Below are 131,885 nucleotides of genomic sequence, written 5' to 3'. Positions count from 1 at the left end.
AGCTGTCTAATAAGCTTTTCAAATAATTACAGTATGTGGACTTAAATTCAAAATGAGTTGATTTGAGGTGCGGTACAATAGCAGGCTCTTCCAGCCCAACAAACCCATTGCATCCATATGACCAATTAACCTCCTAACTCCTGATATGTCTTTAGAATGCAGAAGGAATCTGGAGCACCCGGAGGAAACCCATGCATTCATGGGAAGAATGTACAAACTCCTTATAGATAGCAACAGAATTGAACTTGGGTCACTGGCACGGTACTAGTGTTACTAACCAATGTGCTACCATGCTGCCCAAATATTTTATTCGAAATTCCTAATATCAAATACTTTTAGAAGAAATCATATTTATAGACAATAGACAATAGGTGCAGGAGTAGGCCATTTGGCCCTTTGAGCCAGCACCGCCATTCACTGTGATCATGGCTGGTCATCCACTATCAGTATCCAGTTCCTGCCTTATCCCCATAACCTTTTTAATCTGGATAATTCAGCTTTTAAATTGAAGAATCTTTTATGTTGCCTTTTCTTGCCCTTAACATTTACAAGAATGTCATGTTGGTTGGATATTTTAAGTTAGTTTTTAACATCAGATGAACTATGGAACCTCCAATGAGAGGAAAGATAATGAAAACTATTTCCTCATAGCAGAGGTGTCTAAATTCAGAGGGCAAGGACTTAGAGTAAGGGGTAAGAGGTTTAGGGTGATCTGTGGAAGAATGTTTCCACCCAGAAAGTGGTTGGAATCTGGAATTCAATATCTTAATGGGTTATGGAGGCAGAGACTCTCCCAACATTTAGAAAGTATCTGGACAAGAACCCAAAACACCAAGACCAGCCATGTGCTGGTGAATGGGATCAGTATAGGTAGGTACTTCTTGGTTGGCATGGAAACGGTGAGCCAAAGGGTCTGTTTCTGTGCTGTATGGCTCCATGATTCAAGTCCAACATGATTTGCGTTAAGACAGAGCAACTTCACTGGTACGTTCATATCTCTCAGCTTGTCTCCCTTCCAATCTCCAAAAAGAAAATGCACAAGATTAAAACATCCATGCCTTTCAAGTGGAGGAAGACTCCAGCTATTTCCTGTTTTTAAATTCCCAAATCAGTAGATAAGTTTTTGCTTCATGGATCTATCTACTATTACTGGGCTGATAGTACATTTATAATAACACAATAAAAGAGACCTGCTTGCACATCATTTCCTTCTCACAAAGTCTGGTCTGTATTCTGGCAACAACATCGACTAGCAAGCCAGCTCGGATGCTTTTTAAAATGCAGTGCAAGTACCACTTGGTGTATGGCTGCTCTGCTGTCACCAAGACAAAAAAAAACCTTTTCAAAGTTCAGCTGATTTAAAGCCAATCGTGGAAAAAGAATACAACAAAGCATTTGAAACTACTTCAAACAGTCAGGAACAGAAACTCCGAACCTTTCTACTCAGCCCTTCTGACCCTCGAAGGGCTTTCTTCTAGGACAACCCCTGGGAGCTAAGGTCATCAGAATGTGACCAAGGGCTGTTATGTGTGATCCACAGTTCCTGCTGCACATGGAACAGGTGGCAGGACAGACAGATCAATTGAGTATAAGTTTTTAAAAAATCAAATTGAGAAGGATATAGAACTACAGTTTAAAATTCTCTCTGGCACAAGCAAATCAGGAGGGAATTCTCACCTTAGCCAGGTATCGTGACAAAACCCACGACCATCTTCAATGTTTAAGATCTCCAAGACCTCTGACCAACCACAAAACTCAAGATCCCCTTACCTTTGCAGTTTGTCTGAACCAATGGTCTCTCACCTAATCTCTAAGTCTATTCCATCCACCTGATCCCCAGATTCACACTTCCTTAGTCAAAGCTCACACCACCCCCAACTCCAATTCTGCTTTAGAAACATAGAAACATAGAAAATAGGTGCAGGAGTAGGCCATTCGGCCCTTCGAGCCTGCACTGCCATTCAGTATGATCATGGCTGATCATCCAACTCAGAACCCTGCACCAGCCTTCCCTTCATACCCCTTGATCCCACAAGGGCCATATCTAACTCCCTCTTAAATATAGCCAATGAACTGGCCTCAACTGTTTCCTGTGGCAGAGAATTCCACAGATTCACCACTCTCTGTGTGAAGAAGTTTTTCCTCATCTCGGTCCTAAAAGGCTTCCCCTTTATCCTCAAACTGTGACCCCTCGTTCTGGACTTCCCCAACATCGGGAACAATCTTCCTGCATCTAGCCTGTCCAATCCCTTTAGGATTTTATACGTTTCAATCAGATCCCCCCTCAATCTTCTAAATTCCAATGAGTATAAGCCTAGTTCATCCAGTCTTTCATCATATGAAAGTCCTGCCATCCCAGGAATCAATCTGGTGAACCTTCTTTGTACTCCCTCTATGGCAAGGATGTCTTTCCTCAGATTAGAGGACCAAAACTGCACACAATACTCCAGGTGTGGTCTCACCAAGGCCTTGTACAACTGCAGTAGTACCTCCCTGCTCCTGTACTCGAATCCTCTCGCTATAAACGCCAGCATACCATTCGCCTTTTTCACCGCTTGCTGTACCTGCATGCCCACTTTCAATGACTGGTGTATAATGACACCCAGGTCTCGTTGCACCTCCCCTTTCTTGTAGCTTCTCCTTTCTCCTCTGCTGATCTTGGTCTAAATCTAACCTACTTCCTGCCTTTGGCTTTACAATGAATATACATTTCAATTTACACTTCAAGGGCCCAGCACATAGGCGTGGTGACAGGGAAAGCACACCAGCATCTTTACATTCTTATGAGACTAAGCAGGTTCGGCATGTTTGAACACTCAGCAAGCCTCTATAGATGTATTGTTGGACGTATCCTGACGTATCCTGACTGATTGCATCGTGGTCTGGAATGGCAATTCAAATGCACTGGAATATAAGAAGCTACAGAGGGTAGTGGGCTCTGCTCAGTACATCACTGGCACATCGCTACCCAGCACTGGTAGTACCTACATGAGGTGCTGCCTCAGGAAGGCAGAATCCATCATCAAAGATCCCCTCCATCCAGGTTGAGGCATCTTCTTGCAGCAATCAATGGGCAGGAGATACAGAAGCCTGGCATCCCACAACACCAGACTCAAGAACAGCAACTTCTCTACAACTATTCGGTTCTTGCTCCAACCTGCAAAATTCTATAAACAGTACCTCAATATAGTAATACTCTTAACATCTTCGCACTACAACGAACTTTGCAGTTTTGTCCTAAATGTGCTCTTTCTTGTAAAGATTGTACATAATTTATATTTAATTTATGTTTTTTTCTTGTGAATGTTGTATATCTGATGCAATGAGTCTGTGATGCTGCTGCGGGTGTTTCTCATTTCACCTGCGTACACGGAGTTTGGCATATGACAATAAACTCAACATTGTGCTTGTGACAGGACAATCTAAATGTAAATCTTTATCATCTTATATTTTCCCATCCTCTATGTGCCATATGGTCTTTATCTCAAAAACAGCTTAGACCCTAAGACCATAAAACATAGGAGCAGAATGAGGCCATTCAGCCCATCGAGTCTGCTCTGTCATTTTATCATGGTTGATCACAGATCCCAATCAACCCCATACACCTGCCCTCTCACCATATCCTTTGATGCCCCAACCAATCAGGAATCTATCAACTTCGGCTTTGAATATACCTACGGACTTGGCCTCCACCGCAGTCTGTGGCAGAGCATTCCACCACTTTTTGGCTAAAAAAATTCCTCCTTACTTCTGTTCTAAAAGGTCACTGCTCAATTTCGAGGCTGTGCCACCTAGTTCTGGATACTCTCCCCGAGGAACATCCACCCTATCTGGTCCTTTCAACATTCAGTAGATTTCAATGAAATCCTCGTGTATTCTTCTAATTTCCAGTGAGTACAGGCCCAAAGCTGCCAAGCACTCCTCATATGTTAACCCTTTCATTCATGGAGTCATCCTCATGATCCTCCTCTGGACTCTCTCCAATGCCAACACATCCTTTCTGAGATAAAGGGGCCAAAACTGTTGACAATACTCCAAATGCAGCCTGACCAGTATCTTATAAAGCCTCAGCATCCTCTCCTTGCTTTTATATTCTATTCCCCTTGAAATGAATGCCAACGTTGCATTTGCCTTCTTTACCACAGACTCAACCTGTAAATTAACCTTCTGGGAGTCTTACATGAGAACTCCTAAGTCCCTCTGCAACTCTGATGTTTGGACCTTCTCCCCATTTAGATAATAGTCCACACTACTGTTCTGTGTACCAAAATGCAATATCATACATTTCCCATCTGCCATTTTTCTGCCCATTCTTCAAATTTGTCTAAGTCCTGCTGCAAATGCATTCCTTCTGCAGCACTACCTACCCCTCCACCTATCTTTGTATCATCCACAAACTTTGCCATCAATTCCACCATGTAAATCACTGACAAACAGTGTGAAAAGTAACAGTCCCAATACTGACACCTGAGGAACACCATTAGTCACCGGCATCCAACCAGAATTCCCACTCACTGACTCCTGCCTCTCAGCAACGCCAGAATATTTCTTGTAACACCATAGCATTTTATCTTGTTAAGCAGCCTCATGTGAGTCATCTGATAATCTAAGTAAGTGACATCCACTGCCTCTCCTTTGTCCACCCTACTTATTACTTCCTGCAAGAAATCTAACAGATTTGTCAGTCAAGATTTCCCTTCACAGAAACCTTGCTGACTTTGACTTGTTTTAGCATTCGTCTCCAAGTACCCGAATAATGGACTTCAACACTTTCCCAACCGTTGAAGTTAGGCTAATTGGCCTATAATTTCCTTTCTTTTGTCTTCCTCCCTTCTTAAAGAGTGGAGTGACATTTACAATTTTCCAGTCCTCTGGGACCATGCCAGAATCAAGTGATCAAGAGATCATGACCAATGCATCTGTTATCTCTTCAGCAACTTCTCTCAGGACTCTAGGATGTAGTCCACCTGGTCCAAGTGACTAATCCACCTTTCAGTTTGCCCAGTATCTTTTCCACTGTAAAAGCAATGACACTTACTCCTGCTCTCTGACACTCACGGATCTCTGGCATACAGCTGGTGTATTCCACAGTGAAGAATGAAGCAAAGTTCACGTGCCATTTCTTTATCCCCATTACTACCTCACCAGCATCATTTTCCAGTGGTCCAATATTAACTCTAACTCCCTTTTACTCTTTATATAACTGAAATAACTTGTAGTATCCTACGTTATGTTATCTGTTAGTTTGCCCTCAGATTTCATCTTTTCCTATCTTATAGATTTATTAGTTGCCTTTTGTTGGATTTTAAAAATTTCCCAATCATCCAACTTCCCACTCACCATTGCTCCCTTATATGCCCTTTCCTTGACTTTTATGCAGTCCTTAACTTCCCTTGTCAGCCACAGTTGCCTACCCCTGCCATATGAGAACTTCTTCTGTGGAACATATCTATCCCGTACTGTGTGAAATATTCCCTGAAACTTCAGCCACCTCTGCTCTGCCGTCATCCCCATCAGTAACCCACTCCAATCCACCTGGGCAAGCTCCTCTCTCATCCCTCTGTAATTCCCTTTATTCCATTGTGATACTGATACATGTGACTTATGCTTCTCTCTCTCAAACTGCAGTATGAATTCAATCATTTGATCACTGTCTCCTAAGGGTTCCTTTACATTAAGCTCCCTAATAAGATCTGGGCTATTACACTACATCCAATCTAAGATAGCCTTTCCCCGAGTGGGCTCAAGCACAAGCTGCTTTAATAAGCCATCTAGTAGGCATTCAACAAATTCCTTCTCTTGCGATCCAACACCAACCTGATTTTCCCTGTGGCTTTGTGTCCTGAATAATGTAAAAGATAAAAGAAAAGAACTATAGAAATCAGTTAGTCCTGAAGAAGGGTCTCAGCCTGAAACGTCGACTGCACCTCTTCCTACAGATGCTGCTTGGCCTGCTGCGTTCACCAGCAACTTTGATGTGTGTTGTTTATAGAAATCAGTGTGTGTTTTCTGTGTTCTTCTCCATTCAGAGGGGTATGTGACAGGATCCTTATGGAGCTAACTCATTCCATTCTACCCTTGAAAGAAAGTTTTTCTCTCTATCTTTGTATCCCTCTTTGATGAGTCTTAAAATATTGTTGAAATGCTAACAACATTATAGAAATGTCAAGACCCAGCACAATCATTTATTATCCAAATATTCAAATTCTCATGTGGTGGATTGGTTCATTAGCAGCTATATTTCATTTGGAGCTTGAGGAGATTTGGTTTGTCACCTAAAACATTTGAAAACTTATACAGCTGTATCATGGAGAACATTCTGACAGGCTGCATCATTGTCTAGTATGGGGGAGGGGGCTACTGCACAGGATTGAAAGAAGCTACAGAAAGCTGTAAAATTAGTCAGCTGCTCCATTTTGGGTACTAGCCTCTGTAGTGTCCAAGGCACCTTCAAGGAGCTGTACTTCAGAAAGACAGTGTCCAGTATTAAAGACCCCCATCTGCCAGGATATGAACTCTTCTCATTGTTACTGTCAAGAAGGAGGTACAGAAGCCTGAAGGCACACACTCCACGATTCAGGAACAGCTTCTTCCCCTCAGTCATCTCATTCCTAAATTGACGTTGATCCCATGAACACTACCTCACTTTTTTAATATTATTTCTGTTTTTGCACTATTTTTAATTTGACTATTTCATATACATATATACTTACTGTAATTGATTTACTTATTTACTTTATTCTATATTATCATGTATTGGATGGTACTGCTTCCGCTAAGCCAACAAAGTTCACAACATATGCCGGTGGTATTAAACCTGATTCTGATTCTGGTGAGGGCTTATTGTGATCTGAGCTCTGTCAGATCACGGTTACCTTTATTGATGATTCCAGAATGGATAAACTATTCCGAAATAAAATGGAAAACATTTGCTCTCTTTTCCATTCAGTCTGAAAAACTGTGACAGTTGTAAATGGACAGGAGGTCTTTGATAACAGGAAAGATAAAGGTCGTGGAAGTTTGAATGAACAAAGCAAAGAATATGCAGCACGTGCATCAGCATCTGAAGAGTGATGGGACCAATAAATAGATTCTGTTGTTGGTCCTTGTTTATTTTTGGGAAAGATTGCTAAATTAAAAAATATTAAGCTTCCTTTTCCTCATTCAGATCCTGACAATCTTTTATACAATGTTTGTTCTTATTATTCATGACTCAAGATTGCTTATCGTCATTCTACAGTACATGAGTGAAAGGAGAACAAATCTGATGCAGCCTAAAAAGCACGATAAGCACGAAGAACATAATAATAAAAAGCACAACAAATATAAATGCAAAAGCAAACCTTTGAAACACAATGTACAAGTAACTGTTACATACATATACTGAATGTATGTACCTAAAGTGACGATAAGTGATGTGTGTGTGGCAATAGTCAGCGGTGGTGGGGGTTGGTAAATGGGTGGAGGTATTGATCAGCCCGGTAGCTTGGGGGAGGTTACTCAAAACATTAAAACATATTCCAAAGCACTTATTTTTATATTTTATGTGTGTGTTTCTCTTCCTTTGTTTCAAGCTGCTGGTACTGATAACATTGCCTATGCAGTCAGTGGGTTTTCCTTTGCAAACTTCCAAACAAATACTGATATTTTGCAGGGAAAGGTAGGCTTAATTAGATTGGACCAAAATGGTGCCCAAGTTCAGTAGAAATTTGACCTCTGACAGATTTGTACTTGAAACTTGTTTACATTTGTTCACAGCTTCTCCAAAACCCTCTCAGTGGCCACTTCATTAGGTACACCCGTACACCTGCTTGTTAATGCAAATACCTCATCAGCCAATCATTTGGCAGCAACTGAACAAATAAAAGCATACAAACAAGGTCAAGAGGTTCAGTTGTTATTCAGACCAAACATCAGAATGGGGAAGTAACGTGATCTAAGTGACTTTGACCATGGAATGATTGTTGGCACCAGATGGGGTGGTTTGACTATTTTAGAAACTGCTGATCACATGGGAGTTTCATACATTATAGTCTCTAGAGTTTATAGAAATGATGTGAACAACAAAAACATCCAGTGAGTGGCAGTTCTGTGGGATAAACTGCCTTTTCAATGACAGAGGTCAGAGGAGAATGGCCAGACTGGTTCAACATGACAGGAAGGTGTCAGTAACTCAATCAACTATGCACTGATATTGAATCTTGAAGTGGATGGGCTACAGCTGCAGAAGACCACAAAGTTCCAGCGGCAAACAAAACAAAGAAAACCACGAAGTACTTCATTAATAACACTTTATTAATAGTGATCACTGCTAACAATGAGAGGCGAGGCAAGATGAAGCAAACGGAGGTGGAAGCAAGGCAGAATCATGGCAAGCAAAGGTGGAGACAGATTTGAAGGAGAGTCAAGGCATCCCTGAGAGTGAGGAAAGACCCAATATTTGAGGGGGCCGAATTTGAAAGTTTGGTTATGCGGTGAATCGTGGCAGCGGGGTCCACACCCCATAGCAGTTCAAGAGCGAGAAATGACCCAAGGTTTGGATGATTTAAGCACCGGGCCAGATTGAAACGGTCAGCGTGCTGGGACCAGAGACGAGGGATGGGCCAGTCTCCATGACGTTTAATCAGTTCTGCGCTGAACTGGCCTGCTTGGGCTGCAGTGATACCTGGCTTTGTGTCTTTCTTAAAACTTCAGTTCTGAAATCTCTTTGCTTACTTTTATTGTTTGCACGATTTGTTTTTCTTTTCTCTGCACATTGGGTGTTTGATGGTCTTTTATAATGGGCTGTTTTGGGGTTTATTTACTTTAGTGGGTGCCTATGAGGAGACAAATCTTAAGGTTGTATAATGTATACATACTTCGAACATATACTCAGTGGCGACTTTATTAGGTACAGGAGGAACCCAGTAAAAAGGCCACCGAGTGTAAGTCCACAATAGTGCAATGTCCAGAATTCTCACTGGCCTGAGGAAGAACAGTTCACATTTACTCAAAGAACAACTAAGTTGAGTTTCCCATTCCCCCTGAAACTGTCAGTGGTTAGATGGCAATCATCATGTTTATTGAGAACCACTGTATGGAATTCAGGTTCATCCATGTGTCCGAAATGCCTTGCTCAGGGACATCATGAGACCATAAGACCATAAGACAAAGGAGCAGAAGTAGGCCATTCGGCCCATAGAGTCTGCTCCACCATTTTATCATGAGCTGATCCATTTTCTCCTATTTAGTCCCACTCCCCTGCCTTCTCACCATAACCTTTGATGCCCTGGCTACTCAGATACCTATCAATCTCTGCCTTAAATACACCCAATGACTTTGCCTCCACTGCTGCCTGTGGCAACAAATTCCATAGATTCACCATCCTCTGACTAAAAAAATTTCTTCGCATTTCTGTTCTGAAAGGGCGCCCTTCAATCCTTGAGTCATGCCCTCTCGTACTAGACTCCCCCATCATGGGAAACAACTTTGCCACATCCACTCTGTCCATGCCTTTTAACATTCGAAATGTTTCTATGAGGTCTCCCCTCATTCTTCTAAACTCCAAGGAATACAGACCAAGAGCGGACAAACGTTCCTCATATGTTAACCCTCTCATTCTGGGAATCATTCTAGTGAATCTTCTCTGTACCCTCTCCAACATCAGCACATCCTTTCTTAAATAAGGAGACCAAAACTGCCCACAGTACTCCAAGTGAGGTCTCACCAGCGCCTTATAGAGCCTCAACACCACATCCCTGCTCCTATACTCTATTCCTCTAGAAATGAATGCCAACATTGCATTCGCCTTCTTCACTACTGACTCAACCTGGAGGTTAACCTTAAGGGTATCCTGTACAAGGATTCCCAAGTCCCGTTGCATCTCAGAACTTTGAATTCTTTTCTCATTTAAATAATAGTCTGCCCGTTTATTTTTTCTGCCAAAGTGCATAACCATACACTTTCCAACATTGTACTTCATTTGCCACTTCTCTACCCATTCTTCCAATCTATCCAAGTCTCTTTGCAGATTCTCCGTTTCCTCAACGGTACTGGCCCCTCCACCTATCTTCGTATCATCAGCAAACTTAACCACAAAGCCATCTATTCCATAATCCAAATCGTTGATGTACAATGTAAAAAGAAGCGGCCCCAACACGGACCCCTGTGGAACACCACTGGTAACCGGCAGCCAACCAGAATAGGATCCCTTTATTCCCACTCTCTGTTTCCTGCCAAGCAGCCAACACTCTATCCACGTATGTAACTTTCCCGTAATTCCATGGGTTCTTATCTTGTTAAGTAGCCTCATGTGTGGCACCTTGTCAAAGGCCTTCTGAAAATCCAAATATACAACATCCACTACATCTCCCTTGTCTAGCCTACTGGTAATTTCCTCAAAAAATTGTAATAGGTTTGTCAGGCAGGATTTTCCTTTAAGGAATCCATGCTGAGTTCTGCCTATCTTGCCATATGCCTCCAGGTACTCTGTAACCTCATCTTTGACAATCGACTCCAACAACTTCCCAACCACCGATGTCAAGCTAACAGAGCTATAATTTACTTTTTGCTTCCTTGCCCCCTTCTTAAATAGCGGAGTGATATTTGCAATCTTCCAGTCTTCCGGAACCATACCAGAATCTATTGACTTTTGAAAGATCATCGCTAATGCCTCCGCAATCTCCACAGCTACTTCCTTCAGAACACGTGGGTGCATTCCATCTGGTCCAGGAGATTTATCGACCTTTAGCCTATTCAGCTTCCTGAGTACTTTCTCTTTCGTAATTGTGACTGCGCACACTTCTCTTCCCTGCCACCCTTGAGTGTCCGGTATACTGCTGATGTCTTCCTCAGTGAAGACTGATGCAAAATACTCGTACAGATCCTCTGCCATCTCCTTATCTCCCATTACAATTTCTCCAGCATAATTTTCTATCGGTCCTATATCTACCCTCATCTGTCTTTTACTCTTTATATACTTGAAAAAGCTTTTAGTATCCTCTTTGATATTATTTGCTAGCTTCCTTTCATAGTTAATGTTTTCTCTCTTAATGACCTTCTTGGTTTCCTCTTGTAAGGTTTTAAAAACTTCCCAATCCTCTGTCTTCCCACTAATTTTTGCTTCCTTGTATGCCCTCTCTTTTGCTTTAACTTTGGCTTTGACTTCTCTTGTCAACCATGGTTGCATCCTTTTTCCACTCGAAAATTTCTTCTTTTTTGGAATATACCTGTCTTGCACATTCCTCATTTCTCGCATAAACTCCAGCCACTGCTGCTCTGCTGCCTTTACTGCCAGTGTCCCTTTCCAGTCAACTTTGGCCAGTTCCTCTCTCATGCCACTGTAATTTCCTTTACTCCACTGAAATACCGACACATCAGATTTCAGCTTCTCTTTTTCTAATTTCACAGTGAACTCAATCATGTTATCATTACTGCCTCCTAAGGGTTCCTTCACCTCAATCTCTCTTATCACCTCTGGTTCATTACACAATACCCAATCCAGTACAGCCGATCCCCTAGTGGGCTCAACAACAAGCTGTTCTAAAAAGCCATCTCGCAGACATTCTACAAATTCTCTGTCTTGAGATCCAGTGCTGACCTGATTTTCCCAATCTACTCACATGTTAAAATCCCCCACAATTATCATAACACTGCCCTTCTGACAAGCCTTTTCTATTTCCAGTTATAATTTGTAGTCCACATCCATGCAGCTGTTTGGAGGCCTATAAATAACTGCCATCAGGGTCCTTTTACCCCTGCTATTCCTTAGCTCAACCCATAAAAATTCTGCACCTTCCGATCCTATATCACCTCTTTCTAATGATTTAATATCATTTCTTACCAATAAAGCCATGCCTCCCCCTCTGCCTACCTTCCTATCCTTCTGATACGCCGTGTATCCTTGGATGTTCAGCTCCCAGAGACATGCATCCTTTAGCCACATCTCAGTGATGGCCACAATATCATACCTGCCAATCTGTAGCTGTACAACAAGATCATCCACCTTATTCCTTATATTGCGTGCATTTAAGTACAACATCTTAAGACCAGTATTTGATACTTTTTGCTTTGATTTCACTGCAACTCTATTGCACTGCAACTCATCCCAATGGCTACAAATTTGCCCCATCACCTGCCTGTCTTTCCTGACATCTTTACTGCTCACTATCTTAGATTTATCTCTGTTTTCCCCTTCCTCCGCTCTATCATTCCGGTTCCCATCCCCCTGCCAAATTAGTTTAAACCCTCCCTAACAGCTCTATTAAACTTTCCCGCCAGGATATTGGTCCCCTTCGGGTTCAGGTGTAACCCGTCCTTTTTGAACAGGTCATACTTCCCCCAGAAGAGATCCCAACTATCCAAGGATCTGAAGCCCTGCCCCCTACACCAGTCTCTCAGCCACGCATTCATCTGCCTGATCCGACTATTCTTGCCCTCGCTAGCACGTGGCACAGGTAGCAATCCCGAGATTACTACCCTGGAGGTCCTGCTTCTCAGCTTCCTTCCTAACTCCTGGAAGTCTCTCTTCAGGACCTCCTCCTTTGTCCTATCTATGTCATTGGTACCAACATGTACCATCAAGGTCACTATCACTCTCAGTTTTCGAACATCAGGATTATTTCAGCCTCACTGTTGATCACTGGCACATCTCACAGACTGTTTCAGGGCTTAGGTCACTAGAGCACCGTACTCACGCAGAGAAACTCTGTCCACTTGGCCTCGAGAATCTCCATAGTTCTCTTGCAAAACGAATATATCGCTTGCATGTTTAATTCTTCACGGACTATAAAGAATCTTTGAATCCCTGTAGCCCCTCCTATTATCACAGCATCTAAATTTTAACCACCAACACTCCTTATTAATTAAAAGCATAATACTTATATCCCCTTAAGGGTTTGTTGCTGAGGATGCAGCTGCTTGGCTAAATGCTGGCAGCTGTAAGATCTTGCAAAGAATCAACAGACTTGTGTTACTGAGACACACCCAGTGCAGTGTAGCACTGGAATCCTGATATCACTGCACTGGAGACCTCAGAAATGAAGATCACAGGGCTTTTGGAGCTCCTAAAATGAGCATTAGTGTGAAACAGCATGAGCTGTTTCAAGCTGTAATGAAGTATACTCCTGGTAGGATAGTGCATAATTTATCTTGGCAGAAGTTGTGTTGGACATTACATTTTATATTTGTTTATGGCCCACCTTGCAATGACAGATCCTGTCTTTAAGGGCAATTACAGATTTCCAACAGGTTGCTTACTTGATGTCTATACATCACCAATTAACTGACAGAAGCAGGAAGAGGACAGTTGTGGACACTGCTCTCGGTCGGAGCCACTACCTGAGAACTCTGACATCTGGTCTTGTCTGCCTGGAGTTTACACACTCTCCTTATCACAAAATACTCTGCAGATGCTGGGGTCAAAGCAACGCTCACAACACGCTGGAGGAACTCAGCAGGTCGGGCAGCATCCGTGGAAAAGATCAGTTGACGTTTCGTGCCGGAACCCTTCGTCAGGACTGTAGGGGGAAGAGGCAGAGGCCCTATAATGAAGGTGGGGGGAGGGTGGGAAGGAGAAGGCTGGTAGGTTCCAGGGGAAAGATAAAGGGGTGGGGGAGGGGAAGCAGGGAGGTGATAGGCAGGAAAGGTGAAGAAGGAATCGGGGAAAACACAATGGGTCGTAGAAGGAGGCGGAACCATGAGGGAGGTGATAGGCAGCTGGGGGAGGGGGCAGAGTGAAATAGGGATAGGGGAAGGGAGGGGGAGGGAATTACCAGAAGTTGAAGAATTCTATGTTCATACCAAGGGGCTGGAGGCTACCCAGACGGTATATGAGATGTTGCTCCTCCAACTGAGTTTAGCCTCAGCATAGCAGTAGAGGAGGCCATGTATGGACATATCCGAATGGGAATGGGAAGCAGAGGTGAAGTGGGTGGCTACCGGGAGATCCTGTCTGTTGTGGCAGACGGAGCGGAGGTGCTCGACGAAGCGGTCCCCCAATCTGCGTCGGGTTTCACCGATGTAGAGGAGGCCGCACCAGGAGCACCGGATGCAATAGATGACCCCAACAGACTCACAAGTGAAGTGTTTCCTCACCTGGAAGGACTGTTTGGGGCCCTGAATGGTGGCAAGAGAGGAGGTGTAGGGACAGGTGTAGCACTTACACTTACAGGGATAAGCGCTGGGTGGGAGATCCGTGGGGAGGGACGTGTGGATCAGGGAGTCGCGGAGGGATTGATCCCTGTGGAAAGCGGAGAAGGGTGGAGAGGGAAAGATGTGCTTAGTGGTGGGGTCCTGTTGAAGGTGGCGGAAGTTACGGAGGATAATGTGCTGGATCCGGAGGCTGGTGGGATGGTAGGTGAAGACAAGGGGAACTCTAGCCCTGTTGTGGTGGTGGGAGGATGGGGTGAGGGCCGAAGTGCAGGAAATGGAGAAGATGCAGGTGAGGGCATCATTGATGACGGCATAAGGGAAACCACAATCCTTAAAGAAAGAGGACATTTGAGATGTCCTGGAACGGAAAGCCTCATCCTGGGAGCAGATGTGACGGAGACGGAGGAACTGGGAATAGGGAATGGCATTTTTGCATGTGGCGGGGTGGGAAGAGGTATAGTCGAGGTAGTTATGAGAGTCACTGGGCTTGTAGAAGATGTCAGTGTACAGTCTGAGGAAGGCATAGCTGGGGCCCATGCGAGTGCCCATAGCTACGACCTTGGTCCGAAGAAAGTGGGAAGAGCCAAAAGAGAAGATATTAAGTGTGAGTATCAGTTCCCCACCACCACTACCCTCTTCCTCTCATGGGCCCCAGCTATGCCTGCCTCTTCGTTGGTTATGTGGAACAGTCTGTGCTCCAAACCTATTCTGGTACTGCTCCCCAACTTTTCCTTTGCTACATTGATGACCACATTGGTGCTGCTTCCTGCACCCATGCTGAGCTCGTCAATTTCATCGACTTTACTTCAAACTTCCACCCAGCCCTCAAGTTCACTTGGTCTATCTCGGACACTTCTCTCCCCTTTCTCAATATCTCAGTCTCCATCTTCCAGTAATTCCCTTCCCCCATCCCTGTTTCACTGTGCTCCCTCCCCCAGCTGTCTATCACCTCCCTCGTGGTTCCACCTCCTTCAACTACCCATTGTGTTTTCCCCTATTCCTTTTTCATCTTTCCTGCCTATCCCCTCCCTGCCTCCCCTCCCCCACCCCCTTATCTTTCCCCTTACTGGTTTTTCACCTGGCACCTACCAGCCTTCTCCTTCCCACCCTCCCCCCACCTTCTTTATAGGCCTCTGCCCCTTCCCTCTTCAGTCCTGATGAAGAGTTCTGGCCCGAAACGTTGACTGATCTTTTCCACGGATGCTGCCTGACCTGCACACTTTCCTTATGACTGCTCCAGCTTCCTCCAGGCTTCATGCTGTAATAGAACTGTACAGCTTGGAAACAGGCCATTCAGCCCAACTTGTCTCTGCTAACCAGCATATTAATCCCATCCCCCAGTACTCGACCTTCCATGCCTTGGCGATTGAAGTGCTCATCCAGACTCTTATGTACTGTCAATGACCCAGTCTCAGACAGCGAATTCCAAGCACACCCCACTCTCTGGGTGAAGATAGTCTCCTCATATCCTCTCAAAATCTTTTTCCCTCTGCCTAAGTTTGTGCCCCAGTGTACTGCCTCTATCACCACCCCTGGCTGGTACACTCACCACTCTCCATGTAAAGAATTTACCTCTGACATCCCCCCGTACTCTCTTCCAATCATTTTGAAATTATGCCCCTGGTATTAGCCATTTCCACCCTGGAAAACGTCTCTGACTATCTGCTCAATCTATGTCTTTTGCAATCTTCCACACCTTTATAAAGTCAACAAAGGATTAACATGTCAATAACAGTGACATGATACCCAGAGGTTTAGAAAGTCACAATATAAATACCTCCAATAGATGTCAAGACTTATATCTTCCCTGACTTCATAGTTAAGAGATATCACTGCATATTTCAGTGGTCTGTGGAGCTACTGTGTTTGTGTTACACATTTCCTGCTTTCCAGCCCTGTATAATTCCCTAGCCTGAGACTGTGGGAACAGAGATTACTGCTAAATTGTGCTGGATCCAAGAGAGAAAGGCTTGATACTGGAAAGTCAGAGTCTTCATTAAAAATATAGTCATGTTGTAGGGGACAGAATAGTGAGGGCTAATAAGTAGTTAAATAGTGATGCGGATTGTGCTAATGTGGTAACAGGGAATCCAGACAGAAGTGGAGACATGGAATGCAGCAGCAAGGACATCTAAATTTCAGGAACTTCACTAATTATGTTATAGCATACACCCATTGTTGTAATAGAAAATAGGATTATTTTAGACCTGTGTATTCTGTAATCAGGATCTAGTCTGCTACTTAATTAAATCTTCCTGTCGCCACCATTATGTAGTTTAATGGCAAGTTCGTCAAATGAGAATGTAAAAGCTGTACTAAATTCATGCTCAGGTAGATCAGTTTTGTCTGGTTTCCTGGTGTGCACCAGCTTTTAATAAATTGCCCATTATTTGAACACCAACTGCATGTGATCTTTCAGTTTGCTCCCACTGGTTTTCTTCCAAGATACATTTTGTAATGGACAAAATGTTGCGTTAAAATACATTGTCAAGTAATTTTTCAATTTAAACGGAGAAGACAGGCTAGTGGATATCACCTTTAGTATGTAAATTTCCAGAGTATGTTTTACAGGGTGAAATTAACAAACACTTAGAAAGGCATGGGCTAATTGGGTGAATCAGCACAGAATTGTAAAGAGCAAATCAAGCTTGACTAATTTAATTGAACCTTTTGAGGAAATCAGAGAGTAGAGATAAAGGGAACGCCATGGAATGTGAAGTAATACATTCTAAGGAAAAAGGATAATGAAAGAGAGATCAAGGCGTGCAGATACATGCATCAGTCATGATGGGAGTACAATTAATAAGGAGCTTAATTAACTAAATTGGAACCTGTTAATTAAATAAAGCAAGAAATTGAAGTTGAACTTGCACAAGACATTCATTGCATCTTATCTAATGATTAAAGATGAGCTTTATTTGTCAAATGTGCATTGAAACATTGAAACATACAGTGAAAGGTGTAATTTGTGTCAACAACCAACACAGTCTGAGGATGTGCTGGAGGCAGCCCGAGCCCACATGTGTGGCCATGCTTCCAGCACCAACCCAGCATGGCCACAACTTTCTAACCCGAACATCTTCATCTTCGGAACGTGGGAGGAAACCAGAGTGCCTGGAGGAAATCCGCACAATCACAGGGAGAACAAAGAAGCACCTTAGAGGCAGCAGAGGGAATTGAATCACAATCAGTAATCACTGGCACTGTAATAGCTTTACACTAACTACTACACTACCGTGTCGCTCCTAGAGTACCACATCTTCTACTGCACGTTGCACTGGAAGAAAGTTAGAGCTGTAAATAGAATACAGTGGCAGTTTATCAGCGTATCCCAAAAATGAGAAATGCCATTGCAAAGAAAGCTGAAATGAAAGTGAGACAAAGATGAGTGAACAGTGATGATTTTGGGCAGTGATGGTGGTGCATACCTTTATTGTAGGGAGGGCAGCATTAGTAACAGGAATCATTTATAAAGACCAATCACATGAAGAGTATTTTAATGCAACTGTGCATCACCAGAAAATGATTTCTTTAGTATTGGACCTAACATCACAAATTCTAAATGTTACTAGCAGCCTAGTTTTCATTCAGACTGGTACCCATCAACATCAGTCCAATAATGATCATATTTATGACTGAAGTGAACTCTGACTGGGGTTTTTAAGAACTGGACATCCGAGTCTGTTTACTATCCCTTACCCGTACTGTACTGCTACTGATCTTACCAGGATTCCATCGTGAACTTCAAAATGATCACTTTTTTACAAGATGGAAGTATACAAGATACAAAGTGTGCTTGGTAGATTTGAATCATCGAATCGTACAATGCAGAAGTAGGTCCTTCCACTTGCCATGTTCATGCTGCCCCTGTTCCCCATCTGCACTAATCCCTCTTGCCCACTAGAGCTCCATATCTTGCTATGCCTTGCCTTGCATTGTCTAGCTTCTTCATGAAAAGACAAAACTTCTTCCTGAATTCTCTCGTTAAGTTATCTCCAAATTGCCATTAAGCTACCTGTACCTACGCTTACCCTGAACTGAGAAGCACCCAATGCTCAGTCTGGAGTGAGACTAATTGCTTTTTCATGTTACTGTCTATCAAGTATTTGCATATAAATTAAGAATATGTTCCAATCTCCCTCAATCCTCTGATTTAGAAAGAAAACCTTTTGTTTATACCCAGGCATTGATGGGTTATTCACAAGCATGCAGGAGCAAGAGCTTTACACCTGACATCTGCCATTTTGAATAATAAATACTAAATTGATAACAAATTTACTTTGACATTGTCTCCAAGATCATCTTGGTGTTCACTAATTTCACCTTACATATGTTACCAGATGTTAAAATTAATTTTAGATTATGAGGACACTCAGTCCTCGTTTATTGTCATTTAGAAATGCATGCATTAAAAAATGATACAATGTTCCTCCAGAATGATATCACAAGAAAACACAGGACAAACCAAGATTAAAACTGACAAAACCACATAGTTATAACATATAGGTACAACAGTGCAAAACAATACCATAATTTGATAAAGAGCAGACCATGGGCACTGTAAAAAAACAGTCTCAAAGACTCATCATCCCACGCAGGTGGCAGAAGGGAGGAACTCTCCCCACCATGAACCTCCTAGCGCTGTCAACTTGCCGATGCAGCACCATTGGAAGCACTCGACCGCAGCGGACTCTGAGTCCGTCCAAAAATTTTGAGCCTCCAACCAGCCCCTCTGACACAGCCTCTCCGAGCACCATCCTCTGCCGAGTGCTTCGACCCCGCCCCGGCTGCTAAGCAGCAAGCAAAGCCGAGGACTCGGGGCCTTCCCCTCTGGAGATTCTGGACCACACAGTAGCAGCAGCAGCAGCAAAGCAGGCATTTCGGAAGTTTCACCAGATGTTCCTCCGTGTTCTTACGTCCATCTCCATCAAATCAGGATTGTGCACGGCACCCTACTTGACAAATAACAGACAACACCACCGGAGTGGCCGCTGCGAGCTGTGTCACGCCGCCATCTTCCCATCAGAAATTTTTAAGACATTTGCAGGAAAATAAAGAATGCAATTTACAAAAAAGCTATACATAAAGAAAGACTGACAAAATAACCAATGTTCAAAAGAAGACAAACTATCCCAATAAAAAATATTAAAATAAACAATACAGAGAGGATGATTTGAAGAATCTTTGAACGTGGGTTTGTTGGTTGTGAAATCAGTTCAGAGTTGTGGTGAGTGAAGTTATCCACACTGGTTCAGGAGCCTAGTGGTTGTAGGGTAATAACTGTTCCTCAGCCTGGTACGTTGGAACCTAAGGCTCCTGTACCTCCTGCCTTAGGTAGTAGCGAGAAGACAGCATGGCCTGGTTAGTGGGGATCCTTAATGATGGATGCTGTTTCCTTGTGCTTTCACTCTATGTAAATATGCTCAGAGGTGGGGAGGGCTTTGCCTGTGATGTGCTGGATGTATCCAGCACTTTCTGTGGACTTTTATATTCCTGGCTCCGTCTTTGTCCTGAATCAGTCCCGTCCAAATAAATAGAAAATGACCAAAGTCATCGTTACTGTGGACTATTCCCAAGCCATCAAGCTACATTTCTGTCCCTGGCAATAGGCTGAGAACGAACTAGCCAGCTCAGAAGCTTGGTTTTATATTGAACACCCATGGTATCTGCCATCACATCCCCATCTCACTCAATGTCAACTAATCTGCTGCTGAAAGCACTGAGAGGTATCTTTTCATACATCCTGATCATACCGTTGAACACACTCCTTACCAAAATCCTTTAGAAACTTGTTATTTGCCAAATCTCTGTTGTGTATTTTACATCTGACACCATATCTCATGATACTGTGCATGCACACTTCCCTTGGGTGCTGGTTGTTTTACAATTCCCTCATGGTCTCTGGCTCAACTGAAGACCCAAAATCAAATGGATGATGCTGGGAATGCCTGGCATATCAGTCAGTAGCCACAGGGAGACTCAGTTATTTCAATTCTCCATCCCACTCCCACTCTGATCTATCTCTCTCTGACCTCCCGCCTGGTTCCAGTGAGGCCGACATGAGGCTGATAGGCAGCTCCTTGTCTTCCATCTGGATAAGTTGTCGCTTTGGGGCAATATTAAATTTATTAAAGAGTCATTAGGAGTCAAAGAGTCCTACATACTTCACAGGCACAGGTCATTCAGACCACCATGCCCATGCTAGCCATCAAGCACCAATCTCAACTTCCACATTATCATCAACTCCGCTTCCCCTCCCCTCTGTCATCCAATTCTATTCAAGGAACAATTTATCAGTGACCCATTCAGATTGTTTTTCTTTTCACTATGTGTTAGAAATGACCAGCATTATTGTGTTTTTCTCAGGTCTCTGAAGGGCTTCTAATCTTAGTGTCGGATTTAATACTGTGTTGTGATGTCATGAAACTGTCCACCATTTGGAGAGCAGACACACACAGAGTGAGCAGCCATGTTATGTCAACATGGCTAATTTAGCTTCTCGAGGTCATGATAAGGATGCAAACGGGCACAGATTAACAGAAGGCCAATAGCACAGGTGAACAAATATTTTGCTACAAAAGGAAAGCTTTTGGTAGGGCTGTGAAGAGATGCTCTGTTCTCTGAAGAGAATTCCAATACTTAGAGCAAAGATGTGGTCAGTCCAAAAGACCAAAGCAGGAAAAACAGGAAGGATGATCTTTGATGCTATAAATGTCATCCAGCTGATCAGGCAGGGCACTGAGAGAATATGATACAATCCTTACGTGCCACGATGGGATGTATGTCGACATGATCATTCATCATGTGGAAGGATCTAAAGCAACAGGGTAGTTGTAATGATCAGCTTTTAATTTCCCCGGTATTGACTGGGACTCCCTTAGTGCCAGAGGCTTAGATGGTTCAAAATTTGTTCGGTGCATTCAGGAGAGGCACTTGACAGAGTCTGCAGATAATCCAACCAGGCCAGGCAAAGGGCCATACTAGCCCTTGTGTTGGGAAATGAATCTGGCCAAATAACTGGACTTTCTGTGGGAGGGAATTTTGAAAATGGTAATCCTAACTCTGTAAGTTTTCAGATAGTTATGGATAAGGATAAGACTAGATCTTGGGGGATAGCGCATAATTGGATCATTACAACACAGATACAGGAACTGAGGAAAGTAGGTTGGCAGCGACTGTTATTGTCTGGCTTGTTGGATCCTAATTCTTTTATGATCCAAAGGTTCTTTGGAAATCAAGAATGAGGCATAGAACTTATTGGTTATGATTGTTTTAATAAGTGTTACAAGAATGGAAAATGAACAAGAAAGAGGAGCTGGGAGAATAAAGAAAAGACAAAGCAAAAAGCAGTTGTGCTCATCTCATACTCAGAATACCAGTAGGCAGCTGTTGATCTCAGGGGTTCATGGGGTCACACCTCTGGTGGACTGTGTCTTCTCCGGGCGCAAGCCTGGCAGGAAGATTTGAAGAACCGGCTGTTGCCCGTGCAGTGGGTTCCCCCTCTCCATGTCACTGATGTAGTCCAAGGGAAGAGCAAGTGACGATACAGCTTGGCACCAGGGTCGTCACAGATGTTGCCAGAGTGAAGTTGTAAACAACATCAAACTGCCTTAGGGACCCCAGCTCCAGATTTCTTCCTCGGGGTTTACTACCAAAGACTTTCCCATGGGTGGGTATGGCTGCAGGGCTGCGGAGGTTTAACATCAGAGTTTTCCTTTTCCTTCTCAAACTAGAGATATCAAAAGAATCCAGTGATAACAATTAACCTATAAAGTAGCCAGATTCAAGTGGCCTGACACCTGTTTTGAAAACTAAGTATTTAGAAAATACAGAAGCAACTGTACTATAATTGCTGGAAAATTCACTGAACAATTACATGTAACTAGTTGATTATATAAAAATAGAAGCAACACAGGAAAGTTAAACTACAAGAAATATAAAAAGAAAATAACAATTCTACTCCCCGATACAACAGGGAGAATATCTGGCATGTCGTAGTAATTTAAAGGCCAGTTGGTCAGAATTCAAAACCAAATGTTCCTGTGAGGAAGAAAAGTTAAGAAAGGCAAGGTTCATGAAACTTGGATGAAGCAAGATGTTGCAAATTTTGTCAAAAAGTAAATGGAAAAATATGTAAGCTGTAAGCAGCTGAAGTAGTAACAAAAGCCTTATGGAGGATAAAAGCAGGAGATAACAAAGAGGGAATCAGGAGGGCTAAAGGGGGCCATAAAATGTCCATGATGAGAAGGTTTAATGAGAATCCCCCAGGCATTTAATACATACATTTAAAAGAAGAGGATTGCTAGCAAGGAGGTAGAGCCACTCAAAGCCAAATGAGGAAATGCGTGAGGTACTAAAGAGAAATTTGCATTCATGTTCACCGAGGAGAAATACAGGGATGACAGCGAGATCAGGGGTATGCTGATACTCTAGGACATGATGATATCAAGGTGGAGGAGGACGCATTCTGTCTCTTGAAAATATTAAGGTGGATAAGCCCATAGGGCCTGATGGGGTCTATTCCAGATTACATAGAGGTGCAAGAGCGGAGATTGCTGCACCGTTGACAGAGATCTTTAAGTCCTCTTTAGCTTTGTGCAAGGTCCCTGAGAACTAGATAAAATTCCTAAGAAGGGCAGAGAAGGCAAACCAGGAAATTATAGGACTGTAAGCTTTATGTTGGTAGTAGGGAAATTATTGAAGAAGGTTCTTAGTGATAGGATCTACTTGCATTTGGAAAAGCATAAATGTATTAGGGATAGTCAGGAAGCCTTTGTGTGGGGAGGCCATGTTTTTGTCAGGGCACTGGAGCAGGGATCCATTCGCAGACCCAGTACTGTGCACACAGTGATGTTAATTGAGTTGCAAATCCCCAGGTGCAAACAAAGTCTGCGTCAGTGTTCCGGCAGAGATCAAAACATAAACAGACAGACAGACATGAATGCTGGAAAGGCTCAGGAAAATTCACTGGCACAATCTGACCACAAGCAGGTGAAATACCCTGAGCAATAAACAGAGAGGCAGATGATAGCTGGAGCACAATGAGACACGGGTGGCAGCAATACAAGTAATAATGAGAAGCAGATGAGAGACGGAGTACTCAGTAATACAGGGGCCGGAGTAGAGCAGGAGCAGGGACAGGAGCACATGGCAATACAAAACCACAAACTGACAGCTAGGGGGAAAATACACAAAACCACAGAGTTCAACTGGAGGTACTGACAGTTTTACAATCAAGTTATGTTCTTGAGGATGACAAAGACAGAGACAGTACGTCAGTGAGTGTTGTACACAAGGACTTTCGTATAGTTTTTGACAAGGTCAGATTAGTTTTAGAGGTGGCCTGGCAGCATAGCAGTTAGTGTTAAGCTATTACAGTGCCTGCATCCCGGGCTCAATTCTTACCACTGTTTATAAGGAGTTTGTCTGTTCTCTCTGTGATCATGTGTGTTTCATCCCACATTCCAAAGATGTATGGGTTAGTAGATTAATTGGTCACGTGGGTGTAATTAGACAGTGTGGATTCATTGGGCCAGATGGGCCTGTTGTCAAATGAATAAAAAGTCCCTCATTGTAAATTGATCCAGAAGATTAAGGCACAAACACTTGGTAGATTGGATTCCAAACTGGTTTGTCCATAATGGGGGGTGGGGGTGGGGAAGGGGTGTTACTTTCACTAGAGGTCTGTGATCAGTGGTGTTCCATGAGAATCAGTGATGGTAGCTCTATGCAGTTCTGGTTGCTGCATTACAGGAAGGATGTGGAGCCACTGGAGAGGGTGCAGAAGAGATTCACCATGATGTTGTGTGTATTAGAGACGATGATCTTTAAGGACAAACTTAGGGCATCAGTGGCTGAATGGAAACTTGATAGAAGTATGTAAAATTATGAGAGGGAGTTATAGACTGAGTAGGTAGTCAGAGACCTTTCCCTAGAGTGGAAATGTGGAATACAAGGGGCATGGCTTCAAGGTGAGACGGTTAAAGGTTAAAGGAGATTTACACGTGATGCATGCTGCTATGGGAAGTGCTGGAAGCAGATATATAGTAAAGTTTAAGAGGTGCATGAACAGGCAGGGATTGGATGGATATAAACTGCATGCAATCAAATGGGAGTAGTTAAAGTTGCATTGTTGTTGACGCAGGCACGGTGGTTGGAACGGGCAGGTCCTGTATTTTAGAACCAGGGCTCGCTGTACTTGTTTGTTCCTCAAGGGGTGATGAGTCTTTGGAACTTTAGTCCTCAACCAGCAGTGCAAGCAGTGGAATCAGAGTCAGGTTTATTACCGTGAAATTTAAAACGCAAACAACAGGAATTCTGCAGATGCTGGAAATTCAAGCAACACACATCAAAGTTGCTGGTGAACGCAGCAGGTCAGGCAGCATCTCTAGGAAGAGGTATCATCCATGATCCTCTCATATCCCCTTTGCCAATCACCTGTCCAGCTCTTGGCTCCATCCCTCCCCCTCCTGTCTTCTCCCATCATTTTGGATCTCCCCCTCCCCCTCCCACTTTCAAATCTCTTGCTAACTCTTCCTTCAGTTAGTCCTGACGAAGGGTCTCGGCCTGAAACGTTGACTGTACCTCTTCCTAGAGATGCTGCCTAGCCTGCTGCGTTCACCAGCAACTTTGATGTGTGTTACTGTGAAATTTGTTGGTTTGCGGCAGGACTGTACATAAACTATACTATAAATTATAACATTGCAATAAGATATATATACATATAAATATATCAGATAAATAGTGCAAAAATGCCAAGATAGTGTTCACGGGTTCATGGGCCGTTCATAAATCCGAGCGCGAAGGGGAAGACGCAGTACCTGAAACTTTTTGAGTGTGCATCTTCAGGCTTATGTACCTCCTCTCTGATGGTAGTAATAAGAAGAGTGCATGTCATAGATGGTAGAGGTAATATGTTGAACGTAGAGGCAGGTGGATATTTGATTCGCGTGGGTCGAGGTGGGGGTGGTGAAAGTTCACGTGGGTTGGACGAGTAGGCGGGATTGATATCAACAAAAGCGGAACAGGCTAGAAAGGTCCGAGGTGGTAATTCCGTGCTGAGTTTCACGCTGCAGCGCTGGCTGAAGTTGTCCTCCCCCCACACTTGCAGTGGATATTGAAACCTCTGGAGTTTTGCAGAATAACATCACTCTCCGTTTCTCGCGTAGTTAGACTTGGGGGCGGGTGGTGGGGGTGGGGGTTATTCTTTGACAGTTGTCTGGATCCTTTGTACATTCAGGTCGCCTTCACTGCAGGTGACCACGGCAACACAATGCAGCCGAGAGATAGACAAAGAAGGAATATGCCCGGCACTCTCAGCGTACGTTTCCTGTACGCTTCTGTACTCGTGGCTGAATCCAATCCGCTGGCCTTGGATTTCCTTCACTTCAATTGCTATTAGTCCGGAAGTTTAGATTCCTTTCCAGCTTCTGTTCTGGATCTCGTTCTCTGGAATAACGGACACTCCGCTTCCTTGTATTTTTCTCTGTCTCTCTCTTTCATAAATGCCGTTTGTAAGGGGAACTTCACGGACACTCTCGGACGGGTCGCAACTCCAAATTTTAATCACAGTTAGCCGCGGCCTCAGAGGAGGGAACAATTGATACTGTTCATCGCCGACGTGAGTTAATCCAGTGGGGTTAATCATCCCAAAGGACGTGTGCATTAGGCACACACAGGCATTTTAGTGACCCCCTCCCCTCTTTATCGCTAGTGCTGAAGACAGCGCACAGGGGTGACCTCGTCAAGTGTGGGGTTTTCATTGATGTATAGACAACAATTTCGAACTGTTTTATTGTCAAAGTAAAATTTATTCATATTACAAGATATTTACAAGAATGACCGGTGAAATGTCTTTTCATTCTTTATAGCCACAGTCAATGTTCTCTGTACTGTTCTAGCACAGTCCTACACATCAGTAGCGCTGCTGCCACTTGTGTGGCCCTCCGGGTGACACACTACTACAGTAATTCAGGCCCTCCGCACCCACACCCGACCCTCCCTCTCCAGTAGCAGGAGAACCTACACTGACACCAACAGTATTGAAATGGGTCGGATTTCTATTCTTAGTTAATACAGATCTCTTTGTCAGGAGAGAAATACGGGACTTCACAAACTCCTGCTGCCCACCTCTTTCAGTAAGGGCGAGTCAGAGAGATAAGTGCAGAAAGTCTGGGTTTGTTGTCTGTATTAAGAAGGGGTTGCTGCGACGGCTTTGTGGTGAAATATTACAGTAAATCGAGTGCACTCCTTGGAAGGGCACGAAGTGCCGCCGGATTCAATTCAGAATGAAAACAAAACAAAAGGAAGACATTCCCAGAGTTCTGGCGAAAACTTATCCCGCAGTTAGCACCAGTAAAATAGATTGGTTACTATCGCGCAAAAAAAAAGCTGGGAGAACTCAGTGAGTCGCGGCAGCATCTAAGACGGGAAATGTACGGTCGACGTTTGGGGTCAAGACCCTTCGTCTAGAACCACAGAGTTTGTGGATTGGCTTTGGAAACCTGCACTTGCAGTCCCCTTATCGCAATGTGGGAGCTTCCTGTGCCGACAGAGTAAAACATTATGGGAGGCTGTGAAAGGCTCTATTAAAATGCAAGCCTTTTCTGTCTGTCCCTGCGTCGACATTCTCCATATTTATTGTCCTTTAATTCGCCGCTATTCCGTGATTCTTTTTATCCTAAAATGTAACTATTTTCCGAGCACGCAAGCCCCGCCCCTGCCTGTGCATTTTGTTTACACCATCTTTCGGAACCTCGTCCTTCACTCGTCTCTATCGCTGATTCCCATTCGCAAGCATAAAAACATCTCAAAGGAAGACAAAACGCTGGGAGAGCGAGGTCCGAACGCAAAGCTTCCTCTCCTCTCCAAAACCCTTACAAACCAACCTGCAACCACCCGTCTCCGAACAACCCTTTGTACCTCCATTTGCGGCCGAATACACAGCTGCACACTCAATATCTAGGAGCATCTTATTCACCTTTGCTATCAGAATTCTGAATGGACAATGAACTCATATACACTACCTCACTTTTACTGGCTCGCTTTCTGCTTTACATCTTCAACTTATTTATTTATTATATCATGCGCCGCATTAGTTGACATCCTAGAATTGGAATATACGCGAGAAAATAGTTTTAACTTTTGTTTGTAACCGCACCTTTCAGTGAATTTATATTCCACTTAGATTAGGTATCCACCTTTTTTTTCCTTTTTAGAGTATATATAGCTTTTTTTTGCATTGCTCTGTACTGCTGCCTCAAAACAACAAATTTCACGACATATGCCGGTGCTATTAAACTTGATTGTGTAAGGATCTATGGGACTCCATTCCAGTATTGCGGCTCTGTCTAAATGTAATGATTCGCCCGGCGCTCTACCTCTCCTGCGGCTGACGGAAAGCTGGCGCCCGCTCTCCAGTCCCTCCACCCCCAACTTGTGACACATTAGATGGCACCCTGGAATTGGGCTATACACGAGAAAATAGCTGTTGCTTTTGTTCCAACTGCACCCTTCTATAGACTTGTAAACCAAAGCGACACATACAAAATGCTAGAGGAGCTCCGCAGCTCAGGCAGTCAGCCGGCTGCGTGTTAACTTCCGTAGATGTTGACTGACCTGCTGAGTTCCTTCAGCATTTGTGTGCGTTGCTTTGGATTTCCAGATTTTTTTTTTGTATTTATGATTTATATTCGCTAAATCACTTCATGAGCATTTAACTAGCTAGGTAATACTTTACGCCTCTTTTGAGTTATCAATGTGTAAATAAGTTAACAGCTCTTGCATGCTAAGTATATGTGTGCGACCCTGGGGTGGGAATATTCTGAACCCCTCTCTGCTTCCGTCGGAGCGGATAGAAGCCGATGCCTTGAGCCGCACCCCCGGCGGAGTCGGTGGTCACAGTGCAACCATCTATCACGAATTGCACACTCCCCTTCATCCAGGCTCTTTGATGTGAAGACCTAACACTCCCTTTCCCATTGGCTCTCGCTTGGATCGGTTGCGTGCAATCAGCTTCGGCCTTGGTTCGCTGCGATTGGACAGCCACTGGTTTTTATTGTCCGCTTGCCTGTCGCCTCCGTTTCTTAGTTTGAACCGAACTGGCTGAGAGCAGGACGCCATGCCCAACGTTAGCAAGCAGATCGCCGGAGCAGCCGAGCGGCATTCCTGCTGATCGTCCTCGCCCGCAATCGAAACCGAACTCGTGCGGGATGCCGTCGGCGGGTCTGGAGATCGTGGGGATGGGACTGTGTGTCCTGGGTTGGCTGGGTGTCATGCTGGCTTGCGGACTGCCCATGTGGAAAGTGTCGGCTTTTATCGAGAGTAACATCGTGGTGGCTCAGACGGTCTGGGAAGGTCTATGGATGAACTGCGTGGTTCAGAGCACCGGACAAATGCAGTGCAAAGTCTACAACTCCCTTCTTTCGCTGGGACAGGATCAACAGGCTGCCCGGGCGCTGACTGTCATCGCCTCCATCATGGGACTCATCGGGCTCCTCGTTACCATTCTGGGAGCTCAGTGCACCAACTGCACCGAGGGAGTGACTACCAAAGCCCGGATCGTCATCAGCGGAGGTGTCATCTTCATCCTGGCTGGTTTACTTGCCCTCATCCCCGTGTGCTGGATGGCGAACACCATCGTCCGCGACTTCTACGACCCCATCGTTCCCGTGTCCAAGAAGAGAGAGATGGGGGCGGCGCTGTACGTAGGCTGGTCGGCCAGCGCACTCCTCTTCATCGGGGGCTCCCTGCTGTGCTGTTCTTGCCCCCCGAAGCAAGACCAGTCTTCCTTCGCTGTCAAGTACACGGCCCCGAGGAGAGCTTCGGCCAACGGGGACTACGACAAGAGGAATTACGTGTGACCGGGTCTCCCTGGCATTCCAGGGAGACCAGAATCGGACACAGGGGAACGAGGAATCGTAGAACCTGACCTCCCGCCAGCTTTCTATTCTGCTTATTCAAAGCATTCCTATTTTTATTTAATGGAGTCATATTGTAATCGGAAACAGGAGTGCTTGTTGTGTGTCTAAAGCAGTTTGACAGCTTTGAGTTAACTGGTCGAGAACTGGAAGCGCGCACCGAGAGTGACTTCACAAGTGATTTTGAAGAAACTTTTGAACAATCATTCGGACATTGATCGAATGCATTTGCAGTGAACATTTTTGTGAGCGTAGAAGTCTTTGTGAAAGTGCGGGGAACTCTCCCCTCTCTCGGTCTCATGTCCAGGCTTTATCTGTAGTGGCTCTGCCAGGCATTGGTAGACGGTCAGTTTAGACTGAGCCTTGTAGAATTAATTAGAACATTTGTTTGATTAGAAAAGTTGGTGCGACATAACAATGCTTTTACTCTGCGTTACCAGTCAGAAGTAACCCAGCGCGTACTCACAGCTTTAGCCCAAATCTCTTTTCCGCTTCTTTCGTTAAGTATAGATTTTTGCAGAAATTAATGGCTCGTAACTATTTCTCCGGCTCTGCCTCATGTTCGTAGTTTAATGAGACTAAAGTTAGTGCGTTTGGTGCAGTGGGCTTTATGAATGAGATTTGGATCCCGGCAGAGAGTCACGATCTGCTTTGCTGTCACATTTGTTCGGTTAAAATTCTTTAAGGCGATTTGAGTCCGTGACAAATTGTCCCGTAGTTCGCCACACTGATTTGAGATTCAACTTCTCCAAAATAGGAGCTGGTCGCTTCGACCTGTTGCTTCTCTCACGTCGAACAAAAGGGCGGACTCCCTTTTCAGAGCGCTGTTTCCCTGCCTCCCATTCTGAATTTAAAAGTGGGCAACTCTTTAGAAATTTGGCGCTTTGAATGGGCAACTCTCTCCGGACATCTTAATGGCGGAAACTGATAACACAGGGAATGGAGCAGGGAGATTATTTCTTTGAGGCAATTACCAAAACAGTTTTAACGAAGGTAGTATTAATGCAGTTAACGTTGACGCGAGCCGTATTAATGCATTGGGTAGTAATGCGGGGGGTATTATTTGTAGGGTGCAGAGAGAATATTCAGAATACGCTGTTGCGTTTGGAGAATGGGGGAGAGTTATTGAAGCAGATGCAATGAAGGAAGGGACCGCAATTAAGGAAATCAAACGGACTGCTTCCCTTCCCACGGATGCTGCCTGACTTGCAGGGTTGTTGATCGTGTCTGGGTCATGAGGATTAGTGTGATGGGACAGAACTAGTAGTTAGATTAATTGGTAGTTAGATTAATAATCTAGGTAGAATTTTTTACATCGATTTGCCAAAGGCTTCAGACAGATCCAGAGTCTGGTTTAGATAACGCTGACCCTAGATATTGTTCTCTGTAGTGATGGCGAAATATCTGAATTGTTTCTGTGACTTGGTGGTGAGAACTCTCCCCCAACGAACCGTTCTCATGACTTGGCTCACCCTCCCCTCCCCACCCCACCCCCCAAGCATTTCGTCTTTTCTCTTTAGAATGTGATCGTAATAAATGCAAACTGTGGACAATCACGTGACTAACAGCGAGATTGCTAGTGAGAGGACGTCCTGTTGCCCTGGTTACTGGAGATGCTGCCGGTAGCCAGGAAACCAGCCATTCTTTGTTGGGCCCCATCCAGTCTGAGCCCTTCAGCGCTCAAAGCCTCGCGTCACATGTCCTAGTCGAGTGCACCCTCAGAAACACAGCCCCGCAGTGCACAAAGCCTTGGCAACGTGCAACCTCCTGCCTTGCTTTTCCAAGAGAAAGGGAAGCGATGTTGCAGACAGAAACAGTTCTAATTTATACTCGACACTGATAACTTGGGCAAAGTTACCAGGGAAATCAGATTAGGCACCCTAATTCAGTCAGGGTGGATAGTCGTAATGTTCAGTACATTTACCTCGGTTAGAAACACCCGCATCAGCAGCGTCAGCATGTGGTTTTCATATTTCACAAATTGTGTCAGTATTCCGCTCTAAAGTTCAGAACACCATGAAAACAGGAGCAGGAATAGACCCTTCGGCTCCTCGAGTCTACCCTGCCATTCAATATGAACATTGGTGACCTGCCCAGAACTGATCTCTTCCTCCGGGCCAGATCTCCAGCCATCAATTCCTGGTCTTGCAAACCCCTAGCACTTGACGGGAACACCATCCAACACAACAACATGGCACAGGATTAAATTAATCCATTAACTGCCCCCAACGGGGACCGCTAAATTACCCCCACGTTATGTTGTCGCTTTGTCTGCCCTTGACACAAGAACCAAAACTGCCAATTAAGGGATATTTGAGTATTAAGTAACACAAACGAGTTTAGACCCCAGAAGATCACCAGACTGGCCAGTTCCCTCCTACCTTGCGTAATGTATTGCCCAGTTCATTTAATTTACGGGGGGGGTGGGGTGCGGCAAGCATCCAACAAGAAATCCGCTCGCTATCCGCAAGAAAAACCTAGCAAAACTTTCGGAGATTATCCCGGGTGGTCAGATAATTCCGGACAGGAGCCTGGACTGGTTTTTCAGAACTTGACTGCCATTTTGAGTGCGAGTGTGATCTTCCCTTTAAAAGATGGAGCCGTTCCAGGATCCACGCACCAACACAAAGCTGTGTCTTTTTCCAAATGGGGAGACATAACAGTGAGCCTCCATGGGGCAAAACCTTCGATAAGAATTTGTGCTTCTGTGTTTTCTTAATGAGTATGGGAAACGGGCTATAAACACCCTTCCCTCCCCATCACCCCAACCAAAGAATGTCCTTTATTCAGGTCCTACAGATGTCGCTTTGAAGATAGGGTTCCAACACTGCACAGAACGGTGTGACTGTTTATGCATTTCATTACATGAAGTGCACGCGTGAAGCGCATCGCAGTATTTAACTAACCCCAATAATTAATAAGAAACCGGCTGTTTGTAGCGAATGGACAATAACCACGATGCTCTGCACTTCTGCTAATGTTAGTTGATTTTAAACATGTTCGATGTTTTCAATGCTATTGTATATCATCTGACATTATCTCTATTGAAGAAATATTTCTTAGCCTCCCCGGCTAATTTGTTGACCTCAACTAATCTAGCCATCACTTGTGGCCTTGGTTTAGAAATGGAACGATAAACTGAAGGGGTTGTTACATGTTTAACTTAGTTATGGCTCCGCCGACGGGACACTTGGTGAAGGGATTATGTGCTCTGTTAATTAATTTGTCCGACGCCAATAATTTCTGTTCATTAAGTGTTCAACTTGCAAATAACCTATGCACTTGGTATCTGTGGAGGATGGTAGATTTTCGCTCCCTGCACCACATAAAATGCCTTGTACACTAAATCCTGCGTTGTATTGTTTTTATCAGGTGGTGAAAACATTCAGACATCCATACACGAGATTTATGTTCCCGGTGAACTTTCTAAGGTATTTGGCTCGGAGACAGGGTAAATGCAGAATTAAGCGATATGTGAAAAGTTTGTAACGCAGTCCTGGCCAAATATTTTCACAGAACCCCAAGACACTACACAAGGCAGGGGTATGATCAGAGTGGCTCGTTGGTCTTCACGTGGTTCCTTCACATTTAAATTCCCATGCAAGCCAGACTCGACATTAGAGCGGAAGGCCAGTGTTTGGAGAAAGAAGCTAGTCTGAAAGCGCAAAGGCGAAGGGAGGGAGTTCGAGCAAAGGCTGGCTCACCAGCGTTGGGGGATGAGCAAGAGGTCAGAATCGGAGCAGATGTTTCAGGCGGCTGTAGGAATGAGAGAGAATGGGACAGGGATTTGTCAAAGGGATATGATCAATCCACATTCAGTCTACTTGTTTAGAGACAGTTGAAATGACGAGTCAATGGTGTTCAGTGTGATTAAACTTAAACGTCAGAAGCAGGCGCGTTAACCCAGGAATGTAGTTCATTTATATTCTGGAAATGCAAATACAGTTCTAGGAAGACACATGCACATGGTAAGAAGCTGAATTCTATTGTCAATACTGATTTCTTCACTAAAACTAATGAGAGAATAGACTTTGCATTACACATTCACAAACCACAAACTTCCTCAACCGCAACAACCCTGTAACCCGACATCTAACAATAAAGGTCTAGAAAAGCACCCCGGAAAACACGTTCGTCACAACCTTGTGGGTCGAAGGGCCTGTATTGTGCTGTAGGTTTTCATTGTTTCTAAAACAAGTTCAGTCTATTTGCAGGGAGCCACCTCACTGAAAAGGCAGACAAATGTATGAAATTTACAGCCGCTTCCGGTGGGCCGGTACAGCTTTTGCTTGCGGATTTTCTTTTGTTTTGGAGATCGAGACTTCAAACCCAATACCAACATTGTGGTCTGCATGGTATAAGTAATCTCTGGTTTCTTGTTACATCAGAGACGCCGGATCTAACTCAAGGCATTTTAGATATAGTACGAACACTGTCGCCATAAAAATTTCTCAGCCCATAGCAGCAACAGCGCCGATTTCAGTGTCCTCTCCCGCGCCGACAAAGCTCCAGTTACAGGATGAGCTGGGCAGACAAAGGCAGGAGCAGACAGCAGAAGGGATGACCATGAGGCAAAGAGGCAGAATTAGGCCAATCAACGTTCAAAGTCAATTTATTATCAAAGTACCTAAACTATATCTCACAGATTCGTTTTCTTGCGGGCATACACAGTAAATCCAATAAACACAATTGAACCCACGAAAGGCTGCACTCAACGGGATGGACAAATAACCAGTGTGCAAAAGAGAACAGACTGTGCAAATACAAAAAGAAAATTATATAATAATGCATTCACTAAAGAAAATAAGAACTGAAATGACAATTTTTAGAAAACACTATGCACATTCCAACGCACTTAGATTAATACTACCTGGGGCGGAAGCAAGAAGAGGAATAACAAACATAAACATTTACACAATTCAGATAAAACTTATAACGATAGATTTTCATCAACGAAAACAGGATTCAGCTCTCCATGCGAGCCTGTGCAATTCTGATAAGGGATGCACACCGCTAAACTTAAATGAAAGCACAACCCCAAAATAATGAAGCCATTATCACTATTAAAAAAAGTTAACCAATGGAAGAGCACGACCTTCCATGGAAAACGTCCCCTCGATTTCAGCAGACTAGATGTTGACGAGGAAGCGTCGAACGCTTGGCTCAGAGTTGGAGACCTCTTACGAGAAACAGAAGGGTTCCTTGTGAAAATACAGGACCAGTTGGTCAACACACAAAAAAAGATCAAAATACATAATAAAAAACCAAAAAATTCTAGACGATAAATGCAGAAAATGCCAAGAGAAACCAGAAACAATCCAGCATATTATAGGAGTCTGCAGTAGTTTTAATTCTGACTGAGGGGTAATAAATGTTCCTGAGCCTGGTGGTGATTTGCAGATGTGCTCAATGGTGGGGAGGGTTTTACCCGTGATGGACTGGGCCAAATCCATTAATTTTTGTACAATCTTCCATTCAAAGACATTAGTGTTTCCATTCGAGGCTGTGGTGTAACCAGTCAATATACTCTCCACCACACATCTATAGATTTTTGTTAAAGTTTTGGATGTCACACCAAATCTTTGCAAACTTCAATGGAGGTAGAGGTGCAGCTGTGCTTTCTTTATAATGGTACTTATGTACTGGGCCCAGGACAGATTCTCTGAAATGATAGCACTGAGGAATCTAGAGTTGCTGACCCTCTCCTCCTCTCATCTGATCCTGCTCAATCTACCCAGCAAGTCAGCTCTGGCATTCCATCTGGCCGATCCGTTATTCCTCTCAGCCTCATTCTCCAGCCTTCTCCCCATAAACTTTGACATCCTTACCCATCAAGAGACCATCAACCTCCACTGATGAGTGCAATCGCAGACAACTTGTTAACAGAGAGCAAGTACTACCAGTCCTTGGTAGTGATCAGGCTCGCCATTCTGGACAAGATTTAATATGAGGAAGAATGACTTAAACAAGACCTGAGGGCATTTTTTCTCCTCGTGGAGGGTGATGCGTATATGCTATGATTGTCACTGGTAGAGAGGTAACACTGTACCTGCTGTTTAACTCTGATTAGCTCTGCCATGGACAGTCCTCAGACTGGCTATGACAGGAGGAAGTTTGGGCATTGGAGCTAGCTAGCCCATCCCATAAAACATTGAGCTGTAAAAATGCCAGCAGAGGCTCCAAAGACCTCATCCATGGGAGAGGTAGGATCTTCAAAATTAGGCTCCACCTGGGGACAAATTGAAAGACTAGTCCAGGACAGAGGACTCCAGTGAGCTGCTGTCAGTGACCTTTGCCCCACTTGGGTAATTGGCTTAAGGAGAAGATTAACTAATTCTATGTAGCTGTCAGCTCAGCAACTCAGCACTGAGCAGCTACACTACCAACCCAGCTCCATGGAATTGTGCAACACCTTTCTTCCTTGTATCTCTGTGATTTCATAGCACCTCATGGCTTTTCAGTTCATTTTTAGTATATCAGTCTCTGGTTTCAAATCGATTTAAATCACTTATAATATTTACACCATTTGATCATTCTTCCACATATACCTTCAATTAATTACAAGAATCATGAATTTGTGCATTACTCAATTTTGGGTAGAAAATGCTGGGAACACCCAACAGTTCAGGCAACATCTTTTGGAAGAGAAACAATTGCTGTCTCAAGTAGAAGACCCTTGGAGGGAACACTTTTAATCCATTTATTAAATGGGATCAGATAAGGAACATAGAAACATAGAAATCTACAGCACAATACAGGCCCTTCATCCCACAATGTTGTACTGATCATGTAAACTACTCTAGAAACTGCCTAGAATTTCCCTACTGCATAGCCCTCTATTTTTTTCTACACTCCATGTACCTATCTAAGAGTCTCTTAAAAGACCCTATTGTACTCGCCTCTACCACCATCACTGGCAGTGCATTCCACGCACCAACTACTCTCTGTGAAAAACTTACCCCTGACATCCCCCTTGAACCTACTTCCAAGCACCTTAAAATTATGCCCCCTCATGTTAGCCACTTCAGCCCTGGGAAAAAGCTTCTGGCTATCCACACGATCAATGCCTCTCATCACCTTATACACCTCTATCAGGTCACCTGTCATCCTCTTTCGTTCCAAGAAGAAAGGAGAAAGGGCCAGGTTCATTCAACCTAGGAACATACAGTTCTTAATATTTGTCCCTGCTAAGACCATATTTGAAGGTATATGGATGCTTCTCTCCTCTGACACATCCTCTACCAGTCTGGATACCTTGTGTTATCACTCTGTTCTTACTAAATTTTCTCATTAAAAGAACCAACCCCACCCTTCCCCACCACCTCATTATTTATTTTCAAAGCTTATCTACAGTACTGATCATGCATCATGATACTGCTTGCAGCCCAATTAAAATTGTCTCAACAGAGCAGCTCTCTCTTTACTATGAAAAAGAGACAATACTGAATGCACTCAGCTGGTCAGGCAACATCTGTGGAAAGCATTTAAGCTCCTTGTTGAAGTTCCTTCAATAGTACCCTTCAACCTTTCTGTTTTCATATTAGATTTCTAAAGGTCTAAAACCTGGGATAGAAGGACTACTGACATAAATTTACATCCTAATTTCCAACAGCTGGGAAGAGGATAGCTTTACAGAGGTGGTGGGGATGGGATCTTGGGGAGGCTATAATGATGTCCATCTTCAAGCAGGCAAGTCTAATTAAGAGGGTCACCATGCTTTCTGTCACAGGCGAAGGTGACAGCAAGGTTCTGCTCAACTACATACTTGAGTCGACACAGCAAGAAAGTCAAGACCCATAATACCTCAATTTCCATGATGAAGGAGCCTGATCCATATTGGTATCATGGATGCTTGGGATCGCTTTGTATTCTTCCCCCACTAAAAATGTCTTCTGAATGCAGAGTACTCCTCAATGTCAGCAACACATTGTTTCATGTGCATTAATAAATGTCCTTCAATAATAGGATTTTTAAACTTCTCAAATTGTCCAAGAAAATGAGTCACTGCTTCTCACTTTTAAACAAACCACTTTCCATAGCTCTTCCCTCAATAGCATCTCTCAACCCCTTTGTTCTTCCAGTCTAAGAGTTTGAAAGATTCTCCTGCAGCTGATTCTTTCATTATTTCTCAATGACACACCACTAATACATAGAACATAGAATATAGAATATTACAGCACAGTACAGGCCCTTTGGCCCACAATGTTGTGCCGACCCTCAAACCCTGCCTCCCATATAAGCCCCCACCTTAGAATCCTCCATATACCTGTCTAGTAGTCTCTTAAACTTCACTAGTGTATTTGCCTCCACCACTGACTCAGGCAGTGCATTCCATGCACCAACCACTCTCTGAGTAAAAAACCTTCCTCTAATATCCCCCTTGAACTTCCCACCCCTTACCTTAAAGCCATGTCCTCTTGTATTGAGCAGTGGTGCCCTGGGGAAGAGGCGCTGGCTATCCACTCTATCTATTCCTCTTATTATCTTGTACACCTCTATCATGTCTCCTCTCATCCTCCTTCTCTCTAAAGAGTAAAGCCCTAGCCCTAGCTCCCTTAATCTCTGATCATAATGCATACTCTCTAAACCAGGCAGCATCCTGGTAAATCTCCTCTGTACCCTTTCCAATGCTTCCACATCCTTCCTATAGTGAGATGACCAGAACTGGACACAATACTCCAAGTGTGGCCTAACCAGAGTTTTATAGAACTGCATCATTACATCCTGACTCTTAAACTCTATCCCTCGACTTATGAAAGCTAACACCCCATAAGCTTTCTTAACTACCCTATCCACCTGTGAGGCAACTTTCAGGGATCTGTGGACATGTACCCGAGATCCCTCTGCTCCTCCACACTACCAAGTATCCTGCCATTTACTTTGTACTCTGCCTTGGAGTTTGTCCTTCCAAAGTGTATCACCTCACACTTCTCCGGGTTGAACTCCATCTGACACTTCTCAGCCCACTTCTGCATCCTATCAATGTCTCTCTGCAATCTTTGACAATCCTCTACACTATCTACAACACCACCAACCTTTGTGTCGTCTGCAAACTTGCCACCCACCCTTCTACCCCCACATCCAGGTCATTAATAAAAATCACAAAAAGTAGAGGTCCCAGAACAGATCCTTGTGGGACACCACTAGTCACAATCCTCCAATCTGAATGTACTCCCTCCACCACCACCCTCTGCCTTCTGCAGGCAAGCAACTCTGAATCCACCTGGCCAAACTTCCCTGGATCCCATGCCTTCTGACTTTCTGAATAAGCCTACCGTGTGGAACTTTGTCAAATGCCTTACTAAAATCCATATAGGTCACATCCACTGCACTACCCTCATCTATATGTTTGGTCACCTCCTTAAAGAACTCTATCAGACTTGTTAGACATGATCTGCCCTTCACAAAGCCATGCTGACTGTCCCTGATCAGACCATGATTCTTTAAATGCCTATAGATCCTATATTTAAGAATCCTTTCCAACAGCTTTCCCACCACAGACGTAAGGTTCACTGGTCTATAATTACCCGAACTATCCTTACTACGTTCTTCGAGCAAGGGAACAACATTTGCCTCCCTCCAATCCTCCAGTACCATTCCCATGGACAACGAGGACATAAAGCTCCTAGCCAGGGGCTCAGCAATCTCTTCCCTCGCCTCGTGGAGCAGCCTGGGAAATATTCCGTCAGGCCCTGGGAACTTATCTGTCCTAATGTATTTTAACAACTTCAACACCTCCTCTCCCCTAATATCAACATGCTCCAGAACATCAACCTCACTCATATTGTCCTCACCATCATCAAGTTCCCTCTCATTGGTGAATACTGAAGAGAAGTATTCATTGAGGACCTCGCTGACTTCCACAGCCTCCAGGCACATCTTCCCACCTTTATCTCTAATGGGTCCTACCTTCACTCCTGTCATCCTTTTGATCTTCACATAATTGAAGAATGCCTTGGGGTTTTCATTTACCCTACTCGCCAAGGCCTTCTCATGCCCCCTTCTTGCTCTTCTCAGCCCCTTTTTAAGCTCCTTTCTTGCTTCCCTATATTCCTCAGTAGACCCAGCTGATCCTTGCTTCCTAAACCTCATGTATGCTGCCTTCTTCCACCTGACTAGATTTTCCACCTCACTTGTCACCCATGGTTCCTTCACCCTACCATTCTTTATCTTCCTCACCATGACAAATTTATCCCTTACATCCCGCAAGAGATCTCTAAACATCGACCACATGTCCATAGTATATTTCCCTGCAAAAACATCATCCCAATTCACACCCGCAAGTTCTAGCCTTATAGCCTCATAATTTGCCTTTTCCCAATTAAAAATTTTCCTGTCCTCTTTGATTCTATCCTTTTCCATGATAATTATAAAGGCCAGGGAGCGGTGGTCACTGTCCCCCAGATGCTCACCCACTGAGAGATCTGTGACCTGACCCAGTTCATTACCTAGTACTAGATCTAGTATGGCATTCCCCCTGGTCGGCCTGTCCACATACTGTGACAGGAATCCATCCTGGACACACTTAACAAACTCTGCCCCATCTAAACCCTTGGATCTAATCAGGTGCCAATCAATATTAGGGAAGTTAAAATCACCCATGATAACAACCCTGTTATTTTTGCACCTTTCCAAAATCTGCCTCCCAATCTGCTCCTCTGTATCTCTGCTGCTACCAGGGGGCCTATAGAATACCCCCAGTAGAGTAACTGCTCCCTTCCTGTTCCTGACTTCCACCCATATTGACTCAAAAGAGGATCCTGCTACATTACCCACCCTTTCTGTAGCTGTAATAGTATCCCTGACCAGTAATGCCACCCCTCTTCCCCTTTTTCCACCCTCTCTATCCCTTTTAAAGCACTGAAATCCAGGAATATTGAGAATCCATTCCTACACTGGTGCCAGCCAAGTCTCTGTAATGGTCACTACATCATAATTCCATGTATGTATCCAAGCTCTCAGTTCATCACCTTTGTTCCTGATGCTTCTTGCATTGAGGTACACACATTTCAGCCCTTCTACCTTACTGTCTTTACACCGTTTATTCTGCTTCTCTTTCCTCAAAGCCTCTCTGTATGTTAGATCTGGCTTTACTCCATGCACTTCTTTCACTGCTCTATCGCTCTGGGTTCCATCCCCCTCGCAAATTAGTTTAAACCCTCCCGAACCATGCTAGCAAACCTACCTGCAAGGATATTGCTCCCCCTCAAGTTCAGATGCAACCCATCCAATCTGTACAGGTTCCACCTTCCCCAGAAGAGATCCCAATGATCTAAAAATCTAAAACCCTGCTCCCTGCACCAACTCCTCAGCCACACATTCAACTGCCATCTCCTCCAATTCTGACCATCTCTGTCATGTAGCACTGGCAGCAATCCTGAGAACACCACCCTTGAGGTCCTGTTCTTCAGCCTTCTGCCTAGTTCCTGAAACTCACACTTCAGGACCTCATCCCTCTTCCTGCCTATGTCATTGGTCCCAACATGTATCACGACTTCTGGTTGCTTTCCCTCTCGTACCAGGATGTCCTGGCATCTGTGTTAAAGGAACTCAGCTTTGACTATTAGAAATCTAAATTTTTTCTAACAAGTTTATTGGTGTTAATGAATTGCATCTAGGTCATTTGTGTTATTCATTGCTGCCTTTCCAAGGCTTTCCCTAATCCTTTTGGATCATAAGATAGATACCAACTCGCCTTGTACCATCAAAACACCAATCTTCTCCTCATATAATTGTTTATGAGAACACTCTGTCCTCTTTTATTGTCATTTAGAAATGCATACATGCATTAAGAAATAATACAATGTTTCTCCAGAGTGATATCTATCCACAGTAAAACAGGACAAACCAAAGACTAACACTGACAGAACCACATAATTATAACATATAGTTACAGCAGTGCAAAGCAATACCATAATTTGATGAAGAGCAGACCATGGGCACAGTAAAAAAAAGACTCAGAGCTCCGAGTCGATCGACTCCCGAGTTCCTGATAGCAGATGGCAAAAAGGAGAAACTCCCTGCCGAAAGCCTCCGGGCACCATCAACTTGCTGATGCCTTGGAAGCAGCCAACCACAGCCAACATTGAGTCTGTCCATCCGAAAACTTCAAGCCTCCGACCAACCCCTCCGATACAGCCTCCCGAGCACCATCCTCTGCTGAGCACCTTGGACCTCACCGTGGCTGCTGAAACAAGCAAAGCCGAGGATTTGGGGCCTTCTGCTCCGGAGATTCCAGTTACCACACAGTAGCAGCGGCAGCGAAGCGGGCAGTTCAGATGTTACACATTATATCAGTTTCACAAGCCTCAGTGGATCATTGCAGTAACATGTTGTTAATATTGATCCTTGAAAATACTATTAGTCTTAAATTAGTTCAGGTCATAAATACATTTTGTCTGTTTAACTTTGCTGGAGACTTTGTTTTTTTATTTCCAAATGGTCCCAATTACAGAGATCAGTGTTGATGGTGTTTCAGAATGCATCCATGAGGTATATTACCTTTCTTCGTCTTTTTATGACAAAGTTTTTCATTTGTGTTTGACAGCATCTCACCTCAATGTATGTCATAATTTCTGACAGAAAGAAAAGATTTCCACAGAAGCTTGCAACCAATTTTGGTAGTATCTTCCCAACCAGACAACATCCTATGAAGCAACTTGGTCTGGAATATGATGAATAATCCTGATCTAGTAGTGGCCAAACAATTATCTTGACATCAAGTCCATGTTGTGACATTTGATAGCTGATAATATCAGATAAAATGTTAACATCTTTAGTAACACAAACTGACTTGACTCCAATCTGCATTGAGGTTGGGTCTATAGCAGATTCATTAGTTAGAATTGTGGTTTCATGCCACTGTGCAGAAATATTATGGAATATAGAAAATTATTAAGGGAGGTAAGATTTGAGAGTGGTTTCCAATGGTCCCTCTAGGCTGGTGGAGTCAAAGACTTTCATGAGTCCAGGAAAAGTCTGTGAGAAGTTGGTGTTGTGTTTGTGCTCAAGTTATCCCGTAATGAAAATCATGTCCTTCATGCATCTTAAATACATAATCCACATTGATTCAGGGAGGAGATCTTCAGCCACTGGGAGGAGATGTAACAAAATGCCTAACTGTTAAACCAATCTATGTGATGTGGAGGAATCACCACACAGGGTGTTCTTCACTCTCACAATGGGAACAATTAACGTGTAACTCCCTTTGCTAGCACTGTCTATTTTAATTTGCCAGATAGAAGACCAATTTTGTTTTACTTCTACAGAATCAATGAGAACATGATGTGGAAAATGGGACATTTACAATTAGACCTTAAAGATAACAGTTCTTTAGTAACAGAGAAATTAAGCTTGTGGAAGTCAAGAGTGGGACATTAACGACGTTTCATGGCTGGATTATCTGTACTACCATGAAGGGTGTACAGATTTTAGGATATATATAAAATACAAGAATGCTAATTTTTGTTAGTGTAGGCAGGTCACTAGGTGAAGAACACGGTCATAAAAGGAACAAACAGGACATTCTTAACTTTGACTCCTGCATAAGTCGCACTGGGTAATAAAATAGATTGTTCCGCTTTGTTAGTTACTGCTTAGCTACTTGTTTGCGTACCGCTATATTTGCTTTTCTTCCCAAAATAAACACTTACATTAACCAACTGGTGACAACTCGAAAGCTTCAGATTAGTGAGAGTGGTCCCAGGGATGGGAGGGTTGCCCTGGCGAAGGTTGGTGAAGGAAGGAGTGGCTGCAGAAAGAGGGTTGAGCCCGGGAGAAAGATGGGGGTGGGGGAGGGAATTAGGCGGCTGGTGGTGGTGGTGCTAGTGGGGATTCTGCTCTCTTTGGTTAGGTCCAGATTTGTTGCGACATAAACCTGCAATTTCTGAAAGCTGTTCAGCCTTCAATTAAAGAACCCTTCATTTCAAACAAAGGGGACAGAAACGCCATGACAACAGTAGATACTTTTCCGGTTGCTCGGATACCGAGCGCTCGTTATTTTTCCCCATAAAAGATTCCCCTAGTTGCCGCTGGTAACGGAAAAACCGTTTCTACAGTTGGGAGTAGGGTCTAAGTCAGCGACCAATTCGTGAACTTTTTAATTTTATTTTTGAATTAGGAAAGATTAAGAGGGAAGTAAATCGCAAAGTCAATTAAAGCGATGAGGTGTGCCAGTAACAGCTCACAGCGCTGTGGCTTTGTGGAGGCCCAGTGAAAGGTTTAAAGTGGCTTCATTAGAACAAAGGGAACTTGGTTTGTCTGAGACGATTATTTAAAAGAAGAACGGGATGGGGAAGATGCACGCACACAGGAGGGGAATGGGGGGTGGAAAGGGAAAAAACAAAAAGAAGTGAAAGGCATCAAGAAAGTATTGAAGGCAAAGAGTCAACAATGACACGCACCCACACAAAAAGAGCAAAAAAACTAGCGCTTATCCCTTGTTTTGTTCTCACACGGCTTTCGCGTTAACGCATGGTCTTTAGCTCACTCCGGCCAAACAAAGCCTTCGAAGTTTCCGAGTATTTTCCTGTTGTTTGCGAATGATAAATAGGCGTTTTTCATATGAGTGATGGAGTGGAGACTTTCATGTAAAGGGAATGGGGAATACGAGGATTGTGACAAGTAAAGGTAGAGGGTACCCGTCGAAATCTCAACTAGGAACACAAAACGGGTGAAAAGTCAGTTTCGTGTTTTGCTGGGAGTGATTTGTGGATATAGCCACGAATGAATACTTCGTTCATTCTTTCCAAATCACACGGTTAGCACAGAGTACCTACAGTCCGGACTAGAAATGGGAGATGATATATAACAACAAAATTTTTTTTTAAAACTTCGTGGGTGAAGCCAGGGACTTCTTCCAGCATTTTGTGTGCGTTACTAATATTTTTTACTTAGTGAGTTTTATGTATATCTGACACTCGAAGGCACCTGACTTCTAAACAAGTTGGGGTAAAGGTCCAAGAGAACAGCGACGGGCGGGTATTAATCGACCACATTCCACTGGCGATCACATCTTTGTCCCGTTGTGTGTTCTTGGGTCCAGGACAAAAGCCTGTCGCCCCGGGTGATCGCACGCCGCCTGAGAGTCGAAGTACGGAGCGTTGCGGTGTGACTGGTCCTGAATTACTGTGTACTCATCCATCCCCTGTAAAGAGTTTGCACGTCCTCTCCGTGGAACATCTGTTCCCCCCCCCCTCCCGCGTGACCCCCAAGCCCAAAGGACATAGAACATAGAATAGTACAGCACAGTACAGGCCCTTCGGCCCACAATGTTGTACCGACCCTCCAACCCTGCCTCCCATATAAGCCCCACCTTAAATTCCTCCCTATACCTGTCTAGTAGTCTCTTAAACTTCACTAGTGTATCTGCCTCCACCACTGACTCAGGCAGTGCATTCCACGCACCAACCACTCTCTGAATAAAAACCCTTCCTCTAATATCCCCCTTGAACTTCCCACCCAAGTAGGTACAATTACCCGTGAACGGGTGGTTGCTGGGCAATGCGCCTCGAAGGGCCTTCCATGTCGTATCTCTAAATAAATTAGCGCTGTGAGATCACACCCACCCCCAGCGCACTCATATTACCTATCCCAACAAACTACTGCAACACACATCAAAGTTGCTGGTGAATGCAGCAGGCCAGGCAGCATCTCTAGGAAGAGGTACAGTCGACGTTTCGGGCCGAGACCCTTCGTCACCAGCAACTTTGATGTGTGTTGCTTGAATTTCCAGCATCTGCAGAATTCCTCGTGTTTACACCAACAAACTACTAAAGCATAGGAGACTGACAGTATTATTGGGGACGTCCCCTTCTCGGCTGCGAAATGAAGATGCTGAGCTCAAACCGACTTGCGGTGCCCGCAGAGCAAGGCAGTAATTCATGTGCCCATACAAATTTTTTATTATGAAGCAACCCGTGAAGAGGGTTAAGCAGCGGTAGCAGTTACTCTGGCGCCAATGACTGACCTTTGCAGACATTTCATTAAAAGTGAATGATTTTTGGAAGGGAATTAATTAAACCGGGCCAGGTGTTTGTGGGAGGAGGCAATGAGCTGAAATTGGCTCTGCCTTTCTCACAAAAGGGTTAAATTTGTGACAGCGCCATGCAAGATCTCATATTAATTATACCCCAGAGAGCTAAAACGAAGAGCTAATATCTACTCGACGTAGAGGTAATATCTTTAAAAAATACATGCTTATTTTTAAAAATACGTATTTCTATAACCTAATCATGGAATAATTTACAATGATCAGGTAAGTTAATTGGTCTTTGTAAATTATCCAGCGATTAGGTTAGGGTTAAAACGGGGCTGCCGGAGGTTGCTGGGCGGTGCGCCTCAAAGGCTGATTTTACGCTGTATCTTTAAAATGCAAATAAAATTAAAAAGGTAAAAACAAATGTAACAGAGGAAGTACACTGGTGAAGAGTCTTAGCGCTGTTTATTCCTCTTGCTAGACACTACCTGATCAGCTGAGTTTCTCCAGTATTTTGCGTGTGTTCTGCTTAAGCCCGTCACCTCTATATAGAACGCCAAAGGCAGCTCGGAAGACTCCTCTGTCCTGGGCCGGTGTTTCAAATCCAGCTGTGGCCCATCTCTCCAGACCAGGATTCCCAACCTGGCGTCCACGGACCCCTTGGTTAACGGTAGGGGTCCACAGCATTAAAATACAGGTGGAAAACCCTGATCTAGGCGAAAATCCGTCCTCTCGCATTCATTGGAACTTCTCTTGGTGTTTCTGTAGCATTGGGTTTGTATGGCTCCTCACCCAACCCGCCTCCTTTCATAGCCGGGCTTGGAGCCGTCCACGGTGGAGGTGTGTGTGTCTGTGTCGATCCGAAGAAAACATCGGTGGTGGTAGAGGCAGATACATTATGAATATTTAAGAAGGATGATAGAAAATGGAAGGCTATGGAGGAGAGAAGGATTAGATGGCCCGCCCGATGGTCCCCGTTCTATGATATAGATTCTCTATAGCAAGATCGGAACATGGACCTAGATACAAAATGAATCACTGAAGTAGCGATAGAGGAGTCTAGTATAGAATGAAATAATCAAAAGGACCACACGGTATTAAGGGAGAAAGGTACAAGTTGTAGACCTTCCACCATTTTACAAATGCTAGGGCCCTTAAATATTCACCACCATTCAATAAGATTACAGTCAATCAGTGCCAATTTCCCTCCCATTACCCTCAATTCCAAAATCTTACAGAGGAGAAAGTTCTCTCTCACCAACAAGGAACTTCAGATAGACTGTAAGAAAAAAAAATCACACAACCAAAGTGCTTGATATTAAAAGCATGTAGTTTGGTATCTGGGTACCAAAATAAAGTAAATTCCATGTCAACACACAAAGTTGCTGGTGAACGCAGCAGGCCAGGCAGCATCTCTAGGAAGAGGTGCAGTCCATGTTTCAGGCCGAGACCCTTCGTCAGGAGAAATTCCATGTCATGTACTTTACAGCCTTTTTCCATATGAAGAAGCCTTTAGGACCCAGCAAAAACCTTTTTGATGGAAGCAATCATTTTCAGTCAGGATTACTTCAATCCTCCCCTGCTGTGTTTAATTCCAGCCTACTGTCAAATTGATTTGATTCCTTTCTTTTCTGCTGACTTACTTCAAATATTTTAATAAACTGGGGGGAATTCCAAGAATTCAGAGAGTTGAAGTTAAAGCTTAACAGGGGACTGAGTTATAGACAGAAAGTAAAGATTATTTGTGAAGGAAACAAGCCAGAGGCACAAAGAAATTCCCTTGCACAACCTACAGCTACACAACTTCACTATAACGTACCAGAAGATGAACTTATTCTCTTGACAACTCGCTTATTTTTAACTTGCATAACATTCATGGCATTACTTCCCAGGTAATGTGCTTTTCAAGTATTTACTCTCAGACCTGCACTAAAACTGGAACTTGCGCCTGCATTTTGGTTAAAAACAGCATGTTTTCTAAGTTACCAACTGTTAAGAACCAGAAACCATATACATCAGGGTGCTTAAAGTTTTTGATTATTAATTCCGCCCCCCATACCCCATTTCTGACAAGTGCAGTTTCTCTGGAATGCTCTGAAGAATTCTCTCTTCATGTGTGAGCTTAGAATAGCAGTGCACAGTCAATTTGAACATTCAACCAAGCTTGACTGCATCTTCAGTAAGATTCACTTGTGTCCTCGCTGGCAGGGATCACTTGGCATTACTGGCACTTAGGCAGATTTTTGGCTGTTTTTCCAATCTACAGAGATGACAATGTGATATCTGCAAAGTTCCCTTCACTCTCAGCATAAAGCAGGATTCAAACGAGAGGTTTGCATGCATAGGATTCAGCAGATCTGAGTGACAGGAACTGGTCCTCTGTCTTTGGGCCACATACTAGTAGTGCTCTCAGCAAAATGGATCAGAAATATCTGCAAATTAAATTATTCTTGAGATCTGTGGACTACCACAAAAAACTTAAAATGCAGTACAATTGTTTGAGGCTCATACTTCATGAAACATTGAAGGTAACAAATGATTAAATCAGATGCAGTGCAATTATATAAAGTCTATTGTAGTCAGCACTGGTTTCAGACGTAGAGCAGCTTTAATGTATAATGGTCGCCAAGCATTTCATGGAGCAAAGGAAAACATCTCGGAAAACTAATGCAAGGGTGGGCAAAGAAATGGATTTTGAGGAACCAAGCTTCAAAAGAATAAATAACAGCAGGAGTTTTGACAAAGATTCTCTAACCTGAAACATCAGCTTCCTCTTTCCACAGGGTCTGTCTGTCCAAAATGCCCAGAATTTTTGGTTTCAGCAAAGTTCAAAGAACATATAGTGTCTATATGATCAAAGTACATATAGTGTCTATAAAAAGTATTCACTCCCCTTGGAAGTTTTCATGTTTTATTGTTTTACAACATTGAATAACAGTGGATTTAATATGTTTTTTTTGACACTGGTCAACAGGAAAAAGACTTTAGTGTCAAAGTGAAAAAAAAGTTAAAAGGAGATCTGTTTTTGGAGACCGGTGTGCGGTCAAGGTGCCTCAATTGTAGTAAAAATACATCCATACCTGGAAGGTCCAACTGCTGGTGAGTCAGTATCCTGGCAAAAACTAGACCATGAAGACAAAAGAACACTCCAAGCAACTCTGCAAAAAGGTTATTGAAAAGCACAAGTCAAGAGATGGATACAAGAAAATTTCCAAGACACTGACTTAACTGTACTCCAAGGGATAGTCAACCATCAAGAAATGGAAAGAATATGGCACAGCTGTAAATCTGACTAGAGCAGGTTGTTCTCAAAAACTGAGACACGATGCAAGAAGGAGACTCCTGAGGGAGGCCACCAAGACACCTATGACAGCTCTGGAATAGTTACTGAGATGGGAGAGACTGTGTGTACAACAACTGTTGCCTGGGTGCTTCACCAGTCACAGCTTTATGGGAGAGAGGCAAAGAGAAAGCCACTGTTGAAAACTCACATGAAATCTCAGCTAGAGTTTGCCAGAAGGCATGTGGGAGACTCTGAAGTCAGCAGGAAGGTTTATGGTCTGATGAAACCAAAATTGTGCCTTTTGGCCATCAGACTAAATGCTATGTTTGGCATAAGCCAAACACCGCACATAATCAAAAACACACCATCCCTACTGTGAAGTATTGTGGCGGCTGTATCATGCTGTGGGGATGCTTCACTGCAGCAAGCCCTGGAAGGCTTGTGAAGGTAGACAGTGAAATGAATGCAGCAAAATACAGGGATATCCTGGAGGAAAGCCTGATGCAATCTGCAAGAGAATTGTGCCTTGTTTTCCAGCAAGACAATGACCCCAAGCATAAAGCAAAGCTACACAGGAATGGCTTAAAAACAACAAAGTTAATGTCCTGGAGTGGCCAAGTCAGAGTCCGGACCTCAATCCAATTGAGAATTTGTGGCAGGACTTGAAGAGCACCATTCACTAATGATCCCCACGCAATCTGACAGAGCTTGAGCAGTTTTGCAAAGAAGAATGGGAAAAATTGCAGTGTCCAGATGTGCAAAGCTGATAGAGACCTATCCACACAGACTCAAGGCTGTAATTGCTGCCAAAGGTGCATCTACTAAATACTGACTTGAAGGGGGTGAATACTAGTGCAATCAATTATTTTGTGCTTTATATTTATAATTAATTTAGAACACTTTGTGGAGATTTGTTTTCACTTTGACATGAAAGTGTCTTTTTCCGTTGATCAGTGTCAAAAAAGCCAAATTAAATCCACTGTGATTAAACATTGTAAAACAATAAAACCTGAAAACTTCCGGGGGGGGGGGGGTGAATACTTTCTATAGGCACTGTATGTCAGCATATACAACACTGAGACTCATGTTTTTGCAGGCATTCAGCACAAGTACAAGCAACACAATAGAATCAGCAAAAGTCTGCACTCAACAGAACACACAACCAATGGACAAAAAACAAATTATGCAAAAGAACCCCCAAATAAATAAGCAGTAAATATCGACATCATGAGCTGAAGAGTACTTGAAAGTGAATCCACAGGTTGTGGGAATAGCTCATTGATGGGATGAGTGAAGTTATCCACCCTAGTTCAGGAGCCTGATGGTTGTGGAGTAGTAGCTGTCCCTGAACCTGGCAGCGTCAATTCTGAGGCTCCCCTACATCCATCATGATGGCAGCAGTGAGAAGAGAGCATGGACTGGATGGTTGGAGTCCTTAATGAAGTATGCTGCTTACCTGTGAGAGCACTCCATGTGGATAGGCTCAATCATAGGGAGGGCTTTAACCCTGATGGACTGGGCTGTATGCTGTGTAGGATTTTCCATTCAGGGCCGTTGATACTCTCAGAGCAGGCTGTGAGTTAACCAGTCAATATTTTCTCCACAGTGTTGGCGTGTGGCCAAGTGGTTAAGGCGTTCTCCTAGTGAGCTGAAGGTCGCTAGTTTGAGCCTTGGCTGAGGCAGCGTGTTGTGTCCTTGAGCAAGGCACTTAACCACACATTGTTCTGTGACAACACCGGTGCTAAGGTGTATAGGTCCTAATGCCCTTTCCCTGGACAACATCGGTGGTGTGGAGAGGGGAGACTTGCGGCATGGGCAACTGCTGGTCTTCCATACAACCTTGCCCAGGCCTGCAGGGCTGAAGCGAGTTGATCAGCACACGTCTTTAGTACTCGCCCAGGTACCTGGTCTGGGCCAGGTGCTCTCCGTAGGTCCACCCTCCTGAAGGATGCTCTCACATTGGACTCGGAGACTGAAATCACAGGGTCATTGGGGGTTGTGGGAGTTCATGAAGTTGCCTCCATGTTTTGATGGTCAAAGCCAGTATAAAAAGCATTGAGCTCATGTGGGAGCCAAACTTTTTTTTATAGCCATGTCACTTGGTTTCACTTTGTGGGAGGAGATAGGGATTTGTTATTCTGATTGTCCTCTCAGCCCTTCTTTTCTGCCCATCAGTTCCCTCTGGTTCCCCACATACTTCCCTTTCTTCCACGGTCCACTGTCCTCTCCTATTAGATTCCTTCTTCTTCAGCCCTTTAATTCTACCATGGTCCACTCGCCCCTTAAACCCCTACCCCCAATCAGGACTGGAAATTAAAAAAAAACAGCGGGTGTGTGCATACGCGCGTACACACCAGTCACAGTGGGCAAAATGAGCTGAATTAAGACCAGGAGTAGTCCAAGACGGATATCAGGCCTATCTATCTTAACAGTGGAGAAGCAGGAGGATTAAGTCACATAAAAGGTTGGGAATAGTTTCAAGGCAGGTGCAATGCATAGGAAGGTTAAGCTATAGATGAGAATCAGGGATTTCAAAGAATGCATGGGAAATTCATGTGGAGTCATTAAGATACACCATGAAAACAGGCCCTCCAGCCCACTGTCAATGGTGGCCAGCAGACAAACATTTCTACACTAATCCTAATACAGTTCATCTGTTCTCCTTCCCTCCCTAGATTCTACCATTCACCAATACATTAGGAGCAATCTGCAGTATCCATTCAACCCACCAATCTACATGTCTTGCTGACATGGGGAGGAAACCCATGCAATCTCATGGAGAATATGCAGACTTCCACACACAAGCACCAGATGTCTGGATCGAACCCAGGATGCTGCAGCTGGGAGGCAGTAGTTGAGGATGGTCGGGAAAGGACATGGGTGGCTTAGTTTTGCTGCTTTGAAATTTGTTCTACTTGCTGAAATAAATCATCTATGATGCTATCTATTAACTTTCTTTATGTACACTTACTTGGGACAAGCACTTGATCCAGGAACTGGCTGTGCAAGATTCCTCTGTTTCTTTTGGGCCTGCAGGTTGACAGAGGCTGTGCATGAGCCACCAAAATGCTATTCAAACATCTTTTCTCAACATTCTTTGAACACTGAACGTGAACTGCAAAGCATAGAATTGCATTAGCTCACCCAAATGCCGGATATCAGGAAACAGCTGCATAACCTGATGTTGCTTGAAGTTATTAAATATCCTCCCATTGCTTTGAAGTTCTTAAGAAAATGTTGGCAAATGCAAATTGCACCATATATCAAGGATGGCTGCTTCCCTCCTGACTTAATAGGCGAATTGGATGGCTTGAGGGAGGTGGGGACACAGTTTGCTATTTAAGACTTAAAATCTGGGGATAGGGAAAAATGCAGGAATAAACCAGCAACAAATCTCAAATATACAGCATTCATATTTTCATTCATTATTTTCAAGAACGGCACAATTTGGACAAGTGTACAAGATGCTCATGTGGACCAGTGACCATCTCATCTACTGCTGCTCAGCAGAGTGCGATGTTGGTATTGATGATGAAGGACAGCAGAATTAAAGTGTGGGGTAAATGGGATGAAAAACAAAGATGTTACTGACACAATTTCACCAAGTCTTTTCAGAGAATGTCTGAACAAGTCAGCAAATATCATCATTTTAATTTAGATGTTATGTATAGAGACAAAGTAAATACACAGTACAACAAATGGAAAATACCAGGTTTGGGTAAATAAGGTTGACAAATACAGTATAAATAAAACTTTTTAAAAAGCCTCCAAATGTATTGAAACCCAAGGACCTGGCCTTATAACAATCTTCAATAAAAGTTAAATCAAAAAATTTTGGGAATTTACATTCTTTAGTTATTCATTTCTTCTTTTATTACCTTCTCATTCTTAAAGTCCATCTGGGATAGTTAATTACACACGAATCACTTATGACAGTGAACTAGATGGAGAACTGCAGGACAAAAAGGTTAAATGAGCGCAGAAACACAGATGTTTTAAGGCAATTAGCAATGACTTGTAACAGTGATATTTTACTTAATCCTAATGATATCAGTACTAAATTATTGTATACTCTTGATTTTATAATGGTTTATCATATTGCAGTCAACTAAACCATCAGCTGTTAACCCAAGACAAGTTGTATGGACTGAGATCCCAAAACCTCTGCCTTGTGCATACTCAGCTTTGTTAGTCTTCCAAATGATTGGGGAAATGACTTCCAATTAATGACTCAAAATACTTGTGTCTGTTTCAATCTCGACTATAAAACAAGAGCCAAATTCTCCGCATCACATTACTTATAAACAAATAAAACACGTTTTATGGAAAGATGCTGGTTCTAAAGTAGGTTAACCTTAAGGAGCTGACAGTGATTAAAATACCCTTCTTTAGCTCAAATATTAAATCAGGTTCATAGACATGCCTGATACAGAAGCCATTTATTGGATTTCAGTGACCAACATAACCATCCATGGGAATCTTCACATACACTAAAGTCAATCAAAGTAGATGCAGAAGCAAAAACATTTCAAAAAAATTAACTCCAAGTTTCATGGGAACATGCAATACCTCACTTTCAGCATTTGCCCCATTCTACCCACGTCAGATGATTGAAATAGCTACTCAAATACTCCCTGTACCAGTCTAAATATTTTACTTTTTAAGCTGGAGATCCAATTCTCTTTTTAAAGTTCCTGGATAACAAAGAGCCATTCCTCACCTCCAACAGCGCAGTTGTTCAATCTGTCCTCTGGTGATTACTGTAATGTTCACCCCCCCCCCCCCCATTTTAAATACTGTTAGATTTATTTTCTTTGTGCTTTTCATCTTGGATTAGATCTTAGGAAGAGAGCTGGGAGAAAGGAAAACAAATGCTGATTTCACAAAATATATTTTTAGAACCAGCCTTCGCCTTTCACTCAATAGATATTACTGTAATTATTTCTGGCATACTTCAAAGGAAGTGGGAGCTTAGAGGACCATTCTATTATTAAGCCAAGTCAAGGCACTGAGGAGAGCTTTATGTAAAGAACTTGTTAAGCAATTCTAGTTTCTGGATGCATTCACCTCACTGCATCCTCAGTACCTCATCAGAAAATTTTGAGTGTGGTATTCAACTTAAAAAAAAAACTACTGTGAGGAAGTTCCTTCTTGATAGGAAGCTAGTGGTCCAAAGCAGTCATCAGTTTCTCACTGATAATTTTTGGTAGCAAGTTGTAGAAAAGCAGAATTTAGTGCCTGCGAAAATAAAAAGCAAAATAATTTCATTGGCTAAGTGCATAACCTTTGTTTAAAAAGAGCACCAGAAAGATGTGAAAGATGTGAAAAAATACAGAAGACAGAAAGCTGAGTCCTGGGAGTTTCTGCTTCTGTACTTGGCAAGCAGCGATTTCTTACACACTCACTAGAAACACGGACACAAAGTCTGGGCAGAAGAATCAAGAGGTGCTCAGCCAATGCAAGTGCCAGTTCTTTCTCAAATAAAAGCCCTTCTGTTAAAAAGACTTCAGATTTGCCCAACGGGTCGTATGGACAGCAACAGGTGCAGAGGAACCAAATATAGTTGAAGATGCCCGTTCTACAGTGCCTCCTATCGTGGGAAGAATTTGGGTTTTTTTTGCTGTCATAGGAACAGGAGTAGGCCTTTCAAGCAGTAATGAAATCTGTTTCAAAATTCTTGTTGCATTCACTACTGCTGATGCAAGAGGAATTACAGCTTTGTTCTGACTCTTTAAACCAGAAGTTTTGTGAGCTTTTATCACACGGTCACAAGGTCACATTAGTGTATTCTTGGAACCATGGTGAAAAATAATCATCAGTTAAACTGGTGGGACGGAACAGAAAAGGGAAGATGATAGATCAGCATGTATATATGAAACTACAAGATGTTCTCAACTCCCACATTTGTTGGTGAATTGTTTTAATCTAATGCTAGTTTTGCCAATTAGGGAAAAAACAACAGGGGAAAAATGCGTCGCAGTCTCAATTGCAGCCAAAACAGAGAATTCTTCATGCACATCTGCAATATCACTGTGCAAATTATACCTAAAAATAATAAGGAAAAAACTACAGGACAAAGTTGTAAAACAATTCAAATACATAAAATTGGTACTGATTTAATTTTAAAATTTACAAAAGTAAAATCTGGAAAACAGCACACCGACAATATTACACAATTTACAATGTATAGTACAGTACAGTAAAACAACACCAGGAAAGTCAGACAATTTCTATTCTTTTCATATCACAAGACTAAATACAAGAGAATCTCCAATCCTTGGAGTCCAAAAAAAATCACCAGGCATGATCCTAAGGGACAAGAAACAGGAAATATCAGTTGAACCTCACCAGGTATAGAAAATCAAAGTACATTCAAGTCTATGATATCTAGCCAAGCATCAAGAAAAAGAATGTTACAAGGCTGAAATAAACACTGAGCCTCAAGATAAATCATCTCAGTATTAATTCTTTCTTTAAAATAAACTACTTCTGAGCAACAGAAAGTAAAATTTGTCCTTGACAATATTTTGAACAACATCTTTGTTGTTCAATCAAAATGCAGCAATTGAAATAGATTCAAGAAAATAACCATGGATAATTGTGCAGATGGTAGTAGGATAAACAGCACAATAAAGCCAAGTGACAAGAAATGTGTACTTGTAAAAACTTTATTTTTTTACATATCAACACCCTAGGCAGATTACAATAAAGCTTTTCTAAATACAAAGTCTTGTTACACCAGAAACTTCAAGCACTCCAATAAAGTTACACTCACCTTTATGACAGCAGAGAGATAAGCGCATCTAGAAATTTGCTGCGATCCTCCGTTTTCAGTTCTATTACTGTAAGAAAGGACTACAGATTAGTGGGAAAGAACAGACAAAACAAGAAAATAGAAGCAATTGTCACCAGGCCTCCATCCAATGCTGGTATCAGCCCAAGCTACCTTCACGCTACATTGACAGTACTAGCATTTCATTGGGCAGGTCTGACCAGTACCAACTGATAGAAAGCCCTACACACAAAAGTAATTCAAACTGTCTGGGATGGAACATAGTGTGTGTGAATGTTTGAAAAAAAAAAACTAGTTTTAATGTTGAGTGTATACAAAGGATTTTCTCACATACCAAAACTGCATAATTTTTGCTGCAATATATTGAACAAATTGTAGAGTCAGGAAACAGGTCTTCCATCCATCTCATTCATGTGCACCATGATACCCACTAGGATAATGCAATTCACAAAGGTTTGCCCTGTATTCCTTTAAACCTATTTACATACTTATCTGAATGCCTTTTCAATGCTGTTATTGTACCCATCTCAACCACTTTCTCTGCTAGCTCATTTCATACCAGAACCACTCTGGGAGAAACAATGTGTATTCATTCTATCGCTACCCCTCATTCTTTTGTAAGCCTTTATGGTCACCCCTCAATCCCCTATATGGCAAAGAGTAAAGTCCAAGCTGCACGACCTCTCCCTACAACTCAGGTCCTTGAGTCCTGGAAGCATTTGTAACTTTATTTCTGCACTCTAGCCAGTCTAGTGACACTTTTCCTATAATGGTCCCACCAATATCTTGTACAACTGCAACATAACGTCTCCACTCCTAAATTCAGTGCCCTGATAAGTGAAAAAGGCATTTGCCAGGGTGCCAAATGCCTTCTTCACATGAGCTGTGGAACAGATTTCACACTTGAAAACTGCGCTGCCCATTACTTCAAATATACTGCATCAGACTTCATGTTTTTTTTGACCCTGTAATACGAGAATGAATTCCATATTTAACAAACAGAGTTTGCTAAAACCAAATCTTGCCCTTCTAAAATGTCATTGGCATTGTTTTCTCTTGTTAGCGCACAAGTGCCATTTTGTAATATTCAAGTACAGAATGATTTCCCACTACTCTATTAAAAGGAAGTCTTAAAACAATTCTGTTTGAAGTGAGGCACAAAATCTTTGACACATATTCCCCAAACACTTGAAAAAGGGATACTCCCTGCTATCAATTACAAATATGCAAGGGAATGAAGAAAGATACTTCCTAAAACTGCCAAAGTAACTGATAACATTATAAGGAAATTTGATTGCTTGGTGGCACAGTGAAGTATACTCACTGGAGCTGTCAAAATGATCATGCAGAGTCCTTGAGTTGGTACTTTCAGCTGCCTTTTCAAATGCTTTGCCAAAGAAACTGGAAAAGAGTGTGACAATTCTTTATTTTAATCTCCAACCATTTTACTCTCTGCTTCAGAATCCAAAGCATTGCACTAGTTTAGAGTTGTTACAATTGACAAATAGAAACTTGACAAACAAGGTTACACAGTAGTTGCATCTTTAATCCTCTTTAAATTTGTTTTGTTGTGCAAATCCTTTGCTGCTCAGGGTGAACGTTGTTGTAACTGAATACTTTTTACTTTTTCCATTCATCAACATTCAGTACTCAAAAAAAGTCAAATACCGTGATTAAATGCCACAAAGCTCATTCAACAATGCCCCAATCTTAAGACTGCAAACCCAAATTGCACCAGAGATCACAGGCTCAGGAATTGATCGTGTAATGCTTTCCTGTATTGTGGGCCCCAATGTGGGTGTAATTTTTTTTTAAAATCACAAATTGCAGTTACATTATATCATGGTATAAAGGACTTGCAAAACAAATCACACACGCTTGAATTATACAGGGTATGCAATGGTATGTCAGTCTTTCTAAAGCTCCTTGCTACCCACTTACTTCCCTCCCATTCGGCACTGGTTCACATTTATGCATCTAACACATTATCATCGAACATAACAGCACTGTGCAGTCCCTTCAGTCCACAATGTTATGCTGACATTTTAACCTACTCCAAGATTAATCTAAACCTTCCTCCAACATAGACCTCCAATTTTCTATCATCCGTGTGCCAAGAGAAACTAAGAGTTTCTTAAATGTTTAATGTATCTATCTGCCTTTAACACCATCCCGGCAGGGTGCTTTATACACTCACCACTGGGTTACAGCAAAAAAAAAACCCTACCTCTGACATCTCCCCTACACCTTAAAATTAATGACCATATTTATTAGCCACTTCCACTCTGGGAAAGTCTCTGGCTACTTACTCAATCTATGCCTCTTATCACCTTATACAGTTCTATCAAATCACCTTTCATCCTCTTTCACTCCCGAGAAGCCCGAGCTCATTCAACCTATCCTCACAAGATATTCTCACCAATCCAGGCAGCATCCTGGTGAATCCCCCCTGCACCCTCTCTAAACCTTTCACATCTTTCCCATAAATAGGTGACAGAACTGAACACAATGTTGCAAGTATTGTCCAACCAGGGTTTTATGGAGTTCCAACATTACCTTGTGGCTCTGAACTCAGACTCTTGACTAATGAGGACTAACTCACCAAACGCCTTCTTTACAACCCTATCTACTTCTGCAGCAACTTTAAAGGATCTATGGAACATGAACCCCCAAGATCTCTCCACATTGCTAAGAATCCTGTCATTAACATTGCATTTTACCTTCAAATTTGGCCTTCCACAGTGAATCACTTCATTTTTCCACTTTGAGCTCTAATGGCACTTCTCAGCCCAGCTCTGTATCGTATCAAGTCCAGTGACTTACAATAGCCTCCGACCCTATCCGCTGACCTTCAAGTCATTTGCAAAATTACTCAGTCTTCCACTTCCTAATGCAGGTCATTTATAAAAATCAGAGCAGGGGTCCCAAAACAGATCCCTGCAAAAAAAAAACTATCCCAGATTACTTCTTCAAATGCTTGTAAATCCTGTCTCTAAGAATCGTCCCCAATACTTTGACCACCACTGAAGTAATATTCACCGGGCTATAATTTCTCAGGTGTTGGCGCATGGCCAAGTGGTTAAGGCGTTCGTCTAGTGATCTGAAGGTCGCTAGTTTGAACCTTGGCTGAGGCAGTGCATTGTGTCCTTGAGCAAGGCACTTAGCCACACATTGCTCTGCGACAACACTGGTGCCAAGCTGTATGGGTCCTAATGCCCTTCCTTTGGACAATATTGGTAGCGTGGAGAGGGGAGACTTGAAGCATGGGCAGCTGCCGGTCTTCCATACAACCTCACCCAGGCCTGCGCCCTGGAAACCGTCCAAGGCGCAAATCCATGGTCTCATGAGACCAACAGATGTCTATACAAATAATTTCTCAGGATTTTTTCCTTTCTTGAACAAAGGAAAAACATTTATCATCCTCCAATCATCTGGTACTACTCCTGTGACCAGTGGGGACGTAAAGATCATTGCCAAAGGCATCTCTCACTTCCTAAAGTAACCTGGGGTATATCTCATCCAGCCCCATGGACTTATCTATCCTAATGTTTTTCAGAAGTTCCATCACATCCTCTTCTAAACATTGACATTTTCTGGCATATCAGCCTGTTTTACACTGTCCTCACAAATGTCAAGGTCTTTCTCACTAGTGAACACTGAAGCAAAGGATCTCCTCTACCTCCTCCAACCCCAGGAATATTTCCTCTTCTTTTTCTGAAGAGTCCTACCCTGAGTCTAGTCACCTCCTGATCTTCACATGCATGCAGAATGCCTTGATCCTACTCATCAAGATCTTCTCATGCCCCCTTCTAGCACACCCAAATCCATTCGTAAGCTACTTCCTGGCTACCTTGTAATTCTCTATGTGATCCTTGATTCCTAAACCTTAAGAAACCTTATTTCTTCCTCTCGATGTTCCACATCTCTTGTCAACGATGGCTCCCTCACTCTATCACCCTTTCCCTGTCTCAATGGGACAAACCCATGCAGAGCCCCATGCAAGTGCTCCCTATACAACCTCCACATTTCTGTTGTGCATTTCCAATATACACCCTCAAATTCCTGCCTATTACCATCATAATGTTCCCAATGTTGGGGAAGTCCAGAACGAGGGGTCACAGTTTAAGGATAAAGAGGAAGCCTTTTAGGACCTAGATGAGGAAAAACTTCTTCACACAGAGAGTGGTGAATCTGTGGAATTCTCTGTCACAGGAAACAGTTGAGGCCAGTTCATTGGCTATATTTAAGAGGGAGTTAGATATGGCCGTTGTGGCTAAAGGGATGAGGGGGTATGGAGGGAAGGCTGGTGCAGGGTTCTGAGTTGGATGATCAGCCATGATCATACTGAATGGCAGTGCAGGCTCAAAGGGCCGAATGGCCTACTCCTGCACCTACTTTCTATGTTTCTATATTCCTCTCCCCCAGTTACATACAAACGTTTGTACTTTCCCATACTGTCTGCTCCCATCCCTCTCCGAGGCTATGGTAAAGGTCAGGGGAGTTTAGGTAACATTCTCTAAAAAGCTCACCCACACAGATATCTGACACCTAACCCGGCCCATTGCTTTGCACTAAATCCAGTATGGCCACTCCTCTAGTCAGCCTATCTACACAATGTGTTAGGAATCCTTCCTGAACACACCTAACAAATTCTGCTCCCTATAAACCTTTTGCACTAAGGAGGTGCCAACCGATGTTAGGAAGTCACCCTGGACACCATGAAAACAACCGATTAGTAATGCAACTCCTCCAACTCTTTTACCCCTCTCCCTCCCCCTTTTCAAACATCTAAACCCCAGACCATATTATGGAAAAATAAATGAAAATTAAACCTGCAGACCTAGCTTAAAAAACCTTCAGTGAGAATTAAAATAGAGCTTGTTGTACTTCATTGGCAAGAACTTCGGCAATGCCAGGGATGCTGAGCTGAACATCAATTTCTTGAATTTCCGGTAATTGCCCCGGCATTCACCACACCCTTTCCCCTCTCACCTCATTGCCTTACCTGCCCATCATCTCCCTCTGGTGCTTCTCCCCCTTCCCTTTCTTCCATGGTCTTCTACTCTCCACCAGATTCCCTCTTCTTCAGCCCTTTACCTCTTTCACCTATCAGCTTCCCATCTCTTTCCCCCCTCTCCCAGTTTCACCTCGTACTTCTTCCCACAAATTCTTACTCTAACTTCTCATCTTTTTTCCCTAGTCCTGATGAAAGGAGTTGGCCGTAACTTCGACTGTTCACTATTTTCCATAGATGCTGCCTGGCCTGCTGAGTTTCTCCAGCACTTCTGTGCGTGCTGCTTGGATTTCCAGCATCTGCAGATTTTCTTGTCTTTGCTGAGTTTTACATTTGAGGTGAAGGATGTTGTAATTTTTAAAGAACTTTGCTGGTTTAATACTTGCCCCATTGATCGCATAGCATGGAAGGCAGACTTTGACAAAGTCAAGACGGAAAAGCCAAAATCCAAATACATACATCTCCATATACTACCTTGAGATTAATTTTCATCAAAGGTTGAAGTACATTTATGTATACGATATACAACCTTGAGATTCATCTTATAGGCAGCCACAAAACAAAGAAACTCAATAGAACCTATTAAAAAAAAATCTTCAGACACCCAATGTGCAGAGAATGAGTGGAGATTTGATTGCAGTACACAAAATTGTGAGGGTTAATGGAAGCAGGCTTTTTGCACTAAGGTTGGATGCTCTCACATCAGCCTCAGAGACTGAAATCACGGGGTCATTGGGCTGTGGGAGTTCTTGAAGGCTCCTCCATGTTTTGACGGTCGAAGCACACAGAAGCGCTGCTGTCACCCACGTTGCTTGGTTTCACTCTTAAGTAGTAATCCTAGTCAAGCCCTGCCAAAGCTGTCAGCATCCTTCTGCAATTCAAGTTTAGTATAGAATTGCCACTTTGCCCATGAGACGGCTTTCTGGGGATCATACCTGGATTTCTTGCACCTTACTTGGTCACAAGATCCGAAAGCCACTGACTTGGCCCTCAGCAAATTGTGGATCTCATGGTTCATCCAGGGCTTCTAGGTGGGAAAGACCAAATGATTTATGTGGGGACACACTTGTCCATGACTGTAGTCTGTGACAACTATGGCATATTCATTCAGATTCTCTGATGAGTTTTGAACATGGCCTAGCCCACTGACTCGAAGCCATCCCATAGCTGCCCTTCTGCCTCCTGTGACAACCTCTTTGTTGTCCTTTTTGCTGGAGCCATGCCTGTGTGCAGGTAGGAGAACAGCCAAGTGATCAGATTTCCCAAAATGTCAGTAGGAAATGGAACAGTAGGTATTCATTATCATAATATAGCAGTGGCCTAGTGTGTTGAAACCCCTAGTGTGGCAGGTTATATGCTGATGGTAATAGGGCAGAGATTTCTTCAAACAAGCTTGGTTGAAGTCCCTGACTATGATTTGAAATGCGTCAGGTTGGGCAGTTTCTTGTTTATTGATAGCAGCATTCAATATCTCGAGTGCCTGATTACCTTTGGCTTTTGGTGTAAACTGCGGTCAAGATCATGGAGGAGAACTCTCTTGGCAAGTAGACATTCGGCACTGACTCGTTAGACGTTCCAGGTCAGGGTAACAAGAGTACAACAAAAAAAGGCAAACATTCGAGCACCACAGAGTTTATCATGAAATACAGACACCACCCCACCCCCCCAACATTTTGCCTTCTCCACATCAGCAGTTTGGTCCATCCTGTATACCAAGAAACCTTCGGGTCTTAGCGATGCATCCAGCATAAACTGAGTGAGTCATGTCTCTGTGAAACACAGAATGCAGCAATACCTCATTTCCCTGCAAAACTGCAATCCAACCCTGAGTTCCTCAATTTTGTTCTCTGGTGACTGTTTATTTGCTAACAAAATGATGGGGAGAGGGGTTCTCATTCCTCTGTGAGTCAGCCTGATTTGAAGTTTACCCCTCCTCCCTCTCTTCCAGCCATGGCAATGTACCTTCATCACCTGCTTAAAACTGCCATACCTGTATGCTTGACTGTAGAACGCCGGGGCCCAAGCACTGAACCTCAAGTTACAACCTGAGAATGAGCACCTTATTCCCACTCAAAACAACCTCGGCAAGTTAACCTAGCAGCCTACACAACTTTAGGATATGTAAGGAAACTGGAGTACCTGCAAGAAAACCCCATGTGCTCTTACAGTTAGTCAATTCTAGCAAATGCAAAGGACAAATCCTGATAAATATCAAGACAGAGAAAATGATTTTGTTTCCTGCTTTAACATGTTCAAAATTGAATGTATGAAAATCTTATATGCACCCTATATGTTAGACAGGAAGTCAGCAAATACAGTACAGCAAGGAATTACTCTTACTTGGCAAGTGTGATTTAATACATGCACTAATCACTGCTATATTAGTTGGGGGGGGGGAAGGGGAGACATTATCTTTCTTCTTTCAAGAAATCATAAAATGGAGCATGGTTACATACTTCTTTTTGTCTGAGCTTTCTGTTTCTGGTGGGATTCCGGTCACTATCACAGTTCCCTTCTCTGGATCCATTGGTGCTGCCATGACCAGTGGAAGCACCTTGCACCGTTTGCTCCTGGTCTAAAAGATGGAATAGATACACATTTAAGGTGGAAAGCACATCTCTCACTAAATATTCTATCCTGATACTGTACCCAACCTACATACCGAGTTCAAGTAACGTCTGGCGAATCTTTTATCAGACATTTTTATTTTGCATAATCTCTGAATCATTAATTAAATAAGGTGTAAGATTTTTGTCAAATTATTTTTAATGTGACATGGTTGAATGGGTTTGATTTTAAAGCATGTCTCAGTATTCTTTAAATACGTCATAAAATTGTAGAGACATGAAAGTTTAAACTTTGCAAAGCAGACTTAAAGGGCCTATGTTTTATGGTCTTGCTCATCTTGGATGAGTTAGCTGACCAAAGCTTGGTGTTGTAATAACTAAAATTTCTTGTGCCAACAATTTCTTCACACCTACACACTTCTAAGCCCGAGCCAATTAGCCGTAGAGTACAGCACAGTGACCCAATGCTAAGTGCTTTTTCTAGGGTAAATGAATTTAAGATAAATGGGACAACAAAAGAAAAAGTGGGGAAAGAAGAAAAAAGGGATCCAACGGCAAAGCAATTTCAAAATCAATTTTATGAAAATCAGAAATAGTGTACATGTTGGAAATCTGAAATGAAAACAAACGAAAAGCTAAACATCAAGGAGTTGAGGCAGCATCTGTGGAATGATAAACATCTGACATATGACACACTTGGTTAATTTTATGGTACAAACGAAATTGAGCTGCATCCCTACATACTTGCAGACAAATAAAACTTTGAAATACATTTGTTCCACAGATATTTAAGGAGTGTATTAATATACATCTCAAGAGAACTATCAACACAGGTAATACTCTGAATAAATGTGCCCAGATCTGTGTACCAGATATGGTATCCTAATAGTCATTAGATGACGTAAGAATCGAAACACTCAATGTTGCACGCCATAATTAAATCCAGCCCAAACCAACCACATAATTTTAAGTATGCTTTTCTCAACAGCATTAAGAATCATCAGCTCCAAATGACATTCCTCTCCCAACCTAATGGGCAAAAGGATCAATTAATTCAATCATGGCTGATTTATTTTCCCCCATATCCCCATTCTTTTGCCTTCTCCCTGTAATCTTTGATACCCTTACTAATCAAGAACCTATCAACCTCCATTTAAAATACACTGAATGACTTAGCCTCCCAAAGCCATCTGTAGCAATGAATTCCAGATTCACCCACTCTCTAGTTAAAGGAATTCTTCCTCATCTGTTCTAAAGTGACATCCTTTTATTCTGAGGCTGTGCTCTCTGGCCCTAGACTCACCCTGATGGAAACATTCTTTCCACATCCATTCTCCCTAGAGTTTTCAAAGTTCAGTAGGTTTCAATGAAATCACAGTTATTCATCTAAATTCCAGAGATTATAGTCCCAGAGGCATCGACATTATATGTTAACCCTTTCATTCCCAGCAGACTTGTAAACCTCTTAGTGACCCTATCCTGCCTATTATTTTCTCAAAGAATTGCAACAGATTTGTCAGGCAATACTTACCCTTAAGAAAACCATGCTGACATTGAACTTTGAGAAACATGATAAGCCAAAGTAAAATTTATTATCAGAGTACATACATGTCACCATATACATCCCTGAGATTCTTTTTCTGTGGGCGCACTTAATAAATCTATAAAACATTAACTGTAAACAGGATCAATGGACAACAAACCGTGCAAATATAAACAAATAGCAAGAAATAGGAGAGTATGAAATAACAAAATAAAGAGTCCTTGAAGTGAGAGACCATCAGTTGAGTGAACACCAGAAGTAGTTATCCCCCTTTGTTCAAGAGCCTGATGGTTGAGGGATGGTAACTGTTCTTGAACCTGATGGTGTGAGTCCTGAGGCACTTGTAACTTCTACCTAATGGCAGCAGCAAGAAAAGAGCATGGTCTGGGTGGTGAGGATCTTTAACGATGGATGCTGCTTTTCTATGGCAATGTTTCATGTAGATGTGCTCAATGGTTGGGAGTACTGGGCAGAATCCACTACCCTTTGTAGGACTATCCACTCTAAGGCATTGGGATCCCCATCCTAAGTCAGCAACTGACACCACACCTCTGTAGAAGTTTGCCAAGTATCCTGAAACCTCATCTTTAATAATGGACTCTAACATCCTCCCAACCACTGACGTCAGGCTAAATGGGCCATAACTTGCTCTTTGTTTGCCTCCCTCCCTTCTTGAAGAGTGGAGTAGCATTTGTAATATTCCAGTCCTCCAGCACTGTTCCAGACATATTCATCTTGAAGCATCGTTACTAATGCCTCTAATCTCTTTCGCTACCTCTTTCCACCTAGTCCGGGTTTAACTGATCTAGCTTCATATCTTTCAGCTTCCCAAGCACCTTCTCCTTCATAATATCGACTTCATTCTCTTCTGCCTCCTGACACTCTCGATTTCTGGCACGCTCCTAGTGTCTTTCACGGTGCAGACCAACACGAAATACCTTTCCAGCGCATCCATTTATTTTTTCCCCTATTATTAGCTCCTCAGCGTCATTTCCAGCAGTCCCATGTCCACTCTTGCCTCTATTTCACTCTTCATACATGTTAAAAGTGCTTTTGGTATTATATTTGATATATTGGCTGGCTTACCTTCATATTTCATCTTTTCTCTCCTCACTGTTTTTTGTAAGTTGCCTTCCATTGGTTTTTAAAAAGCTTCCCACTAATTTTTGATATACTAAATGTCCTCTCTTTTGCTTTTATTTATCTTTGATTTCCTTTGTTAGCCATGGTTGCCTCACTTCATTTCAGAATGCTTCTTTGGGATGAACTGATCATGCATCTTCTGAGTTACTTCCAAAACCTCTCGACATTGCTCTATTGCTAACCCACTAGTGTCTCCTTCCAACGAATTTTGACCAGCTCCTCTCTCATGCCTCTGAAATCCCCTTTACTCTACTGTAATATGGACACATCCGATTTTAGCTTCTCCCTCTCAAACTGCAGGGTGAATTCTATCACATCATGATCACTTCCTTCCAAGGGTTTATTTACCTTAAGCTCCCTGATCAAATCTAGTTCATTACTCAATCCCATCTTTTCCCATGTGGACCCGAACACAAGCTGCTATAACTCTCTTGGGATCCAATTTTATTTTCGCAAACTACCTGCATATTGAAATCCCCAATGACCACCATAACTTTGCTCTTTTTACATGCCTTTTCTATCTCCTGTTGTAATTTGTACCCCACTTTTAGATTACTGTTCAGAGGCCTGTATATAACTTCCATTAGGGTCTTCTGACCCTTCCAGTTTCTTCACTCTATCCACAAGGAGTCTACATTTCTGATCCTATCTCACTTCTTTCTAGGGAGTCCATTTCATTCTTTAACCCAAGTCCCCCCACCCACTCTGCCCACCTGTCTGTCCTTTTGACACAAAGTGTATCCTTGGATGTTAAGCTCCCAGCTGGGATTTCTAATGACTGCGATGCCCACAATGTGCTTATTTCTAACAACATTACAAGATCATCTACCTTATTTTGTATACCCCATTTATTAAAATACAACACCTTCTGGCCTGTATTCACCACCCTTCTTTTCAATTATGTCTCCATGTTGTCTGAAGTTAAAATCATATGCTTTTCTAAACTTATGGCCTTGATCTATATTTTGGAGACTTCAAGTAAACAATTTTGTATTCTCCTTCCCTTTTACTTTATCCATACTTTACCAAGCTGCTGAACTCACTCCTCTACTATATAGCAGGCCAGGCAGCATCTCTAGGAAGAGGTACAGTCCACGTTTCAGGCCGAGACCCTTCATCAGGACTAACTGAAAGAAGAGCTAGTAAGAGATTTGAAAGTGGGAGGGGGAGGGGGAGATCCGAAATGGCCCTAGAAATAGCCTCAGACCCTAGACTTCTGCACTGGTCCACTCACACAATGCCCAATCATAAATGGCCTCTGGGATGCTGGCCTCTGCTTCTTCTCAGCAAAATCTCAGTTTCCATTCGAACCCTGTCCCACCCCAACGATGCAGCTCCCACAATATTGACCTGTCCTGTTTGGGGGGGGTCTTGGCCCGAAATGTCGACTGTTCACTCTTTTCCATAGATGCTGTCTGACCTGCTGAGTTCCTCCACCGTTCTGTGTGTTTCCACAGTTTGGGAATGCATTGTTGAAATATACACTCAGGTAAATAAGTTGGATTAAAGCAACAATTGCAAATAAGACTAAATTAATTCAGAGAAACAGCATGCTAGTTTATACATGTGACACCAAGTGAACACTCACAACCCATTAAAGTGATCCAGTGACCTTGGAAGCATACATACCGAGCGTACAAAACACTTGAGCAGATATTTGCACAAAAGTTTCATACAAATTGGTTTTGAATAGATCTTCACATCTGGGGTCCCCTAGAGACAAATTTATAGAAACAAATTACTCAAAAGAGCCACACAAGTAGAATACTTAATATTAGTATTAACCAAGGAGAAGGACATGAAGGATGGGGAGATCAGTGCTGAGTGTATTGATTTACAGAAGACAGAGGTAGTGGTCAAAGGGACTTATTCTAGCTGGAGGTCTGCAATTAATGGTGCTCTGCAGGAATATGTACTGGGACCTCTGCTGTTTGTCATGTATATAAATGACTTGGATGTAACCGTAGATGGGTGGTTTAGTATGTTTGTAGATGGTACAAAAATTAGTGGTGCTGTGGATAATGTAGATGACTGGCAAAGAATACAGCAGGATGTAGATCAGTTGCAGATATGGACAGATGGAGTTTAATCTGGCCAAATGTGAAGTGTTGCACCTTGGTAGGTCAAATGTAAAGAGAAAATATAGCATTAAGGCCAAGATCCTCAGTGTTGATGAGCGGATGGATCTTGGGGTCCAAGTTCATAGCTCCCTGAAAGTGGTTACACAGGTCAATATGGCATGCTTGCTTTTATCAGTAGAGGCACTGAGTTCAAAAGTAAGGAAATCTTGGTGTTGCATTATAAAACTCTAATTAGACTGCATCTAGAGTAATGCATACAGTTGTGGTTGCCCCATGATAGGGAGGATGTCGAGGCTTTGGGGAGCGTGTGGAAGTGATTTATAAGGTTGCTTCCTGGATCAGACAGCATGTGCTATAGATTAGATTAGATTCAACTTTATTGTCATTGTGCCAAGTACAGATACAAAGCCAATGAAATACAGTTAGCATCTGACCAGAAATGCAAAGAACAGTGTTATTTACAAAATAACTGTGAATAAAAAATGCTACAACACACAAATATAGAGGTACTGAGACAGTACAATATGGGTGCAAAACTGCTTAACGCTGTGATGTGAGGTTCAGCAGGGTCACAGCATTGGGGAAGAAGCTCTTCCTGAGCCTGCTGGTGTGGGAGCAGGGGCTCCTGTAGCGCCTACCAGATGGGAGGAGAGTAAAAAGTCCATGGTTAGGGTGAGATGCATCCTTGATAATAGCTGGAGGTTGGACAAATTTGGGTTGTTCTAACGGGTGTGGCAGAGGCTGAAGTGCCTGTTCCTGTGCTGTACAGTTCTATGTTCTAAGTACTGGATTACATATAGTATATTGCACAAACCAACACCTAGGTTATCATTGCTGGACACAGCTGGAATTTAAAACAAGCAGCAAACTTTAGGAGGTTAGTTCCTGAAGAATCAGAATGAGGAACACTTTAAAAAAGCTCATTTGGTATTCCATTAGTTAAGTGCTTTTAATTTCTCCTGTTGTGCTTGCATTTTATCTTTACTAGAGCAGATGAGTTTGCATTGAGGAGGCTGATAACTATTTTATGACTTGCACTTTTAACTTAAACAGATACTAAAGAAAGTTGCAACAGATGCAAGGCTGAGTTATACCTATATCTAGTTGTGCTTTTAAATGCAGACTTGGTCTATCCATTTACATACGAGACCAGTTGGATAATGTGCCACATTATACTGAAGACCAAAAAAAAATGCAGATGCTGGAAATCCAAAACAGTTCAAAAGTCAAGAGATTATATGGCAACTTTATGAAACTCTGGTTAGGCCACTTCTGGAGTATTGCATATAGTTCTGGTTGCCCCACTACAGGAAGGATGTTGAGGCTTTGGAAAGGTGCAGAAGAGGCTTACCAGGGTGCTACCTGGTTTAGAGGGCACGTGCAGTCAGGAGAGGCTGGATAAACCTGGGTTGTTTTCTTCTGAGCAGCTGAGGTTGAGGGGAGACCTGACAGAGGTTTAGAAGATTATGAGAGGCATAGATAGAGTAGACCAGAAGTTTTTTTTCCCCTCCAAAAGGTAGAAATGCCCAATTCCAGAGGGCATGCATTGAAGGCGAGAGGGGGCAGCTTCAAAGGGGATGCAAGGGGTAATTTATTTACTCACACAGTGGTGGATGCCTGGATTGCTCTGCCCGGTGTGGTGGTAGAGCCAAATAGATTAGAGGCCTTGAAGATATGTTTAGATTGGATCATGAATGTGAGGAAAATTGAGGGAAAAGGACATTGTGTAAATCGGAGGGATTAGTGTTTTGGAGTTTATTTACTTTTTAGCTAGTTTGGCACAACATTGTGGGCTGTACCGAAAATGCAAGTAGTACTTAGGCCAGGGTGCACCTACAAGAAAAAAAGTCAAAGTGGCAGGGTGCAGATCCTTTGTCAGAACTGTGAAGTAGACAAAAGAACTCGTAAAGCTACAAAGGTGGGGGATGGAAGCAAAATTTTCTCTGATAGGAAAAAAAAGCAGGCTGACATTGGGGAGAAGCTGTAAACAAGATTATCTGGACAGCGAGTGTATGGGAGCATCTGGAGGACCAGAACATAAATGCCATTGTAAAATGCAGAGCAGGAAGACAAGCCCAGCATACCAGGCTGGCATATCTTCTACTCCTAAAAAAGGAAAAAAAAACAAGCAAATTGAGGAAATACTACAGATGGACAATTGATACAGAGCAAGAAATCAAGTTACCTGAAGTTGTAAAATTCAATATTGAGCCCAGAATGCTGCAATTAGCCCAGAGGGAAATGAGGAGCAAGTCCTCAGGTTTATGTTGGGCCTCACTGTTACAGTACAGGCTTGGAGTGATAGAGGGGGGTGGGAGTGCAATGAGGGATTAAAGTGGCAGGGTACTGGGAGCCTGGGTACTAGATTGAACACAGATGTTCTGCAAAGTGATCGGGCAACCTGCACTTGGATTCTCCTGTGCAGGGGAGACCATATTGCAAGTACACTAGATAGGAAGTACATGCGAAGTTGCTTTGCCTGAACTGACTGCTTACCCTGGATGCTACCTGTAATATTAGTGCAGTGACTTTACCCCACTCTCTCCCTTTTTACTCGAGTGTGGAGGATTTGTTCTCTCACTCTGCATCTCACAACCCCCACGTTCTTTCATCTACGTTCTCTCCCATCCATTCACTGACCAACTATCTTGTTTACAGCTGTTCACTGTTTTACCCTGTCGGAATTATCCATTCCCCCTCCCTCAACCTCTCCCCCCCATCCTTACAGTACCAACAACCTAAACCATTGACTCTATTTTGTGCCTGACCAATGAAGCCTGACATACTCAGCAACTGCACCATTTTATTTTTACTGCATTACAGGATGAAAACTGCTCTGGAATGGTTTTGTTCGAGATGGGATAGGTCCCTGGTACTGTAGCTGGGGTTACGTCAGGACCACAGCATTTGTTTTGTTCTCTGCATTCAGTTACACATCATAAACTGGCAGATGCACAAATCGGATACTGAGATTGCTAGGAGATGGTACAACTGAATAATCAGCACTGTCAGCTGAAGGCAATTTGCAATACTTCATTTGGGTCTTTTGTGTTCGTGTATTGGACGACTCAATCATCGAGGATGTGGACTTTGATTCTTCACTTACATTAATATGCATTAACAATAATTCACTTTGAATTCATTCACCCTCCCCAGTTTTATTCTTATTTGCAGGTGGATCCTCACCTCTTGCAAATAACAATACAGAAAGGGTCCATGTGAGATGATAAGACTGGTACAAATGCAGCTCGCAACTGTTTGATGAATAGCTTGGAGCTGCTGCTTGGCCAATTCCAGACCTCGATGTAGCTTATCCAGATTACTTCTGCAGAGAGGCAGAGAGAACACAATCGGCAAAGGAAGAGAGACCGCAGAACCATCAGCTTCATTACGAACATATATGCACATATTTTATTCTGTTAACAAGAACCGCAACCCCCCCACCCCACCCCGTGCTGAAGGTAGTTTGGTGATAGTTCAGATCCTGAACTTAATCCAATTATTAATTTAATTTCAAGCACACAACATTACCCCGCTGATCATGTCTGTTAAGGACATTGCATCAGCTTTTAGGGAGAACAGGTATATGGACAGCACCTAGTGGATAAAATATGGCACTACAAGACAAAAAGTGAACTCTCTGCTACATTTTCCGCTTTACTGGAGATGTTGAGCCAAACAACATCATTAACATCCATTAAAGAAATGGGGCACGACTGCCCACGTGAAAAGGATTCAAGGGGAGCACTTGTGTTGCAGTTAGTACAGTGCTTTATAGTGCCAGCACTTGGGGTTCAATTCCCACTGGTGTCTGTAAGGAGTACACACATTCTCCCCACGCATGATCATGCGGGTTTACTCTGGATGCTCCGGTTTCCTCCCACATTCCAAAGACTTGTGGATTAGTAAGCCGTGGGCAAGCTATGTTGATGCCTGAAGCATGGCCACATTTGCGGGCTGCCCCCAGCACACCCTTGGACTGTGGTGACACAGACAATGTGTTTCACTATATGTGACAAATAAAGCTAACCTTTAAGTGGTCCTGGATAACAAGAGCTGACATAACTAATGTATTAAATTTCAATCTCAACAAACGGGTTCGTCGTAAAAATTGTGGAAACAATACTTCTGCCGCTTGAGCAAAGCATTATTCATTGCTTACTGGCATGAATATGCAACACCTGAACAGCTCCCAGAGAATTTTAGTGAGCAAGGTCAAAGGGAAGGAGTGGTGACTGCTTGATGGACTGGGCTGTCAACTGTCTACTTTTAATACATTCAGCTCTTCCAAAAAATTAGAAATCAATGTACAACAGGAAGTACAGTTCTCTCACTAGTGGGCTTAAAGTACTTAAAATACTTTTTCAATTCACAAGTATATCAGATTTCTGCCTATTCTAAGATAATTCAAACGAGAGGAAAAAATACAAATAAACGTACATTTGAAATAAACAATTTGAATGTGCAGACCAGGAATAAAACAGACTGGGAGAAGAATACAGACTAATATAACCTACTTCACAGCAATAATCGGAACACAATGGAAAACATGGTAGGCATTCTTACTGACATATGATCTTTATCAACTGACTACCCCAATGTTAAGTTGGTACAGGAACACAACAATCTACTTTGTATGTTGCTAACAACCAGTGATATTAAATGGAAGGCCAGTAGAGAAGGTTTATGTATTTTTACATTGTTTCAAAATTTTTTTAGATAAACCACCCTATAGCAAACTAAAAACCAACAGTACAGTTTAGATCCCTGAAGCAGTGGTTTAAAGCAAGCCATACCTGGAAAGACTGTCCAAAGCTTCAATAAAATTCTTGTTCCCATCATCTATCTCAATGTTCTCAAGCAGAGAGGTTGCTGAATAAACAACGTCACTGGCGAGAAACTTGTTTTTAAATCCAAAGTGCACACTGAAGGTCTGTACTCGAATATCCTTCATCCTGAAAATCAACAGAATAAATCTTAGAGCAGCAATTACCAACTGCAGAAATCAAATTAACTGCTACCAGACTAAACACTACAACTAAAAAGGTGTTGTATTCTCACTTTGCTAACAGTTATTTAATGCTCCCTGTTGAAGTCAATGTTGGAAGGGTGGATACATGGCAGAGAGGCACAGAGATAAATGAAAATTTAAAAAGGGAAATTAGCAGAATTGATTGTTGGGGGAAGGAAATCAGTCTACAGGTTTTCGTAGAAGTGAGGCATCAGTTATATGAGGAAAGAATCAACAGTATTATCAGTTTTTAATCCAGCATTATGTTTTCTATAATTGCAGTCACTTTAATCTTGTGATGAAATACAGATATACAATCCATCGTAAAATAATTTGCATCTATGGAATTATAATTCATTACGACATTTTGTTATCCTTTGATTATTCTTTTTGACAATAATACTAAATACAAGTCAATTTGCATGCCCCAATATCTGTCACAGTAAACAAATTGAGTTATAAAGCACAGAAACAAGACCTGCAGCTCATCATGTCTGCGCCAACATTTACACTTGTCCCACTTTAATTTTTTATCTTTATACCACTCTCCCAGTTGTTTCCCCTATTCTACCATACACATACGCAAGAGAGAATTTACACAGGGTGATTAACTTACTGACCTGTACGTCTTTGGGATGTGAACGAACCTGGAGCACCCAGAAACCCATCACAAAGAAAACATGCAACACCTGGGGTCTATGGCACTGAGGCAGTGGCTCTCCTAACTACATAATCTCTTGTCTTTCCAGAGGTGATTTAAGGAGAAATGTTGGGCAAAATGCCAAAAGTTTTGCTCCCCCCCCCACCTAAAATTTGCCACAGAATTTAAAAAACATACACATGCTATCCAAGCAGATCTCTAATTTAACATTTCATTAAGGGCAGGATGTAAAACTCACCCTTAGTAACGTGGTCATCAGTTTAGACCATTTGCTCAAGTCATTCAGTGAAGAATTTTTTTTTTTTTTTTTTAAATATAAAAGTAGAGCCAAGTACTATCAATTAATCTAAAATCACATCCTTCAGTTCTCACTGGAGGCCAGCAAAGCAAAGTACCAACGAGCCCGATAAAATTGACGTAAATGGATGGGGGGGGGGGGGGGGTGGAAAACGAACGAAAAAATTCAGAAAACTCCTTAGTGCCCTGAGTAATACTAGCCAAAGGAAAGGTCGTAGCGAATTTTTGCACCAAGACTGCATATGGTATCTTCAGCTGCCTTGTCAATGACCTTCCTCATGCTGCCCACTGAGCAACGTTCAAGTCCATTCGTAACTCCAAAAACGAAGTAGCACACACATATGTGTACAAGACCATTCAGGTATATTGAACTTGCATCAGAAGCACCAAGTGATAATAAATAACCTAACACCTACCCTTATTACTAGATGCTATTACCATCTTCCCAGGATGGTGAGAGTAAAGGGACAGCACAAATTTCAATTGAAACTCAACCAGACCAGTATAATAAATAGTATGGCAAGTGAAGAAGCAACTCCTCCTGCCTCCTCAATCTTTATTCCATCTACAAGACATTGAGAGTATTCATCTTTCTCTCAACTAACATTTGCCTGGTATAATGCAACCACAAGAATCTCCTTTCAGGACAAAGTAGTCCTCTTAACCATACTCCAACAAAATCTTAAACTTGCTCTATCCTGCATACCGTGGTTGCAACAAACAGGACTGTAGAGTCATACTAAGGTTACTTCAACAGTAGCTTCAAAACAAAAATCACCAAGGAGAATAATGGCAGCAGACAAACAGGAAAGCCACTGCCTGCCCGTTCCTCTCCAACATCCTGGGCTTGGAAAATTATTGAAAGATACTACCTGTATTGTACAATCCAACAAATTTGACAATAAGACCAAACAAGAGCCATGAATAAGTGGGTCAATAACCATCAGCTGGAACTATGATGGACTTCTGCTTCTGATCATGTATGTAGTTCAGTGATACTTCACAAATCCCTCTTCCTCATCAATGTTGTCACTACAACTTGCAACTCTACGTGTTCCCATCTCATTCTGAATGTGATTCCAATGTTCTTTGAAGGATTTGCCCTCTCATACACATGCAACAATTTCCACACACTATTTAGTCAAATTTGAGTTACTGTAGCTTCTGTATAACTGCAATTTTGAGATTTTGTTTCTCACCCAAACTTATTAGCAGACTCCTCAATCATTTCTCGTAAATTATCCTTCAGTGCGATGTCCATCGAGTTAAACTTCTGTCTAACCTGGTTCAGTGGGAGTCTGCAATGTAAGTAGAAAAACAGAGAGTTAGATTTTACAGAATAATCCAACATCATTGGGGCACAAGATTCAAAGGTTACCCATTGTTTACTCCTATACAGTAACATCAACTATGCAGTACTTGATTCATACAAACTAGGCTTTCCATCACTCAGATTAGCAGAGGGGTAATAGAAGCCGGATGCCTGATTGCAACCTTGGTATTGCAAGTTAAAAAACAAAGTGCTAGAAATACTCTGCAGTTCAGGCAGAATCTGCAAAGATGGTGAAATGGAATTACCACATCAATGATCCTTCAAACAGAATCATAATGCCAGTGACAGAGAAAAGGTGATGTCCTAATGTTGAACTCAAATAGGATGCAACTCAAGAGGATTTAAAACCATATTACAAATAAAGCTGGCTAATCTAGGGAGGTGGAAGGGGGAGAACAAAGTGGAATTCTCAAAAGATCAACAAGACAAAGCATTGTGAAAACTAATACAATCCAGAAAGCCTTTACCTTCTTAGGAATGAAAAAATCATAAGTATCAAAGAGAAATGTACTCAAAATTAAAATAATTTAAAAAACTATCCTGGACATATTTTATTACAACTTGCAAGGTAGGATATCTCTCAGCTAAATACACATCTGTGCCCAAGTACAGGCAGTTCCCAGATTACCGAAGGTGTTCATAAACTCAATTTTTTAAAAAAGGCAGAAGCATCCAGTTATTATATTATTGCAAAAAATCCAATTTCCACAAGTCAGGTCCTCTGTAACCCAGGGAGCTCCACAGAGCAAAAATTAGATCATCCAGTGTCTGATTGCTTGGAAATTATGTCAGTTCAGCACATTTCTCATTCTTTGTTCAGTGTGCGAGCCAGGGGTTGAGTACGAAGGGATGTATGGTCACATCCAGAACATTGAAGGTCAGGAACATGGTGAGTCTGCAGATGGAATTAGGGTCCAGGGTCATTGTATTGTTGCCCTTAATAGGTTCACTGCCATGTAATGCAAGAAAAAAAAGAAACTGGGATGTTTGTGGATTATCAAGAATGACACCAGCAGATTTCTGAATTATCAGAGTTTTATTGTAGTTTGAACTTAGGCAGTAGCTCATTTAAAAATGATGCTTTGTATTACAAGGTGGGAAATGAAAGAGTTCACATACCCCATTTCTGCTAGGAATTCCTGAAGTCTCTTCAAACCCTGTATGGACCACAGCTTGAGATTGGCATAGGTGTAGCTAGAGTTACACATGCTCTCGTACAATGACCAGTGGTGGTACAGAGCAAGGCGTAGACTAAACAAGGCTTGTGGTTAAAGAAACAAAAAGCATTCATAATTACAAAAAGAAAACACGTAATGCAATAAAACCTTAACTCATTCTAACTTTTAGTTAATTTTAACATGACTGGTAACAGCTAAGAAGCTATATGAAAAAAAATCTCTTCCATATCAGTGAATAGTGATAATAATAATGAAGTAGCTACTGTTTCTGGGCTTTTGCTGTAGTGTATATTCTGTAGCAACTCCTGGATCAGCGAAAGGTAACCTACAAGTTGGCCCCTCCTAATCAAGGAAACTTCCCAAATTTCTATGTCAATACAGAGTCCAATCTGCACAGTGATAATAATGTTTCTTACTTAAATATGAGGAAATCTGCAGATGCTGGAAATTCAAGCAACACACACAAAAAATGCTGGTGAACGCAGCAGGCCAGGCAGCATCTATAGAAGCACAGTTGACGTTTTTGGGTTGAGACCCTTCATCAGGACTAACTGAAAGTTAGCTCTATCCCTCCCCTCCCACTTTCAAATCTTACTATCTCTTCTTTCAGTTAGTCTCGATGAAGGGTCTTGGCCCGAAACGTCGACTGTACCTCTTCCTATAGATGCTGCCTGGCCTGCTGCGTTCACCAGCATTTCTTGTGTTTGTTGCTGCAATGTTTCTTACTACTTGCTTTTTTTAAAAAAAGCCAATTTTGCAGCCATGAATTGAGATTTCCACTAGGCCAGAACTGCTGAGTCATTACGTGCAATATCATTTATTTTTTCCCCAAATACACTGAACATGAATTGATTCCAGATATGAAAATCCAACTTTGGTTATGCAGAGCAGAAGTAAGTTTGCTTTACTTGTACTCTCTGATTAAAGGATACTCAAAGTCAAAAGAAATTCTCATGCAATCAATAGAGAGAGTGTTCTCCTCATCTTCATTACGATGGTTGTGCCTTGAGACATGACGCTGCACAATGCCAACATCTGTCACATACTTCATGCTGCAGAACAAATCACAATTCTAATTAAGTATCATCCTGTGATCACCAAGAACTGTGAACAGACCACACGACACTGGAGCAGAATAAGGCCATTCAGCCTTTAATCCACTTCACTATTCGACTAAGGTTGATATATTATTCCTCTCTAGTCCATTTTCCTGTCTTCTCTCCTTAACACTCTTACTAACCTAGAACCTATAAACTTCTGCTCTAAATACACCCAATGATTTGGCCTCCACAACTGTTTGTGGCAATAAATTACACGGATTTACCACCCTCAAGCTAAAGAAGTTCCTCCTCATTTCTATTCTAAAAGGTCATCCTTCCATTGAGGCTGTGCCTTTGTCTTTCCTACCATTGGAAAGATCTGTCAACATCAACTTTATCTAGGCCTTCCAATATTTGACAGGTCTCAATGAGATCCCCCTCATTTTTCTGAACTCCAGCAAGTGCAGACCCAGAGCCATCAAACGAATTTTGAAAGAAACAAATTTCAGTGAAGGAGTGAGCAAGAAGCCTTAATCAAAAAAAAAAAATGTGGAATTCTTAAAATCTTTTAAAGCTGGACAGAACTAGTGATTAGGGAGTGATGAATTAACAGAGGATTTGAATGGTTGGAGTAGGAATATTAACCTCCTCTATAGGTCAAATTATGATGGTACTGTCTATGGTGCCAGTCTGCCTGCATTCCTCAGACCAAGGTGCAGAGGGACAATGGAGCTGATATGTGTACCCATCAGTCAGGTCAAGGAGCAGCAATGTGTGTGGTGAAACTGCTGGTTGCTGACTGCTGAGTTCTCATTCTGAATTGGCCCAATATCACTGACAGGAGAGAAGTTGATGGCAGAGCTCTTGAAGTTTTTTTTGGGGGTAAATGTAAACTGGTTTTGATATTCCTAGAAATGCCTACAGTATTTAAAATGAAGGATAAATCATTGAGGCTCTTGGCGAAGTTAATTGTTCTTTAAATTTGCCCTTTAGGAAACCATGGTGACTTTGGCCTATTTTAACATGTACCCTGAAAACACATCCTTAACAATAGACTCCAACATCTTCCCAAGCACTGTGGTCAGACTAACTGGCTATAATTACCTTTCTTCTGCCTCTCTCCTTTCCAGAAGAGTGGAGTGACATTTGTAATTTTTCAGTCCTCTGGAGCCATGCCAGAATCAATTGATTCTTGGAAGATCATTACTAATGCCCCCACAAACTCTTCAACCACCTCCTTCAGATCCGAGGTGAGGAACATCAGGTCCAGGTGACTCATCTACCTTCAGATCTACCTCCCTAGTAATGGCAATTTCACTCACATCTGCCTCCTGACATTCTCGAACTTCTGGCATACTGCTAGTGTCTTCCACAGTGAAGACTGATGGAAAATACTTATTCAATTTGTCTATTTCTTTGCCCCATTACAACCTCTCCAGCATCATTTTCCAGCGGTCTGATATCTACTCTCACCTCTCTTAAACTTGGCGTATCTGAAGAAACTTTTGGTATCCTCTTTAATATTATTGATCAGCTTACCTTCATATTCCATCTTTTCCTTCTTCGTGACTTTTTTTTTTAAAGTTGCCTTCTGTTGTTGTTTTTTTTTTTAAAAAAACCTCCCAAGACCAGACTAATTTTATTTTCCTTCTCAACCCCATCCTCCTGCATTCTCCCCATAACCTTTGATACTTAATAATCAAGAATCTATCTACCTCCACTTTAACTATACCCAATGTCTTAGCTTCCACAGCTGTCTGTGACAATGAATTCCAACACAAAATCCTCTGGCTAAAGAAATTCCTCATGCTAGTGCATGATACCTTGCATCTAACTAACAACATGCTTCGTCTGGGAGTCCTTCCCGTTAACACTGGACAGTAAAACTGCATTGGTGTTTTGGAACACTTACTGTGTGATTTTGTCATGAACCCATTGGTCAGTCAAACCAACAATAGCCCACCTGGAAAGGAGATAGGCAAAACATTACTGCAAGTAGTAAAATACTGTAAGTCGCAAAGACTGTAACAATGTATGATCAAGCAAACATGCATTAATGACAGAATTTTCTACACTGATGAAGGGATTGCTTACCACAGCATGTCATTTGAGTCCTTTGACATGATCCAGGCCAGTTCAAATATTACCATGGCAGACTGCAGGTAAATAACAGGATTATTAATTGATCAGCTCTGGTCATTTATATTAATCAAGGACCTCCGCCACTGTTCAGTATTTTAAACTTCTTCCAAATAAACCCTTGAGATGCTTTTCAATCAAATCTCATGTTATCAGTTTCCAGCTGTCCTTGGAATTTATAAACTCATTGGTCTGCAATTTGTAGTTGTGTTAACAATGCGAGTCAGATTTGTTGACATTATTGTGTAAAATTGATAGCAACACGTGCAGTTAAATGGAGAAACACAAGTCACTAATACCCTAATCCTGCACAGGATGTACTGGCAGTCTTCATACAGGCCAACAGGAATGTGACACAAACTTCAAAACATCTTTACAATTTAATTATACCATCTTTGCTGCTAAATAAAAGGTCAACATTTTCAGTTAAGGAGCTGACAGTATGGTTAGATATATTGCTCTGGAGCATGTGAGACCAAGCCCACTGAAAGATACCAGCAGCTGTGGTGGTGGCGGGACACGAGGGCTGAACTTGCTGCAGTCCAGAGGTGAGATCCCAAATGCCCTGCCCAAAGTGCAAATCTGCTTTAACACAACAGACCTGGGAGCAGATCTGGTCTTCGGATCTCTATTTATTTATTTATTTATTTTAAATATAAAATGTCTTCAACATTCAGAGATATTTAAAGACCATTAACATAGAAATATTGAGAAAAATACTTCCTGTGGATGCTCATTATGATTGATAATCTTATAGCTGCTTGACCAATCAAACTCAAAACACTACAACTATATACATATAAATATAAAACAGGCAGCAGGCCCCAATGCTATTATAACAAGTGGCAATCTTGAATTTATTCAGCAACTGGTACCTGAAGCATCACAAATTAACTGAAGAATTTTATGAATGTAGAGCAAGATTAAGATTTAAAATAAGATTCTTTGTCACATGAACATCGAAACATTCAGTAAAATATGCTATTTTAGCGACAACATCCAACACAGTCAGGTATGCTGGGAGCGTCCCACAAGTTTTGCCATGTTCATAGCATGCCCATAGCTTACTGACCCTAATCCATATGCCTTCTTAGAAAATGTCGGAGGAAAGCAGAGCACTCGGCAGAAACCTGCCTGATTTCCTTGCAGACTGTGGCAAGAAATGAATGCTGATCTTCTGATTGCTGATGTAAGGCATTACATTAACAGGTATCCCACATACTGCCCCAATATGCATTAGTAAAAATTACGTCAACATACCGCCATAAATTGGTATTGAGAGCAGTGTTTAATTTATAAATAGATCATTGGCATATTTTTGTATTCAAATGAACAGAGACAAGACCTTGGTTTAACATCTCTTTCAAAAGTTGCTACTATCAACAATCAAGCAGGTTCTGGAACATGAGCCTGGCTGAATATTTATACTGCTGTGTAAACTCAGTATGTGGTTGCAAGCCTTATTCCAGAATCAGAGTTCTTACTTCAGGGCAACATTCTCGCAATATGCAGGACAGCCATATTGTCAGAGCTATCATGTTTCAGATAAGACAATAAAGTCGTGTCAAAAGAATAGGAAGTTTCCGGTGCTCTGATGGTCAGCCACAATCCAACTGTGCTTTGTGACCTTGCTGTGTGCAGAATTGTCCATCACTTTTGTAACAATGACTGCACTTCAGAGGCTATTTACTGACTTCGAAAGCAGTTAAGGGTGATACAAGAATACAAAAGCTCTGTACTAAATTGTCAATTCTGATGCCAGACTTGGAATACTAACTGATACTGTAAAACATTGGTGCAGGTAAATGAGGCTGAATATTCCGGGTCCACTACATTGACAAGGGAAGAAAAAGTATAGTGAAAAAATGGTTTAATTAGTTTGTTTCAGAGAATTAGAAATGTATACCTCAGTGAAAAGAGATTCCAAAAAAATGAGAAAAGCTAGAGGCAAACAATCCATTTGAGTGTGCTGGACTGGAAGGATATAGCATTACGCTTGAAGGAAATGTTTCCTGTCTGTCACGGACTGGAATCTAAGATTGCAGGAAATCATGACCATACACAAACTTGATTCAGGGAAACTTTCCATACAACCTTTTAAGAATTCATTAAAAGGATCACATTTACTTGAAGGCAAAGATTACAAGTGAATAAGCTGTGCTCATTAGCTCAGTGTTTTTTTTTTGCTGATTTTCAAAATTAATTTGCATGCCATCAGGCTCCAACAGTGCACTGGGTACTGAAAACCTGTATGGATCAACTGGCAGGAGTGTTTCAAGGACATCTTCAACCTCTCACTTCCCCTCTCTTCAGATTACTGAATGGCCCACAAACGCTGTCCTTACTCGTTTTTACTGCACTATTTTGTAATTTACAATAATTTTATTTCTTTGTATTCTACTTCTGCTGCAAAACAACACATTGCAGTTCCAAAACAGCTCTTTATCTCCCACAAAATACAATGAAGTAGCTCAATTAATGTTTTTTCTCCAGATACTTTGAGTAGATGTTGAGAATTTTGTAGCCGTGAAGAGCAAGGGCAAGGATGGTTAGCCATGGGCAAGGATGGTTAGCCATGCCCGTCAAGCATTTGATAATGATCACCACTCCAGAAACAGTCAGGCTGTAAAAAATTTACTTTCTCATTTATGGCCTGTGCTGTAGGTCAACAAAAGGATAAGGAACAATTTATTCCTGTGTTTGGTTATCAGACTGTGTCACGCTAAGAATCCTCGCAGTGACTAAACACATTGTGACTAGAACAGAGAAATGAAAGGAAAATGGATACAAAAACAAATGTAAATATGCTTGTCCTGCTACCTTTGGCATTCTCAAAGCATAACAACTTAAAGTTTGTAGAACAGGTCAAGAATTCAAAGATGTCAGTCAGAGGATGAAGGATTAATGCATCATGCTTTGCTTAGACCACATACAGTACTTTCGCAAAGCATTTTTGAAAGAAGAGAGATGAACTTTCCAACAACCACAAAAATCCTTTGAATGGATCTGCCCACTTATCTGAGCAAAGTATTTTTATGAATCATCCCGAATATATCATCTTCAAGTGGAAATGGCTGGATTATGACACACATGTCATCATTCTCTCCAGGAAAGACAGCTCCTGCTTCAAAGAATATACATGAGTAGATGTTCAGCCTCAGAGCTGTATGCCTCACAAAGTCCAAGTAGCACGGGGTGGACTGCACATTCTTCTGCTCACACTGAAGGGCAGAAGGAAAATTCAGTTCCTCTAAGCAAGCAAGATTGTTGCTAAAATCCTGATAATACAGAATAGAACTTTGCCATAATCCATTGAAAAGTGAAAGATTTTTCATAAAAGAGCAAAAATGCAGCACGTTTCCATATATTTAAAAAGTTATTTCGAGGACCTACACATTGCTAGCAAGCAAAAATTTATGACTAGCATACAAAAATATCTTGGTGTTGTAAGGGAAGAAATTGCAGAATTTAAATATACTAAAAGAGGCATTTCCACACGCTGAATAGTACAAATGAACAGAGTTTGATATACTAACTGGAGCCGTCTGCTGTTTACAATAGCTTAGGTATAGTAGAACTCATATTGAGGTGCTTTGATGAAAACTGAAATCAAAAGGAGAGGTATTTAAAAGGAAAGCGGAGATAAAAATTTAAAATGAGGTTCCAAGTAGACACAATGAAGAGGAGCATTAGCATTAGCATTCTACTGTCAAGGATAGTCAACATGGCTTTGTGAAGGGAAGGTTGTGCCTCACAAGCCTAATTAAGTTTTTTTGAAGAGGTAACAAAAGAAATTAGAAACATAGAAAATGGGTGCAGGAGTAGGCCATTCAGCCCTTCAAGCCTGCACCGCCATTCAGTACGATCATGGCTGATCATCCAACTCAGAACCCGGTACCTGCCTTCTCTCCATACCCCCCGATCCCTTTAGCCACAAGGGCCATATCTAACTCCCTCTTAAATATAGCCAATGAACTGGCCTCAACTGTTTCCTGTGGCAGAGAATTCCACAGATTCACCATTCTCTGTGTGAAAAAGTTTTTCCTAATCTCGGTCCTAAAAGGCTTCCCCTTTATCCTCAAACTGCGACCCCTCGTTCTGGACTTCCCCAACATCGGGAACAATTTTCCTACATCTAGCCTGTCCAATCCCTTTAGAATTTTATACATTTCAATAAGATCCCCCCTCAATCTTCTAAATTCCAGTGAGTATAAGCCTAGTCGATCCAGTTTTTCATCATATGAACGTCCTGCCATCCCAGGAATCAATCTGGTGAAGGTTCTTTGTACTCCCTCTATGGCAAGAATGCCTTTCCTCAGATTAGGGGACCAAAACTGCACACAATACTCCAGGTGTGGTCTCACCAATGCCTTGTAGTACCTCCCTGCTCCTGTACTCGAATCCTCTTGCTATGAATGCCAGCATACCATTTGCCTTTTTCACCGCCTGCTGTTCCTGCATGCCCACTTTCAATGACTGGTGTACAATGACACCCAGGTCTCCTTGCACATCCCCTTTTCCTAATCGGCCACCAGTCAGATAATAATGTTTTCCTGTTCTTGCCACCAAAGTAGATAACCTCACATTTATCCACATTAAATTGCATCTGCCATGAATTTGCCCACTTACCTAACCTATCCAAGTCACCCTGCATCCTCTTAGCATCCTTCTCATAGCTAACACTGCCGCCCAGCTTCGTGTCATCCGCAAACTTGGAGATGCTGCATTTAACTCCCTCGTCTAAGTCATTAATATATATTGTAAACAACTGGTGTCCCAGCACTGAGCCTTGTGGTTCCCCACTAGTCACTGCCTGCCATTCTGAGAAGTTCCCATTTATTCTCACTCTTTGCTTCCTGTCTGCTAACCAATTCTCTATCCACATCAATACATAAAACATAGAACACAGTACAGGCCCTTTGGCCCACAATGTTGTGCCGACCCTCAAACCCTGCCTCCCATATAAGCCCCCACCTTAGATTCCTCCATATACCTGTCTAATAGTCTCTTAAACTTCACTAGTGTATCTGCCTCCACCACTGACTCAGGCAGTGCATTCCACACACCAACCACTCTCTGAGTAAAAAAACCTTCCTCTAATATCCCCCTTGAACTTCCCACCCCTTACCTTAAAGCCATGTCTTCTTGTATTGAGCAGTGGTGTCCTGGGGAAGAGGCGCTGGCTATCCACTCTATCTATTCCTCTTATTATCTTGTACACCTCTATCATGTCTCCTCTCATCCTCCTTCTCTCCAAAGAGTAAAGCCCTAGCTCCCTTAATCTGTGATCATAATGCATACTTTCTAAACCAGGCAGCATCCTGGTAAATCTCCTCTGTACCCTTTCCAATGCTTCCACATCCTTCCTATAGGGAGGTGACCAGAACTGGGCACAATACTCCAAGTGTGGCCTAACCAGAGTTTTATAGAGCTGCATCATTACATCGCGACTCAAACTCTGTCCCTCGACTTATGAAAGCTAACACCCCATAAGCTTTTTTAACTACCCTATCCACCTGTGAGGCAACTTTCAGGGATCTGTGGACCTGTACCCCGAGATCCCTCTGCTCCTCCACACTACCAAGTATCCTGCCATTTACTATGTACTCTACCTTGGAGTTTGTCCTTCCAAAGTGTACCATACCCCCAATAGTGTGTGCTTTAAGTTTGCACACTAATCTCCTGTGTGGGACCTTGTCAAAAGCCTTTTGAAAATCCAAATATACCACATCCACTGGTTCTCCCCTATCCACTCTACTAGTTACATCCTGAAAAAATTTCATTGATGAGGGTAGGGTGGTAGATGTGGGCTACATGGATTTTAACAAGGCCTTTGACAAGGTCCTCCATGAGGGACTCATTCAGAAAGTCATGAGATCAGCAGAACCTTAGCTGTTTGGATAAAAAAAATTGGATTAAAGGAAGAAAACAGAGGGCAGTAGTGGAAGGAAAGTATTCTGCCTGGAGGTCGGTGACTAGTGGAGTGCCACAAGGATCTGTCCTGAGACCCCTGCTCTCTGTGATTTTTATAAATGACCTGGATGAAGAGGCAGAAGGATGGGTGAGTAAGCTTGCAGACGACATGAAGATTGGAGGAGTTGTGGATGGAGCTGTAGGTTGTTGAAGGTTACAGGAGGATATAGACAGGATGCTGAGTTGGGCAGAAAAGTGGAAGATGGAGTTCAATCTGGATAAGTGTGAGGTGATGCATTTTGGAAGGACAAACCAGAAGGCTCAGTACAGGGTTAATGGTCGGTTACTTAAGAGTGTGGATGAACAGAGGGACTATGGGGTTCAAATCCATACATCCCCCAAGATCGCTGCACAGGTTGATAGGATAGTTAAGGCAGCCTAGGGATGCAAGGCTTCATTAATAGGGGGATTGAGTTCAAGAGTAGAGAGGTCATGTTGCAACTCCACAAATCTCTGGTGAGACCACACTTAGAGTATTGTGTTCAGTTCTGGTCACCTCATTATAGGAAGGATGTGGAAGCTATGGAGAGGGTGCAGAGGAGATATACCAAGATGTTGCCTGGATTGGAAAACAAGTCTTATGAGGCAAGGTTAGCAGAGCTGGGACTTTTCTCTTTGGAGCGTAGAAGGATGACAGGGGACTTGATAGAGGTCTACAAGATTATGAGAGGCATAGATAGGGTGGATAGCCAGTACCTGTTTCCCAGGGCACGAATAGCAAACACCAGAGGGCATATGTACAAAGTTAAGGACGGGAAGTTTAGGGGAGACATCAGGGGTAAGTTGTTGGGTTTTTTTTTTTAAATAAACACACACACAGTTGTGGGTGCCTGGAATGACTTGCTGGTGGTGGAGGCTAGAACATTAGGGGTATTTAAGAGCCTCTTAGTCGGGCACATAGATGAAAGAAAAATAGAGGGTTACGGGGTAGTGTGGGTTTAGTAAGATTTTAAGGAATATATGGGTCGGCACAACATTGAGGGCCGAAGGGCCTGTACTGTGCTGTAGTACTCTAGTGTCAAGTGTCCTGACAGAAGATATGGAATGCATTCATTACACATTCCACCACAATGTCCAAAAGGAATAAGGGTATTTGGCAGTGGATATGAACTTGACAATGATCAGAAATGAAAGTTGAAGGACTAATCTCTGTAGAATGAGGGGACACAGGCAATGAGTTCTCAGAAGATTATGAAATCTTCATTCACTTAATCTCATGATTATAATGTGTACAAAATCTTGGCATGAATACATTCATAAGTTTGTTTTCCCCCCTCTTCTTTTAAAAAGGGAAAGTAGTGTGATGCAAGTAGTTTGATTAGATTAACTGTCAGTATATCTGTTACTGCAAGACTGGTGGAATTACACCGCGTGGATGTTTTAATGACTGCCACAGGAAAGTTTCAAGTTTCAACATGCCACATTGTGGGCCTGCAGTCATTTACAAGCCAGATTAGGCAAGTACAGTACATATTCATGACAGTTGAAGTGGCATCACAATGAGATTTGACCCACATAACCAAATTGTCAATGTACCCCATCCCCGTGTGAAAGATTCCTTTCTCTGGAAATAAATGTTCACTATCAAAACCAGACAGAAATCTCACAGAACTGGCTACTTTGGGAGTTACTATATCTCTGAATAAATAAAATTGACAAAGTGAAGAATAGGCCTTCTGTGCCACACCAGCAGCAATCCCCAATTTAACCCTAATCTGTTCTGGACACAACGACATCAGACCCAGGCAATGAACAAACGATGATGAGGAAGCAGTGTGCATGTGGCAAAATCTGCAAGAACGATCGCGGCTTGAAGATCCACCAAGCGAGGATGAAGTGTTTAGCGGGAGCAGGAGCAGCACAACGCGCAGGTGTCCAACCTGGTGAGACGAAGGAGGGGCCAGGCCCGGAGTCACCCCATACTGCCAAGTGTTGCAAACTAATCCCTCTAACATGAAGTCTAACAGGAGGCGGATCAAATGGCCTGCAGCTAACATGACTTCACTGTGGAAGCAGTTTGATGAAGATGTTAACCAAATTCTGGAGGCAACGGCAAAGGGAAGGGTCGATAGGAAGCTGCAAGCCATGACAACAATTATTGTCAGTATCGCAGCTGAACGATTCAGAGAAGAGGAGAAGGAAGGCTCCAAAGAATCAATTTGGTATCAATTCCAAAGAAGAAGCATACAAATTAGCCAGAAAAAGCGGCTCACCTGAGGACTGGGAGAAATTCAGAGTTCAGCAGAGGAGGGCAAAGGGCTTAATTAGGAAGGGGAAAAAAGATTATGAGAGAAAACTGGCAGAGAACATAAAAACTGACTGTAAGAGCTTTTATAGATATGTGAAAAGAAAAAGATTGGTTAAGACAAATGTAGGTCCTCTACAGACAGAAACAGGTGAATTGATTATGGGGAGCAAGGACATGGCAGACCAATTGAATAATTACTTTGGTTCTGTCTTCACTAAGGAGGACATAAATAATCTTCCAGAAATAGTAGGGGACAGAGGGTCCAGTGAGATGGAGGAACTGAGGGAAATACATGTTAGTAGAGAAGTGGTGTTAGGTAAATTGAAGGGATTAAGGGCAGATAAATCCCCAGGGCCAGATGGTCTGCATTCCAGAGTGCTTAAGGAAGTAGCCCAAGAAATAGTGGATGCATTAGTGATAATTTTTCAAATCTCTTTAGATTCTGGACTAGTTCCTGAGGATTGGAGGGTGGCTAATGTAACCCCACTTTTTAAAAAAGGAGGGAGAGAGAAACCAGGGAATTATAGACCGGTTAGCCTAACATCAGTGGTGAGGAAACTGCTAGAGTCAGTTATCAAAGATGTGATAACAGCACATTTGGAAAGCGGTGAAATCTCGGACAAAGTCAGCATGGATTTGTGAAAGGGAAATCATGTCTGATGAAACTCATAGAATTTTTTTGAGGATGTAACTAGTAGAGTGGATAGGGGAGAACCAGTGGATGTGGTATATTTGGATTTTCAAAAGGCTTTTGACAAGGTCCCACACAGGAGATTGGTGTGCAAACTTAAAGCACACAGTATTGATGTGGATAGAGAATTGGTTGGCAGACAGGAAGCAAAGAGTGGGAATAAACGGGACCTTTTCAGAATGGCAGACAGTGACTAGTGGGGTACCGCAAGGCTCAGTGCTGGGATCCCAGTTGTTTACAATATATATTAATGACTTGGATGAGGGAATTAAATGCAGCATCTCTAAGTTTGCGGATGACACGAAGCTGGGCGGCAGTGTTAGCTGTGAGGAGGATGCTAAGAGGATGCAGGGTGACTTGTATAGGTTAGGTGAGTGGGCAAATTCATGGCAGGTGCAATTTAATGTGGATAAATGTGAAGTTATCCACTTTGGTGGCAAAAACAGGAAAACAGATTATTATCTGAATGGTGGCCAATTAGGAAAAGGGGAGGTGCAATGAGACCTGGGTGTCATTATACACCAGTCATTGAAAGTGGGCATGCAGGTACAGCAGGCGGTGAAAAAGGCGAATGGTATGCTGGCATTTATAACAAGAGGATTGGAGTACGGGAGCAGGGAGGTACTACTGCAGTTGTACAAGGCCTTGGTGAGACCACACCTGGACTATTGTGTGCAGTTTTGGTCCTCTAATCTGAGGAAAGACATCCTTGCCATAGAGGGAGTACAAAGAAGGTTCACCAGATTGATTCCTGGGATGGCAGGACTTTCATATGATGAAAGACTGGATGAACTAGGCTTATACTCGTTGGAATTTAGAAGATTGAGGGGGGATCTGATTGAAATGTATAAAATCCTAAAGGGATTGGACAGGCTAGATGCAGGAAGATTGTTCCCGATGTTGGGGGAGTCCAGAACAAGGGGTCACAGTTTGAGGATAAAGGGGAAGCCTTTTAGGACCGAGATTAGGAAGAACTTCTTCACACAGAGAGTGGTGAATCTGTGGAATTCTCTGCCACAGGAAACAGTTGAGGCCAGTTCATTGGCTATATTTAAGAGGGAGTTAGATATGGCCCTTGTGGCTAAAGGGATCAGGGGGTATGGAGGAAAGGCTGGTGCAGGGTTCTGAGTTGGATGATCAGCCATGATCGTACTGAATGGCGGTGCAGGCTTGAAGGGCTGAATGGCCTACTCCTGCACCTATTTTCTATATTTCGATGTTTCTAAAACATCTTACTTGAAGAACCAAAGAGCATTGAGGATCCACAACATCAGGCAGGAGATGAAAGCGCTGAAGTCCCAATACAAGGAAGCAGGAAAAGAGGAGCGCATTGGCTTGGCCCAGCTGAAGTGCATACTACGAAAGAAGATCAGGGTCCTCTGCCGGGCAGAGTGGCATCAGAGGCGGCATCATGAAAGGGCCCGAAAACGTGCTGCCTTTATCGCCAACCCCTTCAAGTTCACCAAGGAGTTGCTGGGGGAGAAGTGCAGTGGGAAACTGGCCTGTTCGCAGGAAGACAGACCAACATCTGAAGAAGATATGTAATGATCCTGAAAGAGAGCAGGAGTTGGGGGAGTGCGACATCCTAATAGATCCACCTGAACCGGATGTGCAGTTCGACATGTCAGAGCTGCAACTAAAGGAAGTCAGAGAGGTCGTCCGCAAAGCAAGGGCAAGCTCCACTCCACGACCAAGCAACACCTCGTACAAAGTGTACAAGAACTGCCCCAAACTCCTGCTGTGTCTGTGGAAGATCCTGAGAATCTTCTGGAGAAGGGAGAAGGTCCCAGAACAGTGGAGAGAGGCTGAAGGGGTGTGGATCCCGAAGGAGGAAAATGCCACCCAGATAGATCAGTTTCGCATCATCTCCCTGCTGTGCGTCGAGGCGAAGATCTTCTTCAGTGCAGTTTCTAACCGGTTGTGCACCTACCTAGCAAAGAACACCTATATTGATACATCAGTCCAGAAGGGTGGCATTTCAGGGATGCCGGGCTGTCTGGAGCACATCGGTGTGGTGATACAGCTCATCAGGGAGGCCAGAGAGAACAAGGGCAACCTGTCAGTGTTGTGGCTCGACCTGGCAAATGCATATGGCTCCATTCCGCACAAGCTGGTGCAGCTCACACTGTCCAAATATCACGTCCCCAGCAGAATCAGAGACCTTATCGCTGATTATTACAGCAGCTTCAGGATGAGGGTCTCTTCAGGAGCAATTACATTAACCTGGCACAAGGTGGAGATCGGCATCATCACAGGGTGCACTCTCTCAGTGACACTGTTCTCCCTAGCCATGAACATGCTCACTAAGTCTGCTGAACCAGAGTGCAGAGGGCCCAGAATGAATTCCACTCAATAGCAACCACCTATCAGGGCATTCATGGACGACCTCACAGTCACCACAGAATCAGTCCCAAGCTGCTGGTGGATTCTGCAGGGGCTCGAAAAGCTGGTAGAGTGGTCCCGGATGCGTTTCAAACCTGCCAAATCAAGATCGATGGTGCTGAGGAAAGGGAAGGTGGAGAACAAGTTCCGGTTCAGCACCGCAGGCACAGCCATCCCAACCATCACAGAAAAGCCAGTCAAGAGCTTAGGCAAAGTTTTTGACAGCTCTTTAAGGGACACAACATCCATTCAGGCAATCTGAACCAAGTTGGATGGCTGGCAGAAATCTGTGGACAAGTCTGGCCTACCTGGGAAGTTTAAAGCCTGGGTGTATCAGCATGGCATTCTTCCCAGAATCCTGTGGCCCCTCCTCGTCTAAGCAGTTCCGATCTCAACAGTCAAAACCTTGGAGAGGAGGGTTAGCAACCACCTCAGGAGATGGCTGGGGCTGCCAAAGAGCCTGAGCAGCATCGCACTCTATGGACACCACAACAAACTGCAACTGCCCTTCAAATCCTTGGAGGAAGAATTCAAGGTAACAAGAGACAGAGAAGTGCTACAGTATAGGGACTCAAGTGACCCGAAGGTGGCTGGAGCAGGGATCCAAGTAAGTACTGGCAGGAAGTGGAGGGCAGGGGAAGCTGTTCAGGAAGCAGAGGCAAGGCTGTGTCACTGGAGGCAGGTGGGAGTGGCTACACGAGGCCGAGCAGGGCTAGGATCCTTTCCAACTCCCCAAATGGACAACAGAGGGAAGGAAAGGGGTCGTCTCGTTCAGGAGGAGGTGAGAGCAGTAGTAGAGGAGACGAGAGCTTGCAAGGCAGTGGGGATGAAGCAACAGGGAGCTTGGACAAGGTGGGAGAATGCGGTTGAGAGGAAAGTGACCTGGGCTGATCTTTGGAAAGTCGAACCACACCGCATCCAATATCTCATCCAGGCAGTGTACGATGTGCTTCCAAGCCCATCAAACCTGCACACATGGGGCAAGGCAGAGTCATCTGCGTGCCCACTGTGCTCCAAGCGAGGAACCCTGGAGCACATCCTCAGCGGCTGTGCAAGGGCACTTGGTGAGGGACGATACAGGTGGAGGCATGATCAGGTCCTGAAGACCATCGCTGAAGCCGTCAGCGCAGGAGTTGAGTGGGAGAAGCAGTCCCGACCCTCCAAGCAGACCATTGCCTTTGTCAGAGCTGGGGAGCAGCCAATACCTGCCAAAAGAACATCTGCGTGCATTCTGACCTCTGCCAGGGACTGGCAGCTGTTGGTGGACCTCGAACAGCTGAAGTTCCCCAACCATATCGCAGCCACCACCCTGCGACCAGACATTGTTCTAGTGTCTGAGTCTACTAAGCAAATGGTGCTGCTGGAGCTGACAGTCCCATGGGAAGATAGCTTGGAAGAGGCCTTTGAAAGGAAGCTCTCCAAGTACTCAGGACTGGTCAGCAACTGTCAGCAGGCTGGATGGAGAGCGAGGTGTCTCCCAGTGGGGATTGGATGTAGGGGATTCGTAGCCCGTTCTTTAGTTAGAGTCGTCAGCATTTTGGGCATCGAGGGAGAGAGGAACAGGAGAGCCATCCGCAGTACCACCGATGCGGCAGAGAGGGCCTCAAGATGGCTGTGGCTCAAAAGAGGGGAGCCATGGCGTCAAAAGTAGCTAGCCATCTGGACACAAGCTGGGGTCTGATCAGCCCCGGCTGGGTCACCTGGAGGAGGTTGTATGATGTTGAAAGACCCAAAACACCTGATGATTCCAGGAACATCACTGAAGATGTGTCCAGAAGCATCAGTAGATGTATGTACACAGCACAAGACAATTTACAATGATCACTTAACCTACTAACCGGTATATCTTTGGACTGTGGGAGGAAACCGTAGCACCCGGAGGAAGCTCACGCATTCCACGGGGAGGAAGTACAAACTCCTTACAGGGGATGTCAGAATTGAACTCTGAACCCTGAATCCCCAAGCTATAATTGTGTTAACCACTATGCTACCATGGTGCCCCATATATCGTCTACTTTGGCTTCTAGGAAGGGGATTTCATCAAACCCATTATCCCACTCTTTCCCCATAGCACAGTATGTTAGTCTATCAAGTGCATATCCAATTCCCTTCTGAGGTCATTGATCGATGCTGTTTGCATTACCCTTAGGAGGCACATAATAACCTGGAATGACATTGAATGGCATAAATTTTCATCAAACTTAAGTTTTTTAAAAAAATATAGTTAAACAGCATCTTTACATTCACATAATGATTTTTAATACGTACTGAAGTCCCATGGTATTCATATTGTTCATATTCAAATAAGATCTCTCGCCTGTAAAAGAACAGATGGATTGTCAGTGTTCTGATTCATGACTTGGAGATATACCATTAAGTCTGTCAACTTAAGGTTGGGAACTGCTGTGCTACAATCTCACAATCATTTCATACAGAAAAGAATGTTCAAAAATATAATAAATAAATATTGCGCAGCAAAATTAATTTGTAAATTTCTTTAGAGATTCAGCATAGAACAGGCCTTTCGTTGCACACCAACCAGCATCCCATCTATTTGACCCTTGCACAATCACAGGGCAATTTACAATGAGCAATTAACCCACTACCTGTACATCTTTGGAATGTGAGAGGAAACCAGAGCATCCGGAGTAAGCCCACGTGGTCATCTTTTGGACAATTTCCTCTCTTGCCCTAATAAAACTTTACTTCCCATTTAGTTTGTAAAGTACATGTAATGTCTGAAGGTAGGTGTTCACTCATGTCTATAAACATGATCTCTTCCAATATCCAGAAGTCTGAGGTCTCTAGGTTTGCTTCCTGTAACAAGCTTGGTTTGCTAGCTTTTTCTTCCATTCTTAGCAAGCACCTGCAGGTTCACACCCTTTGCTGCTGCATTGACCCCTGTGAACTTCTGACCACAATTACTCTATTACCAAGACTGTCCACTTCCATCTGCATAACACTCATCCCAACCAACTCAGTTGCTGAAATCGTTATTCACGCTTTTACTACATCTAAACCAATGCTCTAAGATCAGCTTTTGGTTTCCTTCCACAATTCAGTTGCCTTACCTTTTAATTATTCCAAGTCTCACTTACCCTTCACACCCTAGCTCACTGAACTCAGTCAAGTAATAGTCACATTAAAATCTTTATGCAAATCCCCACACAGTCTGCTCCATTCCTGCACCAAAAATCTTCTCATCCAGAAAGCCACTTAGATGTCTGTGATCCTCCAGTGCATAGTTTCTCCTTAAGACGCCACTTACAAACTTTCTCTTCAACTAAACATTAGATTAGCTAAATTATGTAAAGTTGAAAATTTGTAGATCTTTTAGGAGTATATTGGAATTGCCAATCTATCTTTAGCAAAGGCATGGATGAGGATTTCAGCAGTAGTTGATGAGAACTCAGGTCATTTAAGGTGAAGTGGGCGATGGACAGATGGACAGACAGACAGACACTGCCCTGTTAAGTAGTTTGGGACATTTTACATTGAAGATACTATCATAAACACCTGCTGTGTTACTAAGGTAAGGAGTAACTTTGTTGAATAGATGTTGAGGGAATTGCTGTAAAGTAAAATTACAATCCTGGAAAAAAAAAATGGAGATTTTCTTATTAAAAACGTGTACAATCCACAAAAAGGTAGAGAACCTGAAATAATCGAATGAGAAGAAAATATTTCATAAAGTGCTGTTAGAGAGAAATTTATGGGTACTCTCTGCTCATTGATATGTAAAAGATTGCTTCTCTGTGCAGCAGCAAGCAACTAGCACACATCAGCATGAAAATGAGTCAAATATAAAAATGAAGGGTAAAAGACAAAAGGACGCACTGTTACTCTAGTTAAGAGTACACAATGAAAGGTACATAGGATATAGAATAGTACACACATTACAGGCCCTTCGGCCCACAATGTTGTGCTGACCCTTAAGCACTGCCTCCCATATAACACCCCGCCAAACTTAAATTCCTCCATATACCTGTCTAGTAGTCTCTTAAATTTCACTAGTGTATCTGCCTCCACCACTAACTCAGGCTGTACATTCCATGCACCAACCACTCTCTGAGTAAAAACCTTCCTCTAATATCCCCTTTGAACTTCCCACCCCTTGCCCTAAAGCCATGTCCTCTTGTATTCAGCAGTGGTGTCCTGGGGAAGAGGCGCTGGCTATCCACTCTATCTATTCCTCTTATTATCTTGTACACCTCTATCATGTCTCCTCTCATCCTCCTTCTCTCCAAAGAGTAAAGCCCTAGCTCCCTTAATCTCTGATCATAAGGTATATGCTCTAAACCAGGCTGCATCCTGGTAAATCTCCTCTGTACCCTTTCCAATGCTTCCATATCCTTCCTATACTGAGGCGACCAGAACTGGACACAGTACTCTAAGTGTGGCCTAACCAGAGTTTCATAGAGCTGCATCATTACATCGCGACTCTTAAACTCGATCCTTCGACTTATGAAAGCTAACACCCCATAAGCTTTCTTAACTACCCTATCTACCTGTGAGGCAACTTTGAGGGATCTGTGGACATGTACCCCCAGATCCCTCTGCTCCTCCACACTACCAAGTATCCTGCCATTTACTTTGTACTCTGCCTTGGAGTTTGTCCTTCCAATGTGCACTACCTCACACTTCTCCGGGTTGAACTCCATCTGCCACTTCTCAGCCCACTTCTGCATCCTATCAATGTCTCTCTGCAATCTTCAACAATCCTCTACACTATCTACAACACCACCAACCTTTGTGTCGTCTGCAAACTTGTCAACCCACCCTTCTACCCCACATCCAAGTCATTAATAAAAATCATGAAAAGTAGGGGTCCCAGAACCGATCCTTGTGGGACATCACTTGTCAAAACCATCCAATTCGAATGTACTCCCTCCACCACAACCCTCTGTTTTCTGCAGGCAAGCCAATTCTGTATCCACCTGGCCAAACTTCCCTGGAGCCCATACCTTCTGACTTTCTGAATAAGTCTACCGTGTGGAACCTTGTCAAATGCCTGACCAAAATCCATGCAGATCACATCCACTGCACTACCCTCATCTATATGCCTGGTCACCTCCTCAAAGAGGCTGCTTGTCAGGCTTATGAGACATGATCTGCATTTCACAAAGCCATGCTGACTGTCCCTGATCAGACCATGATTCTCTAAATGCCCATAGATCCTAACTCTGAGAATCTTTTCCAACAGCTTTCCCACCACAGATGTAAGGCTCACTGGTCTATAATTACCCGGACTATCTCTACTACCTTTTTTGAACAAGGGGACATCATTCACCTCCCTCCAGTCCTCTCGTACCATTCCCATGGACAACAAGGACGTAAAGATCCTAGCCAGAGGCTCAGCAATTTCTTCCCTCGCCTCGTGGAGTCTGGGGAATATTCCATCAGGACCTGGGGACTTATCCGTCCTAATGTATTTTAACAACTCCAACACCTCCTCTACCTTAATATCAACATGCTCCAGAACACCAACCTCACTCATATTGTCCTCACCATTATCAAGTTCCCTCTCATTGGTGAATACCAAAGAGAAGTATTCATTGAGGACCTCGCTCACTTCCACAGCCTCCAGGCACATCTTCCCACCTTTATCTCTAATCGGTCCTACCTTCACTCCTGTCATCCTTTTGTTCTTCACATAATTGAAGAATGCCTTGGGGCTTTCCTTTACCCTACTCGCCAAGGCCTTCTCATGCCCCCTTCTTGCTCTCCTCAGTCCCTTCTTAAGCTCCTTTCTTGCTACCCTATATTCCTCAATAGACCCATCTGATCCTTGCTTCCTAAACCTCATGTATGCTACCTTCTTCCGCCTAACTAGATTTTCCACCTCACTTGTCACCCATGGTTCCTTCACCCTACCATTCTTTATCTTCCTTACCGGAACAAATTTATCCCTAACATCCTGCAAGAGATCCCTAAACATCGACCACATGTCCATAGTACATTTCCCTGCAAAAACATCATCCCAATTCACACCCACAAGTTCTAGCCTTATAGCCTCATAATTTGCCCTTCCCCAATTAAAAATTTTCCTGTCCTCTCTGATTCTATCCTTTTCTATGATAATGCTGAAGACCAGGGAGCGGTGGTCACTGTCCCCCAGATGCTCACCCACTGAGAGATCTGTGACCTGACCCAGTTCGTTACCTAATACCAGATCTGGTATGGCATTCCCCCTTGTCAGCCTGCAGAATACTCCCAATAGAGTAACTGCTCCCTTCCTGTTCCTGACTTCCACCCATACTGACTCAAAAGAGGATCCTGCTACATTACCCACCCTTTCTGTAGCTGTAATATAGTATCCCTGACCAGTAATGCCACCCCTCCTCCCATTTCCCCCCCAATCCCTTTTAAAGCACTGAAATCCAGGAATATTGAGAATCCATTCCTGCCCTGGTGCCAGCCAAGTTTCTGTTATGGCCACTACAAGATAATTCCATGTATGTATCCAAGCTCTCAGTTCATCACCTTTGTTCCTAATGCTTCTTGCATTGAAGTACACGCACTTTAGCCCTTCTACCCTACTACCTTTACACCGTTTATTCTGTTTCTCTTTCCTCAAAGCCTCTCTATATGTTAGATCTGGCTTTACTCCATGCACTTCTTCCACTGCTCTATCGCTCCGGGTCCCATCCCCCTGCAATTTAGTTTAAACCCTCCCGAACCATGCTAGCAAATGTACCTACAAGGATATTGCACCCCCTCGAGTTCAGGTGCAACCAATCCAACCTGTAGAGGTCCCACCTTCCACAGAAGAGATCCCAATGATCTAAAAATCTAAAACCCTGACCCCTTCACTAACTCCTCAGCCACACATTCAACTGCCATCTCCTTCAATTCTTACCATCACTATCATGTAGCACTGGCAGCAAACCTAAAAACGCCACCCTTGAGGTCCTGTTCTTCAGCCTTCTGCCTAGTTCCCAAAACTCTCACTTCAGGACCTCATCCCTCTTCCTGCCTATGTCATTGGTCCCAACATGTATCACGACTTCTGGTTGCTTTCCCTCTCGTACCAGGATGTCGTGCACCCGGTCAGAGACATCCCGGATCCAGGCACCCGGGAGACAACAAACCATGCGGGTGTCCTTCACATGTCCACAAAATCTCCTGTCTGTTCCCCTGACTATAGCGTCTCCAATGACAACAGCTCTCCTCTTCTCCATCCCACCCTTCTGCACCACCAGGTCAGACTCAGTGCCGGAAGCCCTGCCACCGTGGCTCACACCTGGTCGGTCGTCCCTGCGGACAGTATCCAGGATGGTAAACTTATTATTCAGGGGAATGGCTACAGGGGTGCTCTGCACTACCAGTCTGCTCACCTTCGCTTTCCCCCCTCTGACTGCCAACCAACGACCTGCTTCTGACAGCCTAGGTGTGACTACCTCCCTGTAGCTCTCATCTATGACTGCCTCATTTTCCCTTATGAGTCGAACGTCATCCAGCTGCTGCTCCAGATTCCTCTCACAGTCTTCCAGATCGCCCAGCCACAAGCACTTCTGCACTCTGCGGGAGAGGGGAGTTCCCACAAGACTGCCGCATCTCACACGAGAGGCACATCACCGTCTCAGGAGGCATTGTAAAGACTAACTGCGAGCAAGCTCATCCTCCACCTCTTCTCGTCAAAGCCTCAAAGCTCCATTTCGGAGGATATTGCCTGGAATATTCCAGTTACAAGGAGACACTTGGATAGGCCGGGCTTGCTTTCTAGGAGCTAAGGCGACAGTGGGCATGCTACAAGGTGAATGCCAAAGGAAACTTTCCCCCACCCAGTATAGATGGATATGTAGCAGTTGGTATGGATGTAGTGAACCAAAAGGACAGTTTTTGTGCTGTATTGTTCTGTCACTGCTGATCAGTCTCTTTTTTTTTTTTTTCACCCTCCACAAAGAGAAAAGGACAAGCTGTCCTGTGCTTAATTTGCATACTACTGATACAGAACAGAACAGAAATTATAACATTGATGGAAGTCAACTCCAATAGCCTGTACCTGCGGTCCTCCCATTCCCGTCGATGACGTCTTCGATCAATTCTCCTCTCCATGGATGCCTGGAACAGTATTATTATTTTTTTTTAAACTGCAATAACAAACCCAGCAAGATATCCACTCAACATAAACGGGAGAACATGATACATAATTACCCATACTGCTGAGAATTGAGAATTATGCTTTCTCTACCAAGCATAAATGCAGTAAAAATAAGATGAAGTCAGTCAGAGAAGTTCAACTCCCTTTGATTCAAGTTTATCAAATAAAGATTAATATAGAACAAAAACAATGTTCTTCATGCTTCTGTGTGCAGAACATAATAAAGTTGTGAAGCAGGACTTTTTCCTAAATAATATCTTTATAAATGCATACAATTGAAACAAAGTTTCAAATTCAATGGTTTAATTTTTCCAATGTTCTTTACTCAAAGTACTGGCTTGGTGCAATAATATCGGTTCGGCACTGAGAGTTTTCACAAACTGACTCATTATTGTTTCTTATAGGTCAGACTCAGTATCAAAGGTCAAAGGTTACTGAACTGTTAGTGGCATCAGGGAAAAAAACAAAATGATTGCCACTCATAGTCACAGGCATATGAGTTCTATCAATGGTCATTAAAAAGCATCCAATGGCAAATGCACTTGCTAATTTACTTTCTCATTCATTAAGCTTTAAGACTACTCCAGAATAAACTTATCCATCAGATTGATTAATTGGCATAGATTAAGTCTGAAATTCCATGTGTCTACATGATTCCGTACCAGATTGTGGAATACTTCTCTCCACAAAGCTATGTGGAAAGTGATAAGATCATATTTCAAAAATAAACAAACTGTCCAGAAATTCAACTGTATGAATTCTTCTGAGAATTATACCACTGGTCAGGAGCAGACACCTACTAGTTTCTGAAGTAAGCCCAATTTCTGGGTATTTCGTGTCACTCTGCAAATTTAACTGGGCTTTTCTAGACATCAATCAATCTTGGCAATTGACTCGTCAGGGATAGATAAATTTAAGTCAGTCCTGATACAATGCCACTCAGAAAGGATTGTTGGGATACGTTAATCACTTTGCTGAGGGTATATCCATCATGGATCCAGTGCAGTGCCAAACCTAAGCCCTCTGCAAGGCAACAACCTGGCTTTACGCTATACCTTTCGTCTCTCACCCCAACATTGCATCACCACCGCCTGATACATACATACAGAATATCATAATTCTTGTCAACCACTCACCTCATCCAAACGTTTGCGTTTTCCTGAAGGCTCTGAGCCTTCACTTTCATTTCCAGAGTCCTCGGAATCCTCATCTTCTTCATCCCTGAAAATATCATCATACACAGGAACTCCAAGGTCGTCATCCTGCTTAATCAGTAGCTTTATCTAAAAGACAGGACATCATTAACCACATTTACTGCTTTAAAAGTCAGGCAAATTAACATGTCTTAAGAGACACTCTGAAAAGTCTTGTAGTTGTTCAGGGCTGATATCTGGACTATCTTCAGGAAAACTTGGCATTAGTTTGCTTTATTATCAAGGAATGGGATGGGATCTCTAATATCGAATCAGAATGAACATTCACAAAAGTCCACTGCTGGAGGTCAGAGAGGAAAAGTACTGACAAAATTAATGTTTGTTTTTGCTTTCCCCTTAAATACAAGCTTTTAAAGAATCAGCTCAATACTCTGGGTGACTGGGATATTACCTTAAAAGAAACACGGTTGAGAGAGAGGCATGACTGACAGCTCAACGTTGTAGGATACAGACATGATACAGGTACAAGAGAAGGGGGAAGGTGCCTTCTTGATATAGGAGAAAATAACAATACTTAGAGAGAATATTTCTTGTGGGAAAATCATCCAATGAGGTCCTATGGTAGAACTTAGAAACAAGAAAGGGATGACCACTTTGATGGCTGGACCATATTAGGCCCAGCCAACAGTCAGCAAGAATTAGAACAGATGTGTAGAGAGGATTTTAAATAGTTGTAAGGATAAAAGGGCAGTAGAAGTGGGAGGTTTTAGCTTCCCTGATACTGACTGTGGATATAGTGCAAAGGGCGTGGGCTAGGCAGCATTTGTTAAATGTGCTCAAGGTGGTTTCTTTAATTAATCAAGAGAAGAGGGCACAACACTGGAGCTCCTCTATGGGAACGGGAGAGGGTAAGCAACTGAAAGGTCAGTCAGACGCTACTTCAGCTTGAATGACCACAACTCTATTAGCTTTAAAATGGTCATGGAGGTGCTCAGTTTATGATCCTAATGGACTCACTTTCAAGGACACTTCATTTCATGGTCTTGATATTTATTGCTTATTTATTAATATATTTTTCTTTTTTGTATTTGCATAGCTTGTTGTCTTTTGCACTTTGATTGTCTGTCCGTCCTATTGGGTGCAGTTGATTCCACTGAATCTCAGGGTTGTACATATATGGTTTCATGTATGTACTTTGAAATGGGGGCAGAACCAACCTTAGGCAGAGTTTTGCAGAGGCTGAATGGTGTGAGACTTATCCTGGTAAAGGAGCAGCTGGCAGGGCACAGCATGTTCTTGCTAAGACGGAGAGCAAGGCTGACAATTTCTTAAAATTAGTTAATGAAAAGTATCGAAGCCCTGATAAGGAAAAAGGAGGCATACATTGGGCTTAGATCATCAAGAACATGTGAATCCCTCAAAGTCTAGAACTGAAAGAGCACAAATGAAGGATATCAGGAGGGCAAGAGGGTACAAGATGGATCTAGCCAGTAGGGTTAAGGAGACTAGCTACACATGTTGTTAGGGTTGTCCACGGGAATGGTACCGGAGGATTAGAGGGAGGTGAGTGTTGTCCCTTTGTTCAAAAAAGGTAGTAGGGATAGTCCAGGTAATTATACACCAGTGAGCCTTACGTCTGTGGTGGAAAAGCTGTTGGAAAAGATTCTTAGAGATAGGATCTATGGGCATTTAGAGAATCATGGTCTGATCAGGGACAGTCAGCATGGCTTTGTGAAGGGCAGATCGTGTCTAACAAGCCTGATAGGGTTCTTTGAGGAGGTGACCAGGCATATAGATGAGGGTAGTGCAATGAATGTTATCTACATGGATTTTAGTAAGGTATTTGACAAGGTTCCACATGGTAGGCTTATTCAGAAAGTCAGAAGGCATGGGATCCAGGGAAGTTTGGCCAGGTAGATTCAGAATTGGCTTGCCTGCAGAAAGTAATGGGTTGTGGTGGAGGGAGTACATTCGGATTGGAGAGTTGTGACGAGTGGTATCCCACAATGATCTGTCCTGGGACCTCTACTTTTCGTGATTTTTATTAATGACCTGGAGATAGAAGGGTGGTAGAAGGGTGGGTTGGCAAGTTTGCAGACAACACAAAGGTTGGTGGTGTTGTGGATAATGTAGAGAATTGTCAAAAATTGCAGAGAGACATTGATAAGATACAGAAGTGGGCTAAGAAGGGGCAGATGGAGTTCAACCCAGAGAAGTGTGAGGTGGTACACTTTGGAAGGACAAACTCCAAGGCAAAGTAAATGACAGGATACTTGGAAGTGTGGAGGAGCAGAGGGATCTAGGGGTACATGTCCACAGATCCCTGAAAGTTGTCTTGGAGTACTGTGTCCAGTTCTGGTCGCCTCACTATAGGAAGGATGTGGAAGCATTGGAAAGGGTACAGAGGAGATTTACCAGGATGCTGCCTGGTTTAGAGAGTATGCATTATGATCACAGATTAAGGGAGCTAGGGCTTTACTCTTTGGAGAGAAGGAGAACGAGAGGAAACATGATAGGTATACAAGATATTAAGAGGCATAGATAGAGTGGATAGCCAGCGCCTCTTCCCCAGGGCACCACTGCTCAATACAAGAGGACGTGGCTTTAAGGTAAGAGGTGGGAAGTTCAAGGGGGATATTAGAGGAAGGTTTTTTACTCAGAGAGTGGTTGGTGTGTGGAATGCACTGCCTGAGTCAGTGGTGGAGGCAGATACACTAGTGAAGTTTAAGAGACTACTGGACAAGTATATGGAGGAATTTAAGGTGGGGGGGTTATATGGGAGGCAGGTTTTAAGGGTTGGCACAACATTGTGGGTTGAAGGGCCTGTACTGTGCTGTACTGTTCTATGTTCTATGTAAAAGCGCATGGGCATGCTTGCTTTTATTAGTCAAGGAAATGAGTTCAAGAGCTGGGAGGTTATGTTACAGCTTCAGAAAATTCCAGTTAAGGCATATCTGGAGCAATGCATTCATTTCTGGCTGACCAAGGAAGAATGTAGAGGCTTTGGAGAGGACACAGAAGAGCTTTACCCGAATTCTACCTGGATTAGAGAGTATGCACTGTAAGGGGAGTTTGAACAACTATGGTTTGTTTTCCCTGGAGCAGCAGAGACTGAGGGGAGATCTGATACACATTTACAAGATTACGAGAGGCACAGAGCTCTCTTTCTCCCCAGGGTTGAAATGTCCAATACCAGAGGTGAGGGGGGTTAAATTCAAAGTCACTGTGTGAGGCAAGTTTTTCTTTTAAACTACAGGAAGCTGTGAGTGCCTGGGATGGTGGTGGAGACAAATACAAGTAGTATTCAAGAGATCCTTAGATAGGCACATGAATGGGCAGCAGGTGGAAGGATATGGACATCATATAGGAAAAAGGGATTAGATCAGTTAGCCACTTGATTACTCTGAAAGGCCTGTTCTTGTGCTGTATTGTTCCATCTTCTAGATTCTACAGATATATTAAGAGTCAAAAAGGCAGCTATGAAGAGAAGAGGCCTCTCTTAACTTGGCCATCTATGTGTGATCCAGGCAATCAAAGCTAATGATGGGTAATTACCTGTTCTTTTTTTAAATTTATATACTTGCTTGCCATAAATAAACAAAAATAACTGATTACTGGTATTAGCATATGCAGGATTAATATTTTCCAACATATTAAATGCACCTGATGCTGTTTATATGGGGAAAAAAGTATCGGTAGCCTTGCTGCTGGAGGTCAGTGTGTACATCACTTTACATTAACATGGTTGTAATGTTCCTTCCGTGACTGGATTTGAAATATACTGCTAGGCAAAGCAGAGAAAAGCTCCATGTCTGGTTCAAAATATTCCTCACTGTAAACTCTAACATGCCAAGTGTGAACCATGGGAAAATACTCTGCTTCCCAAAATAGTAAGTTTTGTTTTGTTTTCAAAAGGTACACTCAGTGACCAAGGAAGTTATACATGAATGGAGCAGGAAACAAAAATAAAACAAAACTCAATATTTTGTACATAGAAAGATCAGCTCATAATAAGCTTAATAAACTTCTGTCAATCTCTGACAGACATACCTGTGTATCATTGTAAACGTTAATGACATCAACGGGCCTGTGGGTATCACAGATAAAGAAAATAGTGTCCTCATCAGGTTGCAACACTTCCAGTAGATCCAAGTTAGCACCACAATTGATTAGCACATGATACTTGAACTGCAAATGGGAAAGATAGAGATTCAGTGGCAAGTACTGCACAGATTACCCACTTTACCAACTTCCACTTACTGGTAAAGAGCAAACACTTATTATACCTGTGACGGGGTCCTGAGTTACCCCTATGAACTGTGCTTTTGGGGGGAGGGGGGGAAGGGGGGGGAAGGGGGGGATGGATGAAGACTGCTCACAGGTTGTTTATACTTTCCTTAAGGACATCGCCTGCTGGCATTTCTTATGCAAAGAGGAAGGAGGAGTTATTTGAATGACAGCTGGTATCCAGTACGGTGAGATATATAGGAGGTCAGATGATAGACCTCAGACACATGTTTTGGACACTGAATGAGCTTTGTTGTGTCCACAGAAAAAGTAGGTTTTTGGAGGATCGATCGGGCAGATCGATCAGTGGCTCTTGCAGTGAAAAGGAAAGGGGTTGACTGGTGGGGAGTTGTCCATGTGTCCACCCTCGCCTGGGTGATAGCTCCACCACAGAAAACCGGCCCCCTTTGTTGTGGTCACAGTCGGTGACTTTTAAAGGATTTCGAAGGACTACGAGAAGATCGACAGTGTCAGCTCCATCTCTGCTGGTTCTTTATTCCCGTCACGGGGTACGTGACATACCAAAGAACTAATTAATGAATCTATCAATTAGAGTATAGAACACTACAACATAGTACAGACCCTTCAGCCCACAATGTTGTGCTGACCACTTCAACTATACTAAGATCCTTCCCTCCGACATCACCCATTTTTCTATCATCCATGTGCCTATCCAAGTCTCTTTAATGTCCCCATGCCACCTGCCTCTACCATCATCCCTAGTAGGGTGTTCCACACAGCCACCATACCATTTAAAAAAAAAAACTGTGACAAACCCCCACCCCCCATATCTACAATTACAGTAAAATTATGCCCCCCATATTAGCCATTTCTGCTCTAGAAAAAGTCCAAATTGTCCTGAGATCTCTACATTCTCCTGATTCACTTACAACCCTTGCATCCTTCATTCCAAAATAAGGCTATACTTTCAGCCTTCTTGGTCTCACGACTGGTCTTCCATTAAATATTTCTGACACCCTTGTCTCCTTTAAAATGACCCCCCAACCCATCTCATTGAGTAAGCATTTAGGTACAACCCTAGGAACTCATTTAATTCTACATACATTGCATTGAAATTGAGCAACTTGCACTGTATTAACAATCTTGCCAATCTTAACACTGAACACAATGTACTAAAGGAAAACTCGACTTCAAATTACTTAGGACTGAATCTATCTGGAATATCAATGAAATTCTATTATAGTTCAGAAGTGATTTTTTGTTAAACCTAATGCAATTTTAAAATGTTATATATTATATTCTTTCATAAATGTGGTAAATAACTAAACATTACAAAAATAATTTATTGAGATACAGCATGGAACAGGCCCTTTCGAAGTTCAAAGTACATTTCTTATCAGAGTATGTGTTCATTATACAACCTTGAGATTTGTCTCCTAACAGCAGCCATGAAACAAAGAAACTCAAAAAAACAAACCCCATGCAATATGAAAAAAGACCCAATGTGCGATAATTTTTTAAAAAATCACACCATGTCTATAAAATAAAATAACCCATAAAAAAAAGAGACCAAATACCCAACGTACAATGAGAAAAAAAACATCATGCTAACTGCAAGCAAATAGTGTTTCTGAACTGAAGTCTACAAGAGAGTCCCATAGTTCAGTGCAGAGCCGAACAAACATCGTGGAGCAGCAATTTTACCTCGCCTCAGGCCTGACACCCTGGCCTTTCCAATCTAGCCTGACGCTTAACTCTCCATCCGAATATCAGGGGAGCCCACGCAGTCGTGGGGAGAACATACAGACTCCTTACAGACAGTGGCGGGAATTGAATTCAAGTCTCTGGTAAAGCGTTGTGCTACTGTCTAGAAGCACTCATCTGTGAGATTTTAATTTACATAAAACAGTATGGTCTCTTCAGCCCCCAATGTTGTGCCAACCTGTACAAACCTATTCCAAGATTAACCTAACCCTTGCTTCCCACACAGCTCATCATTCTCCTCCATTTGTCCTACATCCATGTGTTTACCCAAGTCTCTTAAATGTCCATATTTATCAGCCTCCTCCAGCACCCCTGGCAGTGCGCTCCAGGAACAGAGCGCTCTCTATAAAAACTTGCCTCTGATAGCTCCCATAAACTTTCCTCCACTCACTTTAAACTGATGTTCTCTGGTCTTGGCCATTGCCACCCAGGGAAAAAGAGGCATTGGCTGTCCACTATCTATGGCTGTCATATACCTCCATCAAGTCAGCCCTCAACCTCCTTTAAAGAGAAAGCCCTAGCTTTCTAATGAAGACTAATGAAGGCCAACACATCACATACCTTCTTAACAACCCTATCAAATTGCACAGCAACTTTGAAGGATTTCTGGACATAGATCCCAAAAATCTCTGTTTCTCTACATTGATTTACAGACCAGTGATATTCATATTGGGCATATCCCCTGCATTTACTGGGAATATAATCATGAATTGTAGCTTTGTTTTGTACACAGAAATAAATAACCATGGGTCTGAACATAGGTAATTCTACACTAGCTCGTAACATTCTCCTAGAGGTGTTGAGTAGACACTTCATATACCTGCTCTTTGTGCTCAAGGAATGCAGTCTCCAGATCTTGCCATCCTGCCACAGGAACTAACGTATACTGTATGTGGTCACACTGGAACAGGGACTGAAATGGAGACAGATAAACATTGTCAGATGTTATGTTCCAGATGCCAGACCTTCTTGCAAAATGGTGGTTATGCAGCTCCACTCCTGGCTTGCTTTACCACTGTTTTTTTTATTACAGCAATATATATTTTTTTTTTTTTAAAAACAGCATTTTAACATTTCATTTTTGTACCATTTTAAAACATTCTATGAAATTGAGTGTCCAATAGAGCCACTCCCACATCACAATTTATTGTCATCATCATGGCTTGGCTTCGCGGATGAAGATTTAGGAAGGGGGCTGCCCACGTCCGCTGCAGACTCGCTGGTGGCTGACGAAGCCAATACGGGACAGGCAGGTCCGGCCACAGTGGCTGCAAGGGAAATTCTTTTCTGGGTTTGATGCTGCTGTGTCACGGTTCTTCCTCCTTTTCCTTTTATCCTCAATGCCAGCCCCGCGTGCATTCTCGAAGGAGGAGACAGACTGGTGAACGGTGTGTCGCCAGGCCTTGCGATCAGAGGCTAGATTAGACCACTGGCGATGGTCAATGTGACAGGTTCCAAGGGATTTCTTCAGAGAGTCCTTGTACCTCTTCTTTGGTGCCCCTCTGTCACGTTGGCCAGTGGAGAGTTCGCCATACAGCACAATCTTGGGCAGGCGATGATCCTCCATCCTGGAAACATGCCCTGCCCAGCACAGCTGCGTTTTCAACAGTATGGCCTCGATGCTGGTGACCTCCGCCTGTTCAAGGACTTCAATGTTGGTGACAAAAACCACTCCAGTGGATGTTGAGGATGGTGCGGAGGCAGCGCTGGTGGAAATGCTCAAGGAGTCGTAGGTGGTGACAGTAGGTGACCCACGACTCAAAGCAGTACAGGAGGGTGGTCAGTACAACGGCTCTGTACACACTGATCTTTGTGCCTTTCTTCAAACGCTTGTTGTTCCAGACTCTTTTGTACAGCCTGCCGAATGCACTGTTTGCCTTTGCCAGTTTGTTGTCAATCTCTTTATCGATCTTGGCATTTGACGAGATGGTGCACCCCAGGTAACTGAACTGGTGGACTGTCTTCAGCTCTACCTCACCGATGGTGATGCGAGGAGGGTGGTAATCTTCCTGAGGTGCGGGCTGATGGAGAACTTTTGTCTTCTTCAAGATGACTTCCAGTCCGAAGAGCTCGGCAGCCTCTGCGAAGCAGGATGTTATACGCTGCAGGGCTGTCTCTGTATGGGCAACAAGGGCAGCATCATCATCGGCGAAAAGTAGCTCTCGGATGAGTTGCTCCAATGTCTTGGTGTGGGACTGTAGTCGCCTCAGGTTGAACATGACTTATTGTGTATATGTGCGAATGGGTAGGAGAGAGAAACGAGATTTGTTTTGCTGTTGTTGCTTTCTTCTTTCCTATGCTCTGTTTTGTTGTGTTCTGTGTTGGTCTGACAAGAATGGTGGGCACGTGAGGTTGTGTGGCAAAATTTGAGGGCTCCCCCCAGCACATCCTTGGGTGTGTTGGCTATTAATAAAATTGACACATTTCAACTGCATGGTTCAATGATAAACAAATTAAAATCTGAATTTGAAGTCAGAGACTCAATGTAAAGCAAATGGCACCCACAGAGTAGCTGGAAAGAATTGGTCCTGGACATGACACAAAATTTGCAGCAGATCAGGACAAGCCAACAGACCAAATCTTTGATTTCTCCTCTCAGAATGGCAAAACAAATCCCTCTAGCTTGGCATCTGGTTGAGTGAATGTCTCTAGTTTCCACCAGGAATCAATGAATATGACATTCCATACCACTCACCTGAAGGATTTTGCAGGCACAAAGTGCATCGACATCCAAGGCAACAAGTAATAACACCCTCTGAAAAACAAAACAAGTTTCAGCAAACCTCAGAATCGTACAGCTTATTAAATTAATCAGAATCAGGTTTAATATCACCAGCATGTGTTGTGAAACTTGTTAACTTAGCAGCAGCAGTACACTGCACTATGTGATAATATAGAAAGGAAAAAATAGTGCAAAAACAGACATAATGGAAGTGAGGTAGTGTTCATGGTTCAATGCCTATCGAGGAATCAGATGGCAGAGGGAAAGAGTTGTGCTGTGCTGTTCTCATATATGATCCAGATTTATTTGAATGGCACCCAGATTCAGTACCAATGACTTGTAGTTTGGATGTCTTCATTGCAGCTTGGAATTTGTTTCCCACTAATTGCATTGCACTGCTGAACATGTACCACAGCAGCTCACAATGACTCTTAGCAAAAGTACTCCTAAATCAATGCACATAACTGACTGAGGCTCAAAGCCATGACACAAGGTCTAATAGCTAATAAGTATTTTATAATTTGGAGACCAGATTTCGTACAGAAAACTACATTGTCTCTTTGTATTAGTCCAGCTGCAAAAAAAAAAAATCACAGTCAAAGTTCTACAAGACTGCGTTTGCATTTGATGGAATGCAGGTTTGATCAAGCTATTTTTGGGTTCAAAGAGAATGGACAGGGTGCATATAGACAGATGCCCCACTGGCAGGAGTGTCTTTGAGAGGAGGACGTAAGCTCAAAGTCTGCAATACTCCAGTGTGAATTTAGCAAATATACCTTTACTCAAAGGGAGCTCACACAACAAGCTCAGAAATTGATACATTTTTACTACTGAAATCATTAAGGGATTGGAAGCCAAAATGTTCCATTGAAATTAGAATACAAACAAACCAGAATTTCAATAAATGTCTGAACAGCCTCGATGTTTTTTTCCCTACAGTTCCTTTCATGCTTTGATGTTCCTGCTCCACCTTGTGGATTTTATAAGGAATTTTTTTTTATCTCTTCAAAATGAAGGCTGACTGGCTACAGGATAAAAGACCACGTTTTAAGAAATTGTATTGTTGATGCTGAAGGCATTTTTTTAAAAAATCTCTCGCAATAGTTATGCTGACAATGAGAATGCAGTTTAATGACAAACTAGCAGCAACAGTCCCTGTCCATCACAAACAGTAGGAAAACCGTGTGGATTCATGCAGAACCTTCAAGCACTTTCATCCAGGTTGAAAGTGACCCAGTTCCCTCAAACCAAAGGCCAAAATCCAATTCACATGTGCTACCAGCTATCCCTCTCTTGTGCATTCAACAGGAACCCCATGCAGTTCATAAGTAGTTGATAATTAATGCTTACTTAACTGAAAGCTTTTAGTCCTAGATCATCAATAAATGTACCAAACCTGATTAAAAGTAATTTGGTTCACAAAATGAGGCTTTGACCATCAACAATTAGACATACATTCTGATTTTTTCCCCCAGTAGAACAGATTAAAATTTTCCATCACATTACTTAAATGTTTCTTCGAAAAAGTCAAGCTGCCCAAATAGTTTCAGAAATAAAATAGAATCTGCTGGAAGCATATGGGAGGTCCAAGACCCTCTGAATTTGGAATGACAGGACGTTTTTGACCTGAAGTGTTAACTTTTGTTTCTCTTTCCACAAATGCTGCCCAAACTGCTACATTCCCAAATGGTTTTTATTCCAGATTTTTAAGCATTCCAATTCCAATTTTCATTAAATGTTGCCTTCTGGAGTCAACTGCAGGCAAGAGCAACTATATACAAAAGTCTCCTCAGTTAAAGCCCTGACATATTACCCAATACAGTAAGGAGCATATTCAGTTCAACCTGGTTACTTTCTCACTCAGATGGTTAGGTTATATACTCATTGACCCCAGGTTGGAATCTTAGAGTTCCATATTCAGCACTGTCAGTATTAAGGGAGAATCACTGTACTACAGGCAACAATTCAGCATTACCTGTAACCCTCTACTAAAGGAAAGGTACGTCGCATCTGGAGTTTCTCTCCACTCTGACGTAGTGGGGAACTGCGTACGAGGCAAGTTACAGCAGTGGTTTGCCATTGCCTTCTGCCGGGTGAGTTTCCAAAGAGATCAGCAGCTCTTAACCCAGTACGGATGGAAAGCGTGGAGGGCAGCCGGCTGGCTGGATTTGAACTCGGGACCTTTCGTCCCGAAGTTCAGCACTGATGTCACTACACCACCAGACCTACCTTCTCAAAAACAACCATGAGGAATTAACAAATACTAGCCTTTCCATTTATTTAGAGACAGACCCATAGCCCAGACCAGGTAAGGGTGGCAAATTTCCTCCCTCAAATAGCCTTGGCTTTAAATAAAATTAAAACTGCAGATGCTGGAGATCTAAATTAACAACAGAAAATACTCAGGTCAGACCACATCTTCAGGAAGAGAAACAGAGCCAATGCTCCAAGTTGAAGAACACTCAGAACTGGGAAGAAGGTAATAGAAGATTGCAAAGTTACAATTTGGATGGGGGATGGAGGATGTCTGCGATAAGGTAAAACAAGGGCGACCATGGGGAAAAGCCATAAACAAGCTGTGTACATACATCTGTTGATGCTTCTGGACACATCTTCAGTGATGTTCCTGGAATCATCGGGTGTTTTGGGTCTTTCAACATCATACAACCTCCTCCAGGTGACCCAGCGGGGGCTGATCAGACCCCAGCTTGTGTCCAGATGGCTAGCTACTTATGATGCCATGGCTCCCCTCTTTTGAGCCACAACCATCTTGAGGCCCTCTCTGCCGCATCAGTGGTACTACGGATGGCTCTTCTCTTCCTCTCTCCCTCGATGCCCAAAATGCTGAAGGCTCTAACTAAAGAACGGGCAACGAATCCCCTACAACCAACCTCCACTGGGAGACACCTCGCTCTCCATCCAGCCTGCTGACAGTTGCTGAACAGTCCTGCGTACTTGGAGAGCTTCCTTTCAAAGGCCTCTTCCAAGCTATCTTCCCATGGGACTGTCAGCTCCAGCAGCACCACTTGCTTAGTAGACTCAGACACTAGGACAATGTCTGGTCACAGGGTGGTGGCTGCGATATGGTTGGGGAACTTCAGCTGCCCTTCGAGGTCCACCAACAGCTGCCAGTCCTTTGCAGAGGTCAGAATGCCTGCTGGTTGATGAGTGAATGGGACCAGTTAGACAGCAAGAAAATAGACAAAGTAATAGATAAAAGAAAGCTGATTGTGAAATTCAGAGCAATAGACAAGCCCAGGTCAGGCTAAGCATATCCTCCACACCCAGAGGAAAGTAAAAAAGCAAACAAGCTGAGCCAATATAACAAATAGCTGATTGATCAATAGACAGAAATCAAGTTACCTGAAGTTATATAAACCAATGTTAAATCCAGAAAGACACAACAAACCCAGGTGAAAGATGAGGTGCTGGTTCTCATGGTTGTATTGTGCCTCATTCTAGTGGTACAAGAGGCAATTGACCAATAGGTCAGAATGCAAGAGGATGAAGAATTAAAACAGCAGGCAGCAGGTTGGTCAATTTGCATTTGTGGACTGAATGCAACTATTGCACAAAGCTAGTCGTTTTGTAGGTATGAATATGCCATCCACACCATCAAATTCTATGCCCTCAATTTTCTAGATGTCATTTGCAAAAACCTAAATTTCATTTCTCATTGCTTCTAACTTAGCTTTCAGCCACTAGTTACCATTCTCAAACATCAAATGGTCCATCAGGTCGTGTCTCAGCTTTTTTCATACAAGAGCATCGGTCACTTTGACTTGTTATAAACTTGCAAATCAGGATGGCCTGGATGAGTATTTATCAGTCAACATTCAAAGATCAACACTAACTCAAAATGAAGCAAGCCAGTGACGATATGTCTGACCACCTGCAACTCTTCACGTTACACCACCATCAGCAAACTTCACATCAACTCGCCTTTGCAACCTCCACCGAACTCCTCAACTATTACCTATGTAGATCGGGTAGTAGAATATAGTTTAGTGTACTATGTGGCACACCTTGGTCCAGAGGGATGTTGTTTCATTTGGCTGTATACATGTGTAGGGTATAATGACAAATAACTGAACCAATAGAGAAACCTTGACTTGAATTAAAATTGGTTTATTATTGTCACATGTACTGAGATACAGTGAAATAGATACATCTAGCACAGATCAACTGACAGTATTTGCAGGCAGCTTTAACTTCTCCCCGCTTTAATCTGTGGTTACCACCTGCTTTAATAAGACCACTACTATCATCCAAATATCCAGGTAAAACAAGATAAAGTACCAAAACGATTGCTGCCCGGTGGCTCAGACATCTGGGAGTGGTTTAAACTAATATGGCAGGGGGATGGAAACCAGTGTGATAGAGCTGAGGATGAGCCAGCAGGTTTACAAGTAGATGATGGGTGTAACATGAATGTAAGGAAGGACAAGCCAATGATTGGGTACAAATGCAGGCAGAACAAAGAGTTAAGTTGTAACACCGAGGCAAAATTCAAAATGGCGAAGAATGCAGGACTGAAGGTGCTGCATTTGAATGTATGGAATAAGGTGGACGAATCTTGGCGCAATTAGGGACCGGCCAGTATGACATTGTGGTCACTGAGTCGCTGATGGAAGAAGGCCATAGTCGGGAACTTAATATCAAAGGATATACTTTGTACCGAAGGGACAGGCAGGAAGGCATAAGCCAGAGGTAGGCAACCTAGGAATTTTGACCGACCCACGAGCAAATATTGAGATACTATGCTTATCCGGCCCACAAGCGATTTTTTCTTATTCTGAATGTTTCACGGGACCACACTGATGGACGTGCATAACGAATTGTTACACTGGCCCCAGGTTCTGATTTGTTCCAAACCAAACGTTGGTATATACAAATGACGGGAAGGCAGACTACCTTATTAATATGTATCAGATACTCTCCATGCACGTGCAGGTTTTCAGATGGGATCATTCAAATTTGTAAACAGAAATAGCATCACTGTTTTAACAAGAAATCCACGCTAAATATCCAGATATTTACATGTGCTACGATACTTGTTGAATAACTCACGTTTCAAAATAAAATCGAAGAAAAAAATTCCAATGGCAATGAATGCAAAACGCAGGAAGGTAGACACTGAGTGCCAAAATTTCCAAGACACTTGGACACTAGGTTACTTCTTCATCGAGCAAGCTGGGAAATCAGTTTGTCTCATTTGCCTAGAAAATGAGACAAAAGTCCAAGAATTGAGAAAAGAGTTTTCATCTCATTTTGCTGATTTTCACTTGCAAGCAAATGAGTTCAAGCTGTTTGCTACTCCATTTGATGTGGAAGTGGACACTGCATCAGAAATTTTTCAAATGGAATTGATTGAGATGTAGTGTGACAACATATTGAGATCGAAATTTCATTCTGAAGATGTGTCAGTGCTTGACTTCTATAGAAAATATATTCATCCAAGTGGGAAGTATCCTAACTTACTGGACCATGCAAAATAGATGGCATCATTGTTTGGCAGCACTTATCTGTGTGAGCAATTATTTTCAAAAATGAAGCGCACCAAGAACCATTTGAGAACAAGATTGACTGATGCCCATCTGGATAATGTCTTGCTCTTGGCATCAACAAGTCTGACACCCAATATTGAGAAGCTTTCAAGCAACAAACAGCATCAAGTTTCACAATGATTTATCGACTGTTTGCATTAAAATTTTCTTTTTTTATTATACTTAATTTACTACCATTGAATGCATCATGTTCATACATTTTATGTTTAAAAGATTCTGCATCCTTTTAATAGATTCAAAAGATGTCTTAATTGAAATAAATTGCAACTAAACTGAGTTCTTTGATGTAGCGATACACACAAAACGCTGGTGAACGCAGCAGGCCAGACAGTATCCATAGGAAGAAGCACAGTCGACGTTTCTGGCCAAGACCCTTTGTCAGGACTAACTGAAAGAAGAGATAGTAAGAGATTTGAAAGTTGTGGGGCGGGGGGGGGGGGAGATCCAAAATGATATGGGAAGACAGGAGTGGGAGGGATAGAGCCGAGAGCTGGAAATTTGATTGGCAAAAGAGATACAAGGCTGGAGAAGGGAGAGGATCATGGGACGGGAGGCCTAGGGAGAAAGAAAGGGGAAGCGGGAGCGCTAGAGTAAGATGGAGAGCAGGCAAGGAGTAATTGTGAGAGGGACAGAGAGAGAATTTACCTGGCCCATTTCCGACACTTCCCTCCCCTTTCTTGATCTTTCTGTCTCTATCTCTGGAGACAGCTTATCTACTGATGTCTACTGTGAACCTATGGAATCTCACAGCTACTTGGACTATTCCTCTTCCCACCTGTCTCCTGCAAAAATACCACCCCCTTCTCGCAATTCCTCCGTCTCCGCTGCATCTGCTCTCAGGATGAGGCTTTTCATTCCAGGATGAAGGAGATGTCATCCTTTTTTAAAGAAAGGGGCTTCCCTTCCTCCACCATTAACTCTGCTCTCAAACGCATCTCTCCCATTTCACACACATCTGCTCTCACCCCATCCTCAAGTCACCCCACTAGGGTTGGGGTTCCCCTTGTCCTCACCTACCACCCCACCAGCCTCCAGGTCCAACATATAATTCTCCGTAACTTCCGCCACCTCCAACAGGATCCCATCACCAAGCACATCTTTCCCTTCCCCCCCCGCCTTTCTGCTTTCCACAGGGAACCCTCCCTACGCGACTCTCTTGTCCATTCGTTCCCCCCCCCATCCCTTCCCACCAATCTCCCTCCCGGCACTTATCCTTGTAAGCAGAACAAGTGCTATACATGCCCTTACACTTCCTCTCTCACCACCATTCAGGGCCCCAGATAGTCCTTCCAGGTGAGGTGACACCTCACCTGTGAGTCGGCTGGTGTGATATACTGCGTCCAGTGCTCCCTTCTATATATTGGTGAGACCCGACGCAGACTGGGAGACCATTTCACTGAACTCCTACGCTCTGTCTGCCAGAGAAAGCAGGATCTTCCAGTGGCCACACATTTTAATTCCACGTCCAGTCCCATTCTGATTTGTCTATCCACGGCCTCTTCTACCGTCAAGATGAAGCCACACTCAGGTTGGAGGAACAACACCTTATATTCCGTCTGGGTAGCCTCCAACCTGATGGCATGAACATTACTTCTCTAACTTCCGTTAATGCCTCTCCTCCCCTTCTTACCCCATCCCTTATTTCAGTGGTCCCCAACCACCGGGCCGCGAGGAAACGATATGATTTGGCTTTGAGTCAGCTGCATCTTTCCTCATTCCCTGTCACGCACTGTTGAGCTTGAACACACGCGAGGTCATCGCCCACGCGTCATCCATGTCAGAGCAGGAAAGAGGTCAACTCAAGCTTGCAAATGATGGTGGGCTGAAAAGTGTGTTTGATATAACATCTCTGGCGGCATTTTGGATCAAAGTCAAAGCTAAATATCCTGACATAGCCACGAAATCACTGAAAACGTTACTTCCATTTCCAACGTATCTCTGGAATGAATGCAACCGAAACTAAATTGCGGAATAGACTGGACATAAGGAACCCCCTTCGAGCACCGCGGTCTCCCATCACCCCTTGATGGCAGCGTGTTGTTGCGTGAAAACAAGGCCAGGGCTCCCACTGATTCAGCGATATTGGTGTGTTGCAATGATTTTATATGTTCATACGGGGAAAATATGTGCTGTGTGTTTAATATCCAAACCTTACTTAAAATGTTATGATGCTATGGACTTATATAACCATATAACAATTACAGCACAGAAACAGGCCATCTCTGCTCTTCTAGTCCATGCCGAACGCTATTCTCACCTAGTCCCACCGACCTGCACTCAGCCCATAACCCTCCATTCCTTTCCTGTCCATATACCTATCCAATTTTTCTTTAAATAATATCGAACCTGCCTCTACCACTTCTACTGGAATTTCCTTCAACACTTACTTCAAGCTCCCCTGTCCTCCCCGATAATTGACTTATCACTATATTCATCCAAGGAAAATATGCTCTGTGTGTTTAATATTAAACTTGTTAGATAAACCCTTTCAGAAATGAAATTGAGTGTATTAGCCACTTATCACCTATATTCCAGTCGAGATTAACCCCATCTCAAATAGAATCGCCAAAAACAAATTGTGGGGGGGGAAAAAAAAAAAAAAAAATCGGCAGATGCATGCATGCGCACTGGTGCCCGCACAAGGCTTCATGGTCATTGTAGTCTTTCTTTGGGTAAACCCAACATATTTGACTGCTACTCTTGTCCGTTGGCAACCCTACCCCCCACCCCCCCCCCCCACCCATTGGCCGGTCCGCAAGAATATTGTCAATATTAAACTGGTCCGCAGTGCAAAAAAGGTTGGGGACCCCTGCCTTATTTAATTATTTTTTTATTTTTCCCTTTTTTTTCTTCTCTTTTTTCTCCCTCTATCTCTCTCACAATTGCTCCATCTTCCTCTGGCGCTCCCCTCCCCTTTTCTTTCTCCCTAGGCCTCCATCCTATGATCATCTCCCTTCTCCAGCCTTCTATCCCTTTTGCCAATCAACTTTCCAGCTCTTAACTTCATCCCTTCCCCTCCTGTCTTCCCCTATCATTTCAGATCTCCCCCTTTCAAATCTCTTACTATCTCTTCTTTCAGTTAGTCCTGATGAAGGGTCTTGGCCTGAGACATGACTTTGCTTCTTCCTCTAGATGCTGTCTGGCCTGCTGTGTTCACCAGTGTTTTGTGTGTGTTGCTTGAGTTCTTTGATTACTTGGTTAAGCACAAATGATTTTCTAGCATGCATTATTCATTAATTTGAGGCAAAACATAACTAGATGTATTTAAATGGATAATACCCATATTTCAAGTTTTTTTTATGGCATTTATCTGGCCCACAGTCCACTCATTAATACGCGATCTGGCCCACCGAGGCAGAAAGGTTGCCGACCCCTGGTGTAGGCTATGGTGTGGTTCTGTTGGTTGGAGATGGAATTACATTTTACAAAGAGGTGACATAGGGTCAGAGAATGTTGAATCTTTGTGGGTGGAGTTAAGAAACTGCAAGGGTAAAAATACCATTATGGAAATCATATATAAGCCCTCAAATATGTGGGGTTGAGGCTGCAAAGGAAGCTGGGAAAGGCATGTAATAAGGGCAATGTCACAATTGTAATGGAGGATCTCAATATGCAAGTGGATTTCGAAAATCAGGTTTAGAGCAGCTTGTGCTTGAGCCTACTTGGGGAAAGGCCATCTTAGATTGGGTGTTGTGTAATAATTCAGATTTTATTAGGGAACTTAACGTTAAGGAACCGTTAGGGGACAGTGATCATATGATCAAATTCACACTGCAACTTGAGAGGGAGAAGGACAAGTCACATGCTTCCCAAAGGAATAAAGGTAATTACAGAGGCACAAGAGAGGAGCTTGCCCAGGTGGATTAGAGGAAGATACTGGCAGGGACAACGGCAGAGCAGAGGTAGCTGAAGCTTCTGGGAATAGTTCACACGGTACAGGATAGACATGTTCCACGGATGAAGTTCTCAAAAGGCATGGACAGGAAACCGTGGCTGACAAGGGAAGTTAAGCACTGCATAAAAGCCAAGGAAAGGGCATATAAAGTAGCAAAAGTGATCAGGAAGCTTTTAAAATCCAACAAAAGGCAATTAAAAAAGCTCCAAGAAGGGAAAAGATGAAATAAGAGGGCAAACTAGCCAATAATATAAAGCAGGATACTATTGAGTTTTTTTCATTTATATAAAGAGTAAAAGGGAGGTGAGAATTGATATTGGACCACTGGAAAATATGCTGTTGAGGTAGTAATGGAAGACATAGAAATAGCTGATGGACTTAATGGGTACTTTGCTTCAGTTTTCACTGTGGCAACACTACCAGTGTGCCAGAGGTCTGTGAGTGTCAGGGAGCACGAGTGAGTGCCATTGCTATTACAAAGGAAAAAGTGCAAAGCAAACTCAAAGGTCTTAAGGTGGACAAGTCACCTGTACCTGACTACATCTCAGAGTCCTGACAGAGGTCAAGAATCACTTGATTCTGGCATGGACCCAGAGGACTTGTTGATTGCAAATGTCACTCCACTCTTTAAGAAGGGAGGAAGGCAAAGGGAAGGAAATTATAGACTAGTTAGCCTAACCTCTGAGTGGGAAAGTGTTGGAGTCCATTATTAAGGATGAGGTTTTGGGATACTTGGAGACAAATGATAATACAAGTCAAAGTCAGCATGGTTTCTGCAGAAGGAAATGTTGCCTGACAAATCTGTCAGAGTTCTTTGAGGAAGTAACAAGTGGGATAGACAAAGGAGAGGCAGTGGATGTCATTTACTTGAATTTTCAGAAGGCATTTGTTAGGGTGCCACATGAGGCTGCTTAACAAGACAAAATCCTGTGGTGTTACAGGAAAGGATAGTTCACCATTAGTTCCAAATCACAGAATTCCCTTTCCAAAGGCAGCTATGGGAACTCTTTCATGGCTTTATTGAAGGCAAAAACTCTCAACTAAAGGGCAGTGTCTGCTATATCAATCTCATACAAAGTGATACCTTTACTTCTCATACCCTCTACATTGCCTCCCCTTTAAAAACAAAAGAAAATAAACTTGCACAAATCAACTACTCAGATGCAAATGTGTAAATGAAGCTGTAGTCTTGCACCAGCAGACTCATTCATGTCCCATATGTCTCCAGTGCTATCATAAGCAACAATATTGTTGCCTCCTTCTGACATATTCATTGGCTATATTTAAAGAGGAGGGTGATAGGTTTTTTATTAGTAAGGTCATCAAAGGTTAAGGGGAGAAAGCAAGAGAATGGGGTTGAGAGGGATAATAAATCAGCCATGTAGATTGAGCACTCAATTGGCTGAATGGTCTAATTCTGCTTTATCTTATGGTCCTTATACCACCCCATTTCTTTATTGTGTTCTCACTCAAGAGCTCACTGACATTGCTCATCCTAGCAACATTCCCACTCATTCCACATGCAGAACAAACCAGCGAGCCTACCTGTTTTGTTTAAGTTTACCACTGCATGCAATATGTCCATGCCATTGAACTTTTTGGAACTGGAATATTATTGTCACATGTACATGTACAGTGAAAGGTTTCTCTTGAATAGTGGTCATACAGATCCATTTATTACATAGTATTGATGCAACACAAAGTAAAAAAAATATCAGAACAAAGTGCGGTACAGTTAGATGGTGAGGTCGAAGGTCCATTTTATTGTCTGACAGAAGCAGTCAATAGTCTTATAACAGCAGGGTACAAGTCATCTTTCAATCTGCAGGTACATGCTTTCAGGCTTTTGTATCTTCTGTCCAACAGGAGAAGGGAGGAGAGAGAATGTCCCGGGATGGGTGGGGTCTTTGATTATGCCAGGTGCTTTACTGAGGCAGCAAGAAGTACAAACAGTCTACGGAGGGGAAGCTGGTTTCCATAAAGTGCTGAGCTCTGTCCATAATTCTGCAGTTTCTGTGTTCACATGTGCAGCAGTTGCTATGCCAAGCTGCTTTGATAAAAATAGCTAAGAGTCAATTGGGACATGCAAAATATCTTCAGCGTCCTGAGGAAGTAGAGGTGTTGGTGAGCTTTCTTGGCCATGACATCTGCATCATTACACTGGCACAAGTTATTGTTGATGTTCGCTCCCGGGAACTTGAAGCTCTCAGCCTCTACACCACTGAGGTAGACAGGAACATGTGCATCACCGTTCTTCCTGACCAGTTTTTTGTTTTTTTTTTTTTTGTTTCCAATATTGAGGGAAAGGATGTGTCCTCACTCCACATTACTGGACTATCTCCTTCCTGTAACCAACTCATTGTTATTCGAGATATGGCCCATTATAGCAGTATCATCTACAATCTTGTCGATGGAATTGGAGCAGAATCTGGCCACGCTGTCATGAGTGTACAGGGAGCTGAGGACAGAGCTTTGTGGAGAACCAATATTGAGAATAATCAAGGAGGAGCTGTTGCCTTTTCTTACTGATTGCAGTCCGGTGGTCAGGAAGTCAAAGGTCCAGTTGCAAAGGAAGTTGTTGACTCCCAGGTTTCAGAATTTGATGACAAGTTTGCATGGAATTACAGGCAGAGCTGTAGTCAATAAATAGTCAACTGTAGGTGCCTTTACTGTAAAGATGCTCCATGGATGAGTGTAGGAGCAGTGAGATGGCATCCCTGTAGATCTGTTTTGGTGGTAGACGCATTGCCATGGGCGATGTTGTATGGGTGGTTGGAGTTAATGTATGCCATGAACAGCCCCTCATAGGACTTGACAGTGGTGCACATCAGAGTGACTGAGTGGCAGTCATTCTGGCACATTACCTTTCAGAATCAGAATCCTTTATTATCGCCAAGTATGTGGACACAAACAGGGAATTTGATGCCGGTTTCCCTGAGCTCTCGCTGTACAGAATCAAAAAGCAAAAAAATAACAATAGTGCAAATAATTGTGAACTATATACAATGAGGTATACCTGTGTATGTACAGGTGGACTTGGTTTATAATAGACTAAAATTCAAGTTTTCAAAAGACTGATGGCATACGGAAAGAAACTGTTCTTGTACCTATTTGTCCTGGCATACAGTGATCTAAAGCGCCTACCAGAAGGAAGGAGTTGGAACAGGTGATGTCCAGGGTGTGATGGGTCTACAATGATGCTGCTTGCTCGCTTCCTGACTCTAGATGCATACAAGTCCTGGATCGAGGGCAGCTTCACACCGATAATCCTTTCTGCAGCTCTGACAGTTCTTTGGAGTCTATTCTTGTCTTGTTTGGTAGCTGATCCAAACCAGACAGTGATGGATGAACAGAGAACAGACTGGATTATTCCTGAATAGAATTGAATCAGCAGCTCCTGAGGCAGGTTGTACTTCCTGAGTTGGCGTAGGAAATACAACCTCTTTTTTCTTCGTGAAATTAGGAACAGGTAGGAACCACAGATTGAAGCAGATTAAAAATATCTGCAAATACCTCTGCCAGTTTCCCTGCAGACGATCTCAGGACTCCATCCAGGCCAGATGTTTTCCATTCTGGAAGATTGATCTTAAAACTGCAATTGGATTGAGATGCATTGGAGTCTGTTGGGTAGGTGGTACATACCAATCCCCTACTGCTCAAGGCCATGATGAAATGGTGGAGCAGACTCAATTGGCCAAATGCCCTGATTCTGTCTTATGGTGCAAACCATACATTGAGCTCATCAGGAAGGGATGGCATGCGACTTCATTTTGTAGTCTGTTATAGCATGTTAGCCCAGCAACAACTGAAGGCTGGTCCTGAAGTTAATTTCAGGCTGGTATTGTCTCTTGATACCACTGATAGCTCTCTGGGGGTCCTGGCAAGGTCTTGCTCACCCAGTTTAGAATATCTAATGGCCAAGTGTCACCAGCTATCCTGACAGCAGTCTACATCCCATCCCAGAGAAACATGAAGCCTACAATCAATGAACTATAATCTGTGGTCAATAGCCTTAAAACAGGATTGCTTGAGGCCCTCTTCATCATTGCTGGTTACTTCAACTAGACCAACATGAAGAGCGGGGTAATCAAATACACCAGTTCAACTAGGGGCCAAAACACCATTGACATACAACTAAAGATACCTAGCCAGCCAGCACCTTCACCAACACTGTGGTAAATAAGATCACCAGAAATTCCCTTTGATTACCAAATTAACCACCACAATCAAACCAAAAAATGACATGTAATCTCGACAAGTCACGGTATTGGCAATAATCGTTTCCAAAGAAAAAAAATTCGTTACTTACCTATACATTCAACGTCATTATCACTCATTAGCATCTTGGCAGGGATATTTACAAAGATAAGGCAAAGTTTTTATCTGTTGATTTTTTAAATATAAAATGACCGTCAATGATAAAGTTCCTCACATATTTCTCCTAGTTTTTAAACTGATGCTTATTATTTATAGCACATTGTCAAGGGCGACATCTCGTCGCTAGAAATACTCAGCAAACTCCACCATGTCCCAGTCATTAGGAAGCTGTACAGAACCGATGATGAAACCTCAGCTGTTTCAGGCTGCAAAGAATGACTAAGCCGGCTTCACAAATATCGGGCCTGCACTTCAGCTGCTCTGCCGTGTAGCCCGAGTCCTGGTTCCTTACCTGGTTTAACAGCACATCATAGAATTCTTTCCGTATATCCGACACGAACATAGTTCGCTACCGATAACTTCCAACCACGTATTCAACACAATAACACTCCTCCGTGAACCCTCAGACTCAAAATTGGCGCCTAAAGAACAAACTAACACAGAGCTGATTGGATGTAAGCGCAGACGTCTGTAAAGGCAACCTATTGGATTGATTGGTTATTTGGACGGGAAGTCCTCAGGCTGATTGGACATAGAATACACACTCTATCCTCTGATTGGGCAATCTCTTATTGGGTGAAATGCTGAAAAAACAACGATCTGATTGGATGTAATTTGACGTCTCGCAAAAAAAATTTTAATCTTGAGTGCCGGTGGAATTCAATTCTCGGGGAAGCAGAAGTTGTCGAAAATTTGAGTTATTCTTTTGCTTGCACAAAGGAGCTTTTTTTAAAAAAAAAACCCTGAAAGCAATTTGTGGAGAAATCGATCAGACTTAAACTGATCGGCTGGGGTGAGTCAGCTGGGGTGATATACTGCGTCCGGTGCTCCCGATGTGGCCTTTTATATATTGGCGAGACCCGACGCAGACTGGGAGACCGCTTTGCTGAACATCTATGCTCTGTCCGCCAGAGAAAGCAGGATCTCCCAGTGGCCACACATTTTAATTCCACATCCCATTCCCATTCTGACATGTCTATCCACGGCCTCCTCTACTGTAAAGATGAAGCCACACTCAGGTTGGAGGAACAACACCTTATATTCCGTCTGGGTAGCCTCCAACCTGATGGCATGAACATCGACTTCTCTAACTTCCGCTAATGCCCCACCTCCCCCTCGTACCCCATCTGTTATTTATTTTTATACACACATTCTTTCTCTCACTCTCCTTTTTCTCCCTCTGTCCCTCTGAATATACCCCTTGCCCATCCTCTGGGGCCCCCCCCCAACTTGTCTTTCTTCCCGGACCTCCTGTCCCATGATCCCCTCGTATCCCTTTTGCCAATCACCTGTCCGGCTCTTGGCTCCATCCCTTCCCCTCCTGTCTTCTCCTATCATTTTGGATCTCCCCCTCCCCCTCCCCCTCCCCCTCCAACTTTCAAATCCCTTACTCACTCTTCCTTCAGTTAGTCCTGACGAAGGGTCTTGGCCTGAAACGTCGACTGCACCGCTTCCTAGAGATGCTGCCTGGCCTGCTGCGTTCACCAGCAACTTTTATGTGTGAGACTTAAACTATAGAAGCTTTGACCTGGCCTGTTTGTTTTAGGATTTTGCCCTCCAAAATTATATGTTATTCATAAAATATAAATAGTGGCCAGTATTTTTTTTCCCTCACAAGACGTTTGCAGTAGCTGCACCAAGCTTCAGTGAGCCCCCTCAACTCCTTGTCGCATGCTGCAAATTGGCACTTCCTTGCACGGAAGAGCACCATGTTTCAGCCGAGGATTGCTCAGCTCTGTCTATACTACACTGCTTTGTCTGTGTAGCATAAATATGGTCTTGTATTGCTATGCTGCTTGGCCTGCTGCGTTCACCAGCAACTTTGATGTGTGTTGCTTGAATTTCCAGCATCTGCAGAATTCCTGTTGTTTGCGTTTTAATCTTTAGGTCCACTTGGTTCTGTGAACGGTATCACAAAGACAGGAAATTCTGCAGGTATGAGAAATCCAGAACAACACACATAGGAACTCAGCAGGTCAGGCAGCATCTATGAAGAGGAATAAAGAGTCAACAGTTTGGGCTGAGACTCTTAATCAGGACTGGAAAGGAAGGGGGCAGAGGCCAGGTTAAGAAGGGAAGGAGTACAATTGAAAAGGTGATAGGTGAAGCCAGGTGAGGGGGGAGATAACAGCATGTCCTATGAAATCTGTGCAATAGACAGTTAAATGGACTGACAGGAAGGTGGGGGTAGGGTGGAGCTCTTAAGACCATCCCATCACATGCTGGAGTCCCAAATGGTGGGGCCAGAACAGGATTATTAAAGAAAAGTCATAAATTAGCAATCATCTTCAGCCTGTGGATGATCAATTTCAGCTGCCTCCTGGGATCTGCACCACCAAAGATGACGTTGTCTGGCCAATATAATTCACTGCACATAATATGAAGAACCGGCGAAAGCTAAAGGATCAACCAAATTCTTTGCACTTGTCCCAAAACAGAGCTCAGGTTCCTTTTGATACTTCTGAAGTGGCCAAGTCGGTAACTAAAGATGCTATACAAATAATTTTATTTGTCCCATAACAAAAAGAACAAAGGAATTAGTCACTCAAGTAATTTTGTTTAAGTCTTACCTACAAATCTGTAGTTGTAATCAACTTTTAATTACAGCTACAAATTTAATCTAATTCAATCTAAAAGAATATAATTCAGACTTCTTTGATTATCCACGAATAAATCAAGCTTGAAGTTGCATGCTTATCATCATGATACTTCTCAGCTATTAACAATTAGCAACACTGCTTGTGTATTCTCAGTCTTTGGCCCCTGGGGAGCCTCAAAACTTCAACAAGACTCGACAGGGTGTCAAGGTCATCAAACACCAGCCCACAGAGAAGCTCCCAATGTTCCTTGGAAATGCCTTACTATTATACTGAAAATACCTTGAAAATGCCTTATTATTATACTGAAAATACCTTGAAAATGCCTTACTATTATTATACTGTTATCTCTCCTGCGTGAATAATGACTCCATATAAGGCAAGACCCCTGACATCCAATTTACTGGAAATCATAAGACCATAAGATATAGAAGCAGAAGTAGGCCATTCAGCCCATCGAGTCTGCTCTGCCATTCAATCATGGGCTGATCCAATTCTTCCAGTCATCCTCACTCCCCTGACTTTTCCCCATACCTTTCGGTGCCCTAGCTAATCATGAACCTATCTATCTCTGCCTTAAAAACACTCAATGACTTGGCCTCCACAGCCACTCGTGGCAACAAATTCCACAGATTTACCGCCCTCTGACTAAAGTAATTTCTCTGCATGCCTGTTCTAAATGGGCGTCCTTCAATCCTGAAGTCTTGCCCTCCAATAAATCCTCTCAGGTAAGCCTAACTGTTTAACCAGAGCTTGAAACAAATTCTCAACATATTCAATCATTTTATATCTACTGCAACAGGCAAATCACTAATACCGTTTCATCTTACCACTGCACTAGATATGAAGATGCTCTTCAAAAGCTTCCACAAAGCCAGCCAAGCTGCTCTCATACAATAACAACACGGGCATACACCTGACAATATGTAAAACTGACCAAGTATGTCTTATTCTCAAGGTAGTATATGGTGTCACGTACCCCGTGACGGGTTAAAGAATCAGCAGAAATAGAAAACACTTTGGAGTCCAGGATTGCTACTAACTAATGGTATTTATTAGTAACTATACAATACAGTAATATAAATGCATACATATGAAACAGGTTAGCAATGAATATATATATATATATATGTATATATAAGTGTATATATATGAAAACCAAGCTTCTTCAAGTCTAGGGGTAAATAGATTGTCAAAGATGAGTAAAGTTCAGCTCAGTTCATGGTATTGAGTTGAATAGTGATGGAGAGAGAGAGATATTTAATTCTTCCAGTTAATTAGTGCAAGATGTTTGTAATCCAAAGGCGAATGTTGTGAGAAGGCAATTATGTCAATATTCCACAGATTCCATGAAAGCAATACAGAATAACAATAATGGTAGGTTTTATCTCCGAAGTTGTTTCACTCCACACACAGAGTATCACCGACAGTGATCTTCAATGAATATCCTTTCAACACAAGTGGTACCACACCCAAATTCAGCTACGGGTCATCCCAAAGTGGTGGCCACAGGATACTCCAACAGAACCCACGTAGGGATTATTACCAACAATAGTCTATCACTAAGGGGACCGTCTTCAAGTGGTAAAACTACCAACCCAGGCAAGGATTATCATACACAGGTAGTTTCCACACAAGGTTATCCCAGACACACAATGTGATAGCCACTTATTCAGTTCCACGACATACGAAATAACTCCAACAGTGATTTGCCACAGGGGTGCCTTTCTCAGTGAACTACCATACCCAAACAATGGTAACACACAAGTGGTATTTCAAGGTACTCCCCTCACCAGAGAAGCGACTCCTGTGGATTAACTATGTGACAACCACACCCTCATATTCGAATGGAATCAAACTCACCCTTACGGGCTACTTAGAGAGAGAGTCCAAATAGTGACCTCTTTGTCACTAGGTTTCTTCTGTTTCAAACCTTCTCTCCTCTCTTCTCTTCCTTTAAAGTCATCAAATGTGACCACAACAAAAGGGATCGTTCTTCTGTGGTGGAATTATCAACCCAGGCGAGGGTTGTACACACGAATAACTCCCCACTGGTCACACCTTCTCCACACTGCGAGAGCCACTGATTGATTCTGCTGACTGATCCTCCAAAAACCCACCTTTCTGCGGGCACAACAAAGCTCATCCAGTGTCCAAAACCATGTGTCTGTCCATTTATCATCTGACCTTCTATTTATCTCACCGTGCTGAATACTAGCTGTCCATCAAGTAGCTCCTCCCTTCTCTCTTCCTGCAAACTCGTCCCAGTTGCAAAAAACTTGTAAGAGTCATTTAACAACACTCAGGATCAATCTCAACTCACCCCTTTTCGGGCTACTGAAAGTTTAAACCAGGACCTCACTCACTGGTGTCTTTCATTGACGAATCCATCTTGACTCTGAGCATGTGTTTCTTTGCATCTGTAACTGTCCTTGTAAAAAGTAAATACGCTGCAGAGAAACCATAACATCGATTATCCATCAAATAACGCTGCCCTTGGTCACCATGGTGACCCACGAACTGTTCGGTGCCCTCTCTCTCCGAACTCAGCAGAAATCAGAAGTTAGTCTCAGTTCTTTCTCGTGACAGTCCACAGAAAATATGAACCTTAGGGGTTCATAACACCATCTCAAAGCAGTCTTTGCCTCTCTCTCTCTTAATAACAATGTGTCTGGTGTTGAACAACTCTCTCTCTCTTTTTAAAGGTATAGTTCATAAAAAATATGACCCCTAGGGGTACTTAACAATGGTGACATATACAGTATGTCCTTTGATAATAAATTTAATTTGAACTATTCACAAAAAGTAGGTGCTATCCAATCTGGCAAAAGACCACATAAACCATCATCAGGAAGCTATGTAAGATATTATTGAGAATGCTGCTGAATGTGTAGCTCCAGCACTCATCTCTGTCATAGTCCCTACATGGACTAAGTTTAAGAAAGTGCGGTGTTCTGTTACTTTCCATGTCAATCAGACTCAGGTCAGATCTTTTAAATGTGTGCTGTAAACCAAGCAGGCATGCAGTAATATCTGGTTTGAATGAGATGCAGATAGATCTAGACATGGTACAGTCACCAGCAGGCAAACCATATTTTAATTTCATTGTGGAGAGGGTTGTTTTTGAAAGTAATTGAAGATCCCCGCTTACTTGACCTAGTACTTAACCTGGTTATTCTTTATAAATAATACAGGTCTTTATTCTTTGGAATTTAGAAGGTTGAGGGAGGACTGGATAGAGGTATTTAAAATTATGAGGGGGATAGACAGAGTTGATGTGGATCGGCTTTTTCCATTGAGAGTGGGGGAGATTCAAACAAGAGTTGAGGTCACATGAGGGGGAACTTCTTTACTCAGAGAATGGTAGCTGTGTGGAACGAGCTTCCAGCAGAGGTGGTTGAGGCTGGTTCGATGTTGTCGTTTAAAGTTAAATTGGATAGATATATGGACAGGAAAGGAATGGAGGGTTATGGGCTGAGTGCAGGTCGGTGGGACAAGGATAGGGTAAGAGTTCAGCACGGACTAGAAGGGCCAAAATGGCCTGTTTCTGTGCTGTAATTGTTATATAGTTATATGCTTGGCTCTAGGACTTATTGCTAAGGAGATATAATAATAGTTTTGCCTAAAAAAGGGTGTAGAAAATGCTCTGCAGGTTATGCAGGAAAGAGAAATAAAGTTAATACGTCGGGCACAAGATCAATTGTAAGTAATTTCAATTAATGATAATTGATTGATTATTGTCACATTTACCAAGATGCAGTGAAAAACATTTGTTTGCATGCCTTCCAGACAGATCACTCCATACTTGAGTACATCAAGGTAGTATAAAAAGAGAATAAAACATAATGTGGAATATAGTGTTACAGTTACAGAGAAAGTGCAAAGCAGGTAGGCAAATAAAGTCCGAAGTTCATGACTAAGGATATAAGAAGTTAATTCAGGAGATAATAGGATAGGAGTTGTTCTTGAGCCTGGTGGTGTGTGTTCCCAAGCTTTTGTGTCTTGTGCCTCACGGGAGGGAGAATGATGGGATGGGAGGGATCCCAGTCTAAACTGGCTGCTTACCCAAGGTTACGAGAAGCGTAGATAGAGTAAATAGAGGCGAGGCTGGTTTGCAGGATGGACTGGACCGCATTTACAGCAAAGAGAATGAGAGAAAGATGGATTAGACCAGTGGAATATTCAAAAGATTGCTGAGATGATCCCAGTTTTAACAGTATCATCTGATTGACGGGTTAATGAGCGCAGTTTCAGAGACAGACAACAAAGCAAAATTTTCTTGACTGACTGAACTGAAATAACCAAGTGTGCATCAAATCTTCTGCCAGGATAATCAAGGTCACGACCCACCCAGCCAACACATTTTTCATCCCTCTTCCCTCCGAGAGAAGGTTCAGGAGCTTGAAGACTCGTACGGACAGATTTGGGAACGGCTTCTTTCCAACTGTGATAAGACTGCTGAACAGATCCTGAACCGGATCTGGGCCGTACCCTCCAAATATCCGGACCTGCCTCTTGGTTGTATTGCACTACCTTACTTTCCCTTTTCTATTTTCTATTTATGATTTATAATTTAAACTTTTACTATTTACTATTGATTTGTGCTCCATGGAGCGAGAAGCGCAGAATCGAATATCACTGTGACGATTGTACGCTCTAGTATCAATTGTTTGGCAACAATAAAGTAAAGTAACTAAAGTAAAGTAAACCGTAAGATGTAGGAGCAGAATTAGGCCATTTGGACCCATCAAGTCGGCTCCGCCATTTCATCATGACTGATACAATTTTCTTCTCAGCCCCAATCTCCTGCCCTTTTCCCCCTATTCCTTCATGCCCTGACCAATCAAAAATCTATCAACCCCTGCCTTAAATATACATAAAGACTTGGGCTCCACAGTGGCCTGTGGCAAAGAATTCCATCAGCCACTGCTAGAATCTTTCCTGAAATACAGTTGGCTAATAGCTTGTCAAAGGCCTACTGAAAATCCAAATACACAACAACAAATGATTCTCCCTTGTCTATCCTGCTGGTTATTTCTTCAAAAAATTCTAATAGATTTGTCAGTCAAGATATTCCCTTGAGGAAACCATGCTGACCATGGCCTGTTTTATCATGTGCCTCCAAGTACCCTGAGATCTCATCCTTAATAATCAACTCCAACATCTTCTCAACCTCTGAGGTCAGACTAACTGGCCTATAGTTTCCTTTCTTCTGCCTCTCTCCCTCCTTGAAGAATGGAGTAACACTTGCTATTTTCCAGTCTTCTGGTGTCATAGTCCGGTCCGTGAATTCCGCATTCCAGTTCACGGTCCAGTTCATGGAGTCAGGACTCCGGGTCTTCCAGCTGTCCCTTGTTTGAATTCCCATCTTTGGGCTGGCAATATAAGTAGCTTTGGGATTGAGTGTATGCCTGCTAGTTTGTCTTGTCAGTCCCCTTTGGAGCAACTGGTTGATGGAAGACTAGTGAAGCCATTTGTAATCTCTAGGCCTGGTTGGAGGACCACTGCTTTGTGGTGCTGTGGTGCCTTGTTGCCACTTGTTGGAGTGGTCTTTGTGGTATGGATTTGGCTGTTTCCTGGGCCAGTTGAGTGGCTGTTAGCCACTCTGAGCTAGATGGGGATCTGGCTGTTTCTGTAGCCAGCTGAGGTTGTTGGCTGTAACTGTGACCCAGAGCAACCCTGAAGCAGAGATGGATCAGTCTGGTGTTCTTTGGTGTTTGTATCTTCTTGTCCTTGCCTCTGTGGAGGAAGTCAGGCTGTTTTGCCATTGCCCTGTGTGGGGGAGGGGGGCCAGGTGGAATCTGTCTTGTCATGTCTTGTCCTTGCCTCTGTGGGGTAAGTCAGGCTGGATTGCTGTTGCCCTGTGGTAGTTCATGTCTTGTCTTTGCCTCTGTTGGGTAAGTCTGGCTGTCCTGCCATTACCCAACAGATAGACATGTCCCACCTTGGTGTGGAGAAGTTGAGTCCCAGCTTGTCTTAGGATAAGTCCTGGCTCATGCTAGTATAGTGTTAAAGATGAGTCCTGGCTTGTTGAAGGATAAGTCCCTGCTCTATGTTGTTTAGTTCCTAGTCTGTCTCTGAGCTCCAAGAACCCAAGCCTCGAGGATCCCACAGCTGAGCTCCAAGAACCCGAACTCCAAGACCTGTCATGTCCTTGCTTGGTTCTGGAGCCCGAGGCAAGACCCAGGTTCTGGGTCCTTGTCCAGTCTCAGGCTTGGAGTCCAAGCCTTGTCTCCTAGTTCATGGGTCCTATTCCTATTCCTAGTCCTAGTCCTGCTTTCCCTAGCCCAAGTCTGCATTCTTGTCCCTGCTCCTTGCCTGAATCCTGTCACATCCCTACTCTAGTCAAGTCCTGTTCCTTGTACTTCAGTGTCTGTGTCTTGCATTTGGGTCCATTCCCAGCACCCCACTGTGACATCTGGAACCATTCTAGAATCTAGAAATCCTTGAAAGAACATAACTAATGCTTCTATGATATCTTCAGTCATTTCTTTCAGAACTCTGGTGTGTGCACTGTCTGGTCCAGGTGACTTAACTACCTTCAGAACCTTCTCTCTAGTTATGGTAACTTAGGTGGTTGGATGAAACACTCAATGAAATGTTGTCCTATCATCAAAAACATGAATAAAATTCAATTCTTGGCCACTTACAGACCATAGCTGTAATGAGAGTATTTTACTTACAAGAGCACAGATAGTAAGTACTATGTGAGCCCCTGTATTAAACATTTTGCACCAAAGAAAAGCTGTTTTGATTTTTTCCCCATTTTTTTGCTGCAATTCATTGTTTTATCATCAATTATCTTGTTTGGTTTAATTTGTCCAGTAATTTTTTAGTGAATTAGTCAGGTTTAATATCAATGGCATATGTCATGAAATGTGTTCTTTTCCATCAGTATATTGCAATATATAGTAATAAAAACTAAATTACTGTAAGTATATATAAAAAACAAATTAAAAATAGTGCAAAAAAAGAGGGGAAAATAGTGAGGAAGTGTTACTAAGTTCATTGTCCATCCAGAAATCTGTTGGCAGAGGGGAAGAAGCTGTTCTTGAG

General features: G+C 42.9%; 2 protein-coding genes across 3 annotated transcripts; one reads left to right on the top strand and one right to left on the bottom strand.

Moving 5' to 3' along the window:
- Nucleotides 1–28,161: 28,161 nt before the first annotated feature.
- Nucleotides 28,162–32,395, top strand: cldn5a (claudin 5a). Its single transcript, XM_072245480.1, has one exon. The coding sequence runs from the start codon at nt 28,341–28,343 to the stop codon at nt 28,989–28,991; it is 651 nt and encodes a 216-aa protein (XP_072101581.1). The 5' UTR covers nt 28,162–28,340; the 3' UTR covers nt 28,992–32,395.
- A 19,563-nt stretch (nt 32,396–51,958) lies between these two features.
- Nucleotides 51,959–122,681, bottom strand: cdc45 (CDC45 cell division cycle 45 homolog (S. cerevisiae)). 2 transcript variants are annotated; one of them, XM_072277596.1, is made up of 19 exons: nt 122,525–122,681; nt 108,367–108,426; nt 106,492–106,584; nt 103,710–103,847; nt 99,642–99,788; nt 98,407–98,465; nt 92,670–92,718; nt 79,063–79,124; nt 78,881–78,931; nt 76,861–76,980; nt 75,870–76,001; nt 74,617–74,715; nt 72,245–72,403; nt 70,635–70,773; nt 66,997–67,080; nt 62,571–62,689; nt 56,425–56,501; nt 55,083–55,149; nt 51,959–54,616 (listed from the first exon to the last, which is right to left on the bottom strand). In XM_072277596.1, exons 1-18 carry the CDS (start codon nt 122,573–122,575, stop codon nt 55,085–55,087), a joined length of 1,704 nt encoding a protein of 567 aa, XP_072133697.1. In that variant the 5' UTR covers nt 122,576–122,681; the 3' UTR covers nt 51,959–54,616; nt 55,083–55,084. The 2 variants fall into 2 exon arrangements, with proteins under 2 accessions (XP_072133697.1, XP_072133699.1); XM_072277598.1 differs by lacking the exon at nt 106,492–106,584.
- Between the last annotated feature and the right edge of the window lie 9,204 nt (nt 122,682–131,885).

This window comes from Mobula birostris, chromosome 2 (genome assembly GCF_030028105.1).
Source record: "Mobula birostris isolate sMobBir1 chromosome 2, sMobBir1.hap1, whole genome shotgun sequence".
Lineage (NCBI taxonomy): Eukaryota > Metazoa > Chordata > Chondrichthyes > Myliobatiformes > Myliobatidae > Mobula > Mobula birostris.
The sequence above is the reverse complement of the archived record's forward strand: the minus strand, read 5'-3'. Positions and strand labels throughout refer to the sequence as shown.

Bases quoted from the DNA above. Each gene is read 5' to 3' on its own strand.
- cldn5a (XM_072245480.1), top strand. From the start codon at position 28,341: ATGCCGTCGGCGGGTCTGGAGATCGTGGGGATGGGACTGTGTGTCCTG.
- cdc45 (XM_072277596.1), bottom strand. From the start codon at position 122,575: ATGTTCGTGTCGGATATACGGAAAGAATTCTATGATGTGCTGTTAAAC. The intron at 79,125-92,669 runs GTACGTATTAAA...ATTTACCTGCAG, and splicing joins ATGAATACCATGGGACTTCA to TCTGCCATGGTAATATTTGA. The intron at 72,404-74,616 runs GTGAGAAACAAA...GTTGATTTTCAG, and splicing joins GAGTCTGCTAATAAGTTTGG to GATGAAGGATATTCGAGTAC.